The 144179-nt window shown below is 32.8% G+C and overlaps 1 protein-coding gene across 1 annotated transcript; it reads left to right on the forward strand.

Annotated features, from left to right (window-relative positions):
* Positions 1-2080: 2080 nt before the first annotated feature.
* LOC127541412 (tolloid-like protein 1) lies at positions 2081-76216 on the forward strand. Its single transcript, XM_051966692.1, has 10 exons — positions 2081-2278; positions 10652-10847; positions 12912-13037; positions 14178-14338; positions 18928-19108; positions 31263-31388; positions 41599-41726; positions 54895-55108; positions 70631-70881; positions 74227-76216. The coding sequence occupies exons 1-10, from the start codon at positions 2081-2083 to the stop codon at positions 74359-74361; spliced, it is 1716 nt and encodes a 571-aa protein (XP_051822652.1). The 3' UTR covers positions 74362-76216.
* The last annotated feature ends 67963 nt before the right edge of the window (positions 76217-144179 follow it).

The raw sequence follows: 144179 nt of genomic DNA on the forward strand, positions 1-144179 counted from the left end.
GATGACTATTTCTAATATCAGTGACCTTATAAATGAATATGAAATAATCTGGAAAAAATTTTTCCAAATGACATAGCACTTTTGAAATGGCATTTATTTTAGTTCTCACACATTAGAATTCCTTTACAGTGTTAGCAAAATATAAGGAAATTGCTATTTTCTTTCAGTCTCATTTGAGCCTGTTTGCCGATTTCTTTAGTGAAACCTTCTATCTCTTGTAGGAAATACGGGGGGTTTGGGTGGGGGGAAGGATCCTGGATGTGTCTTGATGCTTTGTTTAAATAATGGAGAGTTTATGAAATGCTTTGTTCTATACTTTTTTGAAACAATAAACTGGTACTACATTTCCTGGCTTTGAAACAGAGTTTTTCTCTTGCCAAGGGAAGAATAAATACCTTCCTTTTCTATTTAAAATGAATCTGGTTTTGCTTTTGCTAGCACAGTAGTTTAGGTAATTCATAAGAGAGTTAGCAGATTACTTTTTTTTCTCTTAAAACTTTTATGTAAGCTGAGGCTTTTGTTTTAAAGATTAGCTGTTGAGGAGTGAATTACTTGGTTATAGTCTACAGATGTTTATCAAATGACCATAAGTTTCTTGCCAGACTCAGTGTTTGCTATAAAGATTACATCTGTCCTGTTTCTGGGGTCAGTACAGGATGAAGGAGAGTTCACAGATTAGCAAAAAGTATTCTTGGATAATAAATTTATAAAATATTCCTTTACCCTCAATTGCTTCCTCCCAAGTCACAAATATATTTTTAAAATGTTTAAGAGCAGGATAGCTAGAGAGACATTGTAGTATGATTGGTAGAAGCACAGCTGGTCTTAAGATCTGGAGATTTGGGTTTAAATCCTGCTTTTCGGTATTATGACACTGGGCAGTTCTCTCAACTGTTCAGTGCCTTGGGGAAGTCTGTAATACTATAAGTTGCCGAAGAATTGTTGATTTTCATTGGTTTAAGGACCTTTCTTTTTGAATTTTCTACACCAATGGTATGAAATTCAATAGAAACAGATCCCTTGCTGGCTGCATATTAACTTTCAAAAACAAAAATTAACATTATTTTTGTTGCACAGTATTTTTGGTTGTTCTGTTAAATCTCAATTACATAGTGATCTCATTTCTATCTATCCTGGGAGATTTGTGGACTGTTCATAGCTTACTAAGGGAGAAGTTTAACAACTTTGGATCTATACCAATGAAATTATGTGACTGGAAATATAAACACATATTTGAAACAATGCCTGTCTTCAAGGAACATGCATTCTATTGAGAGAAAATTCATGAATACATATAAGTATATAAAAAATATATATCTGTACACATACCAACATATATATGTATATGTGTGTCTTGTGTATGTATATATTCACATATTTATGTCTGTGTGTATATCGGTATATATATGTTTATGTGTGTGTATATATGTGTATATGTATATATACATACATACACACACACACACACACACACACACACACACACATATATATATATAAAATCTTTCCACATACACATCTATAACTCATCCAAGGTTTTTTTTTTTTTTGACGTGTGTGTATATATGTGTGTATGTTTATATACACATATATTTATATATAATCTTCCCACACAGTCCATAACTCACCCAAAGTTATTTTTTTAGGTAGCAACAGGACAGATGTAATCTTTATAGCAGCTGAGGGATCAAGAAATGATTCATATATGAGATAGAGCTTTAGTTTAATTTTGAAGAAAGCTAGTGATTCTAAAAGGAGAGGAGGAAAGAATGCATTCCCAGCATTGGGAACAGGATATCCAAAGGCACAGAGAGGAGAAATAATAGGCCCTGTCTGAAGAATAGCAAGAAGACCAAATCTGGCCAAACTGGAGAGTGCATGAAAGCAAGTAGTGGTTAATAAACCTGGAAGGATAGATTGGACCATTTAGGAAGGGCTAAATATTAGAGAATTATTAATTACCTTCTTCTTCTCCTTCTCCTTCTCCTCCTTCTCCTTCTTCTTCTTCTTCTTCTTTTCTTCGATATTTGCTTATCTCCAGGAACTTTTCCAAAATATCACTTTGTATACATAAGTGAAAATGACTTTTCAGCAGTTAACATTACTAAGATTGAATTCTTTGCTTTTATCAGCAATCTGTGGTGGTGAGATCCATAAAAATGAAGGCCAGATCCAGTCTCCTAATTATCCTGATGACTACAGACCCATGAAAGAATGTGTGTGGAAAATAATAGCTTCAGAGAACTACAATGTTGGGTTAACCTTTCAGGCATTTGAGGTAAGGCCTTTCAGATGACTTTAGCAACACGCCTACTCAGAACACAAATTGTGGCATTTAAGAGCACCCTTATTAAATCAGGGAAGAAGTATAAGTGCTTATCCATTAAATCAGTGGTAAAGAATTGTCTATAAAATGTAACACTGAAAGTTGAAAAGTGTTTTTTTTTTCTCTTCCTGTTGCAGAATTCTTCAAGAAGATTAAAGCGAGTTTATTTTATCTGTGCTGCTTGAATAGGAATGTTTTAAGAACTGACAATGGTTTCCCTTCACAAATGCGTAATCCTGTTCCACAAGGCTGCTTGAGGACACTATTAAATAATTATTCTTTTTTCCCCTCAGAACCTGCTATTACAATGAGGAAACTATCTTCTGTTAATTTTTTTAAATCCCATTTCTTTATTGTTTGGAATTAAACAAAAATTTCTTAAAGTAGAAAATAATATTTTGCTGGCTCAGCATCCACTACCACCAAATCATCATTACCATAAACAAGTCTTGTCAGGAAATAATTGACAATAGTCATGCAAGTCACAACAAACCAGTACCAAAAGAGATCTGAACCTAAGTTCAGTGCCAGTGCCAGAAAACCAATGAATGAGCATTTTTTTAAGTGAGGAAGGAATGAGCCAAATATCTATTAGTTAGGAGGTCAAAGTGATATCTGGGGACTTGAGGAATGTAGAATAGCTTTTGTCAACTTAAGTGAATCAAGACTGTAAATCAACAGCCAGTCATCCAGTGAATAAGCACTTATTAAATGTTTACTATATGTCAGGCACTTTAATGGAAATTCAAACTCAAAGAAAGACAATCCTTGCCCTCAAAAAGCTTCCATTCTAATGGGAGAAAATAATTATATATATAATCTATGTCTGTTTCTCAATTTCAATTCTAAATAAAATGCTAGATTGTATCTTAAAAATACCTAATGTTTTATTTGTCTTTGTTAAACTATTATGGAATTGAGAACCAAACATGTAAGAAATCTCCAAAGATAGATCCTAAGAAACACTTTCTGCTTAGGGCAGCAGCCATGGATTAGGTATATAAATCAGCTATCTTCTATGTACCACATTCTCCAAGTCAGCTCTCTCCATGATGAGCTACCCCAGCTCTGTCCTTTCTTTTGTTAACATCAGGCAGCCCCCCTTGAGAGTTGAAAAGTTGGGTGGGAGTGGTGAAGATACCCAATTCTGGAATGGTGGGAAAGAGAAAGTCTTTTGAAATGAATGTTGGGTCGGTCTGGGTCATGGTCTGAAATTGGAAGTCCTAGGAAGAACCAGCCAATCAGAGGGAAATGCCACAGGGGCAGAAGATAAAGAGAATATTTTAAGAAGTAGTTTAGGATGGAGTGAGCTTCCAGGGTAAAGGTTTATATGGCGTTTTAGACAAAGTTTGTGGACATGAGTCATCAATGAAGCTTGAAGAGGAATGAAGCCCATTAAGAAGCATGATTACTTCAGATTACTTCAGAGCTTCTTAAACTTTTCCCATTCATTATGCTTTTTTGCTCAACAAATTTTTATGTGATCCCGTCTGGGATCTGAGCCGAGATGTTTCTGGCAATATTCGTGCATGCATAGTGCAAAGTGTGCATGGTGTATGTTCAGAACCAAAGCTGCAGTGAAATTGTGCAATGCGACATGGGCAAGCACTGACAAACACCTCAGATTCATCAAATACCTCGTGTTTAATGTTGAATTAATTTGGGGGCACATGAAATCTTTAACTGTTAACCAATTTTGTGACTCCTACATTCAGTTACAAAACCCCATATGGAATTGTGACCCACAGTTTAAGAAGTTTTGGATTAAATGGATACTATTTGCCTGACACCACAAGACCGTAGAGATAATAGTAAATAAAACAGAATGAAACAATCCCTATTCACAATGAGTTATAATTGTAATAGAATAGATATAGACAAGTATATGCAGTACAAGTATATATAGTAGATATCAAACTGTGTAAGGTAAATAGTAAGTTAATATAGCTTCCTAGCTTCTTTTAAGTCCTGAAATCCTTTCTTTTACTGGAATCCTTCCCCAAACATTTTTAATTCTAGTGTCTTCTTTCTCTTAATTACTTCCTATTTCTCTTGTAAATATTTTGCTTTGTATATCTTTTTGCATATTATCTTCCCCATTACATTGTAAGATCATTAATGTCTTTTACTTCTTTTTGTACCCCAATGGTTAGCATAGTGCCCAGTATATAGGAGATTCTTAATATGTATTGATTGATCATGTATAATTTATTTATGTATGTTTAATAAATAGTACACACAAAGTAGTTAAATATGATGGTTTTGGGGGGAGGGGTTTGGGAAGAGAGATAGAAATTAGAGCCATCAAAAAAAACTTTGCTCAAAAGGTAAGGACTGAGTTACACCATAGAGAACAGGAACTTCATTAATCAGAAGTGGAGAAATAGCATTTCAGGAATAGAGGACAAGAAGGAGAAAGGCATGAAGATGGGAGATGCCTTATGTGTGAGGAACACAGAGAAGGCCAATTTTGCAATATTGAAGCATGTAAAAGGAGGAGGAAGGTTGGAAGTTGGAGTCAAAGAAGAAATAGAAAATTAGTTTATGGTCTGTAATTATATATAGCTTATATAATATTTATATATTGTACATAGATAAGATAGAGAGAGAGAGAGAGAGAGAGAGAGAGAGAGAGAGAGAGAGAGAGAGAGAGATCAAAGTTCCAGAAACTAGGAAACCAAGGCAAAAGTGAGGGAAAACAAGAGTAATCTAATTCATTATTCTTTTATTAAATAGCTTCTGTGTGTAAGATTAAAGAAAAATTAAAATGAAAAGCCAATCCCTGTCCACAAGGAGCTTATACTTTGGGGCAGAGACATGGGGAGGGGATGTATTACTTCCCTACCTCTGCCTCAGGTATTCTTCTTGTGTGATGTAATTCAGTCACTACCTTCTGCTCAAAGATTTTTCTTATTGCCTTCATTGCTAAGGCTCTTCCTGGAAAAAAACAAAAACAAGAACAAGTATGTAGCTACTTTGTATATAGAGGGGGAAGAGAAAAAGAAAAAGAGAAAGGAAGAGAATATTTGAAAAATTTTTATGTGTAAGAGAGGTTAAGTTTATTTTTTCTGGGCCTCAGAAGGCAAAGCTAATATTGATAGATAGAAATTGCAAAGCAGATTTCAGCTTTATGAAAAGAAAAACTCCCAAACAATTAGAACAAGACAAAAGTCTATAATAATCATAAGGTAATTGTCTCTCCATTACTGGAAGTGCTCAAAGAATGACTGGATGACAACTTCAAGAATATTTTAGGAAGAATTTTTATTTGGGTTGGTTAAAATAGATTGTATCTGCTACTTCTTCCACCTCTTGGAATCAAAGATTCTATAGGTGATGTTAGGGAATAATAAACATGTACAGACAGGGTGGAAGAATCTTTTGGTTATTAGCCAAACCACAAAAGCTTTGTGGAGTTGATATTTTGTGGAATTCATCTTTAATAGTAGGGACTATGAGGCTTAGAATAGGAAGAAGACATTAAAAAGAAAACAAAACTGACATTTTAACACTTATCAATCATAGAATTTTGTTGCAGTTGTTCAGTCATTTTCAGTTGTATCTCCCTTCATGATTCTATTTGAGGTTTTCTTGGCAAAGGTACTTCCATTTCTTCCAATTCATTTTGTAGACAAAGAAACGGAGGCAAATAGCATTAAGTGACTTGCCCAGGGTCACACAGCTAATAAGTACATGAGTCTGGATTTGAACTCATGAAAATGAGTTTCCCTGGCTCCAGACTCTGCACTTTATTCACTATATCAACTAGCTGTTTCTGCCAATAATAGTCAATCATAATATAGAGTAATGGTTATTGACAAGTTAATAATTTTTTTCTAAAATGGAGATAGTACAAAACTTTGTCTTTGACAAAGACAAAACATTTAATTGTTCAATGAAAGCCTTTATGACCTATAGAATGGATTTCAGATGTTCATGAGTAATCATTTCTTTGGGGACCTAGGAAGTCTTTACATAGGGCAAGGGATTTCTGCTTTTGGTCATGATTCTATGCATAATTGCTTATGTTAGCATATAAAAGTATGTATACATTTTTCACTTGCAGAGTTATTAGTATAACCTTTTAAAAATAGTGAATTTGTGCTTATTGTTAAAAAATGTTGTAGATAGATATTTTAAAAACCCCTCCTAATTTGAAAAAACGCTGAGAGGTAACAGGATTGCAAAAATTAGCTAGCTAGGACTTGGAGTTCGAAAGGTCTGGGTTCAAGTGTTGACTATGACATATTCCATATTATCTTAACCTTGCATTATTCCAGTTGATGCTATTAGGTTGATAACTATTTTCAATCTTCATTGCATAGGGAGTCTCCACATCAGGCCTTCTCTTCACTATCAGCATTTTTGGTCTAAATAAAAAAAAAGAAGAAAAAATAAATTTAAAAAAAATGTGTCACCATTTATTTAAAAAAAAACACAACTTTCAGCACTTAAAGCAGAAGGGAAAGCTTTGGAGACAGGAAATGTTTATAGCAGTAACTTCAAAGAAATGTAAATAAAGCAAAAAAGTGAAATAAACACAAGGATTACATATGTTTGAATTGGAATTCCTTCTCTTTATACACATGTTAATTCAAGTGTATTTAAGTCTGTTCTACTTTTTAACATTCCTATGCATTCTCCTTTTTGGAATGTTCTGCTTATAATTATGAGGCATCTGATAGCCCTAACTGTCTTTACTGTGGTAAAGCATCCTAGACCTGGGCACAGACTTTTATCCTGGAATGCTTAAGCTATTGCCTAATTAAAAGCAGTTCTTTTAAGTCCTTTAAACATTTCCTGTTAACTTAAGAATAGTCTTTGTGAAGAATTCACATGTGTGAATGTGTATACACACACACACACACACACACACACACACATATATATATATATATATATACTATATATAATTCATTCTGTCATCATTTTATGAATGGATGAAGTGCCAGAGAGAAAAAGGATCACTGGGTGAATGAATTATGGTTTTGTTTACACTGATATTGTGGAAGATTAATATTTTTTAATCTAACAGACATTTTATGCCTTAATGTTGTGTCATTAATGTGAAAATGTTGGCTGAGCCCAGGTCCTTTGTATGGAATAGATTGTCCTACTGTGTCTATTTACTAATTTGTTTCCCTACATGAAGTCTTCCCTGATCTCTTCCCATTTCTTATCTTTCCTTGCTTTTCCCTACCTTAATAGGTAACCTTTTCTCCTTAAATCTCTCATTTCATAATTTATACTATCTGTGCTCTGAATTTAATCATTTCATAATATTATAGTTATTTACTTTCATCACTTCCTATTATTTGATAATATGCTCTTTAAAAGCAAGAACTGTTGATTTCATTTTGTGTTTCTAATACCCAGTCCAATACTTCGCTCATAATAAATATTTAGTAACCAACTAATATTTTATATTATAATATATATTAATGTTCATATATATATAATTTAGTAATGAGCACAAATAATGTATTTATGTATTGAATAGAAACTACTGGACAATTTAAAGTCAAGGTGATAGCTGAAATTTGAGATAAAATTTATTGTAGCTTTTTCAAATATCAGTTGAAGTTCTACAGTAAACTTTCATGAAAATAACTCAACTCTTCTAGGAGAGATTAATATGCTTATACATATGCACAGATATAACATCTAGCTTGGTTTGCTCCCTAGACATCATCCCACTTCTAATAGTGAGTGTGTGTGTTGTATGTATGTGTGTGTATGTGAGCTCATTTGTACTTATAGCACTTACTAAACCACTCACATTTCTGCTAGCTAATACTATTTCATCTTCTAGCTGGAATATTGTTTCAAGATATGTTGATTCTTCTTTTTAAATATATATCCATACATATCCATAATGTATACAACTAAGATAAGGTCTGTAAATAGTACTAAGAATCATTTGATGTTTTCTGTAATTTGTTATAAAATAGCTATTCTTGCAGATGACAGATGAAATAGGGCTTGATTGAAAGTATAGCATTAAGTGGTAGAAAGCACAATGGACTAAAAAATATGACATAAGGATATGAATCTGAATTTATCTGCTAACTCTTTGTTCAGAAATGGAAAGGTTTTCCGTAGATATTTCTTCCAGGATTATACTGTGTGGTGGATTAATTTGACAGGATTGCTGATTTACTGATCTTTAACTACTTGAGAGGCTGAATCTCAGGGGTATGGAAGGAAGGATTTAAATGTCAAGGTCTAAGAGCCACTGAAAATGAAAATCAATCAGATTAAAGGAAATCTGAATTTTTATTTGATATACACATAATTATATGGGAATGGGTTGATTCTATAAAGTGACATATACCTGTAAAATTAATTAACAACAAAAGAGAAGGAAATGTTAGCTGTTGTTCAGACTGTTATTTTTATCCTTGGTTTCGCCTGGTCTGGGTATAATCTTTTGGTTTCGTTTACTGATTCATTCATTCAGGTCATTTAAGAAATATATTTCAAGTACTTTCTTATGTGAAAACTCATGAACTTCCCATTGAAATGTAGGCTTCAATTTCTATCCTTAGCATTTATATGCAATGTCTTAGGAAAGTAAAAGATTGAATAAATCTAAGTTATTTTTTCAGAAACAACTAATTTCTGAGGCCAGATTTGAACTCAGAAAGATGTCTTCCTGACTCCAGTTCCAGCATCCTTTCCGTTGTGTTACCTATTTGCCCCCTTACATTACTAAATGAACAAATTTTGAGATCTAAGGGAAAATGTGTTGTGCCTTTTTCTAAATATAAAGAAATTATCTTTCTTAAAATTCATGTCCTCTTAAAATTCATATCACTCATTAAGTGAGTTTATAGTTAATGTATAATAATTGACATATAGCATAACTAAGACATTGTAATTTATCAATTTAATAACAGGATACATAAAATATTATATAGCAAAGATGGTTAACATTTTCTTATGCTTCACTGACAGCTGGTGATACAGTGGAAAGATCTGAGTTAAAATTCATTCTTAGAATCTTACTAGCTATATGATCCTGTAAAGTTATTCAACTTGTTTCAGTTTTCTATAAAATGAGGATACTAGTAGCATGTATCTTGAGGAATTGTTATAAATATAAGATAATATTTTTTCAAAGGACTTAGTACAGTGCTGGCAGATAGTGGGCACTATATAAATGTTTATTCCCTTCCCTACCCACTCATGGTTTGGGAACAGTGATATGCCTAATAATTTCCCAATTTAGTTTTATAAAAAATGTTGACTTTTAAAATCATTGAACTCTTTCTGTTTCTATAGGGGAAAAATTCAGTAGAGTCCTTTTAAAAGTCAAAAAAAGCAAACAGTAATTCCCCGTTCAAATTAGTTTGCCATTGAGTATTATCAAAATTTGTCACCAAGAGAATGAGTAAGGAGTAAAGATATAAGGCTATTTAAGAAAATATACAGAGCTTATAAACTTCATGGGTTAAGAATCAGACTTGGTATTTTCATTTTTTTCTCTAAAAATAATCTGTCAAGTTTCTCTGACCTATAGGAAAATAAAATAAAATTAGTATAAATTGAAGCCTTGTTAACCATAGTCATTGAAAGGACCACTGGTGGTCATATAATACAGTAGTTCAATTTTAACCAAGCCAGTTAGTAGTCAAGTGTTTCATAATCTCAAGAGGGATATAATTCCGCATTATCAGACTTTCTTTCCAGAGGTAGATAGATTGCATAAAATAGTGCCGGTTAAGGAATTTGTTTCCAACATTTTCTTGAATAGAAATAAAACCAATCATTACAATACTATTTTATAGCCAATTATAATATTTTAAATAAGTTATTTTGGCTCTTCACAAGTTTTAAAACAAATTTAAAATGATGACTACCATCATTTCCAACTCTTATATCAAATTAAAAAAGAAAAGAAAAATATTCAGTTTCATACAACGATTGATCTTGTTTTTTTTTTTTTTTTTTTTTTTTAGGGGGGGAGGGGTAGACCATTGAGACCTACTCATCTCTTAAATGTGCCCATCTATTGGAGAGCAGTAGATAAGAGATCATTTTTTCTGTTTGCAAAATGGAAAGGAATTCTGAATACCATAATTTTTTCAGTCATGTGTGCAACTTATCAATACTGTAAAAAGAGTGAAATAAGAATATATATACATATTCACATATATGGATATACATAATCTTTCATACTCATATATGTGTCCATGTGCATAAACTGTGCGTATGTTACTGTGACATTGAAAGTTATTCTTCATCATTTTCATAGAAATTCTATTCTCTAGGAAAGGTCCATACATTTTGTAAAAAAGACACCATCAACTTTCCCTGTTGCAGATTGAAAGACATGACAGCTGTGCTTATGACTACCTGGAAATTCGAGATGGCTCCAGTGAAAATAGTCCTTTGATTGGCCATTTTTGTGGCTATGATAAACCAGAAGATATCAGGTCGACTTCTAATACATTGTGGATGAAGTTTGTTTCAGATGGAACTGTTAACAAAGCTGGGTTTGCTGCTAATTTTTTTAAAGGTACACATCAAAATTATTTTTAATTGGGAATAATTTATTTTTGTTTTCATCTTTTTCTTCTCTCCCTCCCTCCCTTCCTCTAGCCTTTCCTTCTTCCAGCCCTTCCTTTCTCCATCCCTTCCTTTTTCCCTCCCTCCCCCTTCCTTCCTCCCTTTCTTCCTTCTTCCTTCTCTTCTTTCATCTCTCCCTTCCTTCCTCCCTCCCTTCTTCTCCCTCTCCCTCTCTCCTTCCTTCCCTCCCTTCCTCTCTCCATCCTTTCCTCTCTCTCCCCTCCTTCCTCTATCCCTTCTTCTTTTTCATCCTTTCCTTCCTTTCTCCCTCCCTCCCTCCCTTTCTTCTTTCCTTCCTTTCTTCCTTCCTTCCTTCCTTCCTTCCTTCCTTCCTTCTTCCTTCCTTCCTTCCTTCCTTCCTTCCTCTCTTGTTTTCCAGGAATGGTGATCTGATACTTCATATTGAGTTAAGGAGCAGTTTCTGAATGGGTAATATTTCTGCATATTCAAAATGGTTGTGATGGAATACAGCATTAGCAAAATGGTGGCATTTATGTTTTTATAATGGGCATATAATGCCTGTTAACTTCTTTTTCTTTTTTATACAGAGAAATCTTAATAAATTTAAGAAGTGGGGATAGTCTACCACACCTCTAGTCATTCCCTGGGTTTCCAGGCTAGCCCTTATCTTAAACCACTTCAGAGAGATGAGTGTCATGTAGGATATACTAGGAACTTAGTATTTAATGCACAAATTCTTTTGGATATAAAAGCCCTTTTATTTGTGGAAAACTCTCGAGAATTTACTTTTACTTTTATAGCTAAATGTCAGTTTAGCTGCTTTCTGATTTTTGTGCTTTGAAATGTTTTATTATTTTTATACTGGATAAATCAATGACATTTTCTTTATTATAAGTTCAAGTGCACATTTATTTTTTGAATAATCTACACTTATTTTCTTTTAAAAATGTATTCCCCCCATAGTAAAATAAACTAACATTTGTACCCCAAAGATGAAATGGAAGTTTTATTTGGTAATTTTGATCTTAAATGTAAACTGTCTTTTTTAGAATAGAGCATTTTTTACTTCTAAAGTACAAAAATTTAGTGTTTCTTTAATAGACATTATAATTCAACATGTGCATTTAGAATAAGGAAAAATTTGATTCATTTTTTTCACTTCACAAATATATTGATAGATATTTGAAAAACTTGTCTTTTTCCAAAGGATGATGTTTAAATTTTCCTTATTTATCATTTTCATTACTGTATTTTCATTTATATGTAGATTGTTATATACGCTTTTGTATGGAAATTCCTCTGGTAAATAGAACTTTAGGAGAAAAATGGAAATGTTGCCATTGTTTTCTGGAATATATTTCATCTTCAACTGTTATAGAAAGATTTAATATGAAGTTTAAAGAGAGAAATTAGATCTGTTTGAATATATTCTATTTATCCTTGCTACTAATAATTTAAAAAAACAAGTTAGAACACATATTCTGAATATGCAATTAACATTCAGAAATACTATAGTCTGTAATTTTTTTTGTTGGCGCTTGTTGTTCTTTTTTAGTATAAATTAGATCAAAATCTAGGATTTGAGTGATTCAACTAATGTGTTTTTGAGTATGAATTCAGAACAACATAGATTCATTCCCTGTGTATCACAGATAAAGTGCCCTTGAAGTGATACTGTTATGGATTCCCACTCATTCTTTTTGTACTTATGCAACATTGTTTCCTGACACCTAAATTCCTATGGGCCATCCCCAAAGAGATTATAAAGCAAGGCTGCAGCTGTCAGTTGCTTTAGATGAAAGAGTTGATTTCCTAAATTCTAGTTTTAAATGGATACATTTAATTCTATAGAATATATTTTAATATTAGAATGATGATACATATGTATACACATATGTAAATACATGATACTTTGTTTACACATGAATGTTTATATACATTTGGATATATTTGTATATATAAATACATTTTTATAAAACATTTTCAAGACAAGCTCATCAGAAATGAAAGAGATTATAATGGCTTATTTTATTATTCTCCCTTTTGTCCATAGAGGAAGATGAATGTGCAAAACCTGACAATGGAGGGTGTGAACAGCGATGTGTTAATACTTTGGGAAGTTACCAGTGTGCTTGTGAACCTGGCTATGAGCTTGGACCTGATAAAAGGAGTTGTGAAGGTATGTGCTCATTTCCAAAACAAATAAGTCCTACTGGACCAAAATCACATTTTGTATAATTTGCTAGATGTGTGACAGCAGGGAATGAACTCTCCAAACTTGCTTGACTTCAGGAGTACTTATAAATTAGCCCTGACTGTTTTACAATGCAATTCTTTTGGTAGGAGGACCTTTACTTTTTATCATTGTTGTGGATCAGCGTACTGTGGAACCGGGAAGTCATGTGTTAACTCCCCATATTACCACAGTACCAGCCAGGACATTTTTTTTTAATTTTTATTTTTTTTGACAGTTGCAAATCCTTTTATTCCAACTTTTTCCCTCCTTCCCCCGACCCCATCCCCCAGATGGCAGGTTGACCAATACATGTTAAATATGTTAAAGTATAAGTTAAATACAATATATATATACATGTCCAAACAGATATTTTACTGTACAAAAAGAGTCAGACTTTGAAATAGTGTGCAACTGCCTGTGCATGAAATCAAAAATGCAGGCAGACAAAAATAGAGGGATTGGGAATTCTATGTAGTGGTTCATAGTCATCTCCCAGAATTCTTTCCCTGGGTGTAGCTGGTTCAGTTCATTACTGCTCTATTGGAACTGATCTGGTTGTTGTTGAAGAGGGCCACGCAGGACACTCTCCAAGCACAATAGCTCTGGTGCACATATGGGACAAATTGGATTAACTTTACCCTCAGGTGGATTAATGTGAGATCCAACCATGGGTCCTTTGATCAAGAAAAATAGGCAGAGAATATGGACTGCCATTATCTAGAATTAAAAATCAACAGAAGCATTAAGCATTATTAAATGCTTACTTTATGCCTCATGCTAGGCTATGTATTAGAGATACAAAAATGAAGTTGTCCCATCTCAAAAAGTTTACATTTTAATTAGGAAAATGCTGCCACCATATATAAAATGCACATAATATAAGAAAAATGATTGCAAGATAATTCCTCATCTGGCTCATACTTTGACTCTATTGACACAAATACTGCCAGTCATTGGGAGGTAGGGTATCCATTTTCAGTGAGGGGATGTAATCAGTACGTTAGATAAAAGCTCTTACAGTGGGTTTCCAAGAGTATTTAGGAAAATAAAAATCTTTCTATTTTTATCTTTCTTCTGCTTCAGCTGCTTGTGGAGGACTTCTGACAAAGCTCAATGGCACCATAACTACACCAGGCTGGCCCAAAGAATACCCACCCAATAAAAACTGCATTTGGCAGGTGGTGGCTCCAACCCAGTACCGAATTTCTATGAAATTTGAATTTTTTGAACTAGAGGGCAATGAAGTAAGTAAAGATTATGTGATGATTTCCCCATCTCATTCAATGGATTTCTGAAGATAGTTTGAAAAAGGAAAAATGAGTCAGAGATGTGAGATAGAAATGATGGCTTTGCTGTTTACTGCTCTATGGTATTGGACTGATCATTTAACTTATCTGGGTCTCAATTTTCTCAATTGCAAAATGAGACTATTGAGTTCTGAAGTTACTTCTAGCCTAGAACTATGATCTTTGGAAACACCAAAATTATTTGTGTTTAAAATAACAGAAATGACTAGAGCCTGCTGCTCTATAGACTATTTCTGTCATTGTTTATGGATTTTATTAACATTGGCTGAATGGTTTTTAAATGGTTTCTGGGCAATTTTCATTTACCCAGATGCAGCATTTTTCTTACAATGCTTAAGTTACAGGCTTTTTGTTTATTAAATAACTATGTAATATATGGGCTTAGATTCACTACATTAGTATTTTTCTACGAAAAAAATAACAAAATGACATTGGTTTGCTCAGAATGAAAACATGCATTTAGGGAAATTGTTATATTTTTAATTGGGTAGATGTACAATTCTTCTAAGCAAGAAATGTGTCACATTGGTGTTGTACAGTCCATGGTTAAGATGTGAAGGTAAAGTTAGTGCCTTTTTGTGTGCATTAATACTTGTGTTTCGTTGAAGATCCAACAGTTATTCTTGAATCACCTATTTCCCAATAGGAAACACTCAGTATTCTAATACCAGTGAATTACTTTCTACTTATTCTGAACATGTTCTGTATATACCTAGTTATTTACATATTGGGATCTTCTGGATAAGAACATAAGCTCCTTGAAACGGACTTTTTCCCCCCCTTTGTCTTTGTGTGCTTCAGTGTGTTGGCACTGAACAAATGCTTTTTGATTGACTTATACAATTGAAAAAAATGATTCTTTTTGAAAATGATTATGCATGGGAGTGAAACAGCAAAAAAATATTTAAAAGCATGCAAACCTTCTGTAGCCCTAGAGATCTCATAGAAATGTCCTAGAAATGAAAACATTGAAACACATACAGATTCATTTTCAACTTTCTCTGAGCATTGAAACAAAAAAAAGGCCAGAGTGCAGAAAAAGGAATATGTGCATTACTTAAAAAAAAAGTTTTCTTCATTGCTTCCTCTATTCTATTTCAATTCCTTTCTATTCCATTTATTCTAAAATACTAGTCTTATCCAAGCATTTCAATACAATGACATATAGTTGATGTGCTAAATGTGAGTAATATAGGATAGTGGTTGCCACCAAATGACAACTAAGACAATTATGGTTGTTAGTATCTTATAACTTATGATCCTGGAAACTTTTCTTTTCTCTCTTTCTTTATTTGCCTACTCTTCATTCCTTTCTCCTCCTTTTACTTCTTTTCCTTCTTCTATCTACTTTGCATGTTCCTTAGCATCTTGACTTTTTGTTGCTGATTTATTCAATTATATCACAGTATGGAAATTTTTGTTTTATTCCATAAATTAAAAATTAAATAAATTTGAAAAGAAAAAAATAACAGATTGGCACATGCTTTTTCCTTAGGGTTGTTTAAATACTGTTCTCTGATAAATTTATAGAATCCTACTCTACCAATGTGAAACATTTTGCTATGATTAATGTTTTCACAGGAACAATGTCTCAGAGTATTTAACTCTTGAAAAATTAATTGTTCTCTTCAGTATGCTGATGGGTTATCAATGAAGATCTCAACATACCTAAGCTCTTAGGTTCTGTGTAATTCTTGCCCATATTCTCTCTGATAGTAGGATCAGAGATCTAGAAATAAAAGTGATGGGGCTAATTTAATTTAACCATTCCATTTACAATGGAGGAAACTGAGGTCCAGAAAGGCCTACTTACAGTTTTCTAAATTGTAAGTGAAATAACTGAGATTCAAACATGTGACCTCAAACTTCAAATCCAGAAATCTTTGTAAAAATTCATGTTGTCTTTCCCCACAGATTTTGGGAGACCTCATTGAAATGAAAAGTGAAATGAAATGAAAAAGTATGCTAATTGCAACAAAACCATTCATATGCTCAAAATTTTGATTAGTTTAAAAGTGGTGTTTTCACAACCAATACTGTAATTTGATGAAATCTTCACCTGAATGACAATTTTTTAACGAATTCTATTTACACTAAGTGACTGACATTTTTATTTTGTCAGTGATACGTGAATCAAAGGAACTTAGAAGTTTTACGAGAGGGAGTACTTAAGGCAGAATGTTTAATACAGAAATGAAGTTAGGTACTAAAAAATATTATGTTATTAGGAGGAGGAGGAGTTTTTTTTTTTTTCATAAAAAAGGTGCTTTGCTAGACTTGTAACATATCCCAGAATTCCTTAAATTATAATGGGGTTACTGTGTAGAAAGTTGTAACTGAATACTGTGTATTTTCAGAATTTCATAACTTGGCTATAAATTAAATCTGTCCTAGGCAAAACTTGGCTTGTATAATTTCAGACGAAAGTTAAAACTTCATCATTTTTATTTTTCATTTTCCTTACCAAAAAGAGGACCCAGTACTAAATGGTTGTTCTAGATCATTTTTAAAATGAAACAAGCTGATTTTGTTTTTAGCAAAGTGTGCTTTCTTATATGTGTATCTTTGCTTGATCTTGCATTCCCTCTTTGTTAAAAAATAAATGCAGTGATATCAAATAGAAAAAATACTTTTTCTCTGAGGGCATTTTTTTATTAATCACCATATTAGCATCACAAGAGCCATGCTTCAGGGTTTAGTTATATGTATTGGTCAAGGGTGTTATTCATACTCAGTGTGGAATTCAAAACGTACAGTAAGTAGATTAACTTTGGTAATGGATCAAAATCATTTGTATAAACTTAATTTAAAAAAAAAGGATAACTTACATTCACTTAACTTCTTCCATGTAAATTTAGAACACTACATATAAAGCAAAAATTGGTAGTCTGAATAGAAATCTCCCCCTATTACTCTGAAATACAGCCCCTCTTTATTTATGTAGCTAAATGTACAGTTAACAGAGGACAATAAGACATTCCACCAATTTATTCAGAGGACAAGAATTTAATGTAAATTTCAAGTTAAAAGTATTTTATTGGATTTTTTGAAGAATATGATTATAAGAATTGGATTTGAATTATTTGAGGGAAAGCATCTTATTTTTACTCTCTTCCATGCTTGCTACTTTTAAATTGAAAACTACATAAGATATTAATTCTACTGTAATTCCTTTAAACATGTATAGCTCTTTAGAATATCTATTTTCTCCCTTTCTTTTTCTGACTTTTACTTCTTACCACTTAGCTAGCACTTATTTAGTTGACATTTATATAGTGCTTTGAGATGTGCAATTTACTCTTCACTCAGATATGTACATACATATACATACATACATATATACACACACATATATATTTGTGTACACACAAATACATACACATAGCATGTACATGCATATAAATACATGCACACATACAGTATAACATGCATGTGGGCACACACACAATAACATCCATATACACACATGTACACAACATATTTGTGTGCACGTGCAAATATACACACATGATGCACACATAATATGAATATATATTATATATATACACACTGTAGATGTATAAACAAATGCATGTCTTTACATGCACATTCATATGCATAATACATACATACTATATGGAAGGATTTATGCATGTGTGAAATACACAAATACACTTGCACACAAGGGCATGTATACCTATGTATGCATATGTATTATGTGTGTATACACAAAATATACATGCACACACAATATATATGTACTTATATAGACATACGTGTGAATATACACAATATGCTCATACACATGTATGCATATGTAATAAATATGCATATATAGCTGCAAATATACATGTGCACACATGTAATACATATATGTATATAATAAATATGCATACATATCCTCAAACATTTACATACACATATAACATATACATGTGTGTATATATAAAATACACACACACACACACACACACTCATTTGATCCCCACAACAGTTGTGAGATAGGTGATATTATTTCTTCTGTTTTATAGATGAAGGAATAGGTGAGAGAAATTTAAATGACCTAATGACTTGCTCATAGTCAAGCAACCAGTATATAGCTGAAGAATGATTTGAACTCAGGTCTTCTTGACTCCAATCTGCATTTTATACAACAGCAAGTCATACATTCTCTGGTCCTTGATTTCCTTAATTACAAAATGAGAGGGGTGGAATAGATGACATCCAAGGTTAGTCTATTCTATCCACGATCCCATAATCATATGATTTCTTCCTTTAGCTGTCAGCCTACAACTTTTTATGGCAAAGATAGGCAGAAAACACTATAGATTGATAAAGTTATAAATGTCAGTCCCATTGGATAAAAAGATAAAAGTATTTATTAAGCAATTGCCACTCAGTAGAATTTAGTAGTGGGATAAAACTGGGATAAGCAAGATCCTGGAAATAGACAAAAACCAAAAAGTCCCTAAGCTGAAGGCTCTTATATTTATGTTCTGAAATGCTTTGAAATTGATTGAAATGAAGATTTTTTGCCCCTGCCACAGGTTTGTAAATACGATTTTGTGGAGATCCGAAGTGGATTGTCCTCAGACTCAAAATTACATGGCAAATTTTGTGGGGCAGAAGTACCAGAAGTGATCACTTCCCAATTCAACAACATGAGGATTGAATTCAAATCTGACAACACCGTTTCTAAGAAGGGCTTCAAAGCTCATTTTTTCTCAGGTATGGAAAGTTAGATGATGTTGGGGTATACGTAGAACCTCTTATTAGATCAAGCCAGCTGTCTAATTGTGTTTCTTCTCATCCGTTTAATTTTATATATTTAATACTTAGCCAGGTTGACTAAAGACTTGCAATTTTGATATATCATTTAAAATTTTTATATTGAAAACTAATTGCTCCTATGCACATGGACATTACAAAATATCTACAGCATTCTAAATGGAGTTTTATTTTTTAAAAGTTATATATTTACCAAGTAGCATATTTTCAAAAACTTTTTTACTTCATTTTAAATTATTTTTTCTTTCTGTCTTCCTTTTCTTTTCTACCTCCTCCCTCCTTTTTTCTCTCTATGCAAACACAAACACACACACATTAACAGCTATGTTAATATATTAATATAATATAATAATAATATTGATAACTATTATATATAAAGAACTTTAATATTTGCAAAACACTTTGCAAATGAGGAAACTAAGGTAGAGATCAGTTAAGCAATTTTCCCAGGATTACATAGGAATAACTATGGGAAGCCAGATATATACTGTCTTCCTTACTTTAGTTCCATTGCTTTATTATAGTGCCACATAGTATAACACATAATTAGTTATCAGATTATACTTTATTTTTCTTAAGGCAATATGAAAATATATTTCATATATGTGCCTCCCCTGATCTCACAAAAATTTGCAATGTCTAAGAGAAGTTTGGGGTATAAAATTTACTTGATAAAATATGGTAGTGGATAGAGGACTAAGACTGTAGCCAAGAATAACTTCAGGAAGATTTCATTTCAAGTCTCTTTGAAACACTTATGTGATATTGGGCAAATCACTGAACATTTCAAAGCTCAAGGCAACTCTCTGAAACTTTTAGTTGCATTGCAGTTCCTGGAATCATTCAGCAAAAGGAATTTTCTCATCAGGAGTTCCCTGTGCTATTTAAATCTTAGATTCCCACCAATATTTTAAAAAAATCAAGTTCTATATGCTCCATTGAAATATACTTCATTATCTAAAGTATACTCACTATACGTTTTCTAACTTTTGCTCCTTTCTTTCTTATTCTACCTATTAATCAACTTTGGTCTCATTTTTCCCCTCTCTCTCTCTTAGATATTCATTAGCTATTTTTCAAGTAGATTCTTAGTTCAATGAGAAGTAAGATTCTTGTAAATATGGATTATAATATATTTATACAGTATTTTTATATAATGAAAAAGCCACTTAAAGAAACATTCTAGTTTTACATTTTCTGAAAGCAAGGCTAAATTTGTCCATGCTATCTAAATTATAAAATATAATTTTTCATATTTTGACATTAATATTTACTATACCAGATTTTGAAACTTGTTAAATTGGGTTAAACTTTAAAAACTTCATTTCTAACCCTCAGTTCTGTACTTTCTTATACTGGAACATTAAAACAAATAATTTATATTTTCATCTGATAGTACAGAAAAAGAAAACACATGCAGATATATTGTTCCCCACTATAGCTGTGGAAATCTATTAATCTTGTCATTAATTTTTTCTTTTACCATAATTAAGTGACTGCCTTGATCAGAATCTGTGATTGTACTTGGCAGTTAAGTATAAACTATGTTCACTTATGTTCGTTATTTGGAAAACATTCTTCTTTTCTATTTAATTTTCTTCTTTTTAATTTGAGTTTTAATAATTATTTCATCTATTATACATCCTTATGGTAAGATGAATTGGTACATATCAAAATCTATCCTAGATAATAAGGTCCGTACATAAACCTTTATTAACCCTTCCTACAATCTAAATTTTATATTCTTTTGCTAGTTACATATGGTAATTCATCTGTTGTTGCCCTTAGCATATTCATGATCCAGAAATAATTTTATTACTATATTGTTGGTTTGTCCAATCTGAGATGTTTATCATTACTGTTTTATTACTAATGTTCTTTATGTGTAGTATAAAATTATTTGACAGTGTTGTTTAGATTACAGTTTCTGAAAAGACAATTGGTTATGGCTAAGTAGTTGAATTCCTTTCCCATTAAATTTTCTGGAGGGTTTAGGAGATTTGTTTCAGAAATGAAATGGGGAAATATGTTATTGTTTTCAGTAACATTATAATACTAAAGACAGGTTCACATTAAATGTTCCATTGAGCCTACCAGTTATATTTACAATCTAGAAATTTGTACTCATCATTCTAAAAGTTCTATGAAATGTTGTGAATAATAAAATCTTAATTTGAAGACTAGGAAGAATGGTGAACATCTCAGGAATATGTAAATCAAATGTGAGAATATGCTTTGCATATCTTTGCTTATTTGATATAGAGATTCTATATTTCATTTCAATGTGTGGGGAAGGTGAGAAGGAAAAATATGAATGATTGAAAATTAAAAAAAAAAGAAAATAATAAAATTATTGTTACAGTTAAACGTTTTTGCAATATCCAAAATGAACGCATTTTAAGAATTCACTTTATGAGAAAAATCCTCTGCTTTTTTGTACATTTTTCTTCAAGGTTCTAAATTGTTGGATTTTTATGATAAATTATATTATTTTTTTAATTTTGGAAATGAATATTAAATAAGGGAACATAAATTAGGTCTAGATGATTGTAAGCAATGAATTTTTGTGAGATGATCACATTCAAATTTTCATTATATTGGGCTTGGACAAGTTGTCATTGTTTACATAAATACAGTATTATTTAATACTTGTAGTATTAAATAATGCTAATTTAAGTATAAAAGACTTGTTTCACGGGCTACATTATTCATACTAACTGTAATTCCTTATTTTTACTAATTGGCACCTAAAAATATTATGTCACACATATATATTTAATATTTCAATAGATCTATGAATTCTAGGGGTACATATCAAAAATGAGTTACAGCATTATTTACAATGATATGCTCCTATTAGTCCTCCATATACGATTTATCCAGTGACGGGAGGCTTTCAACTAGATCCTTTTCTATTCTGTAGGTACCTGAGGGTGTTCATCTGGTCCAAGATTTTTAAATCATACTTTTCTAGATAATAGATTGTTTCATCTTGTAATATGCTGCAAACACCCATCATAAATCTCCCCATTTGCCCTTGGGGTCATCTGTAATTTTTATTCATAATGAGACCAGATCTTCTGTTTGACTCTGCTATGAGAACCTGTGATCATCCAATACCTTCCATGGAGATGCAACTTCCTTGTCTGCAGGTTTCCTTGTGCTGGGATATTTATATTGATATGATTCATTCCTTTAGCTCTCTGGATAAGGAGCTCATAACTGAAACATCAACAGCTAAATTGGTATTTATAGTTGATCTAAACTCATTTTTGTTACTTTGTTACCATGTTACCAGTATTTATAAAATTAATTGAGGTCTGAAGACAGTATTGTATTTTTCTTTGTTTCATAGATTTTCATGTCCTAAAATTAATTACCCAGTTCTGTATAAAAATATGTGTAAAGCAAAAGTCTGTTTCATGAGAATTCATTTAATTTTTCTTCAGCGATTTTTAGTGCTCTCAATATAGAGAAAACTAAGTAGACGTAGCTACGGCCTTAACCTAAAACATGAGAATTATATTATCAACTATATACTTTACATTCATGCTACATAACTAACTGTAAATGTAGCTTTATTTAGGGTTGAAAATACCATGAATTTAAGTAATGGTACTTGAATGAAGTTTGAAATTGAGGGATTCAGGAAATGCTATAAGGAGAAATCTATATTTTAGAAATAAAATATTTATGAGAGTGATCTCTATTAATAATGTGGACATAAAAGAGCAGGCAGGATTTTATATATGATTCTCTGCAACAAATCCCATCTGCACTTGTACATATTTGAGGGATATAATGAATATAAAATCCTATCATGATTCCTTTTTGTTCACTAAAGCAATTGATTTAGTAGCAATAATGCAGTCTTGCTTGAAGGCATACTCCTATTAAATTTCTTTCCACCTAGTTATTGAAATGATAAATTTGAGCATAGAGATAGGTGTATTGCATGTTCCATTCTGCATTAGTATAAAGCAAATTACAAAGGATGGAGGCATCTTCACCAAAAATATCTGGAGCAATATCCTGTCCAAAGGCCAAGAGCATTCCTCATCACAAGCATATTTTTTAGTTATTTCTTACAGATATAATCCTTATTGATTATATCAAGCTGTGAAACAAAACAGCATTCTTTAATAAGATCCTCAAGGACTCAAAAGAGATCAGCCTAGCTATCCATCTTGGAAAAACAAAGTGGATGAAAGATATATATTGCCCTAATGATGATACATAATTCAATGATCCACTCATTGAATTAACCCAACAATACATACACCTTAAAAATGTTCTTTAAAAAGATGAAGTGTGCCTAGAATTTAACATTCAGAGAAAACAGGCTTGCATTTTACAAAAACATAATTGGAAATTGTAGTTGTGAAATTATGAACCCTGCAGAGATTCTGACCTTTGATTCCTTCAATCATACAGCTTTTTAAAAACAGTATTTTCTTGATAAGAAGACAAGCTCAGAAGACACTATTATTGCAGAAAAAATTGAAAATTATATGTAATTTAAATGGTACTAATTAATATAACATATTAATTATAATACAAATACTAATTAATAGTATCTAAACTCTAATTTTAATTGTTAAGAATCTAAATAAGTGACAACTTTATCTTGCAGATCTATAACATGCATGATTAGAATACTAGGGATATTCATGTAAAGAAGAGTAGGGATGGCAGAAGAGGGGGTTGAGTGTTACAGCAGAAGAAATAAAGTATTTAAACTACCTGGAGAAGGCTTCCAGGACCTCTAGCCCCTGTATGGAGATTTGCTGGAAAGACATGGATAAAATTCTTCTAGGATGAGAATGTGCATGTATGCTTTGCCCTTCTCCATACCAGTGGAGGAAGGGAATCATTCACAAGAAGTTCTTAAATCCATCACAATTTCAGAGTCAAAATTCTAATAGAAAGGAGTAAAGTTAATTCACATTTCTTAAAAATCAAAACATTTGGGGGAAAGAATTAGTCAGAAATTAGGTGCTAAGAAAAAAAAAACTGAAAAATTGTGTGTGTGTGTGTGTGTGTGTGTGTGTGTGTGTAAAAGGTAGGCTTGATTGTTGTAAATACTTCGGAAAATTCAATGATAGCACATTTAAAAAAATTTTCACTAGTTTTTTATTTTTCCAGATATATTAAAAGATAGCTTTTAAATTCATTTTTGTAAAATTTTATGTTCTAAGTTTTTCTTCCTCCCTTCTCTCCTATCCCCAAAATAGCAATAAATCTGATATAGATTAAATATGTGCAATCCTTAAAAACATCTTTCCATATTTGTCATGTTTTATGGCACATATTTTTTGAAAAAAATTTGCAAATTATGTAAAGAAAATAGAATCCAATCATGATAAAGTAAATAGAATCCAATCATCCTACTCAGATAATATTTCCTTTATAAACAGGTTGGCAATGATATGTAAATAGTTATGTAAAATGATTTAATGATTATATTCTACATGAATGAAAATGAATATATTTTCAAGTAATAGTCTGCCATAGTTTTTCCATCTATAGAAATGAGACAATAATAAAGTTAATATAGGCTACTACAGTGGATAGATGTGTGGGTATCACAGGGGTCCTTGAGACCTTCTCAACGTTTGTGAAGTCAAAACTATTTTCATTACAACACTAGGAAATTCTAATTTGTAATACGGCAAACAATTTGCACACACATATAAACGCAGATATATAAACACTCATAAATAAAAATTCTTGGGAGAGTCATGCTCAATAATTTTTAAGAATATAACAGGCTGAGACCGAAAAGTTTGACAACCATGATACTAGAGGAAAAAAGAGTTGATAGAGATTTGTGTGAATTTGAGCAAATCATTGTATGTCTCTGAGTGTAAACTTCCTTATCTAAAAATGAGGGAGTTTTAAAGGCACTTCTACTCTTTCAATTCTGTAATCCTAATCCAGGCTTCTTAACTTTTGTGTATCATGGTAAATTCAGCCAATGGATCTCTTCTCAGAATCAAAATATTAAATGCAAAAAACAAAATACTCAGTATTAGAGTGGAAACCAATTTATTTCATTAGTTATTAAGCTATTTAAAACCAAATTCACAGACCCTTCCAAATTAATGTTCTTGTTTGTACACTTCTTTCATTATAAATGTATATTTGCAATAATCCTCTAATTTCATTAAGTCTAGTATATTTATTTAGATATGTGATTTTGGTGATTATTTAGAACCCAGTTTAGAATGATGTGTTCCAGATATTGGATTTTCACTCCAAATCTAGCTCAAGTTCCAATACATATTTCTTGTTAAAGGAGTTGAAGTAGGAGACTTTTTGTTGGTGTTGTGATTGGGAGATGTTTTACTAAATGATTTCAAGTTGACAGTTATTTGATTTTTTTTTAACCCTGAGCTTTAGTATTTGAGTACATACTCACCTCTGCTTCCATCCTGGCACATGTCTTTTTTCCCTACAGACAAGAAAGCTACCTGCAAAGAGAAAATTTTTATTTTTGAATCTTGCAAGAATTTGCCAGGTCGTGTACATATCTTTCACAGAGTGATGGCTTCTGAAACTTTCAGAGGTATGATAATAAACCTCTGATTGGTATAAAAGCCACTTTGCCCCCACCCCAATAATGGATCTTTTCTTTTTAGAAAAACAAAGGGAAAATATTCATTGAAAACTAAGAAGCTGATTTTTGCTTTTTAAAATTAACAAATGTTTTTTATTACTTAGCAAAACATTTGTTTCTGCAACTAACATAGAGCTCATCTCCCTTAATTTTGAATGCACGATATAGAAATGCCGAGAAATTCAAACAATGAAAATATCAGCCATGATTTAAATCCTCATTTACTCAGGAATTGATAATCTAGTTCTTGTGTAAATTATTCAGACTTTCTCCTTTGATCTACCACCCTCTCTTCTTTATTTTGTCCAGTCTACTTCTTGTTACTGACACTGCCATGAGAAGGATAAAGAGAAGGTAAAACTACCATCAGACATTTTATTTAATTTGCTGAAGGAGAAAGATTTAACACACTAGGTGTGGAAAATCTGCGGATTCCCTCTATTTGAACTATTTTTGCTTCCCTTTTAAAAGTCATCATTTCTGAATTAAAGAAATAACTGACATTTTATTAAGTTTTGCCCAGATGAGAGGTTTTAAAAAAAATTCTATTGATATTGTGCAAGTTATCTAAAAATATAATTTAAAAATAAATTAAAGAATTAGATAAAATATTAAGATATTAAAAGCTAAATGATAAGGGATGTAGCCTCTGTAGAACCAGTCTTATTTAGAAGATCTTGATTAATATCCCACTTCTGATATATATTAGCTTTGTGAACTCAGAAAATTGTTTAACCTCTGGATATACCCTGAAAAATTCTTAATGCTTTGGCTTGTAGGACAGATGCCAGTCTGCAAAAGGAAATGAAGTTATATGTCAGGAATTCCCTACACTGAGAAAATTAGAGGTTAAAAAATGAAATATTTATTTTTTAAAAATTAAAAATTAAAAAAAATTAAAATATTTTAAAAATGAGATTTTCAGTTTGCTAAAAACAAGCTTGTCTTTTTCTGGCATTAAGCCTGTTTTTTTGTTTGCTTTGTTTTCTTTGCTTTTGGCTTAACATTTCAATCAATAACAATTCTTAAATTATATAAATTGTTAAAACATCGCTTCCAAATTTTCTAGCTTTCATTTTAAGTTATTTTGACTATGTTTAATAAAAACAAGGGACACACTGTTGTTCAATTAAATGATTTTAAATAGATTAATTAAAAATTTAAGAATTATTTAAGAATTAAGAATTACTTAAGAATTTAAGATATATTAAAATTTTTAAAAAAGCATAAAAGAAAGTGTAAAAAACAGAGAAAGAGCCATTATTGTGTTTTAGCAGTTTTATTTTTTCAATTATTTTCTTTCTTTCTCCATGCCACAAGGAAGATTATGTTATTACCAGGTTTGTTGCTTTTTTTGTTTATTATTGTTGATTTTAGGGAGAAGGGAAATAAATTTGGCCTTAAAATAAAATAGATCTTAGTCAATCACTTGAGATTTCCTCTTTAATTTATATAAATAATTTTGGAGATCTACTGTAATTTTTAGTAATTTCAATATAAAATCCTTAAAAATTCAAAAGCTTAGCTATATTATCTGTATTTATATTTTTGGCCCCAATATCTGTCCATGCTCATATGTATAGCAATTTCCCAAGAAGACCAGTGTAAACTCACTTCAAGTGCAACATAAAAGTCAATACAAGCAATCTCCAACTTACAAATAAATTGTTTGATATATATCCACTTTAAATTGGTAATTTGGAAAAATGTTATTATTTTGCAGTTTGAGTAAGTCAAAAGCATCTAAAAATCACCTTAAGTAGCAAACATTGATTTACTTCTGTTATAAAGAGATATAGAAGCACAGGGCAGCACCAATTTAGAATATACCAATCTTTAGAAGATTCTAGAGAAAATCAGAGCATCTCCACTCATCAAAACAACAAGAACTAGTGGAAAGAAGTGGGGAGGAGATGTATTTCAGTAAGGGAGTCAACAAAGCCAAGTCATTCCAGAAGTATTTAAGGATGAACTTAAAAGGAAGCTGTTCAACAGTGATGATAAATACTAGTTAAGATTATATTAATAAACTCTTTTTTTTACCATCAAAGATAGTGGACTCACCACATTTATACTCTAATATCTCAGTCCTACACTGCTATTCTGATAAAGGAAGTAGAAAATGAAGTGAAGTAAACAAAGATGGGAAGAGGAGCTGTTCTAATTCAAGTATATAGCAAGGAGGTCTGTGCTGGAGGCAACATGATTATTAGAACATGAAAAGATTGATTCTCAAGTTATTGGGGGGAGGTGAAGTTTTTTAATATGTTTAGTGAAGATTCCCACACATTATTAATATGAACATGCAATCAAGATTACAATAATAATTTCAACCCACAATCCTGTATTCCCTTCTAATCTACATATGCATCAAAGTTAGCCTTGATGAGTGAATTAAAAAGCAATGAATGAGTCTTTTCAAATTACGTTTTACAGTTTCATCACACAATCATTTTTCAGATATTTAAAAAATAGATAATCCTATGCTTGTTGTTTATTGACTATAACAAAAAAGTATTTGATTTTGCGAAACTAGGATTTTTAAAGCTTCCAAGCTATTTCTTCACTTTAAAAGATGAAACTGTGGAGATAATCTCATTCAAGTGAATAGGTGAGAAAAGAGGGCTTATTGTCTTTGAGAAATTGCAATGTTTATTTTAAATGACTCCAAAGTTTCTCACTAAAACAGAGAGCCCTCTTTTTGAACACTAACATTTTTTTGATGATGCTGCATAGTTCTATGTCATGGACACAGAATGTTTGAAATTAAAGACACTTCTAAAAGACAATAGATTGGCACATGGTAACTGAATGAAAAATTATAAAGCACTTATAATACACCAAGCATGTGCTAAGTGCCAGGGATACAAATATAAGTAAATAATAAAGTCCTTGCCTTCGAGGATCCTTCCATTTAGATGGGAAAAGATAGTAGATAAAGGGAAACTTTAAAAATATTTGGATAGACAAGTCAAGACATGGTTATGAGAAGTGATACTGGATGAGGTAAGGTACAAATTATTCTATAGTGTGGCTGTAGAGTAGGTAGTATTTTGAAAATGGCTGAGAAGTGATGAGAAAGCCTAGTTCAAGGTAAAATAGAGTAAAGATTTCATGATGGGTTTAAACAGACTAAAACATGTTACAAAAGAGAAATTATATATAAATGATATAAAGAAATGATGTAAGTAATATCTCCAATGAAAAAGATATTATCAAAAAAGAAGAATGAGTTTCTTAAATTGTAAGAGGAATAATTTATTGCTGGCTTATGTATTCTACTGGTAAACTTGTCCTTTTGAGAGATTGTAAGCTTCTTGAGAGCAGGGCAAATTTTTTGACGTAATTTTTTGTATTCCCCAGTACTTAGCATAGATCATAATACACAGTAGACATTTAATAAATGTTTAGATAGATAGAAAGAAAGGAAGACTCCCAGGATGTCAGCTAGGGCTCTATGGCTAATATTTTAGAAATATGCAGACAAAGGTTGTTCAGGATTGACAGAGACATAAATGGATGCTAATCTTCATTCTTTGAAAGAATAGTTGCATTGATGTAACAAGAGCTCTATTAGTGGATTAGAGACTTGATGATGGAATGAATCTTGAAGGTCACTTTGTCCAATACCTCCATGGCAAAGTTCGGATTCATATCTTGATTTCTAATCCCCAATCCAGTGCTCCTCTTCTTTTTGCTTCTCTCTATCTCTTTCCTTCTCCCTCTCTCCCTTGTACCTCCCTTGCTTTCTCCCTCTCTTCCTAGAATACTTTTCAATAGCTTTTAGATGTGTCAAAAAACAGCTTGTTTAATCTTTAGACTATACCATAATACAATAATAATATTCATGACAATATTTCATCTATAGATAGCATCATTTCAATGAGAAAATTCATTCAATGTTCTAGCTTGGGATTTCAAAAAATTGGGATTTCACTTCTTTGTAGAAGACATAAATACATACAAGATACAAGATTTACATTTCACAATAAAAGGCATCTATACATACATATATACATAATTGTTAATCTGCTTTAGAAAATTGTTTCTGAACATTTATTTGTTTTGTTTTATTTCCATAGTGAGCTTAAAAACCAGGAAAAGTGATCATTTATGTAGAAATGTTTTGCAAATGTTTGGGGATTTTGTTAGGTCACCTAATCTTTTGTCTCCATCATAGATTGTAATTTTTTTATATTGACAATAAAATAGTTCAGAGACAAGTAACTTTACGAGAGTAATGTTATGTAATATAAATTTAGCATATCAGAGGTAGCAGAGTATACAGGTACTAGCTACTTAATAGTTCTTGCTTAGAAATTCTATGCTAAAATATTTCATAGATTCTGAATCTTATTTTTGGATATATTTATAAATTAAACCAAATCTCCTTAAAAGAGATGTTAGCTTCTACTTCTGAATTATTCTAACTTCTGATAAGGTTATAATCTTTATTCTTTTTTCTGAGTGTGGAAGTGACAGAAGCCTGTGTGATGTGGTCTTGAATATGTATATCAAAAACAGTCTGCTAGTTCTGATTTTAATGGACCAGTCCTACTTGAATTGACAGCTGAATGACATCGAATGGTGACAGCTGATGCCTCTCCCTGGAATGACTGCCTGCTAATCTAGTTTGGCTTTTTTCCCTGCAGTGAATTTGTTAGCTATTTAATGCAGCTCACATTTCCTATCCTAACCTCTACTTTACTTTTAGTACACTAAAAGCTCCTTTTAGAGGATTACTTGTTAATAAACAAGACTGCCAGCAACATGGTAGATTTGTTTAAAATACATAAAAATGGTTTCTTCCTTATGTTAGTCTAACAATGCCTTTTCATGTCGTGGCATGTTTTGAAATGTCCAGATTCATTAAATACTAAGCATATTTATGAAACTGTTGGGGAAAAAATCAACTACAGTAGGTTTATTTATTTTTTATTTTTGCTGAATGATTTTAACAAAATGAATCTACATGAAACCTGGAACCTTGTTTAGCATAAATGATTTTGTATAACCATGGTTTTGTTTTTGGAACTTTTGTTCATTTCTCTGTATATAGTGATTATTTACTCTACTGAAACTGTTTCTAAGGTATTTTTCCTCAGATAAGTAAAAAAAAGTTAATTGAATAAAAGTTTGGGAAAAAACAGAATTCTTAAGTCAATGCCAACCCTCAACAAAGAATTTTTCTCTTTCTACTCCAATCCTACTTTTACCCAATTCTCCAATGAGAAATAGATATAAGTAATTTTGCTAGTATAAATTATCTGAGTGAAAAATGACTGACTATTCCATGGTGCAAGGTTGCAGGCTCAATAATGAATGGGTAAAACTAAGGTACAGTAAAAAGATATTGAGAATACTGAAGTCATTACCTTAGTTTGCCTTTTTCTGGACTAAAAGAACCACTAACTGATTATTTTTGCCTCATGCTTGTTCTTCTATATAATACTATATTATTCATCTCTTTGTTAGACAAAGATGAATGCTCTAAGGATAATGGTGGATGTCAACACGAATGCATCAACACTGTGGGAAGCTATGTGTGTCAGTGCCGAAATGGATTTGTGCTTCATGAGAACAAACATGACTGTAAGGAAGGTAAGTGGAAGCTCCCTTGGTTAGTTCTATAGCATTATAGAAAATCCCCTGCCATATTCCTTGGTAACTTCAAAATCTAAAATAATAACCCAATCTTTTCCATTCTGCAAATGCTGCAAATGTTTCAACATCTTTCTGATCTATAAGTTCCTTCCAGGATATTAACATTTTAGACCTCACTATTACTCAAAGTATTCAACTCTAAAATTCTCTTCTCTGACAACAGTATCCTGTCCTAAATTTTTGCCTCTTATTCTCCTCATATATATTTTTTGTCCTTAACTTCATTCCCATGTATTTTCTCAAATATTTCTGTTTATGTTCATCTACCCTTGACTCCAGATTTGTTCCATTCCCAGCATGGTTCCTAACTCCTGAGCTTGAGTAGTTTTACCATTTTGCTGGTTTGAAAGATTTCACAGAATCATATATTTAGAACCTCAAAGAGTCTTGAAGTTCATCTGGTACAAAAATCTTCATTTTATAGATCATATTAATTCAGGTACTGACAGGAAAATTTGCCCAAGGTCGTTAACTTACGGAAGTTGGATTTGAAAACAGGTCCTCTGATCCCAAATCCATTTTTCTTTGAAGTAGCACACCACTTCTACCTAAGCAGCATGAATTTGCTTCCATGGATGTTTTTGTTTTTGCTTTTGACCAGTTATTGCCATGGAGATAATGAGAAAACAGTTCTCTAGCTAGAGGAAATTCAAGGAAACATGTAGGGATGGGCTAATCACACTGCCCACCCCACAGGTATAAAGATAATGTGATCACAGATTGTAAGCACTGCAAGTTGGGAGAACTCTGTATTAAATTGTATTGTATACTTCATAATTACTGGAGTTAACCTTGGATGTTGTCTCTTGTTGTCATAACTATTATAATTCTGTTTTTGACCTTGATTTTGTTTTAGAAATTGCTTAACTACTCTGTTAGATTGCCCCTAGATTAGGTTCTATATGGTTGCATATCCCTTATGGCTTTTTCTAACAATGACTCTTTCCCCTACCTGACCCCTTTTCAGCTGACCCTTTCAATTTTTCAAACCCAAAAGATATATGTCAATACAATGGAAGTTTTACAGTCACAACCAGTACTGCCTCTGATTTCAACTCCAACTTTCTTGTTTTCCTCATCTGTCCTCTTTCTATTCCCTCTGGTTTCAGAGGAAGAGCTGGCTTTCCTCCTGTCCAAGGTCAACCTCCCACTAATAACAATAATTCTATTTCCTCCCACCTCCCTCTTAACCTTCCTCAATCAATCATTCTTTGTACATCTTCACTTTCTTCTTTATGAGTTCTTCCCCTCAGCCTACAATAAGCTCAGCTCTCTCTTATTCCTTTGCCTCCCCCAATTCTCTTGATCCCACTGCTCTCTTAAGTAATTACCCTTCGTCCTCCTCCTCCTTTTTTTTTTTTTTTAATAATCCCTTCCCTTTCACTGCAAAATTTGTAACCAGGGTGGTGATATTTGCTGACTCCATTTCTTTAGCACTAACTTATTTCTTCAACATTTTTCAACTCTACCTACCAATGGCTGGTTTCCATCTCTACCACCCTCCCTTTAGCTTCACTGACTTCATTGTTGATAAATCTCATGACCTTTGTTCCATCCTCATCCTACTTAACATTTTGGTAGCATTTGATACTATTGACCATTCCTCCTTCTCTATTCATTTTCCTTCTTTAGCTTCCATTATACTAGATATTGATTTTTCTCCATCTATCTCTGAGGTTATCCTTTCTCTATAACCTTTTATTGTTTCATCTTCTTTTCCCACTCCACTTAAACATGGATATAATCTGAGAGTCTTTCTTCTTCTTATTTACCTTGGTAGATTTAGGCATCACCTGTATGCATATTACTCACTCACTCATTCACTCATTCTCTCTCTCTCTCTAATGTGTGTATGTATATATTTATAGATATATACACAATATATATACAGACATACAAATAAACAAATACAATCTTTTCCTAGAGATTTCTTCACTGATAATTATAACTCCTATTTAGAAATCTCCCCTTGAACTCAGCACATGTACGATAAAACTCATCTTCCTCACAAGTTCTGCCTCTTTCCTTAATTTCCTGTTTCTTGTTATAGAACTACCATTCTTCCACACATCCATATTTGTTGCTTTGGAACTTTCTTTGATATATCCTCTCTCCCTCATGCCCTTTGAATAGTGAAAACCTGTTATTTATGTATATATATTTAGGAATATCTCGAAAGAGCAAGAAAAAAAATATTTATTTTTCTCTGTAAATTTTTTCCTGATTCATTTTTCATGAGTTTATATATGATATATATAATTTATATATAAATATGAGTTTATATAAATCTTCCAGACTTTTCTAAAACCATTCCTGTCATCATTTCTTATAGTCCAGTAGTGTTCCATTACTGTCATATACCACAACTTATTCAGCCATTCCCCAATTAGTAGAAAACCCCTCCATTATGACCACAAAAAGAGCTATTGTAAATATTTTTGTACATATGGATTCTTTCCTTTTCTTTTAACTTTTTGGGATACAGACTTAATAGTGATATTTCTGGTAATGATAAGTAGTTTTTTAAATCATAGTTCCAAATTATTCTTCAATTTAGTTGGACCAGTTTGAAACTCCCTCAAGAGCTCATTGGTTTCCTAAACTTCCCACATCTGCTCCAACATTTGTCATTTCTGATAGTGAGGTGGTACTTCAAAATTGTTTTAATTTGAGTTTCTCTAATCAATAGTGATTCAGAACATTTTTACATGATTATAAATAAACAGTATATGTTCCTCTGAAAACTGTTTGTTCGTTGCTCTTGATCATTTATCAATTGTAGAAGGGCTCCTATTTTTAAACATTTGATTCTCTTTTCTATATATTTGAGAAATATGGCTTTTATCTAAGAAACTAGCTGTAAAGTATTTGATATATCGTCTATACTTCTATTATCTATATGCATTTTATTATCTATTTTAATTGGATCTGTTTTTCCTTTTGCTTTGTCTGAGATCATGATTGCTTCTCTTGCCTTTTTTATGTTAGCTGGATTTTCCTAATGGATTCTATTTCAGCCTTTTCTTTTAACTCTGCATATGAGTCTTTTTGTATCAAGTTGGTTCCTTGTAAACAACACATTGTTGGATTCTTGTTTCTAATCTATTCTGCTATTCACTTCCATTTTATGGGTGAGTTCCTCCCATTCACTTTCACAGTTATAGTTAATAGTTATGTATTTCTCTCCATTTTAATTCTGTTTATCCATATGTCTTCCTTTTTACCCAGTTTCTCTTCTAAAGTCTGTTTTGCTTCTGACCTTTGCCTCTTAATCAACTCTCTTTTTCATTAACATTCCTTTTTCTTATCTCTTTCCCTATTTGGTAAAATAGATTAGTATACCTAATTGAGTTGGTGTACATGTATGTATGTGTTTATGTGCAAACATATGCATATTGCACAAACATGTATACACACATATGCATAGACATATGTATACAAACATGCGCATAGTCTTCCTTTTTAAAACCAATTCTGGTGAGAATGAGGTTGAAGGATTGCCTACTATTCATATCCCATTTCTTTCTCCATTGTAAAAGCTTTTTTCTTGAATGACTTTTTTTTTGTGAGATGTTCTCCTCATTCTTTCTCTTCCTATATCTTTCTTTCTTAGCCCTTGATTTTATTTTTTATTTAGAAATTATTTCAATATAATATACTTATACCCATTTCCTTTATTTATCTAGACTTCTTCTAACTGTCCTAATAATTATAAAGTTCTTAGGAGTTACATACAGGAGTTTCATCTATATAGGAATGTAAATAGTTTGAATGTATTGAGCTCCTTATGATGACACTCTCATGTTTATCTTTCTATTCTTCACTTGAGTCTTGTGTTTGAATGTTATATTTTCTATTTAGCTTTGGTCTTTTCCTCAGGAATTCTTGAAATTCTCATATCATTAAATATCCATTTTCCTTGAAAAATGCAGTTTTTCTGGATAGTTTTTTTTTTTTTTTTTTGGTAATCCAAGTTCCTGTACCTTTTGGAAAATCATATTTCAAGTCCTCTGCTTCGTTAACATGTTAGATACTAAATCTTGTGTCATCCTGACTAGATATTTGATATTTGATTTGCACTTGGCTGCTTTTAAGACTTTCCCCAAGAATTTAAAGTTATTAGATTTGGTTATAATATTCTAGAGAGTTCATTTGAGGAAGATTCTTTCAATTTCTCTCATCCTTTTGTCATAAAATATTGGAAAAAAGTTTTCTCTTCTAATTACTTGAAATATGAGGTATAAGTTTTTTTTTTTTAATCATGACTTTCAGGGAGTCCAGTAATTCTTAAGATTATCTCCTTTTGACTTATTTCCAGGTAAGTTTTTTTTTTTTGATGAAATATTTTACATTTTCTCCCTTTTTTGTTCTTTCTTTTGGTTTTGTTTGTTTGTTTTGTTTTCTTTCTTTGTGTCTGGTGAAGTTATTAGCTTCTAGTTGCCTAAATCTAATTTTTAAGACATTTTCTTCAATGAGCTTTTTGTCTTCATTTTTCATTTGGCCAATTCTACTTTTTTTTTTAAGGAACTCTTTCCTTCAGTGACTTTTTGTGTCTTTTTTTTTTTTTTTAACCATTAGGTCCATTCCTTTTTTTTTTTTAAATAAAGATATGATTTTTCTTTAGTGCCCATTTTACCATTTATCTTTTCAAAATTTTTTGACATCCCTTTCATTTTTTCCCCTAATTTTCCCACCATCACTTTTATCTTTTTCTCTAACTTTTCCAGGAAACCTTGTTGTTGGTTTGTGTCCAATTAGCATCTTTCTTTTAATGCTTTGCTAATAACTGTTTTTTACATTGTTTTCTTTTTCTGAGTTTATATTTTGATCTTCCCTGACACTGTACTGGGGTTTTTTTTATGGTCAAAATCATGTTGCTCTGGGTACTTGCTCATTTTTTCCCACCACATTTCTTGACTTTGAACTTTATGTTAAAGTTGGGTTCTGCTAAATTAGGCACTGTCTCAAGCTTGGGATTTTTTCCACTCTGCCTTTTTCAGTACTTCCAAGGTAGTGTGATCTGGGGTCTGTGCCCTACTCTTTACTTATGAAGGTTTCCTGTTCCCTTGCAGCAACAAGGGCCAATAATTCTCTTTGGTCCTAGAATGGTGGCCAGGTTCCCTGTAGCCACAAGTGGCTTTACTCTTTAATCTTCTTTGTCCTGGGACTGTGACCCAAAACTGCATATGGGCAATAGAGTTGTTAAATACTGCCAAGTCTGGTAACCAACAAGAATCCTCTGTATTCTCCTTATACCCAATTGTCTGACCTTCTATCATTTCTAGTTCTAAGGGTTCCCAAAGCTGCTGCTACCACCATTGTTACAGCAATCCCCTTGGTCCACAGGCTCCAGGCCATTGCCTGATGATGTCCTAAGTATATTTTTTAATTAGACAATGTATAGTCCTGACTTTTTGTTCATTGTGCTGCTCCAGAATTTTATTCAAGACATTATTAAACTTAGAGATTTTGGTATATTTCACCCAAATCACTGACTCTACTTAGCCATCTTGGCTCCATCCCCACCTTAGAAAAGCTCTTAACATCTCAGCATTCCCACAGGCAATTTCATAATACTATAAGTTTCAGAAAAGGTGATATTGTTCAATACTAAGAGGAAATTCCTTACTTAGGAATTTTTAAATTTTTTTTAAATTGTTTTAAAAACCAAAGAAAAACAAATACCACTATCCCTCTCCCTACCAAGTTTTCTCTTTTTTAAATAAATATTTTCAGAACCTTCAAATGAGTTGCATATTGATTAACTTTTATTTTTACTAACATTTATAACATGTCAGCCAAAAAAGTTAATATGATTTTAAATTTCACTAAGAAACATAATGACAAAGCACAATAATAATTTTGATGCACTTTGTTCTGGTCAGACATCATTTGCAGTATTGAATTTTGCTTCAGGTGCCATGTTTTAGGATGGATACTGAGCAATTAGAATGGGTTGAGAAGACTTTTATTAAAGATGATGTCATATGAGAATTGGTTTAAGGATTTGAGATGACTAGCCTAGGGAAGAGAAAACTTTGGGTGAGCATGATGAGTCATCAAGTGTATGAAGAACTATTATATTGGAAAAGAATTATATTTGTGCTATTTGACATCAAAAATCAGGAAAATGAGTAAAGTTCAGAGAGGCACATATTGACTTGATATATGCTACAATTTCATTACTTTTAGAGCTATCCAAAAGTGGGATAGGCTATTGCAGGTGATTTATAAAAACATCATTGACAGTGTTCAAATTCATCCTAAATTGTTCCCCTGAGATGTAATATAGACAATTTCTTTTCAGACATGAGTTAGACACATGGTGTGTGTGTGTATGCTACTATCCTTCACACATATGCACATATAGTATGTACTGTGCCTGGAAATACAAAAATGGTGGGAGGGAAAGTCCTTGCTTTTATTAAGTTAATAATCTAATATAGAGGGTTTTATAAATAGATAAGTAATCTTGATAGAAAACATGCTGTAATAAAGTCAAAGGAAAATTCTGTGAAGGCTTTATAGAAGAGGTAGAAAAACTTAATATTGAAAAAAAAGAGAAGGATTTTAGATGGAAATGAGGAGTACTTTACTAGCATGGAAAACAGTCTGTGACCAAGTTAATCCTAGGAGAAAACTGTTCAAGATCCTTCTAGTGAAGTATGTATAAGGGCTGAATTTAAGAAGACTTGATTTCGAATCCCACTTCAGATATTCAGTAATTGTATGTCCATAGGGTGACTCAGTTCTTTTATCTGTAAAATGAGGATAACACAGTTCTGTCATCCATTGTATTAGCTATTTATTTTCCCTTTTTCATGGGGTTATATGAGATGTTGAGCTAACATACATAAGGTATTTTTTCAGTTGTAAACAGAAATTGTCATTAAACAACTAGCAATCCAGTTTGGGTAAGTATAGGAATATATAATGTATGAAAGGGATTAATGTAAAATAAAACTAAAGGCTAGATTGTAACCATTTTAAAGATATAATGTAACTATTGTAGAGATGAAGGAGATCATTAAAGTTTCTGAGCCCAGAGAGACACAGTCAGACTAACAGTATTTCTGGACATGTAAAAAAATAAATAAATGAATAAATCTTGTCATTATCCATCTTTAAATGGAATATAATATTCTAGATTTGGTATGAAAAAAACACAAAGTAGTAGAATTAATATTTTTCTGTATCTTTTTACCATAGTACTATTGATCCAAACTAAAATAGACCAAGGTTTTTCCCCAGATGTATTTTATAATATTTTTTGTAAAACAAAACACTTAGATCTTTAACACAAACTACTTTCTAGTACCATCTCCTTTATCTATTTTTTGGTAGTTTGTCAGGGGCCGAGACCTAGTCACTGGGAACCTTACCAGAGACTGCCTCTTCCAGCTTCCCCGAGCCAGACGGGGCTTCGGACGTCTCCCGCCCTCCTCGTGGAGACGGGAGGAGGGAAATACCAGACAGAGGAGCCGAGGTGGATAGACGCAACGATGTTTATTGATGTCACAAGTCAGGCCGATGTCTCCCCCAAACCATCCCGAGTCCATTCCTTTTATAGTCCTTTTCCCTCCACCTGTAATTCATCTAGAGGGGCAGGGATTCCTCCCCAATCCCTCTCTGAAGGAGGAGCCCATCCTTTCTGTGCCTCCCCTGCCACGGTCCAGGTTCCACCACTTCAGCATGGTAATCAAGGAATCCTGGGTTAGGGTGGGTCCTGGCACAAAGGAGTCCTCAACTCACTTCAGGAGGTTCAGGTCCAGGGCCCCCGACAGTAGTTTATTGAACTTAAGTGTAGATGTTCACATTTACCCTTATTAAATGATTTTATTTATGCTGCTAAAGTTTAACTAGCTTGCTAATCAGAATTCTGTCATTTATTGTACTAGCTTTCTCTCAGCTTTCTGTCACCTATACATTTGGTAAACATGCTATTTATTCCTTCATCAAAGCCTTTGATAAAAAATATCGAGGAGGGAAAGCTGTGCAAGAAAGAGTTCTCTGGCATTTTTTTGAAGATTTTTCTCCATTGTTCCATTGGTCAAAAGTCCTGGAGTCTTGTTAGCCAACAGATTCAAAATTCTATAGGGTGTAGTATAATTGATCTTCAGCTCTTCATTTCTACTAGGAAATTGTGAGAAACAGAGTAATACTTTATATCATATCTGAAAATTTCCTTTTATTTTTCAACATAACTAGCATTCATATTAAAAAATTAAATGAGGACAAGCCCAGAATAACTTATTCTTAATGAACATATGTTCAATTATAATTAAAATGCATTACTTCTTTTAGTATTTATAAGTAAATTTTTAAATAAACAATACATTTTTGAATTTTATTGAGGACAGTAGAAATAGTTTCCTAATTTTTTGAAGGGAGAAGATTTTGCATTAGTTTTGTATTTTTACAGGCAGTTTTCTTTTGAATAAAGGAGTGAAATATTTTGAAGTACATATTTTTCTAATTAAAAAATTGGATATAAATATTCAAAAGTCAGCTTCATCTCTCAATAGTGAAATAATTCAGACAGATCAAGTTTGAGAAGTAGCAAGGCATAATAGATAGATGCAGGAAGATCTGGGCACAGTCCCTCTTCTGATAATTACTAGCATTGTGACCAGGAGCAAATCGCTTAGCATTACATATCCTCAATTTCTTCTGCAAATGAGGATACTCAAATGAGATGAAGTACACAAGGTGCTTTGCAATTGTTAAAATGCTATATAAATGCCAATATTATTATAAAGTATACTTATACACTGTAGCAATGTTTTATCATTATGAATAATAATGGTTCCAAGTAGGTCAATCTTCATCAAAAATAACAGCAAAGTTCTGTAGTGAAGACAATAACGATCACCACCACAAGAACAACAATAAAAAAATTTGGCAATCAGTATGCAGTGTAAAGTTTTTGGTTAGTTGGTTTTTTTGAAGTTGCCTTTTAGTGTATGAATTATCTGTTATAATTAAGTGTTATTATTGTCATATAATATATTATTTCTCCAGTTGCCTTTGGAAGTTACATCATAGTGGCCAATCTATTTTGGCAACAAGGGCTTCTTTATTGAGATTTCTTCACATTAATATAATCAATATTAATTAATCAATATAAGCAGTTTCTTCTCCTACTCCCAATAGAATTGAAAAAAGAAAAAAATAGCCATAGTACTATTGTTCTCATTCATTTTGTCTTTATTTAAAATTAGATAATGTATATAAGGTGTTTTGTAACCACCGAATATGATATAAATGAACTGACATTTTCATTATGCACTTAAGGCATGAGAGGGTGCAGTGGATAGAATCTTGACCCTTTTGTCAGAAAGACAAAAGATCAAATTCTATTTCAGACATTGCCTAGATTGTGTGACCCTTGACAAGCTACTTAACCCTTTATTGTCTTAGTTTCCTTAACTATAAATTGGTGATAATAATAACACCTGTTGTGTAAGATTGTTATGAGCAAAAGAGATAATAATATTTGTAAAACATTTAGCACAGTTTCCGGCACATAATAGGTGCTATATAAATGCTTATTTACTTCTTCTCTGACACATACCCCTCATAATAATTTAGCTTACACATCTGTCCCAGAGCTGAACGGTACTCAACTATTTCTGTTAATATAATTTGAATGAAAACTAGAAATGTTTAAGATGAATAATAAATCTTTTAGGATTTCAATATTTTCTCATTCCAATATATAAATCAGCTATCATTTTACATATGAATCAACTCAAAAGGGTTTACTCATTTTTTTTGTAGAATTGCTTTACATATCTTATATACATCATATATTGACTTTCTTGTTTGTTCTATATTTTACTCTGCTAAGGGTTTTACTTAACATATTGCAGTTTTAAGTAGGCAGTTACTTCTTGTCCTTTTAAGAATTTATCTAACTTTTGGTCAACATTGTTAATTTGATGTAAATAAGAACATAAATGTTAACTAATCACTTTGTCAATGAGTCTGCAAAATTAATGCCTTCAATAATAGACTGAAGAGATGATTACTTTCCTGCAAGTCATTTCCATTCTACAAGATGATATAAAAAAAAAATTCTGCTTGTTTTCTGACTTTACATTAGCATAGATTCCCAGACTAATTGATATTGTCATTATTGGTACAGCGGAGTGTGAGCAGAGGATTCACAGTCCAAGTGGAATCATTACCAGTCCCAACTGGCCTGACAAGTATCCAAGTAGGAAGGAATGCACGTGGGAAATCAGTGCTACTCCTGGACACCGAGTTAAACTAGTAAGTGACTTCAACCCATTCCCTCTTTCTAAGTAGATCAGATGTATGTTCCTTCCACACTTAACAAAAGAAAATGAATTCTGGTGGATGGGAACCATTTTTGTCATGACCTGTGTTCATAAAATTGTCACTGAGATAAAATCTTAAGATAAGAATCATTGGGTTTTGTTCAAATATCATACTATTTCTAGAAATGTTTTATCCCCTTTAAAAAATGTATTGAGAATGCAAAATAATGTTTTACGGTAACAATTATAGGAAGAATGTATAATGAAATACAATAGTCTTATTCAGAAATTTAAAGAGGGAAAATAACTGGTGTTTAGAGGTTAAATAATCTTAATGATAATACTATGGATGCAATAGACCTTGAAACAGAATACTTATGCTATTAGTTTAAGGAATAGTGAGTAAATTATATTTGCCATATTTTTCTGTGTATAAAGAAGGCCTATAGAAAGTTTACCCTAGTGCTGATATTTCTCTATGACTTTGGGTAGATCAATTAAGCACTCTGAGTCTTAGTTTCTGTATATATATGTATATATATACATACATACAGACATATACATAGATATATAACACAATATACAAATATATACATATATACGTATATATACGTATATATATATATATATATATGGAAACATATATATGTATATTTTCCATGCATATATGTGTATGCAAATAATATACATATACGTACATGTACACACATTTCCATTGCTAGAACTGTGATCCAATGGTTCCACGAACCTATAATATATGTACACACACATGTGTGTACATATGTGAATGTACATGTATTATGCGTGTGTTTATATTTATGTATATTATATTATAAACTATATGTGTGTATGTATGTTGGAGAAGTAAGAATGATCTAGAAGTTTAAGTTCTCTTCCACTGCTAGATCTTTGATACAATGGTTCCATGAATTTATGAGTAAAGACTAACCCTAGAGGTGTGAAAGGCTTGCTGTTCTAGTCAGGCCACATCTGACATGTAAAATTGAGAGATATTTGGCTTGCAGAAGAGAAGATCTGATAGAAACATGAGAGTTGCTTTTAAATATTTGCTAGGGTATATAAAGGATGAACAATTTGATGTGTTCTTCTGGATGATTTTTAAAACTAGAAGTAATGTATAGGAATTCTAAAGAAGTCAATTTAGTGTGATTCAAGGAAAACTTTCCTTTTAAGCAAGTTTCCAGAAGTAGAAAGAGCCATAGTAAGTTATGTTTCCCACTCACTAGAAGTCTTCCACAAAGACTGGATAACCACTTTTGGGGAATATAGTGTAGACTATATTCTTATTATGGAATTCAGTGGATTGGTTGATCATTGAGCTCTCTTTCAACTGTAAAACTTGGGATATAATTACTCAGACATGAAAACAGGAAGAAAAGGATTAAGAAGCTAGTGTATTTCTTGAAGGAAATGCTAATCAAAAGTCTAATGCTGTAGTTTAAAAAATGAGCAATGAGTTTCTAACATGTGGAAGAATACTTATCTTCCCATCATATTTTCCATTGGTCAGGCCCTTTTTTAGAGTTTTTCAGAATATTGTAAAAATCTTAAATAATGTTCAGAAGCATCACAAAGTGACTTTATTATAAGACTTAGGAAGGAATACTAAAGGAAATGAAATTGTTTATACTGAATAACAAAAGGCTAAGGGAGGAGTTTACTAAGAGTATTTAAGGGTTTTATTTTTCTTCCCTGTAGAAGGAGGAGGTGGAAGAGAGTAAAAATGAATGCTTGTTAATTAGAATACAATATAATTAAAAATTAAAGAAAAATAAGAACATAAAATCATATTAAATAATGGATTTTTCATTAGTGATTTGTCTTTTGATATGTAGGTATTAATAAGAGGACTATTTCTTTAATTCTTTCTGTTCTCTATATTTATATAATGGTTATTGCAACATTTGAACATCCTTTCATAAGTATTTTCTAGCCCTGTGATCCTGAACAAATCATTTCACATCTCTCATCCTCAGTATTCTCTTCTGTAAAATAAGGCTCATAATTCCATCTACCTCACAGGGTTGTTGTGAGGATAAAATTAGGAAATACATGACAATACATTTTACAAACTTTCAAACATTATTTAGATATTACTAGATAATCTTCATTCCTGTTTTATTTTGCCCTGGGCTCATTGGAGATGGTCAAACAGATGGCCTGAGTTAACCAAGTCCCTGAGTGTAGATAGTGGGGTAATGATAGAAATATAGTAGACCTTTCCAGCCTCTTATTATTATTTTTCATTATACTCAGTGCAGTCCAACTAGCAGGAGTCATAGGACAATTCACTATCCTAATATTGTTTTCTTAGGTTAAAAGTTAGTTGGACTATTACCAAGATTTGGATAAAGTGGTGATTACCCCCACTTTATAGATAACTTCTTATCTATAAAGCTGTGAAGGATGTAGAACAACCCCAAAAGTAAACTTGTTCATAACTGAAGCCTATTAGAGACTGCAGTTTACTACTATAGAGGAAAGTGAAGTTACTAGAATATTTTTAAAAAGAGAAACATCCTGATATAATGGATAGCTTCAAAATCTGAAGATTTTTTTTTAAAGAAAGTAAAACAAATGTGCTTTAGTCTGTATTCAGAAACCATCAATTTTTTCTCTGGACATGAATAGCAATTTTCATCATAAGTCCTTTAGACTTTAGAGTTGGCTTGATTCATTATGTTGCTGAGATTAGTCATGTTTTACATAGCTGATTGCCTTACAATATTGTTGTTACTTTGTCCCCAATACATTTCACTTTGTAAAGTCTTTCTAGATTTTTCTGAGAGCATTCTGCTTATTTTTCATAGCACAATAGTATTCCATCATAATCACACACTCCAATTTATTCATTCATTCCCTAATTGATGAGCATCCTCTCAATGTGCAATTCTTTGCCCTGAGAAAAAAGCTATCATAGAAATGTTTTCTTTATATCTTTTGGGATAGAGACCTAATAGTGACATTGCTAGATCACAAAGGGTATGTGTTGTTTTAATAGCCTTTTGGAAATAGTTCCAAATTGGAATTATTGGAAGTCCTCTATTTCATCAAATATCTGTTTTTGGTCAATTTTGCTAGTAGGTCAGTCTTGGTTTTGATTCTAGTTCCTTTGCTCTGTGGAATATGATATTCCAAGCCCTCCAGCCCTTTAATGTAGAAGTTGCTAATTCTTATGTTGTCCTGACTGGGCTCCATGATATTTGAATTTTTTTCTCTTTTTTCTATCTGCTTTAATTATTTCCCCTTTTACCTAGGAGTTCTGGAATTTGGCTGTAATATTCCTGTGAGTTTTCATTTTGGGATCTCTTTCAGGAAGTTTAAAGTATCCACTTTAACTTTTATTTTTTTAAATTTTTAAAATTTTTTTTTAATTTTTAACTTCTATTTTACCCTTTGGTTCTAGAATAAGCATGCGCTTTTTCTTGACAGTTCCTTGAAAGATGATTTCTAGGTTCTTTCTTTGATGATGGGCTTTCAGGTAGTGCAATAATTTTTAAATTATTTTTCTGGTCCTATTTTCTAGGTAAGTTTTTTTTTTTTTTTCCAACGAGCCATTTTACATTGCTTTCTATTTTGTAATTCTTTTGATCTTGTTTTATTGTTTCTTGATTTCTTAATAAGTTATTGTCTTTTATGTGTTCAATTTTAATTTTTAAGGAATTATTTTCTTCAATGAACTTTTGTGCCTCCTTTTTCATTTTTTGCAATTCTACTTTGAAAGGAATTTTTTTCTTCAGGAAATTTTTATACCTCTCTTTCCATTTACTTAACTCTGTTTTTAAAAGGCAAATTTTCCTCATTGCCTTTTTGTGCTTCTTTTCCATTTAACATAATCTGTTTTTGTAATATTTTCTGCAGTATTCTCCTTTACCAAACTATTGACTTGTTTTTCCTGATTTTCTTGCATTATTCTCATTTCTCTTCCTAATACTTCCTCTTCTTCTCTTACTTGATTTTCAAAATTCTTTTTGAGCTCTTCCATGGCCTGAGATAAATTCATATTTTTCTTGGAGACTTTGGATGTAGGAGCTTTGACTTTGTTATCTTCTAAATGTGCATTTTGATATTCTTTATCATCATAGTAACTTTATAATATTAGAATCTTTTTCTGTTGCTTGCTCATTTTCCTAATCTATTTCTTTACTTTTAACCCTTTATTAAAATAGGGCTCTGCTTTCAGGGTGGAGAATATACTGTCCCAGGCTTCAGGATTTTTGTGCAACTGTTTTCAGAGATACTTTTAAGGACCTGTAAGTTTTCACACCTTCCAGGATGGTATGATAAAAGGAGAGGTGTGTTTACTGCTCTGATGGCCTGTACTCTAGTCTTTGAGTCACTACAATCTGTCTTTTCTGATCTTCAATTATGAGACTATCTTCTCCACACTGGCTACAAGCTCTGATATGGCAGAGCTACTCCTTGCCCTGAACTGCCACCTAGGAGTGTGACCTGGATTTCACTATGGGCAAAGCAACAGAATCTGGCCTCAATGCTAGCAAAGAGAACCCAATAATCTCCTTGTGACCAGTTGTTCAATTTCCCTTGTCATTTGTGGGCTGAGAGCTCTAGAAGCCATTGCTGTTATTTTGCCCTGAAAAATTATTTCACTCTTTTTGTGAGTTCTGCCTCTCTTGAATTTGTTTAGGGTCATTATTTAAATGTATTCAGAGGGGTTTTGGGGGGAGTTCAAGGAGTGCCTGACTTTACTCTCCCATCTTTTTTCCACTAATGTTTTCAGTGAAGTCATATTTCATGTCTAACAATAATATCATTAGACTTATATTTAAGGTATGTACAAACACTTTCTATTTCATGAAGTATATTGTATACACTTGTACAAATAATATAGACATGGAACAAATGTATATATTTCATATACATATATATGCTTGATGGCAGAGAAATAAAATAAATTATAATACAATTAAAAGAGATTATTCTTTGACTATTAAGCAAGTCTTAGGACCTAAGTTTTATAAATTCCAGGGATTGATTTGATTGGTTTATGTCCTGGAATACTTTATGGAGATATTACTGATTTTTCCAGAAAATTAAAGACTAGCTTCTAAAAAGGATGGTATTTCATCTGACCATCTTCTTCCTGTCCATCATCATCAGATAATGCTTAATTTCATTTTTTAAACATAGCTAGAACCATTGAATTAACTAGATACATAGGGAGGAATACAAGATCAATGACAGCTAGACAGGAGACCCAGTCAGTGGCTCCCTCTGCTGTCATCTTTTTGTAGACTAGCTACAAAATTGTATCAATCTTATTATTTCTTTTATTGTATAGAGACTTTCAACCTAGATTAGAAAATCCAAATATTTGGCATAAGAAATTTCCCTGAAGACATAAGTTTTTGCACAAGGGATTTTGTGGGGAAATTTATTTGAAAATTGCTAATTGCACTTACATAAGAACCAACAGCATGGTCATATCATTATCAGTTGTCTGGTCATATGATAATAATATGGCCACAAAGATCATGAATTCTTCTTTCTATTATGCCCGCACTTAAGTAGCTAACTTGTTAAATTTTTTTGAGTGGGAAGATTATTTCCAAATCACAAAGCATTGATAATCACCTAATATCTAATTTAATTTACAATTCCATAGGCTTTGTGGTCAGTGCAATCTCGGGAACAGATTATAAGCATTTTTAAATGTGTAATGTAAATTTAAAAAAAGTACGCACTAGATGAGTTTTCTGAAATAATATAGAAATGGAAAATCAGTAGTGCTTTAACATTTTACAAATTTCCACATGGAATTACTGTATAGAATGACAAACCTGGGGCTAAGAAAACTTGTGTTCAATCCTGGCAATATTAAGTAGCCAGGCGATAAGTCACTCGCCCTATAAAAGCCTCCGTTTCCCTATCTATCGAGATGGGAAAAACAATATCTGTGATGTCTATGTCACAGAGTTTCTGTGAGGCTCAAATGAAATTGTACCTATATATATGCATATATGTAGTATATGTGTGTGTGTGTGTATGTGTGTATCATGTGTTAAATATGCAAAATATGCATATATATAGAAAGATATATTTAGACATTTATATACCACTTTGCAAACTTTGAAGCACTGTATAGGTGTCAATTATTGTGTTTATCATTCTTATCATCATCCTTATTATATTCTATATATATATATTTAGAAGTACATATATTTTCATAACAGTACAGTTGTACTAATAAAGTTAGTAAAATGCTTTTCTAATAAATCAACTATTTTAAAACCAATGGAGTTTTGCCAAAATACAGTTGTGACTGAATACACTAATTACTATTTAATTTGATATTATTCCCATATGACAAAATTAATTTTATGGTTAAAATCCAGCACCTGGTAATGGAAAAAAAGCATTTTAAATATTGTATTGATACATATTGTATTGTGACTTTTCAATAAAATACCAATTTGGCATTCTGTATGTTCTTATCAAATAGCATTCCTATTTTGCTAATTTTTATTTCCATTATATTTTCAAAGCTCAAAAGAATGGCCATTAGAATTGAATAGTGAGTACAAATCTTGTATAGATTTTTCCTACTTTGCCTTTCATGTTCATAGAATCCTGGAGTTGAAAAGGGCCTGTTAAATCATCTAGAATTTGAGTTTGTGTGGACATTGCCTGTCTAGAAATTTCTTCTATCAACACAATTTTTTTCTGTTTTTCTTCAATTATTTATTTGATTATTTATTATTATTATTTATTATACTCATTTATTTATTTAAAGTTGATACACATTACTTTAAGATGCTGTAGTTGTAGTTTACTTACTCTCTGAATAGATCTCTCCAAATATTGAAACAAAGGAACCAAATAATTATTTCATCATAGGAGGTGATACCATGACAACTTAAGACTTATTCACTTGTGTGTACTTAAAAATATTGCTTTAATTTACATCATGTTCCTTTAATCATCATGCTAAGAATATTGCTTTTATATGACTTCAAAGATATAGTATCATAGCCAACCATCTTCTAGAAGTTTTTCCTGCTCCCTCTCCTTTCTCTATCGCCTCTATTGAAGGTATTAGAACCTTCAATCTTATCCCCTAAGGCTCTTATGTAATGTGTGTGTGTGTGTGTGTGTGTGTTTGGTAAATTTTAAAATTTTATTTTAAACTTAAATACACAATGAGAAAAGAAAATAAATTGCCATCTACATAGCAGAACATGAGAGAATTCAACATAAAATAATAAATTTCCATTTCAAGAAAATCTATATAATAAAGATTACACATTATTTTCAAAACTGCCCTTTTTTTTCTTGCTTCCTTACTAATATTTTTGTCCTCTATTGTGCACTTTTTATTTTATTATACTCCTTCCTCCTCCTCCCCTAAAGAAGGGTACAATTAAACATATTATGCACACACACACACACACACACGCACACACACATATATATAAAGATAAATTTGTAATATACATAAACAGAGTTATTTATAAACATGTATATCTATACACATTTACAATACATTAGTAAGACCATATTAGCTTATTTCAAGTTGTCATCTGTTTCTCTGAAACTGGGCAGCATCTTCCAAATCCAAATCTTTCCATGTTTTCAAAATTAGCCAGCTCATGATTTACTACAGCACAACAATATATTCCAACCCAATCACATCCTATCTTAGGGAGTGTCTATGAAAAATCCCTGTGGGTCCCCGCCCCCATCAATTTTATGCAATTTTCTATTCTTGGCTGCATAAGTTTTATTTATACAAAAAAATCAATTGAAATTATCTATTTTACACTTCAACAATGTTCTCACTTTATAATATAGTTTAAGGTCTGATACTGCTGAATATACTTTACATATTTTCTCCCTGGTTTCTTTGAAGTTCATGTTCTTTTGTTCTTTCAAATGAATTTTTTATTATTTTTTTCTAATCCAGTAAAATGTGTTTTTAGTAATTTAATTGGGATGACTTTAAATAAATAGATTAGTTAGGTAAAATTTTCACTTAAAAATTATATTGGCTCTACCTACCCATGAACAACAAATATTCATTTATTTATATCTGAGTTTATTTGTATACAAAGTGTTTTATGTTTATGTTCATATGAGTCATCTTTGTGTTTCAGCAGGTATATGCTCAGGTAGTTTATGTTGTTTAGTTATTTTTAATGACCCAAAACTATAGTATATAATATAGCTTGTGCTTCTCTGTGGCCATAAACTCTGCTCTGCTTGTGGTCCTCCTTTCACCGCAACCCATATCCAACAGAGTCCTCCCCCTAGTGTCAGCAAAGGGCCCTCTGTAAATCTCCTTCTGGCTAATCCTTTTATCATCTGTAGATTGTGAGGTGTGGAAACTGCCACGGTTGCCACTGATGGACTCAATTTCTGAAGCCTGCTCCTGTTTTGCTGGAGCCTAATGTGTGCTGACAAGACCAGCATTGAATTGTGCTTGGCTCTCACTTTTAGTGCAACAAACCTTTCCTGCCAACTTTCCAAGTTGTCTTGGGCTGGAAAATTATTTTGCTCCATCTTTTGTATGTGTTCTGTCTCTTTAGAATTTGTTTTGAGTCATAATTTAAAGGTATTTGGAGGGTTTGGGAGAGAGCTCAGGTGATTCCCTGCTTGATTCTGTCTCACTCATATTATTTTGTTTGTAGTAGCTTTTAGTGAAATCAAATTCTAGTCCTGAGGTACAGGGAATAATGCCCAAGTCTCGAGTTCTTTTTACTTTTATTTTCTGAAGTTGATCCAAACTTGGGCTCTCCTTTCCACTCCTAATCCATATCTAGGGCCCCTAACCATACTGTTCTGCAAATGATTTTGTTCCCTGCAGTCCTTCCCATGTTTGCAAACTACAACTGTCCCTTGAACTGAAGTCAGAGACTGCTCTCCTGCAAATGTCCACAGACAACAAGATCCTTGCCCTTTGCTACTGCCTTCATTATTTATTTATTTACTAGCTCCTTCTCCCCCACAGCTGCAGCCTTGAAGGTGTCCTATATATACCTATCCTTGACATTCCTCAATTCTCTAAGATGCTTCAGTTTTCTCTTTTTCAGCCATCAGACCCCCAAAATTTTGTGAGGTGACAGTTATTAAAGCTGAGGCTGCCTCTCAATCCAGCTGCCCAAGGACTTATTGTTTCTTAAATCTATAAAGTATGCTGAATCTCTGCCTCTGGAGGTCTGGCCTTTTGTGGGGTCTTCTCAAATTGTCTTAGAAGGACAAGTGCTTTGCCCTAAGTTTATTTCTGCAGCTCTAAGACATTGCTTTTTTTGAGGAAATTTGAATCACTCATCTATCATCCTAGAATCCTCTCTTCTTTGTATATATCTTGTGTGTATCTTTTTATTCACAAGTTGTCATACACCTCCCCACCCCATTAGAATGAAGACACAGTCTTGTTCATTTCATTTCATTTCATTTTTTTGATTTGTAATCCTTATCCTATGCTTAGGGCATGGTAACTTTTTGTTAAATGTATATTTGATTGATAGTGTGAAATCATCTCTGAGAAAGTACACTGATGAATATCTGTCACCTCCACTATAGTTCAACTTTACTTTCTTATACATGTGTGACAGTCACAAATGTAAAAAGCAAACCTCATCCATTATATACTTTCCTGTACATCACACTCCAAACTCTCACAATTTGGGGAAAACATTTAAATTCTTATGAATTTAATTCTTATAGGGAATTCTTATGGGGAATATGAAGCAGAGACAGAGGGACTAGAACTTGAGAACTGGAGAATGTTGTCCAGCTGTTTATGGGACTGAGGTTGGGGTGTATCAGTCACTTTATCTTTAATCCAAATGCAACAAATTTCCACATCTAGTACTATCATTTTACTCAGGCCTTTTGTGAATAAAAATAGTTACTTTTTGTAATGTTTCCCATTAGCCTAAATGTCAGTATTTTAGGTAGAGGCATTTCTTCAAGGACAGCTGTTAATATAAAGTACTGTCCCATTGAAGCTTGGCTGGCTGCCATCAAGAATCAGATTAGCCTTGCTTGGGTGTTCCAGACAGCAGCATACAGTTATTATTTCCTCAGTCTGTGACTGAAGTTTAGTGTTATTTCTTTTGAGTTTAGCTTCTTAATCTTTTAGCCTGCCTTGTGGGAAATGTACAAGGATTTCTGACTATAGCCGAGGGCTATTGTCTTCAGAGATTTTTCTTGGTCTTGCTAAAACATAGTTCAGTAATCCTAATATTTCACAAATAAAATCACTAGACTGGATGAACTTTTAGTTTCAGAAAACTGAAATATCTCTAAAAACCTAAAAAGAGAAACCCCTTCTTTTTTGGCTTAAAAATGTCATTAGAGATAATAAGAATTCAGCTAAAACCTGAAATGAGGCATTTAGAGATTGAAGGGAAAAAGTTGTGGGGCTAAACTAAGTCGAAATGAATTGAATTCAGCAAACATATTTCAATATTTGCTAGAGACTGTATGAGGTACCAGGGATACAAACACTGAGTTGTAGCAATTATTGACTTAAAGGAGCTTATATTCTACAATGGAAAATCAATATGTACAAAATAGATACAAAGTAATTTCATGGCTAAGGAAACACTAACAGCTAGGAGCATTTGGGGAAATCTTTATTTAGGAGGTGACTTTTGTTTTGAATCTTAACCGGATCAAGGATTTTACAGAGGCTGAAGTGAGGAGGGAGAGAATGCTAGGTATGGGGGATAGCTTGTTTTAAGATAACATGATGGGTTTCTACTGCCTGGTGAATATGGCAATGATTGGACTATGTTCGAATCATAATTATTTATACCCACCCCTATTTTTCTTATGTTGATAACTGCAACATCCAATAATATTTGGTAAGAGTAGCAGTTCGATTAGGCTACCACCACTGAAATCCAATGACTTTTCCATCATTTGGATGAAGGGATTCTTGGACCAAGTTATGGTTTGTAATAAAGTCATCTATTGTTATTTTATTTCATGGAAGAACACCCTAAGGATTAGCCTGGCAAGGATTCCATTCAATTTCTCCACCTGTCTTGAACCCTAGCAGGATTCCCTTGTGGGTTCTTTTAGACTCATGGTTTCTGGCAAGTTTGTTATAGTCCAGTCCATGGATGATTTGGCTTTTGTTACTCTTATTTGCTCATCTGTGCCCTGGAAGTGATTCCTTTTGGACAGAATGAAATTGGACCTTTTCATCAAGTATTGCAGCACTTTGTTCTTCATTTTCTCTTTTTTTTTTGCCTTCAACACATTGGCATATGGCAATGGATAACATTCTAAGAGTAACATTGTCTTTATGGCACATGGGTAAGGCTTTTGCATGTGTGTGGTACAACTGTAGGTGAGGCTAGTTAAAAGATGGGGGCAGCTACTAATTTTGGTTTCACAACTAAAAAAGCCTTTTCTTATAGATGAAAAATCCATTAGTGCCTATGGGAAAACGAATACTTATATACCTTGAAATCAGTTTGTTAAAGGAATCTCATCTGATTTAGCTCTTGTAAATTTGGTCCAATTCCATTAGTAATTTGATAAAAAAGCTTGGGCCAGTTGGATCTAGACCAAATATCTGCCTGCCACCTCACTTGCCAGCTTGACCTACACTGTTATGCTGTGTTGCTATGCACTGTTAAACAGGTGTTATGATTCATTCCAGAGATCCTGCATTTCATTAGGAGAGAGAAATGGCCCTTTATATCATTCTTTTGGAGTTAAGTGGGCTAATCAACAGGCTACAAATGCGGGCCTATGAGTTCTCATCTCAATTCCAACATTTACTCATTGAAAGTGCTTTGCAAAATCAGTGAGCTTCCCCCACCCCCTGAATTAGAGGATTACAATTTCTCCTTAATCAGAACAAAGAAATGAGATTTAGCAGATCAATGGGTCGGAATGGCTGGCCATCCACAATCAACCATGACAGTGAATCATGTTTATCCTGTGCAGACTTGACAAACTCCTCCAGTATTGAATCATTCTCATAGGGAAGAAATTCAGCCCTCTATGTGGCCAAATATGCTTGATATAATTTAATACAGATATTATAAATGGCAATAAAACTCATTTTCAAATTCACTCTCAATTGTAACTATTTGGCTAATTCAGCAGGCAAGTTATTTAATTTCTCTGTGCCCCAGTTGCTTCATTTGTAAAGTGAGAGAGTTCGATTTACATACTTCTAAGATATTCTCCAGTTATGAAATGGTGTTCTTATGACCTTTTCTTAATCTCTCTCTGGAGACTGATATATAGTCAAGTATCACAGATACCTGTTCATACACAATGATAATAGAGCCAGACTAATGAAAAGATCTGGTGGTTATGACCAACAAGTAGAAATTAACATGCCTCTAAGGATATAAATAGTTATGGGAAAACCATAAATTTTGTTACCACTTATATAGCATACTATTGGAAATCATAACCACCAGATCTTTCAGGTGGTTCAGTTTTAGCTTCTGCTTCAGGTAGGTTATTAAACATCTACTTGTAGGACATATTTCTAATCCCAGCAGTTATTGTTTGCTCCACTATTCCAAATTTCCCTATATCCCTTATAAAATATGACAACCAATTAGAAAATAAAAGTTACTTCTGATGCTAATATGTCATGATCCCTTTATTTTTTTGATCCTGAAAGTTACCAGAATTGGAGAATGGGGTGGGAAAGCCACAGGGGAAGGCAAAAGAATAAAGATGGGAGGTAGAATCCACGTGTGAAGAGCAACAAGAAGGCAAAAAAGGAGAATAATATATAACAAGGCTTGAAAGATAGGTCTGGGCCAGGTTATGAAAGGCTTTTAAAGCCAAACAGGTGTAGATCATCTTGTTAGTTGTTGTAGCTTAACATTTCATTAACATGGGGGCAACCTAGTGAGGAACCTCTAGAATATAATGGAGGTGTTCATAAGACAAATGTATAGTCTACCTATATACTTTTATTTTTCAAAGTTAGTAGGATCTTCTAGAATTTGCTAAGTCACCCGTGGTTAAGCATTATACTGGAACATCAGTGTAGGGTAATATTACAAAAAGGAATTAATTCACAACAACCTTCTCTCTTTTAAATGTGATATTTCCTTTTTTGTTTTGAAGAAATTATGTATTTTTCGATTCTTGCTATAATTTAGAGGATTTTTTTCTATTTTTTTTGACAGGCTTTCAGTGAGTTTGAGATTGAACAGCATCAGGAATGTGCTTATGATCACTTGGAAGTGTTTGATGGAGAAACAGAAAAATCACCAATTCTGGGTCGTCTGTGTGGCAATAAGATGCCAGATCCCCTGGTAGCAACTGGAAATAAGATGTTCCTTCGCTTTGTTTCTGATGCGTCAGTACAAAGAAAAGGCTTCCAAGCCCGGCATTCTACAGGTCAGCAAACTAAACTATCCTGATTGGAGATAAGTGGGCTCTTCTTCTATGGTACATAGATATCTTTGATTGAAATAAGAAGTGATTCTTAAAAGATAGCAAGTACATCTCAATTTAGGAGAGAGCAAGCCATTTTCTGAACTCTGCAAGAGTTCTGTCAGTTGTCCAAATTTTTAACAGCTGTAACGAAATACTTAGAAACTATTTTGGCACAGAATGCACTAAGAGAATGGTCATAGAACAGTGTACCTTAAAGCATTTCAAGTTTATTGGTTTGATCAGATTTGTCATTTTACAGATGATTTGAGAAAAAAACCTATAGAATAAATGTTTATTAAATAATTTTGATGTAATTTTGTAATTTTGTGGAATGATTAAGAAAACCTGTGTTTGAATACCAACCCTTGAGGTTGCCAGCTACTTGGGCTAACTTAGGGCCTTCCTTTCCTCATGTACAAAATTGTGCACTTGATCTCCCAGACCTTTCCTACTAAGTTGGTGATTCTGTGAATCAACATAAAACCTTACATTATCTCATTTCGATTCTTGGAATTTTGATAGTTTGAATGTCACATCTTCAGTTATATTTTTGATTAATAGAAACAGACTTTTATTTCTGAGATAAAGTACCATCCTTTGCCTCATTGGAAACAAAATCAAATTGTAAAGATGTTGTATTTGTTTTCTTTTACATATGAAATAACTGAACCATCCATCACTCTACCTTAGAGAATTAAAATTATTATGATATAGCATCTGTCTTTAAATGTCTTATGAGCTACATACAATTTACTTTTATTCTCTTTAAGAACATTGAAGGGAATGTTAGCTTTTTGCTAAAGTCACTTAGTGACCCCTAGTGGTCCAATACTTTAAACAATTTCAACATTTTTTCAATATTAAACTTTTTGTCCTGAAGGAGAAAATAATAAGACAAAACCCTAAATTATTTAGGGTAAGCATGCTGTGGTAGAAAGACCAATAGAGCTAATTAATCAGGAAGTCCTAGGTTAGAATCCCTCTTTTGACAGTCTACTAGCTATGTGACAGGGGCGGGCATGTCATTCTATTTCTTTTGAACCCCAGATAGGAAGGAAGAAAAGAAAGAAGGAAGGAGGGAGGGAGGGAGGGAGGAGGGAGAGAGAAAAAGAGGAAGGAGGGAAGAAGAGGGAGGGAGGGAGAAAAAGAAGGGAAGTAGGGAGAGAAGGAAGGGAAGGTGTCATCAGGCATTTATTATACTTTACCATATCCCAAGAACTGTTCTAAGAGTTGAGGATACAGAGAAAGGTTAAAGGTTACTTTCAAGGAGCCCACACTTTGATGGGGAGACAGCATACAAAAAACTATGTATAAATAGTTCAGTAAAAGAATACATTTGTAATATCTGATGATAACCATATATCTCATATTTTTTTCTGAATTTCTCATACTCATTGTTTCTCATGGTGCATTTGATTAGAGCTGAAAATATACCTAAATTGACATTTTATTAAATATGGTTTCTCTACAGCATCTAGGTCATATAGTAAATAGAATACTAACCTGAGGCAAGAAGACCTGAGTTTAAATCTGATCCCAGTCATGTTTTGGCTATGTAAACCTTGGCAAATCACTTAATTTATGCCTACCTCAGTTTCCTCATCTCTAAAATGAAGATAATAATTCCTTTCAATATTGTTGTAAGGACAGAATAAGATATACTTTTTCTTTATTTCTTTATCTATTTATTTAAGCTTAAATACAAAATAGGAAAAGAAAAAAATTACCACATGCACAGCAGAATCACGAGAGGATTTAAAACATAAAACATTAAATTCCATTTCCAGAAAGCCTATATAATAAATACTACATATTGTGTTCGACACTGTCCATATTTTCTTTGTTTCCTTGTAGGTTTTCTTTTGTTTTCTGTGGTGCCCTTTTTTATTCTATTCTTTTTTTAACCCCTTTTCTATTCCTCCTCCCCCAAGAAGACTTCTGTTAAGCATGTGTGTGCACATCCATACCTCTGCACATACATATATACACACATCTACACCCATATATACACAAAATACATGCATAAATACACGTAAGCATATATGCAATACAAACACATAAAGGACAAATACGCATGTGTATAAATAGACATCTATAATCATGTACATATATATTCACATACATGTTTGCAAGGCCTTTTTTGTCTTTTCTTTCCCTGAAAGTGGATCATCTTTCTTAGGTCTAAGTCTTTCCATATTTTTCAATTTTCCAATCTCATACTGTCTAGTTATTTTAAATAGTCCAAAGCAACATTGATTAATATGACTGGCAAGTAGTATAATTTCCCTATTTTTTCTTTAGATTAAATTCTTTAGATTTTTATTTTTAACTTTGTCTGAGATGATGATTACTACCCCTGTTTTTATACATAACAAATTTTATTACTGATCTTTATTTTATATTTGTATATTTCTTATTTTCTATCAAAATGAGATACTTGTAAAGCATTTAAAGCATTATAGAAAAGCTGGCTCCTAGTAGCAGCAGTAACAGTAATGATAGTAGAAGTGGTATAGTAGTAGTAGTAGTAGTACTAGTAGAAATTTAAAGATTGAAAGTATTATTATGGTTAGTAATGGGTAATATAAACACCTACAACTTTCCATCTTAAAAAACAAGCCAATTTACTTATTAAGGCAAACAAACAAAATGTTAAAAACATCATACATACTCATATTAAATCAAGTACTTAAATAATAAAGTATGTCACAATTCACATATTAACCTGGATCATAATCTTCCAATGAATTTAGCATCTTTGGGAATGCATTTAATAGAAACATTGCAAGATAACATATAAAGGAGAAAACTAGATTTACTTGGGGTAATACATAACTGAACTTTAGGGTTTCATGTCACTGGTACATTTAGTAATATCTGTATTTCCCCTTACTGCTTGTCTGTTGGACCTCATTATTCTTTAACCAGTAAAATATTCCTCTCCTGAATTTACAAGCATTTACAAGTTTTTAAAAAATGTATTCTCTCTCCAAAAAGGGTATTTAGGAAATCCTTCTTCTTCATGTTTATAGAAGTTCCTTTGAATCAGAGAAATGCAAAAAATCATCAGAGAGACTATCTCTAGACCATACAGACCAGGCTAGCCAGTTGTTCACTCATCTTGATGTAGCAACTCAGAATGGAGATTATAGAAAGAGAACTCAGACTGATACTTTAAGAAAGATAAATAAATCTAGCCAACTCACCAGGACAAAAAGCAGTTGTAAAGCCTTTTTTTTCTCAATCAAACCAGAGGTAACATCAGACAGCAAAAGGCACTTACAAAAAACTTCTCTTTCCAATATTAGGTGATGCCAAAAGACAGTGAAAATCTTGGCCAGTGAAATCAGTTGCCACTCTCCAGAAAAAAAAGGAACCTCTTAACTGAAGCCTTCTGTCAGCTGACTGCTTTGGCTCATATAAAGTAGCTTTTAATCCTTCTTTAATTTTTCTCAGATTTTTATCCTTTCAGTGGCTTAAATAAGAGTATCTTGACTCTCATGGACTAAACTTTAATTTGAAAGATAAGTGTTCCAATTTTTATTTTGAAACAAAACATCCTTTCAAATTCATAGCTTCATATATAAATATTTATAATTTCTCATTTTAAAATTTTTACTCTCTTCAGTTAAAAGACAATTGCATATACATGAAATGATTGATTATAATCTTCAAAATATCCTTTTTTGTGTTTGTGCATCTCTGATATTGTGCTTCTTCATATTTCCTTCTTTCCAATTCCCAGTAAATAAGCTATTTATTTACCTCTTTAAAACTGTTAACATACAGTTTTATAAAATAATTTAATTATATATATTTTATGAAATAATTTAATTATATATATAATAAAAATATATATACATATATATGTGTGTGTGTATATATATATATATATATATATGCACACACATGTATATCTATATCTATTCTATACCTTCTCTGAAAAACTGAAAATTACTGGGTCTGGCTACAATACTTAATACTTAAATGACTCACAGATTAACAGCAAAATGCTTTCCTAGCTTCTTATCACACATGAGCCTAATACTACATATATGTTTTGCTGAGCCAATTGGGGTTAAGTTATTAAGTGACTTGCCCAGGGTCAAACAGCTAAGAAGTGTTAAGTGCCTGAGACCAGATTTGAACTCAGATCCTTCTGATTTCAGGGCTGGTACTCGATCCACTGTACCACCCAGCTCCCCTAATCCTATCTATCTTAAAACAAGGTGCTATGTGGGCTCTTAGAAAGGGAAGTGAACACTAGCAACTCCTGATGAAGGTCAATTAACATGTTACATATTTATTTACAAGCCATCACAACTTATATCACCTAAAATATTTATAAACACTAACAACAAAAAAAGTTGGCTTTGGAGCAAAAAAGTAGATGTCTAAAAGTTCTAAGGATTAAAAGCTATTTATCTCTTTGCTAATTAAACAAGCTGGCCAAAGTTATTTATCCTGCTTTTGACTCAGTTGTGAAATTCTGTCACATGTACTGTGAATAAATAAACTAAATCCCAACAAGGAGAGAGCTCTATATGATTAGATATCTATATGGAAAGTTGCTCTCTATTTCAAAACACACCAATAATAAAATATATGCCAAAAATAATTTATCTAAAATATGACAGTTTTAGTGATCCATTTAAGTTCTTTATTTTTCTGCTGAGCCTTAAATTCATCATTAAGAGAATTCTTCTAACTTCCAAATTGCAAGAAAAGTCAAAGCAAACCATCCTCTTAATTATTTGATGTAGTTGGATGCCATCAAGCAGTATGATTCTACCAAGAAAACAATGTTAATAATAGAATCTTTCCATCTTCATTTCATGGAATTTTTCTCAAATGACATCCTAATGCACTTAAATTGTATAAGTGCGAAATTCTTATTATAAAGAAAAATGAAGATTGAAGGATTCTAATTTGAATCAAGAGATCAGATTGAGCTCATGGATGAAGTAACAAATATCTTGATTCACTCTAGGCAAGACACATCGTGAATGTAGCTATCTAAGAGTAACTCGGTATGTTGAAACTTAGGGAAATCTTGAAATAAAAATTCAAAGAGAAGAACACATTCAAAACAACCCCTATTTAATACCAATTAATATGAACTTTTGAAATTATAAAACAGATCATTATGAATTTGTCAAATATCCTAACTAAAATCTATACAGTATTAATGAAGCAAAGCCTACCATCCATTTAAGCCTAGTTCCTAAGCATTTTCAAATGTTATTTTAAAATATTTAATATTATTATGCTAAGGCAGTGACTGAAAGAATATTCCTCAACAAAAAAGAGTAAGAGAATGAATGGACATTATGAGAATGTATGACTGAACAGATCAGAAACCTACAAAAATAATTTTTACCTCATGGAGCATTAGTTGAGGCTGAAAGTAGAAATACATTATTGGTTCTAATGTAAATAAAAGTGATTTATCTCTGAATGGGTAGCTATGACAAGAGTGGAACAGAAAGGAATGATATCTGCATTATCTAAGCAAACAACATGTCAAAAAAGAGGTATCAAATATATGTTTGAATTAAGTGAATTTGTTTATAGAAACAAAGGGCTTCATGGTAGCAATTTAGAGTAGGTCAATACCATGAGAAATTATAGAAGGATTGTTCATTGCAAATAATGTAAGGAAATAGTGGAATGAATAAAGAAAATAATGAAATCATTGCAACATAAAAACAAAACAAACAAAAATTTTGCAATACAAACTGAAAAAGGAAATTAGGCTATTTCAGAAACCTAGCAAAACACAGTCTGGTTTCCAGGATTTTCCTTTAGAAGTTTTCTATTTTTATGGACTGATAGATGATAAAACTCCTTGAGAACTCTATTGCTACACTGTTTTAGAATTGTAGCATACTCACAGGTTGCTGTTGCCTAAACTGCCCCAAATATAATGCTGATCCATACAAAAACATAAGGACAACCTCTTAAACAGATGTCACCATAACAAATACACATAATCTCTAAGCCTCATAGAATAAAAACCTTTTAAAATTCAGAGACTAAGAAAAAAATTTAACTGGGAAAAGGAAAACAATACCCCTGTCATCACAGCTGCTACTGAACTTGGATAGAGGGTGCTTTCTATGAACATAGAGAATATGCTCTTATACCATAATACTTTTATTTAACTATAGAAGGACTGATTTTGTCCACTTGTACAATGTTACACAGGATATTAAATATAACAATAGGATAGGGTTATCCTAGGATAATTTCTATCAACATTATCAAGCAAAATGAGAAGAATGAAAATATTAACAACATAACATGATGAATAGAATTATTATGGCTGTCAGAAGCTGATTAGCTTTCATAAACTAAAGACTGATAAATTCTCACATTTTCAGCATGGAACTCAAAGTATTCATCAGACTCTAATCAACAAACTATTATAGAATCATATTGTCACATACAGAATTGTTTCCTATATCTACCCAAAGATTAGATCATTTATTTATGTAAATTTGTTCATAAAATTTAAGGGCATTTTAATAATTCCATGCTAAATAAACATTAATGTTCTTAGGACTATATGGGTAAAAATATTTCAAAAGATGGTGATCTAGTAGACAAAATAAAAATCAATTAAGAGTATAAAGTATAAATTATCTCTGTCACCTTCCTTAAATTCTGAAGTTCTACTCGACTTCTACTGAAAATGCTATTGATAAACTTACAGAAAATGCAATTACATCCCAATACTTTTAACTGATCATAAAAGTAGTTATCCACTTACACAATATTCTTCAGAATGTTAAATAAAAAAGTTTAGTGGCAGAATAATAATATTTGAGGACCAACCATTTCTGAACTTCATTGAAAAAGATGAGATCTGAAATCTCTTCCAGATATCTACTTGTGTATTTCATCCACTGTACCTTTCCTACTTTGTAAATCTTCGAAATCAGGTTATTAAGAAAAGTGTTCTATCCAATTTATACTATCATTTTTTTCTTATAAAATACGGTGACTAGGTAAACAGTATTTTTTATTACAATTTTGCCCTCTCTGATAACTATTCCAGCTTCCTAATCCAAATATGCATTTAAAATAATGTTGTTTCAGTTTCTAAAAACAGAAAAAAAAATGAATAAGATTGTAAGTGATTTAATTAAAAGACCAGAAAACCTTTTTAAGAAAAAAAAATTCATTATAGAATTCTGTACAGCTGAGGAGAGTGAGCACCTATTAGCAGGGGAAGAAAAAAAAATTCTCAAAAAAGTTTTAAGCATTGAGGTATATTTTGCATAAAACTGTGCTTTATTATATTTCTTTAAAAAAATTAAATACTACTTTGAAGATTTTTTTAAAGCATGAACCCTTTTTTTTAAAACTTTTCTTAGTCCTAGGATGCTTCACTAAAAGCTTTTGAAGGCCAACTTTTAACATTTATTCAGTAACTTACTATTATGCAAGAAAATTAACAACATATCCTTTCCCAATTAAAATCAAGATTACTCCTGGTCTTTATTCTTGTCATGTTACTAGTTCCATTCATCTTCATTTTCCATTTCATTGTATTTTTCAAAAGGCCTTCTGGCAATTCATAATTTTTTGGAAATAGTTGACTTAGAAACATTACTGCTTACATATTATATCATAGTTTATGTATTTTCCTTTTTTCTTCATGACTGGAAACTTGTACAATATTTTCATTCATGTTTATAAGATATGTTTATAACTTTATATTTTGAAGGGCATTTTATTCTGGCACATAGCCACTGAAGATCTCAAAGAAATATTTTATGTGTTTTAATTATAACCACTAGCAGGTACTAGCATGAATCTATTCCATTATGACAATTAGACTATGGTAACCCTGGTAGACTACCTAACACTAGAGGATGCTATAGGGAAACATTAAGCTGTCAGAGATTGGACTCACTTTGTCTCCTAAGTCTATTTTTTTTTTTTTGTAACTCTTCTCAGTTGTTCGAGGCTTGCTTTAGCTCAAGCTGTTCAGTGATTCACCTTTTAGTTAAGGAAAATAACAAACCATGAATTGACCATATAATTCAGAAGGAAAATAAAATTAGGAGCAATAAGAATGAAAAATATTTAATTTACTAAAAACAGACACTAATCCCTTCTATTTCTTCATTCATTGGGGAAACCACCCTGGATCAGAAGGAAGTTCAACAAGGCAGTGAAATACTCTGTCAAACCTCAGGATCACTAGTTCCTTGTAGTTTGGGCTCTTTGTGTTTCAGAAAACAGGAGAGCTTTTCCAATGGTTTAAGCCTTAGTCTTCTGAATGAGCCAAATATTGAGGAAAGCCTATTTGCTCTTATGAGACCAACCTAAATTATGCCAAATTAATATTGTTCCTGCAACATAATAATAATAATGTGATCTGTGTTTGGATTTAGTCAAATAATTTCTTGAGTTAGCCCCCATCTGTTAGAAAATTATGCTCTCCTCTCACCCTTGTATAGTAGTGAATTCCAGTAACTTAAATTTATCTTAATGGAAGCTGTCACATAAGTATAGCTTCAATGTAGGAGTTCTGTGATCATTACCACATAAGCCAAAGTAATACAAAAATGACATATATTAATGCAATTACTTCAAAGCCTGTGCCAATTGCAATTATTCCCAAACCAGTCATCTTTGAATAGACCATAGGCATATCTGGAATTCAGGATTTCCAGGAGCACAGTTCAGGTACTTAGACTCAGATCACCCCAATAAATTGCTCATATTAGTAGCAAGCAAATGCCTATTAGCAAGCACTACCATTAGTCTTCTCTCACTCTCAGAAGATTAATGGCCAGTCATCGGAAGGAACTCAAAATCCAGGACACTAATTCCTTCTATAGCCACTTTTCCTCAATTACCACTTTGTGCCTGGCTGGGACATTGTGTTCCTGATATTTCCCAGTATGGATGGCTCATCAGCTGGGCTGTTTGGGTCATTGATTGCTCTTCCTCATTTCTTTATTGCTATTGGAGAAGTGACCCACAATTCCATTCCATAATAATTCAAAGCAATGTCTGCTCTGCTGCATCCAATGTTATTTCTGTCCATTTGTCATACTTGGTAACTCAGCAACTAAAAACCTAATTTTTTTTCTTTCCCATATCATGTTTGCTTCTTCCTTCTACTGCTATTTCTTCCTCCTCTTTTTTAAATACTGGTTATCAATGTTCATATACTTTTGAAATTTAATATCTCACAATATGTTAAATATGTTATCTAACCTCACCAGAGACCGTATGGATTTCTATAGTTTGTTGACTCCATAGTAAATTCTTTATTTCCCCAAGGCTACTGCTCTCAGAACTCCAACTTTTTTCCCTTTATTCCTTTTTCAAAAAACTTTCAATAGTATTATATTTTCCAAATACATATAAATATAGTTTTCAACATTTTTGTAAGACTTTGCACTCTATATTTTTCTTCCTCCTTCTTTTATGTCCCTTGTTCCTGATACAGCAAGCAATGATAGGTTAAATCTCTGCAATTGTTTTAATCATATTTCCATATCATATTGTGCCAGAAAAAAACCACACCAAAAAGGAACAAAACACAAGAAAGAAAACAAACAAACAAAGATGAAAATACAATGCTTCAATCCGCATTCAGCCTCCATAGTTTTTTTTCTGTATGTGAATGGCATTTTCCATCTCAAGTTTATTATAATTGTCTTGAATCTCCACACTGTTGAGAGGAGCCAAATATATCACAATTAACCATTACATAATCTTGTTGTTATTGTATACAATGTTCTCCTGGTTCTGGTCACTCCACTTAGCATCAGTTCATGTCTTTCCAGGCTTTTCTGAAATCACCCTGCTGATTGTTTCTTTAACTGATTGGCATCCACTCAGTTTCCAGTCTTTGCCATTACAAAAAGGGCTGCCACAAACATTTTTGCACATGTGGGTCATTTTCTTTTCTATTCTTCCTCTTGATCGCCAGCCCTGGTTAGACTCTGCTTCTTTGTCATGGCAAAAAGGAGGGTCCTATATCGTATAGATACATCTGAAAATCCTGAGAATTAACAATGATAAACTAAATGATTAATTCTTGTGGTAAATGTCTGACTCAAAGAAAGCTCTAGGAAGCTCTCAGTTTTCCTATGCTTCTCAATCTCTTTATTTCTTTATGTCTTCTTTGTTTCCTATTTCATGTTGGCTATTGCCAAGGTATACATGCATGCAAACATATGTATGTACTTATGATGAAATCTTCTGGGTGGATTTCTGTGGTTATTTTCTGAGTTTTGTGGTTAATAAGTAGTTAAATATGTAGTCACTCCAAACATGATAGATTCTAAGTAGACAGATTATGGTAATTAAGACAATTTATAATTGGAACAAGAATCAAGGATATTGACACCTATTACTGGGGAGAAATGGCATATTTTAATAGAGGATTGAGATTGGAAAGAGACACAGAATCCTTACTTTATTCCCAACCCCTCTTACACAAGGTATCAAGAATGCTAGTAAGAAAATTTTTAAAGATTTGTAGACCAATTAGGTACAGAAGAGATATGAAATTATTCGTATTAGGTCAATTAAAAACTACAGACCTAGACAGTTTATATGTCAGTGTAACAAAGGAATCTGCTGATATAATTTGAGTCCTGCTATTTAGAAACATAGGGGTACCAGATGTTCTTGATTTAAAAAGCAAAGCAAGTAGATTAGAGAAAATATGAACCAATAATCTTGGCTTTAATAACTGACAAAATTCTCAAACAAATCACTATATTATATGTGTTTATTTTTAAATATATAATAACCAGTAAGAAGTAAATTAGATTAATTAGGAACAATTTATGCTAAAGTGACTACATATTTTGTAATTTACAAGGTGTCTAGGTTGATAAATCAAGGCAATGTTACAGCTATATTGTATATTGATTTCAGCAAAACATTTAGAAAAGTCTCCCAAGGCAGTATTATGAAAAAGGTGATATAACATGGAATCTGAGAGGAGGGGCTATTTTATTTTGGTCTTCAGAATCCCATGACTAGCAATATTCCTTGAATATTTTATTTTTTGTTGTAATTGAGTTGCAGTTGGCTTTTTGTGACCCACTTTGGGTTTTTCTCAGCAAAGATATTGGGGTAGTTTTGCCATTTTCTTCTCAAACTCATTTTATAGATGAGGAAACTGAGGCATTTTATTTACATTTACAACTCATTTTACAGATGAGGAAACTAATTTACTCAAGGTCACACAGCTAGTAAATGACTGAGGCCAGATTTGAACTCAGGAAGATAAATCTTCCTGACTCCAGGCCTACAACTTACCTAACCGTGCTAGGATTTAATACATTTTATCTAATTGAATTGAATTAATTATAGTGATGCAAGAGGGCTTCATGAGTGGTATACCAATCTACCCCAAATAATGTTGCTTAGTGGTTCTATATTAACTTGCAGGAAACTTTGTAGTAGAATGTGACAGAGCTTTACCCCATCCAATTTCTTTATTACTCATTTGGATGAAGACAAAGAAGGATTTTGGATAGCTAATAGAATAAATGAAAAAAATAAGATTTCAAATAATTTTATCAACTACTTCAGGTATTATTCAAGGAATATCTGACATGGCAGAAATGCATGGTAAGGACATTTTGGTGAATTTAGATGATCTCTAAAAAAATTAACCAGTGGAAAAGAGATTAAACAAGGGAGATGTGACATGATTAATCAAACAACATTCGTTGTATGAAAACAAGGATTTAACAAGTTTCAAAGCACAGATGGAGCAGTTAACCTTGGAAAGGAAACATGAAAATGCTTACCAAGTATAAAAAGTATACAGAAATAAGACAACATTGCCAGAAGTTATGGTCACAGTAATTTTATTATTATTTTTAAAATTTTACACTTAATTTCAGTTGTTAAATAGTTATTTAAATATTAACTTTCAATTAATAAGCACATGAAGATCTGGTACATATTGTTCATGGAGATAGATAGGATGAGTTTTGTCAATATCCTTAATTAGTCCATTTTCTGAATATCATTACAAGTCCTTAAAATTACCTATGCATACATCCAATATATAGAAGTGACCCAAACTGAACTTGATTTTTCCTCCTCTATTCTAAGCACTGTATCTTAGGAAGGACCTTTCTAAGCCAGAAAATACAACCAGTTTGTAAAGGTATAAAGTGTACAAAGATCACTTGAAGAAATTGAGACTAATTACCCCATGGAAGAGAAGACTGTGGGGTGATGGGGTGGTAGAGTTTGATAGCTATTGTCAACTATTTGAAGGCTTGTCATGCAGAACATTGGAGGAAAATTAGTTAGAGGAAAAGTAGGAAAATTAATTAAAGGAGAACTAGAAAAAATGAGTTGAAGTTGCAGACAGGCAAGTCTAAGTGGAAAAAAAAAAGAAAAAAAGGAAACTTCCTAACAATTTCAGTAATGAATTGGACTGACTCAGAAAATGGACCTTCTACGTATTGAAGCTAGTCAATGACTGGATGACCTGTTGTCAATGATAATGTGGACAGAGGGATTCTTGTTTAGGTCCAGGTAGAAGTATAGGTTTCTGACCTACCTTCCAACTCATAGATTTATTGATTCTTTTGTCTTGATTACACTAAGAAATCTTTGTGTTGGGTCTATGTAAGCTATCTTACTGTAAGAGTTTTCAAGAAACCATTCTCCAAATGGTTCTTCTCCAAAATATCTATATTTTCCCACAAGTCATACACAAAATTTCCTGAATAAATCTGCTTAACTACAATGTTTCATTTTAATGACTAGCACATTAGGATTCTTTAAATTTTTATTATAAAAGAAGGGGCTTTTTAATGGCCAGAGCCAAAACTTGATAATGTGTTTCCCAAACACATTTAATGTAGAGGGCTGGAACTCTGGAGAAGAATACTTGAAACAAGCAAGGTGTTAACTCAGTGGAATTGATGAGATAATGATTCTCTAGTTCACATATATACTTAGTACTTAGTATGGTGATGTAGTGGTTCTCTAGTTTATACATAATCAGTATGCTGTAATGCTGTAATATTATAATAAGGTATATAAGGACTAAGAAGGACATTCTATCTGGATAGACATTCTATCTAGTGGCCCTTCTGCCTCCTGCACTGTGAGGAGACTGGTCGAGACTGGAAGACTGTCAGACTGAAGAGATTGGTTCAGACTATTACAGATACAGACTGTAAAAGACAATAAAGACTTTGGACTCTATTCTTCTTCATTCTCGTGGTGTCTATCCTGCTGAGACCAAGGCCCTTCCGGAGGACCTCCAGAAAACTAGCCCGAACATTATATAGTTTAATGTTGTGGAACTGTATAGAAATCACAAAGCAATACTGTAGTTTATCTGATTATTCACTAAAGCTAATATACATATTATTATATACCTATATACTTATATACATAATTTTTATATGAATATAAAAACAGCTATCAATGAGTTTCATGTATACTCAACCTCAGTGCATCAGCATTTTGATAATATTTATGTTTGCCTTGAAGATTTTTATTTATATACCACTCTACCATAGGCTATAATTACAAAGAATTATTTTTAAAAGTAACAATTTGTTTTGACTATGAATGATCAAATAATATTTTTGTGTTTAGTTTTCCATCATCATTCCTGTGTCTTTGGGGGGTGTTTTATAGTATTAATTAGTGGAAAAAAAAGAAAACATATGATCAAAAAGGCTTATTCACAATGGCAGTGATTATTAGTTTGTAGAGATTAAGAGAAATATTTTCTGCACCTTTCCCTCATGACATCAAGAGGAAGATGATTTTTCTTTTCCTGGGGGATCTGGAATATATCTTCCTGTTGTGATACTCATTTGCCTTCATATCACTTTCCTCAATCCCAGCAATGGTGGGAACTGTCTATTCAACCCCCATAATTTTTAGAGCTCAGTCTATATTTTACATATTGCTATGTAAAAACAGAAAATGAGCCTAGAATGAAGTAGAGTTGTTTCATCTGGAGAAGAGAAGGATAATGCAAGGTATGATATCTGTAGTCAAGTATTAAGGGATGTCATGTGATGAAAGGTTCAACTTGTTCTTCTTGCCCTCACCAGAAACAAAAGGAGTAAGGTGATAGAGAATTTCCAAGAGGCAAATTTTGTCTTAATGACAGGGAAAAAAAAAAATACAAACAAAAACCAAAGCTTTTAGAGATATGGAAAAGGAGGATAAATAGCTTCAAGAAGATCTCTAGCTGGAGGTCTTCAAGCAGAAGCTAGATGGTCATTTGTCAAGTATTTCATAGTGGGGATTTTTATTGAGATATAGGTCAGATTAGTCTATGAAAGGTCTTTCCAACTCTGAAATTCTGAGATTCTGTGACTCCAAAGTTCAAAGACATGGAATTTATATCAACCTCATTTCCTTTTGTATATGTTCAAATTATTATCCTGAATTTTTCAAAATGTGGATTTTTAGACTACTGCCATGAATGAGCTGGAAGGCAAGAATAAGAAGGATGTGTGTGGTGTGTGTGTGTGTGTGTGTGTATGTAAGTTTAGGTGGAAGATAGTGGTACTAGAATCAATCCACTCCTCCTACACACACACACATACACATACATATATATACGCAAATTGAGACTACTCGTTTAGCACTAAAATTTCTCTGATTTGAAAGATTTTCACAAATCACCCCCCAAAAAATCATTAAGAAGTATAATACCAGATGTACCATTGGTAAGAAGCACCATACATTTTGCTTTCTTTTATCTCTAATGCCTTGAGTTGGGTGAACCTTATCATGATGATTTGTATTATGATGAATTGTAACTAATATTAGTATAGCTCTTTCATGATTTATTCACAAAGGTAATAACACTAGTTTAATAAAGCTCAGAATTTTCCCATTTCTCTGAATTGACCCATGTTTTCTTTAGAGTTAAATTATTCATTACAACTATTGTTTATTCATTTCAGTTGTGTCCAACTTTTTGTGACCCAATTTGGGGTTTTCTTGGCAAAGATACTAGAGCGATTTGCTATTTTCTTTTCCAGCTTATTTTATAGATAAGATAATTGAGGCAAACATGGTTATGCAACTCGCCCAGGATCACATAGCTAGTAAGTGTCTGAGGCTGAATTTGAAATGCAAGGTTTCCTCACTGCAGGTGAAATGCTTTATCCATTGCACACCTAGCCTCTTTAACTATAAAAATCCCTTGTTCATAATAGAATCAGAGAAATAGAATCTTTCAAATATTTTCCCCAATTTCTCACCTTTTGCATACACAAACTCTCATTTGTTGGTAAAGGTGAAAGAAATAAGGAAAAGCATGGAGAATAATATTGTTTATCTCTTAGGACATATAAATAGATGTAGACCCAGACATGATACCTTTATCTAAATGGTAATTTCAGCATTGTGAACAGGTAGATGGCATCCTGATGATAGAAATACTGCTATAAAATATTAGCATTGATTCTTTCATTTTTTTCTTCTACTTTGAGGCAGAATGTGGTGGTCGACTGAAAGCTGAATCCAATCCAAGAGACTTGTACTCTCATGCTCAGTTTGGTGATAATAATTACCCTGTCCAAGTCCGTTGTGAATGGCTGCTGATATCGGAACGAGGATCTTCAGTTGAATTAAGTTTTCAGACTTTTGAGGTTGAAGAAGAAGCAGACTGTGGCTATGACTACGTTCAGCTTTTTGATGGTCATGATTCAACAGCTAGGAATCTTGGTCGATTCTGTGGCTCAGGGGTAAGTATTGTATAAATAGAATTATTACAGTGATAGTGGAAACTATCTAGCTCCTTATTTTATTTGCTTTTGTGTTTTATGAAGAAGTGCAGACTTTCTTGTCTTATTTCTTTCTTGATCAACTGATTAATATCCTAATTCAAGATTGAAATTGACTAAGAAAAAACCTTAAAAATATCTCCCCAAAACTCATTTTATATTGACTTTTATTGAATTCTAAGGAACACTGAGAGAGACCATTTAGTTTATCCAGTGTCCAGACAAGATATAAAGTGGAAATAAACTAGTACATGGAATAAAAAAAAAAAAAAAAAGCTTAAAGGGAAGCAGACCAAAGATCACTTTTTTTAAAGTGCTAAGTTTAGATAATCTTTGAAAATAAGAAAATGGTAAACTCGATTTGTGTTTATTACACTTCAACACTGAAGTCTTGAATTGATAAATGATGGACAAAAGCAGCTACACCCAAAGAAAGAACACTGGGAAACGAATGTGAACTATCTGCATTTTTGTTTTTCTTCCCGGGTTATTTATACCTTCTGAATCCAATTCTCCCTATGCAACAAGAGAACTGTTCGGTTCTGCAAACATATATTGTATCTAGGATATACTCCAACATATAAAGAAGGACTGCTTGCCATCTAGGGGAGGGGGTGGAGGGAGGGAGGGAAAAAAATTGGAACAGAAACGAGTGTCAATATAAAGTAATTATTAAATAAAATTAAAAAAAAATACTGAAGTCTTGCTCTGATGTCTTCAGTTGATGTAGGGATGAGCCTACATTCTTTGAAGCTTATACATTGGTCATAAAGCTATGGCAGGTTTTCCCAAGCTGGGAAGTCTGTAAGGATAAGCCTTTCACAGAACAAGTGTCTGTTATTTAAAGACCAGCTTAGCTGAATTTAAAGAGACTTATAAAATATATATATATGTTGGCCATAGTCTTTTGGCTACAGCAATTCATGTCATCAGTCCCTCTAGAACTGATGATCTTGCAGTCTATATTTGTTGAAGGGAACACTCACATTAATGAAATCTCTGATTAACAAATCAATGAAATGAAGTATGCTATTTAATAATTTTTGGGTTTTTTTGAATATTTTTTAAAAAATGTCTAATCATGCTGAATATTTCTATATTGATTTTGATTTAAATATATCATTTTTTGTTTTGGGGGTAGTAATTTTAAATGTTAGTCAATTTAAGATTTTTAAAAGGATTATATACATAGAATTATTTGACTTTGAAAGCATTTTTTAAAACTTAGGAATGAAACCTTTTAGAGAATATAGAGTTGACCCCAAATTCATTTCCACTCATTAATAACATTAGAAAAAAATAGCAAGAAGCTTGATTGGTCCTATTTCCCATATTCATTTGGACTCAGGAGAAGACTGGACTTTGCTTCTGGTGTCTTTTATAGGAAACTGAAACAGATGAGGAGCAAACTATTTCTTCATGAAGCTCTAAATAAAATTAAAATTTAGTCCATATCTCTTTTCTCAAAATGTAGTTATCCACATAATTGTAGATGTCTTATAGAAGAAAAGTTTTAATATCCTCAAGTGTTAAAAAAAGTTCAAATAATTCTTCTATTCTTGGCCTTTTTTAAATCTGAAAAATGGGGTGAGCCATTTCAAAAACAATTACAGCCTATATTGGAATCAAGAGTGATGGCTATAAATCAGGAAGAACTGTGATTGAAAGTGTGTGACCTTGAACCAGGCATTTGATCTTTATCTATTTTTTCAACTATAAAATGCGGAAACTATCCCAATGTTATTGCTCACACCAAATGAGAAAACAGATGTAAAACACTTTTCTAACCTTAAATCACTATATATGTTATTATTTCCATCATCATTATCACTATCATTGTCATCTTCTTAGTCTCATTACCTTGCTGTGATTTTGGGTAAGGCACTTTATCCCTATCAATTTCCCCATCTGTTAAGTGAGGAAAATTATCATAGTAATTATTATTACTCATCCTAATAGTTCATTTTTCTTTAACATTTTAAGATTTGCAAAGTATTTTCCTCACAACATTTTTGTCAGTTAGTCTTCATAAATATTAGTACCTCTATTTTGCATAAGAAACAAAGACTCAGGAATGTTAAAATTTCTTTCTGAGCTCCCACAGAGATATCAAAGTGAGATTTTAATTCAAAGGCTAAAGCTCTTCACCAATACTTCCTATGGCCCTTTAAGAGAAGTGCAATGATCTCATCTGGAAAATGAGAACATTGCACTCAAATGATCTCTAAGTGCCCTTCCAAGTCTGATATGCCATGATTCTGCAGTTAATACACATTCCCTGTTGCATTGCCATTTAAATATCCCCCCTTGGAATGTACATTTTTTCTTCAAAAGACATTCCTATCAATTTTCTAGTGTTTATTAAATTCTGTAAGTAGTAGGATAGAATTAGATATTTACTGAATATCAACTTGCCCATATGAGAATAAAACTGAAATCCTTGGAGTTTGATTATTTTGAATGAGAAAACACACACACACACACACACACACACACACACATATACACACACAAACTAGTTTAGGAGTCAAGAACCCTAGCTTCTTGCTGTAGATCTGCTACTACTTTTGTAATTTTGGGTGAATGACTAATATTTTGATCTCGGTTTTCTTATTTATAAAAATGAAACATTGGAATTTTATGAACTACCTGTTCCTTTTATAGTTCTTAAAAATAGAGACCATCACTGAGTAGAGTATAAGTGCACATACATGAAGTCTTGTGGATAGAGAGGAGGGAGAATCAGAAAGTCAAAGCCCCAATACAAAATAAGATAGTATTTGATAGTATTAGGTCTTTGGTATAAGGTATAAAGAAAGAAAAGAGGAAGGGGGAAAGCATTTATTCAACATCTCCTGTGTTCCATACTGTCTCATTTGCTCCTCAGGTAACTCTGAAGTTGGTGCTATGATTATCCCTATTTTACGAATAAGGAACAAACAGAGATTATGTGATTTGCTCAGTCAAGAGCTATTAAACATCTGGAGCTGGATTTCAATCCAGATGTTCCTGAGTCCAGCTCTAACTACTGAACCATCTAGTTGCCTTTAATAGGCTACTCCTTAACTATGTAGGCTGTTTAGAATGACTTCATACTGTTTGACTCTTGGTGTATGCAGTCAGTTTTCAAAAGCACAAGCCTATGTAATGCCCATTGGTTTATGTTGGATTTATATATGAGAAAATGCACCTAAGGAAATAACTCCATTGCTCTGGGTGAAATTACAATTGCAATACAAATTAGGACTTTTAAAAAATTCTCAAGCATTATCATAAAAAACTGTATTATTTGTTTTTAATTTCCAGCCACCTGAAGAAATCTATTCATCAGGGGATGCTATTTTAATTTATTTCCACACTGACGATACAATCAACAAGAAAGGATTCCATATACGATACAAAAGCAGAAAATATTCAGCTACCACTCATACCAAAAAATAATGCCAAAACCTCTATGTCCAAAAGAAAAGAAGCGAGCTTGATGGGGAGAAGTATTCTTTTTTTTTTTTTTCCTTCTAAAGTTATTAGCACAACAATTTTCTATAATGTGCTTGAATCAACCAACTCCAAAATCAGAATTGTTTCTGTTCCCAACTTGAAATATTCAGGTAGCCCAGCGGAATAGCCATGATGGTGATTGATGGGCTCCATGATTGACAATATCTGCAAAGTTGTTGGAAGGTCACTGCTGGGGTTTCCAGGAAGACTAGAAGAGCTTTTGTAAACGTCTTGACATTTCTTATGAATGCTTGGCAACTGAATTATTTCCATTCAGGAAAAGTGACTCTGCAGACTTTTTCTAAGAATTGTTTGGTATCAAAGAGAGGAGAAAGCAAGCAAACAAACAAAATAAATCACTGCAGCTCACAAACAACCCAAAACACTGTTCTTGTATCTTATTCTAATTCTTTCGGCTTTGTATCGAGGATGCGTGCAAACCTGAAAACCAGAAACATGATATAATTTGACACAGAGAGGTCTAGTGAGAGTGGTCTGTGAGTGGCAAAAATTTAAAAATTCATTTCTTCAGTGTTTTGGAACTAGAATGTGTCAGCTTCATTTTTTTTCATTTTTATTCCAATTTACGATATTTGAAATATAACCAATCTTTACACCATTTTCACCTTTCCCAAAACTTTTATGGTATAACATTATTGCTAATACTCTACAAGCATGATTACTGTCAGTTCCCCAAAGTGCTCGGTTTATAGGTAAAGTCATTTCTCTGTGGAGGTATTTTCTTCTCATCCACCTTAAATCCAAGAAGCCATGTGATGTCTTTGGAACCCAACAGGAAATAATTAAGCCTTGGGAGCAGGATTCTTCATGCTGGCTTTTCTCATATAGCAGCTAGTAAAGATGTCCTCACCACTGCTTGCCTCTTCCTTTGGAACATTTTGTGGAAAATTGCTGTTGACATTGTTGTATTTGGTTTAGCTAAACAGAAATGACACTGAGTGGTAACCAAATGGTAGCTTCTGGACCAATTATAAGATTTCCCCCCCACCCTGGGAGTGAGTAAAGAAATTTTTTGGCGGCAAAAATGATCTGTTGCTGAAAGAGAATTTCTATGGTGCTATCCCATGAACATTTTTTTTTGTTTCAAATTATAGACCTTTGAGCCAACAACCTGCAGTTCATGAATGTCTCCCAATGTCTGGCTGGCTTCATTCAGAGACTAAAGACTTGTTAAATGTATCAGTAGGTTCTTGTGTTGGCAACACTGGTCCTGTGGAACAAGGACTTCTAATGGCCTTAGAAATCTTGCACATGATCAAATAGATCTTTCTGTAGATACATCTTTGATTTGATAAATAATTTTGACAAGTTGAACATTTTAATGTTAACACTATGATTTCCAAGCAAAACCATTTCCATGGCTAGAGCATCTGATGTAAATATGAAGGCCTGCTTTTGATATAGAAATGTTATTTTAGATGGAATTCTGTGCTTTGGGCCATATGTGATCTTATTGTATATGCCTATGTGTGGATGTATGTATGAGAGAATGCTGCAAGGGGATGAGAGGTGTGTGTTTGGACAGCTCTACCTTCCATGTCAAGTTATACTGGAAGCCCGTTTAGAGGTAGCACCTTTTCATTGACGGTTTCATGGATAAACAATGGGGACTTTTACTCCCTACAGACTCAGTTACAAGGAAGTGTGCTGTTTTACTTAGAAGAAATGTTATTTTGATACTCTGTGATGTAGGCTGCTACCCAAAGTAGCTTAGTTTCTGTTATTTGTCCAGGAACATTCACTGGCACTAATAAATTGGGTGTTTTTTTCTTTCTTTTTTTTTTGTTCTTTTAATTGTTTTCAAAATTAAAATGTTTGTAGCACTTATAACATGTCATTTTTTGGGGGAGGGGAAACAACCATTGCTTTACAAATTTGTTTATATAAATTAGTCAGAAAGTATAAGCCCAGTTTTTAAAAAAATGGTCTTTTCAGGTATTAGTCAACAAGAATTTATTAACTATCTACTCTATGTTAGGGATTGAGTTACATGCTTCAGATACTGTTCTCCCCCGCTCCACAAAAGACAGAAGAAAATAAAACAAGCCCTCCTCTCAAGGAGAGTGCATTCTAAGGAGAGGGATGGGTATGATAATATGTAAGTTAATAACTACAAAAAAAGGTTTACAAAAAAACCAAGAATATTAACAGCTGTGGAAATATGTTAACCTTTCTCTTTATGTTGTTAAATATAACTTCTTCAATTTCTTGTGAATTAGACCAAATATATAAATAGGTAACCCGATATTATAAACATTTGTATATGTATAGCTTTGTGTAAGATTCCTATTTGTATTAGTAAATTGAGATGAACTTAGAAAGATAAATCTCATATTTCAACATTTTTTGACATGGCTTCAAAAGTGAATTCTATAGATCTAGATCTATACATTTCATTATCCCAAATGACATTAGAAAGGAAATGGCTGCCCAATAATTTGGTTTTAGTAGCCACTGGATTTTATACTTCTTTTAATTTTAGCATTAGAGAATCAGTAATATATAGTGGATGGAAATCTAACTATAGAGTAAGAAGAACTTGATTCACTTTCTATCTTGACATCTAGTAATTCTGTGACTATGAGCAAGTTAATTACCTAAGCTATTGGAGAACCAAGCTACTCAAATGCCAATCAATCAAGCAACTTTTATTAAACACTTACTATATATCAGGCACTGTGCAAGTTACTGAGAATACAGATACCAAAAATTAAAGTCTCTACACACAATGAACTATGAAGTTGTGAACCTGCATTGTTGAAGTATTTCCATATGAAGAGTTTCTAACACTAATGAAATCACAGGTTTGGACAGTTAATATCAGTGATAAGCATCTGGCATCATTGGATAAATGTGGTATTCTGATTAATCGTGCCTTTTAATAAATAAATGCCAAATTAACCATGACCTTAAAATATAATTTCTCATCTGTATTAGATAGATAATGTGCTAGCATATTGATAAGGGCTCTGTATGGATAGACCCAGGACTTGAATCCTTATTCCTTATTTATTTCTTGTGAATCTCTGGATAAATAACTTCTCTGGGCTTCAGTTTCCTCATTTGTAAGGTGAAGGATTGGGACAAATTGACTTGTGAGTTCATTTCTAGCTCTCACTTTATGGTTTTCTAATATCTAAAGTCCATTACCACTCAACATACTAGAAATTATGAAAGTCTATAAAATTGTGATAAAGCAAATATAACACTACTATTGAAGGCAATTTAATTCTCTGAGAATTTAGAAGGCATCTTCGATCTTGCCATGTCTCCATATGATGCTAAATTCATATTTTACTATAGATGTTCTGAAGTGCCTATTAATAATTTTAATTTATAGAGTGCCATGTAACTGAGGTTGCTGTGTTACTACTTAGAAATTGATTTATCATTTATTGAGTCTATTTGCTTTTAATATGCTAACAAGTAAAAATATAAAAACTTTTATATTGTTGCTATGTAAAAACAAAGAAAAACACATTTGGTACAGAGATTTTAAAGAAAGAAATTTCTCTCACTTAACATGGCTTACTAAAATATATATATTAAAAGTAGCTAAAACTACCTAATAGCTAGCTAAAAGGAAACTTGATATAGAATCCAGATAGCAAAATTATGACTTCTTATGATTATATATTTGATTTATATTTCTATTTCATATACCTATGTACCCAGGGTCATGTAAAAATTTCTCAGACAAAAAAAAAAGGATTATTAATGGAAAAAGTTTAAGAAGACTTTCTTTCTCTACAATCCTACATAATGAAGACCCAAATTATCATTCAATGACCCATAAATGCCCTTATTCTGATATGTGGTTGTTTTTTTTTCCCCCTTCCATTTTTTCCCATCATCAGCTGCTTTGGTCACCTTATCATCCTCTTACCTACTGATAACAAAAATCACTGTGCCATCTAGTCAGCCAATCAAATTCCTGGCAAATCACCTCATTTGCTCAAGAAAACTTTTGACTTTTCTTTTGAACTTAACCCACTTTTCTTACCCTCAGCTAATTATGCTATAGCCTTAGTTTCAAGTTCTGTTTGTTGTGGCTATTGTTTTTTAAAATAATATCAACTTTGTCTTTCTTACCATTTCTTATTAAATTTACTGTTTCATTCTATCTTTTTAATGTAAATATTATTAGATTTCCCACCACAGAATATATGATTGTAAAAATAATGTATCTATAGTCTTTATATAGTATACATATTACTAGTGAAAAAAATTCCTTTTGAGGAAGCATTAAATAGCATGTTCCTTGGATTTTAGCATCATGTTTATGAGGAATATGCATCACTTATAGCATACACTTATTGTACAAAATAACTTAATTTTTGACTTAGAAACTTTTGTCTTTTGCAGAAGTACTGAGAAAGAAGACTGTTTTGAGAGAAAATTTTTGATATAAGTAAGGAATATAAAAAATAATTATTTGCCAAGAGATTTATAATTGGTATTCTAATAACTCCCTTGATATTGTGAACTCCTTAACATTTAATGCAAATTCATTAAATTTTGTGTTATGTCTTCACTGATCTATAGGGGAAAAGAAATATTTTATTCCATAATGTGGAACAGGAGAATGAGAAGTTTTATTTAGTTTGGACTTTCTTATGCTACAATAATGCTATAAACATGATATGTGTTCCCATCACATAGAAAGGCACTATATTATTATAGTAACAAGTATTATAGTAATAAGAACATTAGATTTGTATACAAAAGACCTGCCTTTTAATCTCAATGGTCACAAAAAGGCCTTGTGGCATTGTGAAAATTAAAACCCTTCTCAGGGCCTCAATTCTTTAATCTGTCATAGAAAGGAAGAATTAGAGTTCCTAACTTTGAAGGTACTATTTAGTTCTGTGATTTTGTGTCTGTTGAGAAAAGAAAGCCTGAGAATTGACAAAGTTCCATCTTTCATATATTTTAAATGTGAATTACAATCTCTCATTATTATTTTTGGAATCTTCAAAATTCTTTGGATCATTATACATCTTGCCCTCCCATTCCATTAACAATATGCACAGACTGCCAAAGGACCCCACCCACACCCATCTCCTCTGACTTCTTATTACTTGTAGAATGCAGTACTCTCTGCAAGATCAGGCATGAGAGATGGGGAATCCCTCTTTCTTTGTGTAGTCTGATATATATGAATGTCAGAATAGTTAGCAGTTGGAGAAAAAATTTTCAAGTCGTCAGTCTTGAGTATATAGAATTGCTAACATTTTATGTGTTGAAGTTGATTGAAATATTGGCTTTATATATAAATACTTAAAGTTTTTTGTTTTTTGTTTCCCTCCCCCCCCAAAAAAAAAAATCAACTGCTTTGGTCACCTTTTGCTGTTCTTATTCAATCATTTCCACTGTCTGTGTGACATTTCATAATCCCATTTGGAGTTTTTTGGGCAAAGATCCTGGCGTGTCTTTCTATTTCCTTCTCCAGTTCCTTTTATCTATGAGATTTAGCAGAGTTAAATGATGTCAAACTAATCTAATGTCAAACATCTAGTAATTATCTGAAGCTGAATGGATTTAAACTCAGGTCTTCCTTCCTCCAAGTTTGGCATTTTACCCACTGTGCTACTTAGTTGCTCCAGCCTTTTATCTGTTGTGGACCACAGTCACATCTTTGCAACAAATTAGAATTCTAGCATATTTGCCTGATTTGCCATTTCCAGAGGAGATCTCTGTATCTATTTTGCTTTTCCCAACTTAACTTCCTTAGAAATTTGCATGCCTCCTCCCTGTTTTTTAGAGTGACCTCTTTTAGTAGGGATGACTCATTTTTGAACAATTGATATGACACATAATTGTAGGCTGATGATTCCTGACAAGTAGGTTATTTCCCTAATCCATGTAAAACAAATGATTACAAAAGGAATTTTGATTTGATGTGAGGTTTTGAAATACTTGAAATTCTATGCCTTCTATTGGTGAGACTGCGCTTTGCTGGAAGTAATGGATCTCAGTTATTAAAAGGTCTCCTGTTATGAGTGTGGTTTCCAGTTATTACTCATGTCTACTGGTGATCAAATAAGGATTCAAGCTTGAGGAAATTAATTGTTAAAGGATTGATTCTATTTTGTTTACCAAAAAAAGTTGCAATTATGGTAGGAAAAAATGTGGATTTTCATAGCTACATTTGGTGCACAGAAGACTACTCATTTTTAAATCATCCAGATCTTGGCTCACTGTACTATCACTATATTTCTATAATAGCTACTGCCTCATGAATTCTGGTCCTGAAAACTAAGGAGAACTTGACAAAACTACTGAGCTCCTTTCCTACTGTACTATATTTAGTAGAGATTTGTGGCCATGGTTTGCCAACTAGTTGTTTTTTTGTGTCTCTTTCCATTATTTTTACATGAGTATTCTTCTTTCTTGAGGATCCTCTCTCACCACTCCCTATACTCTACCCGAAGCTTCCATATCTGTAAAACTAGTCATTTGGATCCATGAACTTGGCATGTTGTTCTGATGATAGCTTTAGCATTTTTTTCAATTTTGCTTTGTCCTGATCCTCCACTGCCTGGATACATAAGTCTTTCCTCCCTGAAATCTCTAAACCTTTCTATTGCTTTCCCATATCACCCACCTCATATAACTGTTAAAATGCTCTCTTAGCTTTAAACATTTTTTACAAGAAATAATGCATTTGCCATCTGGTCAATCTTATACTCAAGAGCCAGCATTTTGGGGGAAAAAACAATTTTTTTTCTCAACTTTTTTTTTTTCTGTTTAATTTTTAATGGTGCCATATTATTATTTTCTCATATTTTCACTGAACATTTATTGCATTCAAATTATGTAATGAGTCAAGTTTTAAGTTTCATAATCCTAGGGGAAGATAGTATTTTAGGGAAATAATTTGTGTAATTATTTAGTCTGCTTATTGAATGAATGAAATAGAACAGCACATGGATTATTTTGAATGTCTATGAACTACAAGGATATAAGAAGTAAAGCTCAAAGATGAAGGGCATCCAGATGTAGATCCATGTTGTCTTTTGCAGGAGGAGAAAGAATTTTAAAGCAAAGCAAATACAAAAGAATCTTTTTCTGTTAGCTTGGACAGAGAAGATGTAAGCCCATGATTACATGGAGCAGGATCAACATTTTTTTGGCTGTAATAAGGAATCCTTGCAAATTTAAATATTAGATTGAGACAAGTTCTAAATTTTTACTGTTCTCTGAAAATTTCAGAAAAAGGCAACAGACGCTGAAATTTATGTGGGAGTTGAAACAATGGTACATATTTGTACATGTCATGTCTTAAAATAACAAAGAAAACTTGATTACCACTGTTTCTGTGGAGAAAATATTTTCTACGAACAACCAAATTAGAAATGAACGATATTTTTTGCCTATGGGAAGACTGTACACAGAATTAGAATATCTAACCTTTATCATGCCCTTACAAATAAGTATTATAAACTTTAAGCAAGTGTCATACAAAAATGTTTCTATTTTTCTTTTCTTTTTCTGGGGAGGCAATTGGGATTAAGTGACTTGCTCTTGCACACACCTAAGTAAGTGTTAAGTGCTAGAAGTAGGATTTGAACTCGAGTCCCTCTGACTTCAGGGTGGGTGCTCTATCCATTTAGCCATCTAGCTCCCCCTCCCCCTGCCTTTTTTTTTTTTAGGAGAAAGACTCTGATAACCAGCCTTATTTGTTATCTTTTATTTCCTATAATCAAAATCAAGTAATGTAATCTAAAGAATAATCCTGGCCTTCATGACATCTCTAATTTTTCTTCACATTTATTTGATCACCCAATCCTTGTAGCTATTTTGATCTTCTATAATTCCCTCCTACCATAGGAATTAGCATACATTTTAGTCTATTAAATCAAGTATTTTCCTAGAATTCATTAGCTATAATGAAAGAATCTCCCTCCCCCAAATAGATTGTAAACTCCTAGAGGGCAGGGACTTTGTTTTGTACTAGTTTGCATCTCTCTAATGTCTTGCACATAACAGGTGCTCAATAAATATTAGTTGACTTGTTTGCTGATCTTTTGTATTCTGTATTATAGTCATTTTTCTTTTATTTTATAGATTGTTCTTAAATTGTCCTCTGTAAAAGCAATGTGAAGTGAAAGGCTCTGTTACTCTCAGTCTCTCTCCTTTCATTTATTCCTGTGCCTTTCTCACTGCAGAATACCATTTTCTGTTTACATCCCATTGTTCATAAATCACTCAGTTTCAAGGTCAATTAAATAAAAAGTTTAATTAAATTTGTTAAAAACATAAAATCAAGAAGCATTTAGCATCATAGTTACCCTCTTGGCCTAAGTCTTCCTTAAGGATTTAAATCCATTGTCAACCTGTTTCCAGTGTTGCATAAATGAGAGAACTCAAAGGTCTTACAATAAATCTCCTAGTAAGAGTAGCAGCAGGATACACGCAATTGACTCATAAGTGATCCACATCAGGATAAGGAAAAACCACGCAAGATTTCAGTAGTTCCATTAATCATAACTTCATCAGTCATGACTCAATGGCTCTTAGATCAAAAATACAATGGTACAAATTCTGAAAATAAAATAATGATCTTTTTGGATGGGGAGAGAGACAGAGAGACACAGACAGAGACAGATACAGAGGTGGGGTAGGATGAGTGGGAGTTTGGTTCAATTTATTTGGATTTATTTTATGTAACAAGAATCCTATCTACACAGGTTACCTTTTTTTAAAATTTTCTCTTGGATGAGACAAAGAGTAAGACTCTCCATTTAGAGAAGCAATTGCTTAGCAATGTATATATAGGTAATGGATGTGTGATTTTACTAACATATACTTCCTTCACTATACAGAATCTAGGTGATTAGTACAAATTCTTTGTGATTTTCATCCATATCTTCCCATAAATAAACCATAGAGGACCTACTCAATATCTTACAGAAATTCTTTTGGTAATTCTCATTTTGTAAAGATATTTTGTGGGGCAGCTAAGTGACACAGTAGTTAGAGCACAAGACTTAGAGTCAGGAACACCTAAGTTCACATCTGGTTTCAGACACCAGCTGTGTGACCTTGGGCAAATTTATTACATATATATACATATATACATATTTAATTATATATATATTATATATAAATTTTATTAATATTATTATTGCTATTTTGAAAAGTAATTATTTTTCTTAGAAGTTACATATGCATTTGTATAATTAATGCACTTCTCCATGTTCTACCTTATGTTTTAAATTGCTAAGATTTGAAACTGTGAAAAACAAATCCTTAATTTGTAAATAGCTTAATATGCTAGATCAATTTTTGTTAAATTGAATTAAATTAACCTAGCCTGTAGCTTATTTAATATTAAGTATGGCTATAACCTAATGCCATCTTGCAAAAAGTGAGCGCAAGGGGTAGACAGATGTTACATTTACCAAGAATGTCACTTTAAACATTGAGACACTAGGGACTTTGTGTCTAATTTGGAGGATAGTTTCCACTAGCCACTTTTACTAGCTTATTAATGGCAAAAATCTTGTAAATAAGCCCTCCCTCAGGTCTTGAGACTCCAGAAAAATTCATTTGCTGTAGTAATTTTGTACTGTTGCTTTCAATAAACAATAGTGCTTTATAAAATAACAACATTTGATTCAAATAAATGGTAATATGCAAAATTTAAAGGAAAAGAACTTCTAGTAATTTTAACTTTTTGTTATTTATTACTAAAATTCTTTGTCTTAAGCTAGAGTTGCTAGCCTTTACTTGTCCTTTCTTGAAAAATCTTAAAACTAGAAAATATCTTACTTCTGGAATTCATTGAATATTACTATCAAACCTAGTCTTCCCACAAATTTATTTATTTACTTTGAGGTCACAACCATACTTCTGGGAATTCAGTTTTGTAATCTTGAATTCTTGCTTGAACCTTATTCTCCATATCCAAAACTCCATTTGCTAAATCTTCTTGTTGATTCCATATACATCCTTCTACCCTTTTTTTCCACTCATGTAACCTCTAAATATAATTCAGATCTATAAAAACTTCTCAATTTGACCATTATAAAATCTTAATTGGTCTCCTTTAAATATATTGTCCATTTGCTTATCAAATTTTTATTCCTCAAATATAATTTTGACTATTTTAAATGTCTCTCTGTCCAAATTAAAAAAAAAAAGAAACAAACAGCTCCCTATTAGTCTAGTATAAAATATAAAATTTTCAGGAGGGTATTTAACACAATTAAGAATCTGGTTCTTACCTTCTTTTGTCATTTTGGCTTATGTCATGTATGTCTTATGTCATATTATTCCATATCATTTGCTCTCCATTTCAGTCAAAAAAGTCAGACAAATTTTAGAAGATATTTCTCCCAACATTAAATTAAATTAAATGAATATTAACTACCTGCTATTTTCTAGACAAGAGAAATAATATATGATCCTAGGTGGAGGGCTGGCCTAACAATAAGGAAAACCTATGATTAAATACCTCCTTTGCCATCTTGTTCAAATCATTTAAACTCTCTAGAACTCAAGGAACATTCTAAGACTCCAGGTTGAAGAGCTGGGGCAAACCCACAATGGTGGAGAAAATTTCTCTTGGTGCTTTCCATATGCAAAAGAAAAACTTGGGCCAAAAATTTTTTAAAAGTCCTGGGCACCATGCTAGGTATTGAAGATACCCGGCTTTCAAGGATATTCTTATTGGTATTCATTAATTTATTCTCTAGAGAACCTTTCTAATTAGAGCAGCCTAATTATTCTGGTAGGACATTTTTTTTTCTGACTCTTTTGATTTATTGTGTTTCAGGAGTGCTGGGTTCCCAAGAATTTTCTGAATAGAAGCCTCAACATGTATTCATTCAGACTATGTAATGGAAAGTGAGGTGAAAATATTTAGAAGCATGTAGGTTTTCATAACTGCCTTTATAGTGTTCTAAAATACAATATTCACTTTAGAATGTATGCAAGTCTCAACACTAACGTAGTGGTTATGATTAAGTACTAATTGACTTAGGAATAGAATATAGTAATATTCAGCATTTAACATTCAATAAAACTTTTTTGAACACCTTAGTAATATAGCAAAGGCACTGTCCTAGGTGTGTTAAAGATAAAGAATTTATTTTCAAAGAGAATACAACCTAGTGAGAGAGAGAACACAGGTACACAGCTAAATCTCTGAGGCAAAAATGATCATGAAATAAGACAAGGTACAAACAAAATGTTTGGACAGGAAAAATTACTTTCAGTATAGAATGTCAAAGAAGGTTTTCATAGATAAGGTGGTATTTGGAAATTGAGTTTTTAAGCATTGGTTTGTGATAAATAGTGTTAAAGAATTGGGGTAGAAATTATAAAACATAGAATATGTAAACATGTATTGAATATAAAGCTAAAAAGATGGATTGGAGCCAGATGCTAGAGGCCTACCACCAGGCTAGGAGTGTGGATTATATTCTGTAAGTAATAAAGTTATGACAGCGTTTTGAGAAGTAATTGTAATAACAATATTAATAATAAAATTATTGCTGATATATTAATATTATTATAAATATAATTGGCATAGTTAATTATATAACTATATTGCATTAATATAAGCAATATGTTTATAATTATCAATTAACAAATATTAATAATAATACTTGAATAGAGGCAGTGTGCTCTAGTGAATAGATTATTGATACTATAGTCCTATATTCAAATCCTGACTGAATACTCAATAGCTATGTAACCTCAAGGAAGACACAGAATTAATCTTTGTATACCTGCAGTGAGTCCCTAAAAATCATATATTTGTGCCTCTAATAATTGCCTAAGTCTGATCTTAAGTCTTTTTTTGATAGAGAAAGTTCCCTATGATTAGAAAATCACAGATCTTTACAATCCGTGATAATAAAGGATTTATGCAATACTTTAATGTTTAAAGATTATTTCATTCATATTTTCTTATCTCTGAGATAAGCACTTATTTTAGGAAAGCTGCTGCACTTATCCTTCTGACACTGGAGTTAAACAGCCAGTGTTCAAATCTTGCATATTACTTTTTTACTTAGGTAACATGACTTCTGAGCCTCAGTTCCCATGTATGTCAAAATAAAAGGAATGGGCCAGATGACTTCTAAGATTACTTGTAGCTCTAAGGTCTATTGTTCCATTAGTTCTATGATTCAAGCATTGGAGAAGTGTAAATGACTGACACAGCAAGGAGGACAAAAGAAAATTTAGAAGGGATAAAATCATAAGATACAGAGGAATGGAAGTTGCTGATTGATAGGTTCTGGTCTGGTTTTGTTAAGCACCAACCTTCCTTTTCATGGACACATGCTTAAAATGGAGGCTGATACAAGCAAATCAAGGACTGGTCGAGTCTGAGAAAGAACTGTGACTGGTTTGACCCTAAGGATCTATTGATCTATTTTCCATTATTTTTTCCAATTTCCTGTGTACACTTTAGTCTTGCTTCCTCACTCTCACCTTGTTAAATTCTTACTATGAATTACTGACTTTTTATCTGTGTAGATCAAATAATTCTTAATGGAAGTTATATCAGGGCCTGGTTAAAGCCCATTATATTACCTCAATTATTGTTATATCTTTATTTTTAATGACTCTTCTAATGTAGCTTTTTCTGGAATATCTGAAGTACCTCGATTTTTTTTTTTTTTTTTGCAAATAATAAAACTGTCTCAGTGTTTTCATTTGCTGACAGTCATATATAGTATTAAAGGCAGGCTATGTATTCAGGTCTTTTTTCATTCCAAGAACAGTGATCTTTCAGTATGGAAACTCCTCATAGAGGTTTAAGACATGATCAGATCTATGATATAACAAAAATGTTCTGTTGGTACTAAATAAGAGAACTGGAAGAAAAGAAGTCTGAGCAAGAGCCAGTTAGGAGATTTTTGCAAAAGTTTAGATGATGGAGAAAGCCTTACATCAACTGGTGGCAGTAAGAATGGAAATGAAAGGTCAATATAAGTCATTATGGAGGTAGAATTTAAATGTTAAAAATTTTAAAAGGAGGGGTGAAAAATAATAGTTCTCATAATGGAACAGATGTATTTCATATAATTGCAGACTTAGATCTGAAAAGTATTTTAAAATCATTTAGTCCAATATATCTCCTCACTTATTTTACAGAAGAAGCAACTGGGGCTTCAATAGGTTACAAAAATATTTTACTGAATTAGAATTTTAACAAATCAAAATTCACTTGGAAGGACAAAAAAACCCAAAAATATTAAAGGAATTAATATAAAAAACATAAATGAGGAAGGTTTGGCAGTACCAGTTCTCAAACAATATTATAAGGCTTTAATCATAAAATTGGTATTGGCTAGGAAATACAAAAGTAGATCAGTGGAATAGAGTAGATATAAAATTTACAGCAACAAGTAAAAATAGTGACATATTTGACAGTTATAAAGTTTTAAGTTTGGGGATAATAATTCGTTTTTTGATAAAAAAAAATTGTTGAACAAACATAGAAATTAGGCATAGATAAATATTTCACACCACTTACCAAGATGGTTTGTTGTTGTCCATTTTTGAAAAGAACCAAAATGACTTTGTTATAGACACATTACAAGTGTGTTCAATTGTGGCTGTTCAGACAGTATGAACTCAACATACTTTACCACTGGTCGAGCACAAATAGTCCATGTAAACTTTGAGGGTAGATTCTTTAAATTTGTGCATCTTATATTACTTCTGTGTTAATTCAATTCTGTTAGAGTTCAAATGTTGGAGTTTGTTCTTCTCAGAGCACAGCCGGTTTAGAGGCTTGGAGCCCTTCGGATGTCTCCAAATCCAAAGGTTCTGTCCTTCAGCCTCTGCCTCTGCTTTCTTCTGCCTCCAACCAAGACAGAGATGGAAGGTCTCTCTTATCTCCCTCTGGGGAGCCCAGCCACCAACTTGCCGCGGAGAGAGGGCTTCTGGCGTCCAGCCACCAACTTGCCTCGGAGAGAGGGCTTCTGGCGTAGCTCCCCTGGAATCCGTCAAAAGTGTTCTCTGCACCAGAGTCGTTCCTCTCGAGTCCAGCTCGATCAGCCAGCCAAGAGGAAAAAGTGTATTCTGGAATGGCTGTCTCGCCTTATATGTGAACCTTCTGAGAGAATGGGATTATGGGTTTTCTCCCATAGTGCTCTCTGGCCCAAAGAACTTTAAGGTGTGGACTCCCTTGAAGTTAGAAAGTGTACTTTGTGAAGCTAGCATACTTGTGGACTCCAATGAGTAAAGGTGGGAACACAAGCCTTGTCTTGATTAGTTCTACTTAGTACCTTGTTTCAGGTTCTGGCCAAAACAACTTCTTGTAAGATTAGATCAACTCTAATTACTTAGCAGTTAGTAAGGATTCCAACACAATTCTACTTTATTTATAGAGCACAGCACAGGTGAGGGCACACCATGGTGGGTGGTCTTGTGCTAGTGTTTATCCTGTCACACAAGCAATCCTCAAGTTCTTGAGACCTTCAGAATGTCTTTACATTCCTTTTTTTGACTACTATATAAATATTTTCCCTGTCTAAATTTTCTATAAATAGTCTTTTTGTTAAGTGTATATTTTTAATAATAACTTATTTTCAAAATATATACAAAGATAGTTTTAAAAATGTATTTATTTTAATATGCATTGCTTTATTTATTTATTTATTGGGAAAGAAGAATAAAAGAGAAAAACCATGGGAGAGGAAAAAAAAAACTGAAAAAAGAAGTGAACATAGCATGTTTTGATTTACATTCAATCTCAAAGTTCTTTTTCTGGATGCAGATGGCATTTTCTGTCCAAAGTCTATTGGGATTGCTTTGGATCACTGAACCACTGAGAAGAACCAAATCTTTCATAGTTGATCATCACACATTCTTGCTGTTATTACGTACAATATATTCCTGGGTCTGCTTGTTTCACTCAGAATCAGTTCCTGTAAATCTTTCCAAGTCTTTCTAAAATCTGCTTGTCCATCATTTTTATAGGACAATAACATTCCATTACCTTCATATACCACAGCTTATTCAGTCATTCCTCAATTTATGGGCATTTACTCATTTTCCAGTTCTTTGTTACCACAAAAAGAGCTGCTACAAACATTTTTGCACATGTGGGTTCTTTTTCCTCCTTTATGATATCCTTTATGGGATACAGACCAAGTAATGGCACTGCTGGGTGAAAGGATATGTACAGTTTTATAGCCCTTTGGGCATAGTTCCAGATTTGACAAATGTATACTTGGCTCTCAAATATTGAAGTTGTGCTCTCTGTAGTACAGTTTGAATGGTTGGAAGTTAAGTTCAAGAAAAGACCTCAATGTCTAATATGTTACCCTTCCAGATGATCTTTAGAATCTTCCTGAGACAATTTATGAAAGCAATTCAGTTTTCTGGCATGGCACTGGTATACTGTCCAAGTTTAACAGGATTACAACAATGAGGCTCTGTAGACTCTGTAGACCTTCAGTTTGGTAATCAAATACCTCTTTTCTCCCACACTTTCCTTCAGAGACTCCCAAACACCGAGGGAGCTCTGGCAATGTGTGTGTGTGTGTGTGTGTGTGTGTGTGTGTGTGTCAATGGGTAAAATGCATAAATTAATGTGCACGTCCCTGGAAAGTACACTTCCAAGGTAAGTGAACTTATCCACAGTATTTAAAACTTTTCTGTTTGCTGTACCTTGTGATTACACATATGAATGGTGCTATGATGGTTGATGAAGCACCTCTGTTTTCTTGGTTTTGGTTGTTAAACTAAAATTAGTAGAAACAGTAGAAAATCGGTCCATACTTTGCTGCATCTCAGCTTCAGAGCCTGAATTGAATCATCTATAAACAAAAGATAATGCACTCTCCACTTTACTCATGACTTTTGTAGCCTTTTCAAATTGAAGAATTTATCATCAGTAGTTGACCCTGATGCTGTATTCATATGTATTGAAGACCAATATCTTACATTATTTATCAAGATAAATCAAAATTGAATCATGATCTAAATGTAAAGAGAGAAAATTTACAAAAAGAATTTGAAGAATACAGAAGATATTACCTATCAGGCTTATGGATAGGTAAACAATTTATGAATAAACAAGAGATAGAAGTTTGAGTTGAAAATTTGAAGAACATGGAACATTTTGGATAGATAAACAATTTATGAATAAAAAAGATAGTGGTTTGAATTGTAAAATGGACATTTTTGATTATATTACATTATATATATTATATAATATACAATATATTTTATTACATTAAAAATTTTTGTACAAATAAATAAATGTAGCTAAGATCAAAAGAATGAAAATTGAGAAATAAATTTGTAAGACAGATTCTCATAGACATGTTCTAAAAGAGTACTCTCTTAGAAACTTTGTTCTAGGAGTTCACTGTGCTGCAAACTCAGCATGTCAATAATGGCATGTCATGAAAACCAAAAAAGCTAGTGAAATCTTAGACAGCATTAAGAGGGTCATGGTATCCAGAAGAAGACTGATGATCCTCATTAGAGAAGGAATATTGCAACTAGTGATAAGTGACACATTTTTTGGATGACTGGCAAGTTTATAAACATGTGGGAGATGGTAAATGAACAAAAAACTCCCAAATTGACCAAATATACCCATCTTGGAGAAGCAAAAATGAAATAATTCTCTTAAATAATTTGAAGGATTGTCAATATTAAAAGGCTTTAGAGTTGTTCTTGACTAGCCCAGAATATGGAAGTAAGGCCAGGTTTTTATTGTTCAGATATTTCAGTCATGTCTGACAGTCTGTGACTCATTGGGGGGATTTCTTGGCAAAGAAGCTGGAATGGTTTATCACTTCACCAACTCACTTTACTTGTGAGAAAACTGAGGCAAATAGTTAAATAACTTGCTCAGGTTACACAAATACCAGATATTTGAGTCTAGATTTGAACTCAAGTCTTCTTGACGTATGGGCTGACACTCTATCCACTTCATCACCTAGCTGCCCCCAAGGGCAGGTAACATAAGATGAATAAAAGATGTCATGGTCCCATGAAATAATTCTGGAATGCAGAATTATCCAACAGTGATGGTGAAAAATATGGACAAAAGGACAGAAAGTTTTTCCCCCTCTTTAACTATGTATTGGAGAAAAGAAGAGGATCCAAGGAGATTTAGGAGCGATGCTTGAGTTCTCTCAAGAGAAGACAACTTTTTCAAAAATATTTTGTTCTTTTATTTTTACACTGGAAACTGCAGAGCAAAAATGGCTACTATAGAAGTTTGATACTTGAGGTAAGTGAAAAGACAGGAGGAATACCCTTGACTCTCTAAACCACTAAAATGATAAGTTGTAGAATAGTCTCTAATCTGCATTGTAGAGTTTCTTCACATGGGAACTCTTTACCCTGATGAAATCACAGATCCAAATAGAGGCTGCAGAGGAAGCTCAGAGAATGAGCTATATAATGGGGCAGCCAAAAAGGAAAATACTAATGCAATCTCTGGCTGCATCCAAAGATATATAACTTCCAGGAATAAGGAGATGATAGTCCCTCTGCACTTTGTATTGCTTAGAGGATGTCTGGAATATTGTGTTCCATTCTGGGCACAGTAAATTACAAAGTGCGTTGATGAACTGGAGAGAATTAAATGGACAGCTGGAATGGTGAAGGGCCTTGTGTCAGTATCACATGAGGATCAGTTCAATGAATTGCGGATGTTCATCTGGAGAAGAGTTAGGCAAGATTTCATTATTATCTTCCAAGTATTTAAGAGAGAAGAGGAATTGGACTTAGTCTGTTTGACCTCAGAGGGCAGAAAAAGGATCAATGTGTGGAAAATACAATTAGATAAATTGAGGCTTCATAATAAGAGAAAATCCCTAATGACTAGAGAGGTCCAAAAGTAGAAAGCAGTAACTCAATATGTGATGGGTTCTCCTCACCGAAAGTCTTAAAACAGAGGGCCATTTATTAAGTGTTTTATAGGAAGCTATGGAGATCATCTTTTCAGGCTTGAAATTCTGAGATCTCATGAAGTCAGAGATCAAGACTATGAATAGTGAATGCAAGGAAGCTACAGATTAACTGATTTAAACTTTATATAAGGAAAATTTTCCTAATAAATGTTTTTCTCCCCTCAGAAAGCAATAATTTTTTTTTTTTGGCTGGGAGTCTCCAAATAGATGCTGGATACATTATCTGTTTATTACATGGCAAGGATTCTTAGGTCACAAATGAAGTAAAAATACAAAATAAGGTAGCATCCAACTTTCACTGATGTCATGGACTCCTCTGGCAGTCTTGGGAAATCTGTTTTTAAATACATAAAATAAAATATAGAGAGATTAGAAAGGAAACTAATTATTTGGAAACATAGCTATCAAAATATTAAAAGTTCCAATTTTACATACCCCCTAAAATTTACCCATGGAACTCACATTAATAATCCCAGTATTAAGTGTTTTTATATAGTTCCTGAGTTAGAAATAGATGTTTTACTAGAATTTAAAAAATGAAGATTATGGCATAGAATAATATTAAATATATAATGCAATGTGCTAAATGTGATCCAAAATGCATAACAGAGTCAAGAGTCAGTAAGAGCCTACTATCTTTTGGGTAGAAAAATGAAGGGAGAATTCAATTAACAGAGAGACCTACTGGCGAAATCCCAACTTAGATTAGGACAAGTTTTAGGTCCTCAAAAATGAGTGAAAAGGAGGTATATAAACTTCCACTCCTAGTGATTCTTGGAAATTGATTTTCATTAGAGACACTTATACCAGCTCCTGGAATATTCTTAATGACCTTCCAATTACTCTAAAAGGGCTAAAATTATGTTTACCTTCAGGGAAAGCTTGAGAAAAAGATCTAATGTGATTTTAGGGTTCTCATTTCTTCCTACACTATTTCTTGTAATGAAATTTCTATAACAGACAACAAAACTATTCATTTAACAATTGGGGACAAAAGGTATACTATCTAAATATAAATATCTGATTAACATATTACAAATTAAAGTGAATGAGTTTCAATTAAATGTAAATTGCTAACAAATGCTTTCATAATGTGAAGGACAGTAGAGAGCAGAAGGCCACCAATTACTTGGGGAGTGGTGGTTTAGAGATGAAGAAAAATGATAAGCTTCAGACACCAAAAGAAACATTGCTGACTTTACACTTTAGTCAGGTGTTTGTTCTAGTTGACTTAAGATGAACACAGAAATTATAAGCTGTGAAAATTCATATAGAAATTTTATATAAAATCTAAATAAAAAATTTATATATAAATTTTCATATAAATTAATATGGCTTAGCACAAAACTTGTCATTAAACACATTTGATCCACAATTAATTTTTTTTATAAAGATCCTTCATTTCCAGCCAATTTATAACAAATCATCCCTGCATTTTATTTAGTGTCACAATTTTTCTATAAGCTACCAGCACTAAGATTCACAAGTTTCTACTTAAGATGTGCAATTTTGCTTAAATATCCTATCTACAAATTTATATATTTTTTTCCTCATTGGGAGATTTTTCTTGCATAAGAAGTTTCTAATGTTTGCATTTCTATGCCCCCACCATTTATAGTTACTGCTATTCTTTCAGGCAGTTTTCTCTTAAAAGAGTTTGGATCTGAACTTGAGACCCACATAGAGGCAGGGAAAACACATCTCTTAGTGCCTTATAATTGACTATTCCTCTTTGCCTCTAATTTTCTAGAACTGCTATTTCATGTAGAGACCTCGAGTGACATTAACATTTGGCATGTATCAAAATGAGTATTGAAAGATTTTGACCATTGTGATTATAAAGCATTAACCAAGAAGTTCTTATTTTTCAAAAATAAGAAATGTAGTTTATTCAACAACTCTGAAACAATAAATACAAATAAATAAAATTAACTGAACAAGTTTGCACTAGCTTGTTTTTCATTTTAAATTATTTTTGACTATCATAAAGGATAAAACGTTCTTTAATATTTTGTTAACAGTTAAAAATATTGTTTCTGAATTAGTATTTATAAAGGTTTAAGCTATGTACCCAGCCTTGCTTTAGGCCAAGGATGAAGAAACTTTTTTTTTTCTTCTGCCTAGGACCATTTGGACATTTTAACATCATTCATGAATCCTATAAAATTATCAACTCACAAAACTGAAGTAGGAAGGTGGTTGTACCTAGTTTTTTAGCACATAATCACCTGTGGTTGCTTTAGCAAATGATTTTGTGGGCTTTATATGACCCATGGATCCGATATTTCCCATCCTTGCTTTAGGCCCACCTGAAGGAAAAGATTTGATCTCTGTGCTTAGAATATGAGAGTTTGGGAGTATGTGGTATATATTAGATATTTTTAAATGATCAGATAATAAATAATCAACTGCCCAGTTGTGTGGTGCAACCTATAATATAGCAAGAGTTCAGTTGTAACAGAGAACAGAGGGAGTTAAGTTACTAAAGAAGGTTATGTGGGGAGTAGGATTGGAGATTGAGATAGGTTTTGGAAATAAGAGAGAACATTCTATATTAGGGGTTAATATGAATGGAGACACATGGCAAATGATGATGATGTGTTGTTGGGACACAAGAGGGCTAGTCTGATATTGTAGAAATTTCTTTAATGGTCTCCCAGCTTCAAGTCTCTCTCACTAATCCATTTACCACAAAGCCACCGAAGTTATTTTCCTAAAGAACAGGTCTGACAATGTCAGTAATTCTTCATTATCTCTAGGAACAATATAAACTGCATTGTTTCATAGCCCATCATCTGTTTAGCTTTTCAGTCTTTCCCCCAGTGCCATCCAAGTCTAGTGTCCTTTACAGTATAAAATCTAAATAAAAAAGAAATTATAAAAAGAAGGACAAGGAAGAGAAGGAGAAAGAGGAGAAGCAGCAGGAGATAGAGAAGGAGAAGGAGAAAAAAATTACTTTGCATGAATAGCATTTTGGAGAATGTATTGTAACTCTTAACATGCTTTAAAAGTATTGTATGAAAAGATATTTATGATGGTGATATGAATTCTGGAATAATATGATATACTTATATATTAAAAGTTTGAGAAATGTAATAATAGAGGCTGATAGATTTATTAGTTGTTACAACTTCTGAGGACTGGGTAGCACAGTAACCCTTCCTTCCTTCCTTCCTTCCTTCCTTCCTTCCTTCCTTCCTTCCTTCCTTCCTTCCTTCCTTCCTTCCTTCCTTCCTTCCTTCCTTCCTTGTCTTCCTTTCCTTCCTTCCTTCCTTCCTTCTTCCTTCCTTCCTTTCCTTCTTCCTTCCTTCCTTCCTTCCCTCCTTCCTTCCTTCTTTCCCTCTAATATCACTTCCATTGGTTGGCTAACACAAGGTCCCAGGCCAAACTTTATTTTGACTCAATTACCTCTGAGTGAATGTAAATAGTAATTGTTGCTGATTTGGCCAGAAACCCTGAGGATCTTCCTATGACAGATTGATTTCTTTTTTGTTTTGGGGGGCCTAAGTAAAAAAGGACCCTCTTTGCTTCATTTCTTTCTTATCTAGTTTTAATCATGGAATGAACAGTGGACTCACTCAAACTGAGACCTATTACCTTAAAAGATATTAGCTTAAAAAGACTAAGGTTTCCTCTGTATCCCAAAGAAATCATAAAAGAGAAAAAGGACCCACAAGTACACAAATGCATGTAGCAGCACTTTTTGTGGTGGCAAAGAATTGGAAAATGATTAGATGGCCTTCAGTTAGGGAAAGATTTAATAAATTATGGTACATGAATGTAATGGAATATTATTGTTCTATAAAAATGATGACCAGGATAATTTTAAAAAGCCTAAAAAGATTTACATGAACTGATGCTGCATGAAATAAGCAGAACAAGAAAATTGATTTTATGCAGCAATAATAAGATTGTGTGATGATCACCTATGATAGACATGGTTGTTCTCAGCAATTCAGTGATCCAAGGCAATCCCAGTAAACTTTCGATGGAAAATGCCACCCACATCCAAAGAGAGATCTCATGGAGACTGAATATCTTCACCTCTTTTTTCTTTCTTTTTCTTGTAATTTTTTCCTTTCCCCCCCTAATATTTCTCTTTCACCATGACTCATTTGGAAATATATAAAATGAATATACATGTATAACCTAAAAAATTAAAATTAAAAATCAAAAAATTAAAATTAAAAGAAATAAAATTTTAAAAAGGAAAAAAAGACCAATATTTCCCACTGCATCCAGGGCTCACCTCCAGACAAATCTAACAAGTCTGCATTTGAGAAGTGGTACATCACTTATATGTGAGAAATATTAGACTATAACTTAAGTGTGCACTGTATACATGATCATAGAAAAGAATCTATGGAGGAAATAGGTGCAATCTTTACTAATGGAAAGTATACTTGCAATCAGTAAGATCATGTGTCCATTATATTATGATCATTAATTGGATTTTAAGTTAGAATATTGAATAAGTAGACAGTATTCAGTTTACTCTTTATTGATTGGTACAATGGGAAAAATTCTTAACAGCAATTAGAGGAATTATTTTTCAAATTCTAGCTGTGCTATTTTGTATCGGTGTGATTATGCAAGTCATACAACTTCTCTGAGTCACACTTTTGTCATCTGTAAAATCAGGAGGGGTAGAGATAGAAGTCCCTTTCATCTCTAACTTGATGATCCTATGAGTATAATATATTTTTTTAAAAAGTTCTGGGCTGAATAAGAAATTTGTACTGGCAATTTTGTTCCAGATCTACTTGTTTCAGTTCACTCATCTGTAAAATGGAGATAATAATAGTGCCTTAGCCCAGTCATGCTGTGAAGATAAAATGAGATAATTTTTGCAAAGTACTTTGTAAGCCATTATATAAGTGCTAGCTGTTATTTACTAGTATTATAGGATTTAGGACATAGATGAATAAAGTGCTGGAAAAGACTAGAGGATATCTGTATAGCTCCAAATTTGAATGTTGCAAATGAAGAAACTGAGGGTTCAGAGAAGTTGTAATTTATTCAAGAACACATAGCTAATAAGCAGAAGAATTAGAATCCTCTGATTTCAGAAACAGTGTGCTTAGAGCTCCATGAACTTTTCTGTTAAAAGAGATCACTTGACATAGCAGATAATTTTATTTCAAACTTTTAATTATGAAAATTGCTCTTACCATTTTACATGCAGTCAAAAGAAGGAAGATTGGGAGGGGAAGGAGAAAGGTGTGGTAGTCTCTACACAGCTGAACCTTATTATATTTTTTTCCAACCCAGCTGGACACAGGTTGATGCTACTATTCCAAATAACGATACTTCCATACTTGTAATCATTGTACAAAGCCTTGTTTTCTGGTTCTCAAAGGACCCCCTATATTATTCCACAAAATCTGATTCAGGCCAGTATTCTCTTACTTTGGGATCTTGCCAGGAAAAGAATCAGTAGGCTGAACCTCATTGAAAAAACATTTGACTGTGTTTGACTGTTTTAATGATGTTTAAGAATCACAGGGACTTTGGAAGAAATTTCTAACTCACATTAAACTATGAATTCATCAATATGACTTCTATAGACTGAGAAAATAATCGTTGTTCTGGAACCACTATTTATCAGGGCTCTCTCTTTTTCCCATAATGGGTTAGGCTAGATTTGCCCTGAAAGGTAACAAAGGTTTCCCTAGGACTTGGTTGGACTAAAGATCAGGTTGTATCTCCAATGATAGAATTTCTTGGTAGTCTCCAATTGTATTGATCTGACTTTCTGAACACTTAATTAAAAGATTCAACCATGTGGAGTAAGGGTCCTTCAGACATAGGAAATGTTCCAAGATCATACATACTTTGATATACTGATAAAATGTAGGGAATTAGGGAAACTATAGCTAACCAAGGTAAGTGCTGAAATGTCTTCGTTGAATATTTGTTCTATGCTATGACTATGTATATCTTCTTTTGTTAACTTTGTGTTGTTCCCAACATAAAGACTATAGAATCAGGCACATCCCCAACAATCTTTAATGTAACTGTTAAGATATCAGACACACATGCAACATTATAATTAGTACATAATTAGATTACCTCTTACATGCCATATTGAACATAACATGATGTCAGACCATGCAATTTTCTTCCTTCCTTCCTTCCTTCCTTCCTTCCTTCCTTCCTTCCTTCCTTCCTTCCTTCCTTCCTTCCTTCCTTCCTTCCTTCCTTCCTTCCTTCCTTTCTCTCTCTCTCTCTCTCTCTCTCTCTCTCTCTCTCTCTCTCTGTCTCTGTCTCTCTCTCTCTCTCTCTTTCTCTCTCTCTCTCTTTCTTTCTCTCTCTCTCTCTCTCTTTCTCTCTCTCTCTTTCTTTTTTCTCTTTCTTTCTTTCTTTCTTTCACAATAGGTGTCAAGTGACTTGTTAAGTGTCTCAGGTCAGATTTGAACTGAAGTCCTCCTGTCTTCAAGGCTGGTGCCCTATCTACTACATTAATATGCATCCATATATGCACATGTACATACATTCTTAGTTCTTCTTTTGTCCACTACATGTACTTTCCCAATCATTTTTCTATTTATCAAAGATTGTCCAAGTACATAGAGGGAAAAAAGAGCTAGACAAGCCTGTTTCTTTAAATACTACCCACTAGTTGTCACAAGTCATTCATTTAATAAATGTTTGTTAACTGCTTACTATATGCTAGTTACTGGAGGTTGTTATTGTTTGTTTTTCAGTCCTTCATTTTCAAATAGGGTCAATTGCATCTGATATATCTTGACTTGCATGTGAATTAAATTTAAGTGATTCAAAGCTGAACAAATTGCTACTGGAGGTACAAAGACATAAATGCAATCATAGCTTCACTCATATGCTTGCATGTTAGTGAAGAGAAAAAACATGTATACAGAATAATAAATATAAAATATGCACCAATTGATTTGGAATAGACTAGCAACTGAGAGAATCAGAATAAGTCTAATCTAGGAGTTGGCCCTTGAGCTTGACCTTGAAGTAAGTTAGGGATTCTCAGAGACATAGGAAGAGAGTTCCTTTTCTTAGAATCTCTACTTATTCTTCAATTCTCTCCTTTTAGTGTTAGAAACAATATGGTACTTTCTATACTCCAATCTCTTTGCTAACTCAGAGGGGTAATGTGCATCCACTCTACCTTTCCTCTTTATATTTTTTAAAGGATAAGCCACTTTTATTGCTCCACAAATTTAGGGAAGTACCTTCACTTCAATATGGAAAATAGGGAATACTTAGAAATCTCTTATACCAAAGAACCTTCGAGTTAAACTGGATCAGATTATAATCAATCACTTAACAAATTTATCAAGTATTTACTTTGTGCAGAGTACTACACTGTTTGTCAACGGTGATTCAAAGATATAATATATATTCCTTATTCACAAGGATAAAATCAACAGTCAAGGACATACAAAATTAAGATTATTTGTTAAGCACCATGCCTAGGTAAAGGGACAGGTCAATTCTCCGAGAACCTCCACAGCTGTGAATCATAACATTTGAAGGAGTTGCACGGCAGCCTTTGCTGACACAGATGTTGCTTGTGGATTGGGAATGAAATAAGTTGGAGGCAGAGGGAAGAAGAGGGATGTCATACAATACAACTGTCTGTAAGTGTAGAGATCAAAGAACACCAGAGAACAGCAATTGCCTCTCAGTCTCCTTGTATCATCATCATCCTCTCACATGAAGAGATCCATTCTACAGGTCTGAGTCAGACCTACAGCGGCCACTGGCAGGTGGTTCCCATATCACAACAATTATTAGTGTCATTATATACAGGAGATAAATTTCTGGGCCTGGAATCAGTAATACTTGAGTGCAAATCTAGGTCCCCCTCCCCCCACCCCTGTCGCCCCTGCCAAATACCTTGAGCAAATGACTTATTGTCAGCCTTAGGTCTTGCATCTATAAAATGAAGAGCATGAGAACATCTGTAAATAAAGTGAGGAAGATAAACCCTTTTCAGGATTATTATGAGGATAAAATGAGATCATATTTATAAAGCATTTAGCAAAGCTTAATGCATTGTGTAAATGCTACTTGTTAGTTATTATTTAAGACAAAATTATGAATAAAATACATGAGGTAGAATAGGGCAATGTATCAAATGCTGGACTCAAGATGAGAAAGATCTGAGTTCAAAAATCTATCTTGGAAACTTACTAACTGTATAGTTCTGGGTAAGTTACCTACACTTTCTCATATTGTCAGTTTCTTCCTGTGGAAAATGGGTTTGATATATTGGATTACTTGCCATCTAGGGAAGGAGTGGAGTGAAGGAGGAGAAAATTTGGAGCACAAGGTTTTGCAAGGGTCATTGCTGAAAAATTATATGTCCATATGTTTTGAAAATAAAAAGTTTAATGAAAAAAGGAGAAAGAAAAAAAGAAAGAAAAATGGGATTTGGAATATCTGTATTACTTATCTCACAGAAAATCTCTGTAAATCTTTGTAAGCCTTAAATTGCCACATAAATGTCCATTATTATTAATCAAAAAAGAGAGATAGCATGGTATGGTGGACAGAGAAGTGGCCTTAGCATCAGAAAGATTTAAATATTGACTGTAAAGCATATTGGCAATGTGACTCTGAAAAAGGCTCTTAATACATCTGGGCTGTAAAAAAACTTTAAGAACCTAGTTGAAGAAGAATTTCTGACTTGCATTACTAAAGGGGGTTAGTCACATCATCCCTACATGAATGAAGTCATAGGTCTAATTGAAAAATAAAAAGAGAAAGAGAAGGAAAGAATAATTTCCACTTTTCAATATTTGCAAAGATATTTTAAATAGATGTTTTTTTGAAAGGTTAAGAACAAGCCAACCATATCTCAAAACATTTGAATTGTGATTCTCATCTTTAAATTTACTTGAATTCATGTATAATCTTCCCTTCCACTTCACCCCAACTTCAAGCCAACATCACAATATGGAATTGAAAATCACCAAGTGTGAGCTCATCACTTTCCCCCTCTCCTTTTTAAACTTTTTCCTTTTAATGAGGTCAAGGCATTCCCAAGTGAGTGGAAGAAGATATGTTCCAAATCCATTCCAGAACTAATGAAAATATGAATTTTCACCTTTAATCAATTGTTTGAAGGAAAGAAAAATAAATACATTTAGAAATGTTTTATTGCTTAAGTATTTGTAGATGATATAAAAGAACATGCATTTTGTTTAATACAAACTTAGAAATTAAATGTGCAAGCTGATTTTTTAAAAAAGGGAATCAAAGTAGAAAGAGATGCATTTGTTGTTTATGATAAATTTTTTCTAGTAAATTTATTTATTTTTAATACATATTGCTTTATGAATCATATCAGGAGAGAAAAATCAGAGCAAAAGGAAAAACCATCTAAGAGTTAAAGAAACAGAAAAAAAGAATTGTTCACAGCATGTGCTCCTTACTTTTTTTTCTGGATGCAGATGGCATTTTCTATCCGAAGTCTATTAGGATTGGTTTGGAACACTGAACCACTGAGAAGAGCTTTCTTTCATAATTGATCATCCCAAATTCTTGCTGTTATTCCTACTTCTGCTTGTTTCACTCAGCATCAGTTCCTGTAAATTTTTCCAGGCCTTTTGAAAATCAGCTTGCTCATCATTTTTTATAGAACAGTAATATTCTATTACATTCATGTATCATAACTTCTTCAGCCATTCCCTAATTGATGGTCAATTACTCATTTTCCAATTTTTTGCTATCACACAAAAAAAGCTGCTACTCACATTTTGTACATGTGGGTCCTTTTCCCTCCTTTATGATTTCCTTGGGATACAGACTCCAGTGATGGCACTGCTGAGTTGAAGGTGTGCAAAATTTTATAGATCTTTGGACAGTTTCAAATTACTCTCCAGAATGGTTGGATCATTTCACAACTCCAAAAACAAGCATTAGTATTTTCACATATCCCCTCCAACATTTATCATTATCTTTTCCTGTCATCCTAGTCAATGTGAAAGTTGTGAGGTTGTAATTCATAGTTATTTTAATTTCCATTTCACTAAACAATAGTAATTTAGAACATTTTTTCAAATAACTATAGATGGTTTTAATTTCTTCATCTGAAAATTATTCATAATCCTATGACCATTTATCAACTGCTTATAAACCTGACACAGTTCTTTATATATTTTAGAGATGAGACTTTTATCAGTAACATTGGCTGTAAAGATTTTTCCCCATCTTTTCCCACCTTTGTACTTCCCTTTTAATCTTGTTTCTGTTTATATTGTTTGTGTAAAACCTTTTTAATTTAATATAATAAAGTTATCTATTTTGCTTTGTATAATGGTTTTTAGTTCTTCTTTGATCAGAAATTCCTCCCTTCTCCAAAGATCTGATAGGTAAATTATCCCTTGTTTTCCTAATTTGTTTATGGTACCATGCTTATGTTCAAATCAAGTGCCCATTTTGACCCTTTTTTGGTATGGAGTGTGAGATGTCGGTCTATGCCCAGTTTCTGACATATTATTTTCTAGTTTTCCCAGCAGTTTTTTGTCAAATAGTGAGTTCTTATTCCAGAAGCTACAGCTTGGGGGTTATCAAATATTAGATTACTGTAGCCCTTTATTATTATGTAATGTGTATCTAATCTGTTACACTGATCCACCCTCTATTTCTTAGCCAGTACCAAAAGCTATTGTTGACAGCTGCTTTATAATATAATTTTAGGTTTGGTACTGCTAAACTTTTCCTTTGTATTGTTTTTCACTAATTCTCTTAATATTCTTCACCTTCTGTTCTTCCATATGAATTTTGTTATTATTTTTCTAGTTCTATAAAATAATTTTTTGGCAGTTTGGTTGGTATGACACTGAACAAATAGACTAATTTAGGCAGAATTGCCATTTTTTTTATTATTTTAGTTTGGCCTGCCCATGAGCAATTGATAACTTTTTCCAATTGTTTTAATCTGACTTTATTTGTGTGACAAGTGTTTTTTAATTTTGTTCATATATTTCTTGAGTTTCTCTTGGCAGATAGACCCCAAGTATTTTATTTTGTCTACGTAATTATAAATGAAATTTCTCTTTCCATCTCTTGTTGATGGGCTCTGTCAATAATATATAAAAATGCAGATAATTTGCTTATTTTATATCCTGCAACTCTGGTAAATCTGTGAATTGTTTCCATTAGATTTTTGGATGATTTTTATAGGATTCTTAAGTACATCATTATATCATCTGCAAAGAATGATAGTTTTATTTTCTTGTTGCCCAGTATAATTACTTTAACTTCATTTTCTTTTCCTAGTCAACAAAATGTTGAATAATAGTGGTGCAATGTTTGTTTGTTTCACACCTGATCTTATTGGGAATGTGTCCAGCTTCTCTCCATTTCAAATAATGGTTGTTGTTTTTAGACAGAGACTGCATTTTATTTTAAGGAAAACTTCCTTTATTCTTATGCTCTCTAGTGTTTTTAATAGGAATGTGTGCTGTATTTTGTCAAAAGCTTTTTCCGCATCTATTGAGATTATTATATGATTTCTGTTGGTTTTGTCATTGATGTAGTTGATTATGGTAATAATTTTTTTTTGATATTGAACCAGCCCTGCATTCTGGTAATAAATCCCATTTAGTTATAGTGTATTATTCTGCTGATAAGTTGCTTCAATCTCTTTGCTAATATTTTACTTAAAATTTTTGCATCAATATTCGTTTAGGAAAGCAGTCTGTAATTTTCTTTGTTTTGACTCTTCCTGGTGTAGGTATCAGTGCCATATTTATGTTATAGAATGACTTTGGCAGTACTACTTCTTTACCTATTTTTGCATAGTTTACATAGTATTGGAATTAATTGTTCTTTAAATGTTTGGTAGAATTCACTTGTTAATGCATCTGACCCTGGAAAATTTTTCTTAAGGAGCTCATTAATGGCTTTTTCAATTTTTCTAAAATGGGACTATTTGAGTAATTTATTTTCTCTTCTGTTAATCTAGGAAATTTATATTTTTGAAAATATTCATCCATTTCAGTTAAATTGTCAGACTTGATGCCATAGTTGGGCAAAATATTTCCTAATTATTGCTTTAATTTCTTTTTCATTGAGGGTAAGTTCACCCTTTTCATTTTTGATGCTGGTGATTTAGTTTTTTCTTTCCTTTTTCTAATTAAATTATCCAAAGGTTTATGTATTTTGTTGTTTTTTAAATAAAACTCACTCTTAGTTTTCTTTATTAGTTCAATAGTTTTCTTAGTTTCAATTTTATTAGTCTCTCCTTTGAATTTCAAAATTTTAAATTTGCATTTAATTGGGGATTTTTAATTTATTCTTTTCTAGCTTTATTAGTTTCATGCCCAATTCATTGATTTCCTCTTTCTCTAGTTTATTCATGTAGCTATTTAGAGATATCAAATTTCCCTTAAGAACTGCTTTGGCTGGATCTCATTTTTGGTATGTTGTCTCATTATTGTCATTATCTTGGATGAAAATATGAATTGTTTTTGTGATTTTCTGTTTGATCCACTCATTTTTAGAATTTGATTATTTAATTTCCAATTGGTTTTTATTCTATCTTTTCCTGGCCCTTTATTGAATATAAATGTTATTGCATTGTGGTCTGAAAAGGAAGCATTCACTATTTCTGTCTTTCTGCGTTTGTTTGTGGGGTTTTTATTCCCTAATATATGGTCAATTTTTGTGTAGGTACCATGTACTACTGAGGAAAAGATATTCCTTTCTATCCTTAACTTTCTCTAGGAATTTGACTGCTCTACCACTTGTTGCATACACATTTAGTATCTTTACTACTTCATTATTTACAGTACCCTTTATCAAGATTTACTTTCCTTCCTTATTTCAATAAGATCTACTTTTACTTTTGCTTTATTTGAGATCAGGAATGCTACCCCTGCTTTTTTTTTTTTTTTTTTACTTCAGCTGAAACATAAATTCTGTTCCAGCCTTTTACCTTTATTCTGTATGTATCTTTTCATGTTAAATATGTTTCTTGCAAACAACTTATTACAGGATTCTGTTTTTTAATCCAATCTGCTATTTGCTTCCATTTTATGGAAGAATTCATTACATTCACATTCACAGTTATGATTACCAGGTCTGTATTTCTATCCTATGTTCTCCCTTTTATATACTTTTGTTTTCTCTTTCCACCTTGCCCTTAGTAGTGATTTTTTTAACCCAATATTTATATTCTGTCACCCTTTTCTTACTTTTTCCCCTAGTGTTTCTTCTCTTTCTTCTATCCTGCCCCTTCCTTTTCTTTCCTCTTTCTCCTCCTACTTATAGGGTTACACAAATTTCTATATCCAATTGAATGATTAAGTTATTCCATATTAAAGTCCAAAATGATGAAATCAAGCTTCAGACAATGCTCATCCCCCTTCTTCTTTCTCTCAATTGTAATATGTCTCTTTTGTGCCTCTTCATGTGATGTAATTGTCCCATTATACCTGACCTTTCCTCTTTTTTCCAGTACAGACCTTTTTCCATCTCTTAATGTCTTTTTCTTTGATGTAATCATATCAGGTCCATTCACAACACACTCTCAGTCCTTGTGATGTCCTGCTCTGTCTACCCTAGAGACAGATACAATTCTCAAGATTATAGATAGCATTTTCCTATGTAGGGATGTAAACAGTTCAACCTTTAAATAATATATATATATATATATATTTCCCCTGTTTACCTATGTTTCTGAGTCCTATCTTTAAATTCTTTGTTATAACTCGAGGTCCTTTGTCTTCTGGAATATGGTATTCCAGGCCCTCCAATTGTTTATTGTAGAAGCTGATAGATCCTGGATAATCGTGATTCTTGTGCCTTGATATTGAATTGTTTTTGTCTGGAAGCTTACAGTATTTTTTCCTTGACATTGTAGATCTAGAGTTTCACATCAATGTTCTTTGGGGTTATCCTTGTGGGATCTCTTTCAGAAGGTGGGATGGATTCTTTCAATGAGTATTTCTCCTGCTGCTTCTAGAATATCAGTTTTCCTTAATGAGCTCTTGAAGAATGCTATCCAGCCTCTTTTTTGTCCACAGTCTTCAGGTAGACTTTAAATTGTCTGTTCTAGATTTATTTTTCAGGTTGCCTTTTTTCCCCAATGAGGTATTTCACACTTTCTTCTATTTTTTTCACTCTTTTTTCAGTTTGTTTCACTTACTCTTACTTTCTCATAGACTCATTAGCTTCCATTTTCCCTGTTCTAGTTGTGTGATTTTCTTCAGTTAGTTTTTGTTTCTCTTTTCCATTTGGTTAATTCTACTTTTTAAGGCAGTGTTTTCTTCAAACAAATTTTTCCTTCCTTTTCCAAGCTGTTGACCCTCTCATGAAAACCTCTCATTTCCTTTCTCATTTTTTCTTCCTCCTCTTTTATTTGCCTTTTATATCCCCTATTCTTAGAGAGCTTACATTTTAATAGGAGGGATAAGTTGGTGTTTTGTTACCATAGTAGCTTTCTATGGTCAAGTTTCTTTTCTAGTTCTTTCTCATTTTCTTTCCTTTGCTTTTGGTATTTTTCTCTTTCTTTTACTTTTAGGTCGATCTCTGTGCTTAGGATGAAGGGGGACTTTCCCAAGCTTTTTTGCAGTTCTGAGCCTTGACTTTGAGCACAGGGCTCCTTTTGTTTGCAGGGGATAACTTTGCCTGCTCTCTGAGGAAACTGCCTGGTTATCCAGAGTTTGCCTTCTGATCGGGGACTGGAGGCTGCCCCTCTGATCTGCTTCTTTGCTGAGCCAGGACTGGGGGTCTTAGTTGCTGATTTTTTGTGATTAAAACCCTCTCACCAAATTTCCCAGAGTGTGTCTGAGCTGGGCTGACCACAATTTTCACCCCAGTCGACTGATCTTTCTTGAATTTTTTTTCAGTCTATCTTGAGCTGGAGTGTGGTTTCATTCCATCAGACTGTTCAGAGGCTTGGTTTCATGTGGTTTTTGAGGGAAACTGGGAAAGTAGAGCAGTTTCCTGGCTTTATTCCCCCATCTTGTTTCCACCCCTGAAAGTTGCTTCAGAGCAATTTTTATATGAAATATTTTCTTTGAGGCATACAGTATGAAAAATTTCCATGCAACAAATATCATGTCTCTGGAAACAGTGAATTAATTTTTTTTAATACAACATCAATTAAAAGTCTTAGGTAATGACTAAAAACCTAGTAGTCTGGTCTTTTAAAGGCTCTTAGTCCATTGTAAAGAAGGTTTTATCTTTTGCTCTTGACTAGTCTCTTTTCCAAGGACTTCAATGAAATGGAACTTCAAATATATTTAGGTATCACTTAATCTATCCAGAATAGTGTTGTGCTAGACTGAGGAGGAGATCCAAAGACAAAAAAAAAATTGTTGTTATTTTGTTATTTCGGTTATATCTGATTCTTTGTGACCCCCATTTGGAGTCTTCTTGACAAAGAAACTAGATTTAGCATCTCCTTCTTCAGCTCATTTTACAAATGAGGAAACTAAGGTAAATGGGATTAAGTGATTTATCTAGGGTCACACAGCTAGTCAGTGTCTGAGGCTGGATTTGAACTCAGGAAAATGAGTGTTTCTAATTTCGAACATTTATTCATTGTGTTACCTAGCTGCCCTCAAAAAAAATAGCCCCTATTCTTAGAGAGCTTACATTTTAGTAGGAGGAATAAGTGTATTCATTTAAATGAATATATGGCACTCAGTGACAATAATACAGTGAATTAATTATATGTAAAATAATAGTTTTCAGGGAAAAATAGAGTCAAAGTCAAATAAAAACTATATGTCACTGAAATAGAAGATAGTGAGCTTACAGGGAGGAACCTGTAAACAACTTGAAGCAATACCTTCATTTTCCAGAAAAAAAATTATTGAAATTTGTTCAAGGTCATGTCAACAAGTCAAATTAGCTGATCATGAATTATGAACCTACTATGAATCAGTCACTGGACTGAACACCAGCAATCCAAAGAAAGGCAAGCATAGTCCCTGTCCTCAAGGAATTCACAATCTGGAATAAGTAGAAGAGTTAAAGTAAACAACATTGATTTTTGTCCTATCCCTCATTTTTTTTTTTTTTTTTTTTTTTTGCGAAGGATATGTGTGTGTGTCCATTATTGTGTAGTTTTCCTATTGAGGAAATTCTGTTCACTGATACATATTTGTAATTTGCAAAATATCTTTAATTTATAGTCAATGGGACTGTACTCTTTCATCTGTACAATCAATGAATGAGTAAACAAATGAATTTAAAAGCATTTATTAAATTTTTTACTGCCTGCAATGTACCGTGCTAAGTACTAAGGCTACAAATGAAAAAGTAAGATAGAATAGGCAAGATGTGGATCACAGACAGCAATCCCGCTGAATTCTCTCAAAAAACTTAACAATTATTCCTGAAATCAAATTTTGGAGCATTAGATTTTACAACATGTCAGAGGGAAACATTTTCCATATTTGTAACAACTGAAGAAAATAGCAGAGAGCTCTGTGATACCAGAGCAGCCTGGGGTGTGGCTGGAGCACCAGCAGAGACTTTTGGAGGTGGCTACACCAGGGGCAGGGGCAGCAGAAGCATCTTCAGGAGCTCTCAGACCAGAGACAATAAACATGTTGGAGAGAAAGAGATTAGAGGAGAAAGAGATTAGGCTTCGGAACCGAGTGCAGTGGTGCTGATGGACAATTCTGCTGCCCCTATTCCATTTTGAGTCACAGTTCCAGGACAGAGAGGAGCTCCTGTTGTCTGTCACAAGTGATCAGGAGCAGTGGTCACATTTCCAAGGTGGAAAGGAGCATTAGCTTTTATAGCTGCAAAAGAGCAGAGGTTCTATGGCCAACAGGAGCTGCCAGAGGAGAGGCTGTTCTTGAGTTGCTTTTATTGTTTGTCTGCCATTTTCAAAGAGGACAAATGATATCATGGGTGATATCTTGACTTATGGATAAATTGGATGTAATCAAGGCAGAGTTGCACAAAGTTTTTGGATCATCAAAGCCCAGTGGTAGGACAAAACTCAAACTGACTGGTGATGGTCTAGAATGCAGTGGGTTACCTTGGTTCTAAGTTCTAAGCACTGCAGAGTGCCTGTTGCAAAAGTCTTTATGGTCATTGGAACAAATTGTTCTCATCCATCCTTTCTATTAGGGGAAGTTTTCCCATGCTTGCAAGTAGACATTCCTCTAACTAACCCATGGTTTTAAAGCCTGTTGGTCACCACTAACCTAATTTAGCCCATCTGCCAAGATGGTTTAAAGGGATGTAGCCATTATGCTGTTATAGCTTCTTGGAGCCATAGGTAAGAATTGAATGAAAGGTGGACACCAAAAGTAAATGAGAGACCCTGAAAGGAGCTCAAGAAGCCCACACACCAGAAGTGCTATTCTTCCTAGAGCACTATTCTTCCTGGGTAAACAAAACAGCACATACCAGGAGATCAGTGACCACATCTTTCCCCAAATTACACCACCTTGGACACACCAAAAACTTGCAGACCCAAAACTAGCTCTGAAAATAGTAATATGAAAAAGCCTGAAGCTTGGGACAATGAGTCCCTATCCTCATTTGAGCAGAGACAACTTTAACCTAAAACTCAAAGTCAAGAAATAGGTTGGAAAAAATAACAACAAAAAAAGAAGTAAATCATAAAATGTTACTATGGTGAGAGAGAAGACCAAGGTATAAACTCAGAAGAAGACAACTCTGTGAAAACAGCTGAAAACAAAGCTTCAAAGATAAGTGCCAATTGTACCCAAATTCAAAGTTAATTACAGTTTAAATGTAAGTGTTGATTCTTTGAGACAACTCCTATATTATGTTTTGAGTAAAAATGGGATACTTATTTCATGTTCTTAGCTTACATTTTAATTACATATTTTTCATTTCATGGTCATGTTTATTAGATATTTCTAAATGTTCTGAGTGACTACCAAATTATACTTCTCTCAATCTCCATCATTTAGCATAGTTTATGAAGATACTTAGGAAATGAGGAAAAATGAAGTTGTTTCTGTAAAAGTTCACTTTAATTCTTTTTCAAGCAAAATCATCTACTTTTATAAAATCTTTAAAAAGTCTAATGTGACTTTAAAGTGAAGAGAAAAACTGTACCATTGAAGATATACTTGCAAAAATATAAAACTCCTATTTCAACTAAATCCCTAATTTACCACAGGAGGAGGCTAGGCAGGATAGTAATTGCATTTAAAATGAGGTACCATTTGCCATGTACTCTTCCCCTATCTATCCCCTGCCTCTACTCTATTTTAAGCTTATTTTCTGGGCTGTGGCATTAAAAAAAAGTTTTCTTGACCTCAAATGAAGGAAAGAAGCCCAAGTTCTGAGTGAAGGTACAATGTCAAGGTATGTCTTAATATAAATAACGTCTAGAAATTTGGGGGTTTGGCTGGTTTGATCACAATTATTCTCTAATGTAAGGTTAGAGGACTTCTTTGTGGCATTTATTCAGAGCAGGATAAATTACTTCTTGAAAAAGGGGAGAGATCAAAAGTCAGATGCTGAAAGATAGGTGCTATTTCTTTCATGTTTGTTTCATGTATCACAATTATATGTATAAAGACATAAATTATGAATCTGATAATTCATTAGTTCCTTATACTAACTACCACAGAAGGAAAGCTGGCTCTATCTTATTAAATAAGTCCAAGCCTATGGCTTGATTATTGTTATTTGTTCTTGAAGAAGATAAAAATGACATCTCTATATTGGGGTCAAAATGCAGTGTGTCTAATTGTGGCTGATCACACCAATATGATCTTGGAAAGCTCCATCACAGGCCAAGAAGAAATAGTACACATGGATATTTGGAGTGGAGATATCTCTAAGTAAGCATTTTACATTTCTTTTAACCTAATGTAATTCTGTTTTATTCATAGTGTGGACACAGAATGCTGGGCAAGCTCACAAGTGATTCTAAAATTCTTCAGAGAGACCTTGAGAATGTCCTTGTACCTTCTTATGATTGCCATATGAGCATGTACTTTTTGTAAGTTCTTCATAAAATATTCTTAGATATTTTCTAAGGAGTTAGTTGAAACACATAGAAGTTAAATGACCTTCTCAGGAATCTGCTCCTAGTAAATACTAAGATTCCTGATCCCAAGCCTGACTTCACTAGGTAAGAGATGCTAACCTGTTCTGCATCATAAGCTTCTTTGGCAATCAGGTGAATCTTATGTTTTAAAATCAATGAAATAAAATACATAGAATCACAAACATAAACAATTATATTTAAATGCAGTTATCAAAACTAAAAATTTCACAGACTCCAGATGAAGAAGACTCCTTTGACTGCATAATATTGACTCTTTAAGACAGTGTTTAAAAACATGACTTGTTTTTTTCTTGAATATTGATGCTTAGATGGGAGGAGGGGGCGCTTTGGAGAAAGCATCAGATGGACAGAAACAACTACACCCAAAGAAAGAATACTGGGAAACGAATATGAACTATTTGCATTTTTGATTTTCTTCCCGAGTTATTTTTACCTTCTGAATCCAATTCTCCGTATGCAACAAGAGAACTGTTTGGTTCTGCAAACATATATTGTATCTAGGATATACTGCAACATATCTAACATATATAGGACTGCTTGCCATCTTGGGGAGGGGGTGGAGGGAGGGAGGGGAAAAATCGAAACATCAGCGAGTGCAAGGGATAATGTTGTAAAAAAATTACCCTGGCATGGATTCTGTCAATATAAAGTTACTATTAAATAAAATTAAAAAAAAAAAAAAAAGAGAAAGCATCAGAGCTCAAAGTGATTCAAAGCTTGTTTGATGGAGAGGTATCTAAATCTCCAAGGAGTTAACATTTACTTAGATGAAGGGGAAATATGTGTGTATTGAGAAATAAAATAATATAACTTATGAGTGGATTATCCTCAACTTTTATCCCAATTTACTGAGAATTATAAATAGCATTGCAGAAGAAAAAGAATATTGCTTTTGAAATCAGAAGTCCTGGATTCAAATTCTGACTCTATCACTTAAAAAATCAATACTTTATCTTTAGAAGGTTGGTCAATTAATTTAACCTTTTGTGCCTCAGTTTCCTCATCTGTAAAATGAGAATATTGGAATAGATGATCTCTTTCATGTCTTCTAGATCTAAATTTAGATTGTTGAATAGAGGAAATCTTGATCTGTTTCATGTTGGGCTGGAGGGCCTAGCTGATCCTTTGTAGCTCTCTGATCTGGGAAATAACTTTCCTTGTCCCCTTCTCAGTATCTACCTTTGTTAGTACTGAGATCTATTTGACCATATTTCCTCAAACTAGATTACCTTTTCAACTTTTGTCTCATATTGCATATGAATTTCCAGATGAGATAAAAAATAATAAAATACCCTAGAGAAAATAGAAACTTGGTGATTTTTCAGACCTTCCATACACTTTCCCACATTAAAAAAAAATATGTGAATTGTACAACCAATGTGTCAGTGGTTGGTAGACCATTAGGGAAGTTTTATTTATATTTTATGGTGACTTTTATTGCTATAAGATCACTTCCCAAATCCCAAAACACCTCTGAAAAACCACTTATGGGAAAAGTGCTGAGTTAAAACCTACTAGAGGTACACTCATCGACCAGCATTTTCCCCCCCTTTGTTTAGAATGAGACATACTAATCATCATCCAGCAATGAGGCATATGAGGAACAGACATATTCTTTGTGGTGGGTCTCCGGATAGCTTGGAGCGAACTTGCCAATTATAAATGTTTACCATGTTGGGAACCTGGAAAAGGTCAGATTGGGATTTGTTTTCTTTTTTGATCCTTACAATTAACATGAGAGTTGGTTGCAAGTAAATACATGTCCAAAGAAGTGACATTTGCATGTGGGCTCCAGAATGTGTCAACAACTAACATCATGTTTTTTTTTCTCCACCCTTTCTTAGAATTCTCCTTGTCATTTCTTGAAGCCAAACAGAAACTCCTCACAATACAACATCGGGATCTCATTAGCATGATGGCTTAGCAGAAAAAGCATAGAATTGGATGCTGAACACCTGGCTTAGACTTCTCTCTGCCACTTGGTAGTTGTATGGCCTTGAGCACATGCATGTTTTCTCAACTCTAAAGTAAGACTCATTATATTCAAACTATAGACTTCAGAGTAGTGCTATCACAATTTTTGGCACATAAGTATTAATAAGTGTTTATTGACTGATTGCTTTGTCAATCTGAAGGACTGCATAAATATGAATTATCTGGAAGGCACTTACATTATGGTGCTGAGAATGAGAGCTGAAAATTATGTGGTGCTTTAAAATATTTTATTCATCATCATATTGGATTCTTAATCTAATGCTCTGAGATATATTATAAAGCCTAAAATTATATTGAATATAATTACATATTTTAACATATGTAATATATATGTTATATATTTATATAATATTATAATGCTGGGCAGCGAGATGGCACAGTGAATAGATTACTGGACTTCATCTTTCTGAGTTCAAATCTAGACTTAGACACATTCTATCTGTGTGACTCTGAGCAAATCACTTTATCCTGTTTGTCTCAGTTTCTTCATCGGAAATATGAGCTGCGGAAGGAAATGGCAAACTATTCCAGTATTTTTGCCAAGAAAATTCTAAATAGGGCCACAAAGTGGTAGATACAACTGAAATGACTGAATAACGACTATGTTACAATGTAACACAATATAACACTGCATCATTATTATCATCCTTATTTTACAGATATGTAAACTGAGGCACAGAGGGACTAAAGAGCTTATCCAGGATCAAAGAGTCACTGAATGTCTGAGGTGAGATTTGAATTTAGGCTTTCTTCAGTCCAAGTGGAGCTTTCTATCCCTTAGTCCATACCACCTTAGGATAATCATTTAACTTCTCTGAGCCTATTTTTCCAATCATAAAACAAGATTTTTGATAGTTACATCTTGTAAAGATCAAAGGAGATAATGTGCATTGCTTCATTTGGTAAATTGCAAAGCACTTGACCTGATGGGAGTTTTTGTTATCATGAAACTTTCACCTTAATACTGTTTCCTATTAGAACACTGCTTTATTCCAGATGTTGTTTAATATCTAAAGGGCTTCAATAAGTTTGGAGAATGAGCAATGTAATTATTATACTAAGAAAATACCTGAAACCAGACTCTAGGGTGAGGGGTGGGTCAAGAAAGAATCCCCTGATACTAAGTAGCTTGTGGTTTTCAATTGGCTACTTCTGTGAAATACCTCAAATCTCTGGAATCAATTAATATTATTTTGAAGAGAATATGTTCAGACAGCTGCTTTAAGGCTATCCTTATATCTGATTATTCTCTCTGTTGTCTTTATTTTGCTAACACTATTTTAAATATTCATTTTTTATCATGGCTGTCTTTTCTCAATACAAATTTTATTTGAACAAGTATCTTGTCATTTCTAGTAGATGTGACATTAGGGGACTTGACACCTGTTGATTAGTGTAATATCAGGTTATAATGACTTAACTCTCCCCCCCCCATTTAATAGTGTTATATTTTTTACCAATTAAATATAAAAATAATTTTCAATATTCATTTTTGAGTCTGAGCTCCAAATTTTTCTCTTTCCATTTCTTTACCCTTCTAAGATGGCAAGCAATCTAATATAGGTTACATACAATCTATCTATCTATCTATCTATCTATCTGCAATCATATTAAATATAGATCCACATTAGTCATATTGTGAAAGAAGAATCAGAACAATGGGGAAAAATCATGAGAAAGAAAAAAAATAAAGTGAAAATAATATGCTTTGATCTGCATTCAGACTTCATAGATCTTTCTCTGGATGTGAATAGCATTTTCCATCATGAGTCTCTTGGAATTTTGTATTGCTGAGAATAGCTAAATCAGTCATAGTTGATCAACACACAATCTTGCAGTTGCTGTATAAATTTTTCTTCCATTTCTGCTCACTTCACTCAGCATCAGTTCGCATTAAGTATTTCTGAGTTTTTTCTAAAATATGCTTGCTCATCATTTATTTATCCAGTGTTACTTTATTATACTTTATCTTCCTCCACATTCTCTGTGATCAAGTGACACTGGCGTCTTTGCCATTCCTCCAAAATGAACTCTCCATTCCCTAACATTGTACATTCTTATTAAATGTCTCCTATGCCTGTAATGCTCTCCATCTCATTCATGGTTTTTGGCTTTCCAGGATTCCTTCACATTTCAGTTGAAATTTTGTTTTCTTCAGAGAACATTTACCCAGTGCCTCTTAATTTTAAGGCCTTCTCTCTGAGTTTTTCTTCAATTTAACCTGTACATGTATTATTATTTTTTTTTTTTGTATACGGTTCTTTGCATGCTGTCTCTTTCATTAGATTGCTCACCAAATTCTCTGAAGGAAAAGAGAAGTACTACTTTTGTCTTCCATTGTATCCTCACTGCTTAGCATAGTTTCTGAAATATGAGAAATGCTTATATACTTCTTTATTTTACATAATAAGCTATTTCTTAAAAAATAAAAAGTAAAAACAAAATCCCCAACAGAATAATTTAAGAAATGGATTAGAAAAATTTTAAGAAAATATTTCTGGTGGAGTCAAAATAGTGGAGTAAAGGCAGGAAGCTGCTTGACCAGTTTTCCTCGAAAACCACATAAAACCATGCCTCTGAACAGAGTCTGATGGAATGAAACCATTCTACAATTTAAGATAGATTGCAAAAACTTTAAGAAAGGTCAGTCTTACTGGGTGGAAAGGGTGTTCAGCCTGTCTCAGAAAGACTTTGGGAAAACTGGTGAGAAGATCTTAATCAGTATAGATTGCAACTGAGAAATATTCATTGAAAGAATCCATCAATCACCTTCTGAAAAGGGTCCCACAAGAAAAACCTTAAGGAACATTGTTGCAAAGCTAAAACAAAACAAAACAAAACAAAACAAAACAAAACAAAACAAAAACAACAATTGTGGTGTTCTCTTCGTTTCTAGAATATGATGGTTCTCTGGGAGCAGGTTTCTTGGGGAACTTCTCGAGGCAGCCTTAGTTTCAGTTCACATCAATAATCACCTCAAATGTAACCAGCTGATAAAAATTCAAATTCTTTATTGTCTCTTCCAAAATAGCCCAGTTAATTTTCTTAGATTCCAAGAGTTCTTGTAGCTTGTCTTTTAGCTCTTCCAGCTTCTGCCTCTAGCTCAACTCCGACTCCTGGCTTCTCAATCTCCCAACTGAATTCTGGCTCTCAGTCTCTTAACTGACTGCTCACTTGTGAATCTCCTGAAGTCTCCTCCTGTTCCTGGAGGCTTCTAGCTTATCTCTAAAGATGTGAACTCTAAAGTGTGTCCTCAAATGTGTAAACTCTCTTAAAGGTGTGAGCTCTAATGTGTGATCTCTAATGTGTAAAGTCTCCCAAAGGTGTGAACTCCAAAGGTGTGAACCAATTACATAAGCATTGTTTCTATCAACTCTAGTGACTCAACACTTTGTAAGGATTCTAACAAACAAAAACAAACAAATAAACAAAAAAAGCCTTCAATCTCAAGCAAAAGATATTGCAAGCTGCCAAATAAAAACAATTCAAATGTTGAGGAGTAAAAGTCAGGTTTACCCAGGATCTGGCAGCTTCTACAATAAAGGAGCAGAGGTCCTAGAATACCATATTTCAAAAGGTAAAGTAACAGTTAATTTTACAACCAAAAATTAACAACCTAGTGAGACTTGAGCATCATCTTTCAGGAGAGAAGATGGATCTTCGAGTAAAAGACTTTCAATCATTTCTATTGAAAAAAACTGGAGCTAAAAGGAAAATTGGACCTTCAAACCCCAGGACTCAAGAGAAGCAGAAAGTAAACAATGGAAAATATATATTATTTAAAGGTCAAATTGTTTACATCCCTAGATAGGTAAACACTATCTGTAACTCTTGAGAACTGCATCTGTTACTGGGACAGACAGAGGGAGCATCACATGGACAGAGGGTATGGTTCTGAATGGACTCTGATATGACAATATCAAAGAAAAAGAGAGGGGGGAAAAAGTCTGTACTGGAAGAAGAGGAAAGGGGAGATAGAATGAGACAACTTAGATCAAATGAAGAGGTACAAAAGACCTATTACAATTGAGGTAAGAAGGGAGGGGGATGAGCATTATCTGAAGTTTGATCTCATCAGTTTTGACTCAAAGAGGGAAATCAGTTGAGTATAGAAATTGCTCTAATCCTATAAAGAAGTAGGGAAAGAAAGATGAAAGAAAAAAAGGGGGGCTGATTAAAGGGAGGGTAGAAACACTGGGGGAAAAAAGGTAAGAGAAGGAGGGGGATCTTCTTTCATAGATGATAAGATGGGGAGGTGGGTCAAAAACAAAATGAAACAATATTAAGAACAGGGTGGAAAGAGAAAATAAAAATATATACAGGGAAGAAAATAGGATGGAGGGAAATACAGAGCTGGTAATCATAATTGTGAATGTGAATAGGATGAAAGTGAACCCATAAGATGAAAGTGAACAGCAGAGTGAATTTTAAAAAAATAGAATCCTACAATATGTTGTTTACAAGAAACAGATTTGACATGTAGAGACACATAAAGAGTAAAGGTAAAAGGCTGGAACAGAATTTATTGTGCTTCAGCTGAAGTAAAAAAAAACAAAAAACAAAAAACAAAAAACCAGGGGTAGCCATTCTGATCTCAGATAAAGCAAAAGTAAAAACAAATCTTATTAAAAGATATAAGGAAGGAAGTACATCTTGATAAATGGTATCAATTTTACCAAATCAAATCTCAAGATATCAAATTTACATGAACCAAGTGGTAGAACTTATAAATTCCTAGAGAATATATTAAACCAGTTAAAAAAAGAAATAGACAGCAAAACTGTATTAGTTGGGGATCTCAACCTTCCCCTCTTAGAATCAGTCAAATCTAAGCACAAAATAAACAAGAAAGAAACTAGGAAGTTTAATAGGATCCTAGAAAACCTAGATATGATAGATCTCTGGCGAAAATTGAAAAGAAATAGAAAGGAATACAGCTTTTTTCTCAGCAGTACATGACACCTACACAAAATTTCATCTTATATTATGGGGATAAAAACCTCACGATCAAATGCAGAAAGGCAGAAATAGTAAAATGCTTCCTTTTTAGACTATAATGTAATAAAAATTATATTCAATAAAGGGCCAGGGAAAAATAGAATAAAAACCAATTGGAAATTAAATAATCTAATTCTTAAAAATGAATGGATCAAACAGAAAATCACAGAAACAATTCATAATTTCATCCAAGATAATGACAATAACAATAACTGCCAAAGCAGTTTTAGGGGAAATTTAATATCACTAAATAGCCACATGAATTAAATAGGGAAAAAGGAAATCAATGAATTGGGTATGGAACTAAAAAAGCTAGAAAAAGAATAAATTTAAACCCTCAATTAAATCCAAATTAGAAATTATGAAATTCAAAGAAAAGATTAATAAAACTGAAACTAAGAAAATTATTAAATTATTAAATAAAACTAAGAGTTGGGTTGATTAGGAAAAGGAAAGAAAAAAAAAATCACTAGCACCAAAAATGAAAAGGGTGAACTTCTCACCAATGAAAAAGAAATTAAAGCAATAATTAGGAGTTATTTTGCCTAACTGTATGTATGGCAGGAAATCAACAATCTACCTGAAGTGGATAAATATTTACAAAAATATAAATCTTCCAGATTAACAGAAAAGGAAATAAATTACTAAAATAGTCTCATTTTAGAAAAAGAAATTGAACAAGAAAATATTCCTGGGACAAATGTTTTAAATTTTATTATAAAGATATTTACCTCTTTTTGTTTTACTTTCCCAACACATAAGATAGTGAAGCTGATTGATCTCTTCGGATCTTTCTATCTCTCTACTAATACTCAGCAAACTTTTAATCAAGACTTTTTGATTGACTTAAAAGAAAGATAGTGATATGAAGAAATAAAGTAAGAAATTTTCCTTACTTCATGCCTTTTTTTTCTTTCATCCTACCTATAATCCAATTGATAATATCCCTTTTTGTAATCATGACCACAACATACATTTTAATTTCTTCTTTATTTACTATTTTCCCCACTTACATTTAAAGCATTTTTTACATTTGTTTCTTTAAAAAAAATTTAAATTTTAAACTTTTTAGATTTTTCTCCCTTATCCTCATCTTGAGCCCTCATTAAAAAATTTATTAAAGAGATCCCTCCTCCCCCCACTGAGGCAATTGGGGTTAAGTGACTTGCCCAGGGTCACACAGCTAAGAAGTATTAAGTGTTTGAAGTTAGATTTGAACTCAGGTCTTCCTGATTTCAGGGTTGGTGCTCTGTCCACTGCACCACCTCACTGACCCTTAAACAGGTTTTTAAAAAATGTTTTTATAGATACTCTCTTTTCATCCTCACAATAAACATATGAAATAATTTGACAAGGTATTATTTTTCCTGTGTTTACAATAAACTGCAGAGATGGGACCCAGTTCCGTATCTTTAAATATGGAATTATATGAATGATTCTATAACTGGCTAAAGGTGTATCTTTGGACAAGCCACTTAAATCTTTTCTTTCCTCATATATAAAATGAGAGTCTTTAACCAGACGATATCTCAGTTATTGTCCTTTCCTGCTCTAAATCTCATGATAATATGATTCATTTCAATATGCTTTCTTTACAATGAAATAATTATTGACAGGTTTAGATCCAAGTTTCAGTATCTAAGAAATTTTGAAATATCATGCCCTCCAGTTTTTCTTTCATTTGGCACAAATATATTCAATGTTTTTTTTGTGTGTTTTTTCTCCTAGATTGAAGTTATAATGTCGTGTTATTCATTTTAGGAATTAATGGAAGTCATCTCCACATAAAATTGACTGCATAATTTCAATGAGAACCATTTAAAAAGTTTTGTCCTTACAGAAGCTTCTATTTTCCAAAAGCTGAATATATATTGATGATGAATCTTTCACTATGTCTATTTATTTACTTACTATTTATTTAAGCACATAAAAGAGTGGTTCCAATGAAATACTGCTTACAAACATGAGAACTAAGTTTGAGACTGATATTCAGAAGTTATTTGACCATAGGCAACTCAACCAATATTTCTTTTTTTCAAAATTTTATAATAGTTTTATATTTTTCTAAATACATGGAGATTTTTTTTAACATTCACTCTTGTAAAATCGTTTGTTCCAATTTTTTCTCCTTCCTTCTTTCTTCTCCCCCCACCTCTCTCAGAGAGCAAGAAATCCACTAAATTGGATAGGTGGATAATGTGCAATTCTTCTAAACATATTTCCATATTCATGCTGCACCAGAAAATTAGGTCAAAGTGGGAAGAGAGAAAGAAAAAACAAACAAATAAACATCACCACAACCAAAAAAAGTGGAACTATTATGCTTTGATCCACATTCAATTTTGCTAGTTTTTACTCTGGACGCAGATGGTTCTTTCTATCACAAGTCAATTGGAATTGCCTTGAATCACTTCATTTTGAAAAGAGCCAAATCTATAACAATTGATCATCTTGTTGTTTCTATGTAAAATAGGTTCTCTTGGTTCTACTCACTTTAGTTAGCATCAGTTCATATAAGTCTTTCTAAGCTTTTCTGAAATCAACCAGTTCATCATTTCTTATAGAATAATAATATTCCATTCCATTCATATACCATAACTTATTTATCCATTCCCCAATTGATGGGTATCCATTCATTTACCAGTTTCTTGCTAATTTAAGAGGGATCCTGCAAAAATTTTTGAACATCTGGGTCCTTTTCTCTTTTTTATGATCTCTTCAGGAAATATACCCAGTAGACACTGCTAGATCAAAGGTTATCTACAGTTTGATAGTCTTTGGGCATAATTCCAAATTTCTCTCCAGAATGGTTGAATCAGTTCACAACTCCACCAACCATGTATTAGTATTCCCATCCAATATTTATCATTATCTTTTTCGGTCATTTTAGCCAGTCTGAGAGGTATGAAGTGATATCTCAGAAGATCAACTAATATTTCTGAGCCTCAGTTTCATCATTCTCAAAATCATCTATTGGGTTACATGCATTCTAAATTCATATACAAATGCTAAGATCAAAAGAAATCAAGCCAATATATCTGTATGTATCAGACTTTTGCTCCTTGTGCTGCTTATATTTATTAACTAATAATATGTTTGATATTTTTCAATTTCATGTTTCAACAATAAAACAAAATGTCATTTTAAAAAAGTCTACCCTTTAAAATATATTAAGTGACTTAGCCAAGTATCAATTATAAAGCCGATATTTGGCAAGGTCTTCTGACTTCTGAGCAGGAACATCATCATCATCATCATCATCATCAGTAATAGGTGACTCTAAACTTTATGCTGTTCTTTAAATTCTACAGATTAAGTATAAGTAAACTAATTCACCTTGAGGATTTCTCTGGCACTACAGAACAAGGAATAAACTACATTGAAATTTAAATTTGATTTTCCTGTCCTGACTTGAATGTGTATCATAAACGTGTGTTTCTCAAGTAGCAGAACTCAAAAAATGAGTTCATCTACATACTTCTGTCAAAGACACTGACAAATTTTAAAACATATTACCAAGGATTAGCCGTGACAATCTCCTCCCATCTGGAATTTATCATCTGCCTGCCTGCTTGTCCATTGAATGTCTCTGTCTATCTATCTGTCTGTGGAAAAATTTTGAATGCTGTGGATAAATTCACTTTTCTTGGCATGAGATTTTCAGGAATGTATATATAGAATATGAGGTTAATGCACACATTGTCAAAGCTAATTCAGTGTTTATCTGAATGTGCGAGAAGAGATATTAGATATCTTCCCAACTCAAGGTCTACAGAACTATTGTGCTAATTTCATTGTTATATGTCTGTGAGACCTGGATAGTATACCAGTGCAATGCCAAAAAATTGAATTATTACCATTTAAATTATCTTTTGAAGATTCTGAAGATCACCTGTCAAGAAAAGGAACTAGACACTGAAGTCTTTTTTAAGCTGAACTGTCAAGCATTGAAACTCTGTTGTAGAGAGCACAACTACAATGAACTGACCATGTTGTTTGAATGCCAAATGGTGCTTGTCTAAAGGATTATATCATAGAGAGCTACACAAAACAGATACTCACACAGTTGTCCAATGTAAAAATAAAAGAATGCTCAAAAGGTCTCTCTGAAGAGCTTTGGTATTGTTTGTGAGACTGGCAAAGGATTACCTAGCATGACATTCCCATATCAAAGAAGATGCTTTGCTTTATCAGCAAAGCAGAATTGCAATAGCTCAAAAGAAATGTAAGATGTACAAATATAAAGATATTACCTCCCCAAATGTTCATATAGATCATTAGTGCAAGAACTATAGTAGAGCATTCTGAGCTCCATACTGCACCTTGACCCCAACATAGTGTTGTTCTTTTGGTGTTCTTCAAAATGAAAGAACCACCCCCTACCCACTTATTTACCATCTATCTACCACTGATTATTTTTCTAATGATGTCTTGATCTCCTGGTATATAGCATCTATCTCTCCATAATGTCTATTTAATCTACCATATTCTATCTCTGTATGTCTTATAACAATCTATAATCTATCTCTTATCAATCTATAATCTTTCTAATCTATCCATCCTATCTAATATCTATCTCTCTACCTATGAGTTTTCTATTTTTATCAATTTACCTACATATCATTTATCTGTAAAACATTCACCTCTTATTTCTTTTATCTATAATCTTTCAAGACTGTCTATCTGTCATCTATCTTATCCATTTGTATCAACTATTTATCCACATCTGTCTTTAATATATATTATCTATGTCTCTATCATTTATTGATCTTTTTGTATCTATAATCTGTGATGTCATGATTTTATATATACATACATACATATATATAAAATCATTCATACATCAAGCATCTATCAATATCTACTTTTCTCTCATCCATCTATAGATATATGATATATCTAGCTATCTATATATCGCTATCTTAGAGCATCCTGATCTATATCTTGCCACTGGACTCAGCTCCAGAGGAGAGAATAAGGCTGGTGATTTTGTATAGCAGTCCCTCACTTAAATTCAATTCATATTCAAGACATGACATCTCCTTTCTGATGTCATGGTCATTTTTGAGAATGAAGGACAAACAACAAACTGTGAGTAGTAGTAGCTGCCCTGATGGAAAGTTCCTTCCTTCTTCCCTTACTTCCTCCTTCCTCCTTCCTTTTCTCTCTTCCTCCTTCCCTCTTTTATATTCTTCCTCTTTCCCTTATTCCCTTCCTCCTTCCCTCCCTTTCTTCTACCTTCTCTTTCTCTTTCTCTCCCTCTCTTCCTCCCTCCCTCCATCCCTCTCCCCTTTTCCACCTCTCCTTCGGTCCTACATAAGAAATCATACTGTTACTTGCAGGTGCTTTGCCCAAAAGAATATAAATTTTGCACGGACACTGATACATTGTTGGTAGAATTGTGAACACATCCAGCCATTCTGGAGAGCAATTTGGCACTATGCTCAAAAAGTTATCAAACTGTGCATACCCTTTGATCCAGCAATGTTTCTACTGGGCTTATACCACAAAGAGATACTAAAGAAAGGAAAGGGACCTGTATGTGCCAAAATGTTTGTGGCAGCCCTGTTTGTAGTGGCTAGAAGCTGGAAAATGAAAGGATGCCCATCAATTGGAGAATGGCTGGGCAAATTGTGGTATATGAATGTTATGGAATATTATTGTTCTGTAAGGAATGACCAGCAGGATGAATACAGAGAGGACTGGAGAGACTTACATGAATTGATGCTAAGTGAAACGAGCAGAACCAGGAGATCATTATATACCTCAATAACAATACTATTTGAGGATGTATTCTGATGGAAGTGGATCTCTTCGATAAAGAGAGCTTTAATTGATCAAAAATGGGCAGAAGCAATTGCACCCAAAGAAAGAACACTGGGAAATGAATATAAACTGCTTGCATTTTTGTTTTTCTTCCCAGGTTATTTTTACCTCTGAATTCAATTCTCCCTGTGCAATAACAAGAAAACTGTTCTGTTCTGCACACATATATTGTATCTAGGATATACTGTAACCTATTCAACATGTAAAGGACTGCTTGCCATCTAGGGGAGGGGGTGGAGGGAGGGAGGGGAAAAATTGGAACAGAAGTGAATGCAAGGGACAATGCTGTAAAAAATTACCCTGGCATGGGTTCTATCAATAAAAAGTTATTTATAAAAAGAATATAAATTTTGGTCACTGAAAACTAGCAAGATATATTGAGATTTATGGGCTAGATTTCTTTTTTTTTGGACTATGCCTTAAATTCAAATCACTTTGACTCTCATTGATTGGCCAACAATAGATTCCTCACAAAGACTGTCATTGTTTGGATTCTAATGTCTTAGAGAAAGTGTAAATACCTGTTCTTTCTGTTTTATCCAGAAACTCAAGAGTCTTCCCCTCCAAAGTTGACTTTATTTTATTTTATTTTATTTTTGCTAGGTAAAAGAAATCATTCTTTGCCTCATTTTTACCTAGCCTTAATCACCAAATGGAAACTGCCTCAGACAAACTGAGATCCTGAAAAGACCTTGGCTTATAAAAAGGTCAAGGTCTCCCACTGCATGAGCAGTCATCTCTAATCATGCTGATCTATATCTTGCTACTGAATCCAGATGACTCTGGAAGAGAGATTGAGGCTAATGACTTTGTCCAGCTTTCCTTTAATTAAATTCAATTTACTTGCAAATCATGGCATCTCCTTCCTAATGTCCTTGGAATTCTTCAGATTAAATGTCAGACAATAACAACAATCAATCTATCTATTTATCCATCTATTGGTCTGTTGATCCATCCATCCATTCATTCATTGATTGAGCTATCATCATCCATTATCTCTACCCAAACTTTTTAGTTTCAGCTTCTTTATTACAGATACATGGAAAACAGACATGTGCTAAACTTAATGGGATTCTATTCACTACTGAGCCACCATAAACCTCTAGAACTATAAAATGAGAATATTTGCTAAAACACAGCTCTCTTGGCCATGTTCCTCATGCAAAGCTAAATAGTGTATCAGACTACTGATAAAGAAGGAACATTTGTAAGTGCAAAATGGAAAGCACCATTTTTTTGCTCTTGGAGTGCTCTTAAAGACACATCTCATTGTTTTTTTTTTAAATTTTCAAAGTTGTCAAAGTTTCCTGTTTTTTAAAAAAGTGAATGTTTTTGGTGCTCTAGTTATTCTCCATTATTGTTTATGAAATATAGATTGAATTCATTTCAGCATAATACTTGTTGCTTGCTTAGTGAGCAAGAGAACAATGGAGACATTTCAAGAAGCAGTAAAAGTTACACATCTGATTCATTCATTTGCTTTGGCATTTGAGGTGTATGGGGAGGAATAAGAATCTTATTTCCAGAGGAATTGTAGGTAGAATGGAAAGACACACATTCAGGATTTGAAATGAGTATTCCGAAGTTCTTTTCTAATCTATTTTAACAAAATGTTAAGCTTCTACATTCAACAATCTTGTATGCCTGTGGTAAGGGTCTTTACTACTTATTTCTTTCCTTCCAATTTCTGTTCTTTGAAGAGAAAGGTTTTAACTGACACTGCAACCTCAATCACCTTCCAGAAAGAGCAAATGATTCACTGATTCTGCAGCAGAACCACAACAAAAATAAACTCATTGGCCCAAATAAACAAACCTATTACTGACAACAAGAAGATTCCCATGCCTGGAAGCCATAAACTATGTAGTATTTCATGTCAGCTTTTTACACACATTTCACGATATGGATTAGATTTGTAAGAGAGTATTTTAGCTTGAAACTGTTCATTTGGAAGACTAATTAGAGTTTTTTTTTTTTGCCATTCAAGACAGCAAAAAAGCTTTTTATTATTATCATTAGTAATAATAACAATAGGATCCTTTATAGAGACTTTAAATATTAACTAATATAATTGTTGCTAGATGATTCAACAGAAAGACTGTTGGAACTGGAATCAGGAAGATTTGAGTTTAGAATCTAGTTCAGACACATATTAATTGAGTAATTCAGTAATGTCTGTCTTTACTTCTCACCCATAAAACCAGGATAAAAATAGTACTTCTTACCAAGTACTATTGTAAGAATAAAATTAGATAATGTTTGTAAAATATTTTGCAAATTGTAAAGGACTATAAATTGCTAATCCTTATCCAAAACCATAATCTTAAAAACAGGTTTCTCACCACATTCTGGGGAGATCCATTTCATTGATAAACAAATATAATTATTGGTATTTTTCTCCTTACTTGAGTTTAAATTTGCTTTTCTGGAGTTTCCAAATGATTATTCATTTAGAAAAAAAAATCAAGTTCTAGTTCATTTTATTGTGCTTTGCACATGTTTGTCTGGTTGCTTATTTTGTTTTGTTTTGTTGTTGTTGTTGTTGTTGTTGTTTTTTGCCAGACATGATTTCATTGGTAGATAGTATTCCTGGTGAGGAGAAATCCTTCATTAATAGAGAATTGAAACTTCTCTTTTCAAAGTGTTAAAGTATTTCCTTGGGGCACCAAGAGATTAAATTACTTGCCTGAATTTGGTAGGAGCAACATCTGATAACTAGCAAAGTCTGTTTTTCTCCCTAAAAGAATTGAAATAATAAAAACTAAATGTACAGAATCATCAAAATACCTGAAGAATAGCACTGGCAATTCATTCTTGTGAGAGTTACTTAGGATTTGGAAAATGGTTTTAGTCAAGTTAAATGACAAATATTTTCATCAACCATTCACCAACTAATCCAGTGGGTTTAAAATGGTGCCTAATGTCATTCGTAATGGGGTGATCAAAAATGGTTCTTCTCAAATTTTATGTAAATGCCTGCAAGACCAAGAACTCATGGATCTTATTCTTATTGCCAGGTTCATCCAAATCATCTTTGTATGTTAGAGAGCCATAATATCTTTCAAATTCCTCTCAGGACAAGATGAAGATCTCAGGTGGGTTGCTATGGGATTAGATGATTTAAAAGAAATCTCTCTGGTAGGGAGTCATTTCAGAAATTAATTCAAAATTAAATAATTTAATTAATCAATTATTAATTAGTTCTTAATAAATAAATAATAATAAATTTAAAAAATTAAACCATACAAAGAAATTGCTACAGAAACAAAATTTTCAAGAGGCTATAGTCTGGCTCTGGCTATATGCCCCAGTGAATAAGTGCTAGCCTTATAATCAGGAATACTTGTTTTAAGTTCTACCTTGGACTATGGTTTGCTATGTGACTCTGGTAAGTGAATTAATTTTTTTTCTGTCAGGTAACTCTTTAAAACTCTAAGTTGCTGAGAAGGTGTCAACCTATACTAGCAAAGTATTCTTTAATTCACTGTGACTCCCTATAATGATAAAAGCAAATGACTTGAATTTGGCTCCTTTGAGTTTTATTATCTATTTAAATTTCATTTCCCAAGTGTCTCCTTCCAAAATGACATTGTACCAAACACACGCACACAGACATACACACATGACAAATCCTTCAAAGACATAGGCAATAGCCATGCAAAATGAGAGAAGCTTTGTATTTTTAAACATGACATATTAGCTGGTTTCTCCTTTCCAAAAAACAAAGAGCAGATTTGTTGACATTTTGGTCTGAGTTAGGAATTCTCCCAATAGTTGAACAAAAAGTCCCATGGAAGAAACTTATATTAAGCACACTTTAATTCTGATTATTTTGTTGTTCATTCTTTTTGTGTCATTGATGTAGTAATTTATGAATATTATTTCCCCAGTCCTGGTAAGTTAAAATAACCAAGCTTGATTCTAAAGAAAAGATATAAAAATATAATTCCCCTCCCCTGATTTCATTGTAGAGGTAGAGAATCACGGACATAGAACACTGTAGTTTTTTTCCAAATGTTTATTAGTTTAGGTGAACTTTTTCTTCTTTTTAAATTATAAACAGCATCTCTCTGCATGGAGCTAGAAGAGGTACGCAATGGGAACTATAGACAATCAAAAAACAAAAATCAATAAAACTTATTTAACATCAATTATATTAAAATAAAAAAGTGATCCAGATCAACAACTTTAATGAACAAATACTAACAATACTTTGTGACACTTTGGGAGATATCAATAAAAGGACCCCATCTTCAAAAAGCTAATTTGGGGGGCAAATGAAAGTCAATTTTTAGAAAATACAATACTAAAACAGAAGTGACATCACAGGGTAGTGGAAAAAATTTTCTAAAGGAACTGTTTGGATGAAAATTTATATAAGAGTTTTAAGGAAGGAAAAATCATTTCTGAGTAGGGCTTCCAGGTGAAACTTTATGCAGAAAATACAGTTTGAAACAAGTGTTTAAGAGTGGGTACTGTTTGAAGGAAGAAAATCATTACATGTGGGTAGACTAACAAAAGCAAAGTTTTTGGTTACAATGGAATGTTAACCTGGAACACAAATTTCATATATTGAAATGCAAGACTGTGAAGGTAGATCAGGGTTGAAATTGGCACAGTGTTTGACACAATAACCATTTAAGAAGTAATTTATCTTCAATGACACTGGATGCTGAACTGGTAAAACATATGCTGGAATTCTTTACAGGTCACAGTAAGAGACCTTACTTAGTATTCCTTTGCTACTATACCAATATTAATGGGTGGAGAACCACAGCATTTTTTCATGAAGAAATTTAGAAATTTATTACTCCCATCTGTTCAACTCAGATCATATTTCTTCATGTAAAACTAAGATGATTCAATTTCAACTTTTAGTCATATGTGTTTTTAAAATGAGTTGGAAGTGCATTTTCCCCTAGGGGGTTAAACACTCCTAGTTACCCAGTTATAGTACAGAATGAGACAGACTGACAAAAATAAAGTTAAAGGCTTCAACAGCTTTCAGATTTTTAAAAGCATTTGAAAGTTTTCCACCTCTCTAATAAATGCTCTTATTTTGTTTTATATAAAGATCTTAAAATCTCTTTCAAAAAGTACAAAATGACTTGAACACCTTTTTCTACTTTTAATCAACAGAAGGATTCAATAAAGTATAGTTAGAAAAGCAGATGACAGTGTTTTGCAACACACCCACTATATTTCATTTCCTGGCACAGTAGATGACCTAAGTTAGGAATCACTGTGTTTTTCTATTAAAAATAGTAAATATACTGCAAGGAAAGGGATTGGTATATTATATAAATTTATATTAAATTAATTTCTCTAGAGCAACAATTCTAAATTTTTTTGTTTAGGGGCCCCTTATAAACATAAAAATTAATGAGGAACTTTTTGTATGTCTAAACATAATAGAGGACTGTGAAAATGTGTTTCTATGTTATATCCATTGATGATTACCATATTAGAAATAAAAATTGATAATTTAAAATATTAATTTATTTTAAAACAATAGCAAAAATCCTATGGCATATAAACAATATTTTAAGTAAAAAGGACTTTATTTTCCAACGTTGCATTAATAGTAAAAAAACTGACATTGTTTTACATGTTTTTGCAAATGTTTGGCTAAATAGAAGACAACTATACTATTATGTTTGTTTCTGAATTCAATCTGTTGTATATATTGTTTTGGTTACAAGATATAAAGAAAATCTGACCACACAGTCATATATAATTGAAAAAGGGAAGAGTTTTTGAATAGATAAATAACATTATAGAATTACTATGAAAATAGTTATGACCTGATGGTCCTCCTAAAAAGATCTTGGAGATCTTAAGGAATATTGGGACCACACTTTGAGAAACTCTAATTTGAGGACATTGGAAAAGACACCATACAGCAAGGGTTCTTAACTATGTTTATATCATAGAACCCTTGGTTAGTCTACTGAAATCTATGGCTTGCATCTCAGAATAATTTTTTGAATATATGAAGTAAATATTACAAAGGAAACGATATTGAAATGCAAGTATGAAATATATGTAATATATATTCATATAAATATATTTTAAATCTATATTCATTAACTCTAGGCTAAAAATCATTGACATACAGGAGGAAAGATGCTAAGGAATAATACAATTTTTTAAAAGTTGGCTCAATTGCATTTCTACTAGAGATAAAAATAATTTTTGGAACCTACTTATGTATTATATTTATATTTCTAGATTTCAGTTTTGTTCATTTTTCCTGTAACAGAGAATTCTTGCTTCCCCCAAAATAATCTTAAAACATCCTCATAAGTACTGTTGAGCATCAACCAGCTCTTTTTTTTTTAATGGGTATTTTTTGGAACTTGAAGAAGCAAGAACAAAAAACACTATTATTACCATGCTAAGAAGCTGTCTTTTAATCACTTGTCATGAAATTCATATAGATCAGATCAACTCATAACCAGTTCATTTTATAACTTAAATAGCTGGGTATCCTTGGATAGAATCCAGGATCAACATTTTTAACTCAATTTTGAGCTGTAGCATTTAATATTACAGTATGACTTTGGGCAAGTCACTTAATTCTTCCAGTTTAAGCTGTTGATAATGTAAATATAATGTAAATTGATAAAATAAATCTTACATAAGTACATTTCATAAGCTTCGAATGGGACAGGACGTTAGGTGTCATCTAGTCAGGATCTTCTTACCTACATGATGAAACTGGTGTCCAGAGAGATTACCCAACATGTTAAATCACAGATAAAAAAATAGTGACAGGGTTTCAGGAAGCCCTTTTTCGCAAAATATAGAGCACTTTCTTTTCTACTACACAGCCAAAAATAATTACAGAACATCTTAGAAAATAAATCTTAGCATAAAAACAAATTAGGCTCGAGAAGCTGAGCTGTGTATTGAAGAAAGGTAAGGATTCTCAGAACTGGAGGGGAACAAGAAGTACATTCCAGATATGGGAGACCTCTATAAAAGCATAGGGATAGAAAATGGAATTCTAAATTCAGGAAACAGTAAAGTAGCCAGTAGAAATAGCAAAAAGAGTGTTTAAAGGGAGTCATGAGAAATAAATCTAGACAGATAGGCGTTAGTCAGATTGTGAAGATCCTTAAAAACTAGGCTAAGAAATTTGCATTTTGTCCCTAAAAATTAGAAAAAAACTGAAATTGGATTATATTTCTATATCAGAATATACCTTTTTTTTCTGTATCTAAATAGGTCAATTGGTACAGATAGAGTTATCAACAATATATATGGTACACATATGAAATGGAAACGGTAAATTGGTTCTTAAACAAGTAGATCTTTTTTCTCTTGCTTAAAGATGTCTTGATGATTGTGGTATTATATGTGTGAAAATGCTTTATTGTTTTTCATTCCCAGTAGGATAAGTTCTTTAAAGGCAAGATATGAGAATGTAATGTAATATTATTATTCTATAAGAAATAATAAACAGGCTGATTTCAGAAAAGCTTGGAAAGATTTACCTGGATTAAAGCTGAATGAAGTGAGCAGAACCAAGAGAACATTGTACAGAGTAACAGCAAAATTGTGTGATGATCAATTGTTTTGGATATGACTCTTCTCAGAAATGCAATGTTCTAAGACAATTCCAATAGACTTGGGATGGAAAATGCCACCTGTATCCAAAGAGAGAATTCTAGGGATAAAATATGAATTGAAGCATAATAATTTCTTCCTTTTTGTTTGTTTTCTTGATTTTTCTTTATCGTTTTTCCCTTTTGGCCAAATTTATCTCACAGAACATGAAAAATATGGAAATATGTTTAAGAGGATTGTACACAATTAACTTGTATTAGATTGCTTGCTATATTAGGGAAGGAGAAGCTTAGGGAAGAAGGGAAAAAAATTTGGAATGTAAAGTCTTACAGAGATGAATGTTGAAAACCATCTTCATTTGTAGAGAGCCAGAATTCTGGAGAAGTATACTTAAAAGAAGTATACTTGAAACAAGGTATTAACTCAGAGGAATTGATGAGAACAATGATTATCTAGTTTACATATATACTTAGTACTTAGCATGGTGATGTAATGGTTCTCTAAGTTCACACATAATCAGTATGCTGTAATTATGTAATTACAATAAGATCTATAAAAGCCAACAAAGACTGGAAGAGAGACATTCTATCTCCCATCATCCCCTGGTGGCTCTCCTGCCTTCTGTGTTTCTCCATTAAGATCAAGGCTCATATGAAGGTCCCCTAGAAAGCTAGCCCAGCCCCAGGAGAAAGAAACAGACTGTGAAGGAGATAATAAAAACTTTAGACTTTATTCCCGACTATTCTTGTGGTGATTATTCTGCTGAAACCAAGGCCCATTATGAGGACCTCCAGAGAGTTAGCCAGAACATAAAACTCATGTATATTTGGAAAAATAAAATACTACTGAGGAAAAAAAAATAAAGGCAAAGGACTATTCATTTTTGGACTTTGATTGTCATTGTCTAAAGTATTGGAATCAGAAAATCTGAGTTTGAGTCCTGTTATTTGTGTGACTACGGGAAAGCCAGTTAAAGAGAGCCTCAGTTTTTTCACCTTTACAATTTAGATATATGTATGTAAAGTGCTTTATTGGATTCGTTGAAAGATAAGGGTAGTAAGAACTAGAAGCTAGAGCTAGATGTCCTCTGAGAACCTTTCCAACTCCATGGCTATGATCCTATGAACTGCAAATGAGAAGATATTACAAGAAGGCAGGTTTTGATTATCAAGAAGAAATTTCTTACAATTGGTGGAAATATCCAAAAAGGATGAAGATAGCTTTGTGAAGTAATGGACTCCCTGTCACTCAGAGAAATTGGAGGATAAGAAGCGAGACAGATGCAATTGGTGGTAAGTTGAAGGAGATGGCTTTTAAGGTCTTTTCTTAACACACATATATACACATACATGCAAAGTTATGTGACTGAAAATTACTACATCACTTATGTTATCTTGGAGAATTATATCTTAAAAAACCCCTTGTACAATGCTTTGTGTCTTAATATTAGTACTTGGACTAACAGAGAGCCAAGTGAAAAGGAAATAAATATCAGAGGCTTCAAGATGGAGTGTATAGACCTAGTTTAAACCTATTTAATATTTCAGAAGAGCAGATCCTAAGAAATTTGGAGCTAAAAGAATCTTACAAATACAACCCCTTCATTCTACATATGAATAAATTGATGTTAAATACTTTTTCTAAATTCATTCAGCAGAACCATCACTGGAATTTCATGTCTCTTGAATTTCTGTTCAATGCTCTATTTTGCTTTCAGAAGCTACTCTTCATTAAAAAAATTCATATGTGTTTTCTGTTTTTCTTGTTTACAATGAGATTTTAAAATGTCATCTTATGTAAATTTCACAATGCTCAAAGTGAAAAGCACAACTTAGCTCATCACTGCACTGGGAAAATGAGAGCATTTAGAACTCTCTCCCTCCCTTTTGCCCCACCCCTCCTTGCAGGATTTGGAAACTACACTGTGAATGAAGTCTTATCTGAAATTTTTGAGGAGACATTCAATACAAGACGGTTAAAAGCCATCCAGCTTGTAAAAACATTATAAAAAGATTCTATTTTTCTTATAATAAGATATCCTTCCAAAAATCATCATAAGAAATCTATAAAAATGTTTTGCCCCTCTTTAGAAGAAATATCTGCTTGATTCATTTGAGAGAAAGTATTCAAAAACATTGATAATATAGTTCTAAGAACTGATAAAATTCGATGTTTTATGAAAGAAGTTTTGGTACATGATGAACAAAAAAAAGCATTCTTCATATTTTTTTTGTTGATGATGACCTTTCTGACTTGATTTAAAAATAAATGGAGCAGAGCAAATTATCAAGGCACCCAAGCATACTCTGAAATTTGCAACAATAAAACATTTGTTTATTCTGTAGGGCATGAAGAAGAGAGCCCAGAGGCATTGTGAGATTGAGAACATCCATAAAATCTGAAGCAGGTAGAATGAATGACCTTTTCCTGTAGCAACCATTAATATTTGGCTTTTCTTACTTGGGGGCATTTTGATAAAAATATATGTACTTGAAATGAAAGAGAATGCAAACTTTGTGACGATGAGGTAGAAGCTGAGTGACTTTCTATAAAATGTGTTCAGAACTAATGCATCCATCTGTTCCTACTAGGAGAAATGAGATGTACTTTAGCTCTTTAAAATTAAATGAGATTGGAAAATGTAATGTAATGTGTTAGAATTATGAGTTACCAGAGGCAGTCATCAGATTATTCCATCCTCCTCCTTAGTTTCTGTGTTTCTTCCCATTTTCATTCTTATGACCACCATAATTCCTTAATGCTGAAGTTATCAGATAATCTTTGAGAAAAGATAGGAAATAAAAATATAATTTACAACTATGCACAGGCTTTCTTGATATAGTAAGATTCATTTAGTGAGGTAAGGATCCTTTTCTATATAGAAAGCTCATAGTTGTATATATAGGCAACTAAAAGGTTCTAATACATGGAGTATATAGTAAAAATGCTATGACATTTTCTTTGATGGAGGTTTTTTGTTGTTTTATTTTGTTTCTTTTTTTTTTAATGAAAGCTTTTGTTAGTATTTAAGTTCAATATTGCTCAGATATATAGGGATATAAATGAGATGGTTTCCTTGAGAGTTATTATACTTTTTGATTCGGTAAGCATCATAAGAACCCATTTTTACTCATGAAAATAGAGCTAATTATAATTTAATTATTAATTTTGCTAATTTATTTAATATTTATTTTAGCGATTTTCTTCTTTTAGTTTCTTGCTTTGGAATGTGGCTTATTCATATTACTTGTTATCTCTGGTGTTCTTAAATAGTGAAGGAAGATGATAAATAAGTCTCAGACTATTGCTGTATAAGAGATGTAGCTTGATTGTCTCACAGAATTGATATTTGTCTTGTTGGTACCCTTCTTGCTTAGGCAACAGGAAGGCTACTAAATATAGTCACTGGACATAAGATGCCTAGGGGAAAGTATAATAATATCCTCCCCCTCAGATAATAGACACAATTTCCCTAACTGCATTTCCAAAAAGTTGTTGTTCTGAGAGATATACAGAGAGAAATATTTATCCACGTTGGGGAAAGCTTCTGGGAAGCGTAAAATAAGGCAGCCATTCACTTCGCAAATTCCAATTTTGCCTGTTTCTGAGGAACTCTCAATAAAAAACCCAACCTACTGCAAGAGTGAATAAGTAGAATTTAATTTATAATATGCCAGCAATAAATTATATTCTTCCTTTCATTTTGGTTATATAACTATACAATTTTACCATACAACCAAAATGGTGGTAGGCCATTCATACAGAAAGTTCTCTTGCTGTAGGGTTAATACAATGCACTGTTACCAACTTTATTTCTACCCCTGGCCATGGTGCTGACAATACTTTGTCACTTCAAATCCAGTCATTATTTTCACTAACTAGGAAAAAATAAATAAACTGACCAGTGAAATTCCATAGAAACATGATGTAAAAGGTAAAGACTCCGTATGTTCTTCCATTTGTTTACTTCCATTGCTACTTCAAAGGATACAGGCACATATCCACCAATTCAATAAATATTATTTACATTACATTTTGCAAGTTACAGAGAATATAAAAACAACAAAAAAAGGTCCTTGTCCTTAAAGAGTCAAAATTATACTTCATATAAGCTGTACACAAATAAGTAAACACATGTTGATTTGAGTAGGGAGTAAACATGAGGCTTTAGGAATTATGAAGAAAGAGAGGTAGCACCTAAACTGAACTGTGTGTGTGTGTGTGTGTGTGTGCGCACGCATATATATATATATTTGGGAAGTGGGAAGTGGATTGTTGGAGGTTTTCAATACCAGTCTGAGTTGTTTATGTTGTCCTTTATATATAACATTGAAACTGTCGGTCTACATCTAGAACAATGTATTTAATTATGGAATGAAATTCAGAATTATGAATAAACTGAAAATCATAGCATTCGAGGAATGTTTTATACATTTTACAAACATTTAAAAACTGCCTAAATGAACAAAATACTTTGCTTGATGCTGGGGATGAAAAGACAAAAGGTAACATACAGAACTTTTGAGAAGTTAGCTTTCCACTTGTTTGAAAAAACTAAAAGGTAGTATTGGCTTTGCCTAGTTTAGAGAAAACTTAGAGGAGTATATAGCAGTTCTCTCTCTCTCTCTCTCTCTCTCTCTCTCTCTCTCTCTCTCTCCCCTCTGGCAGGGAATTTAGGGCATAAGTTAATACTATGAACAATAAAAGAAACAATGAAAAATACTATAGAGATTCTGGATTCTATACACTGGGATAATGGAGTGAAAAGCTAAAATGATTTAAAAATATAAAGCTGTTAGTGAAACAAAGCAAACTCTTACTGCAATAATGCAGCCACTTGTCGGTTTTGTTTTCAGTTGTATACCTCTCACTTCATTTTATCCAAATTTGGTTTGAAAATGTGGCTCTGAGTCATGGCCATGTATGTATGTCACATTCCAACCATAGATCCACTTATGGATGTTATGATTAAATTCCTTAAAATGATGTTTTATGGTAGAAGGAGTGATAACAGTTGAGCATACAGTAGATAAAAAAATACATCATGGATTTGTTAACTTTTGCAGTCTCTGTTAGGAAGTTGATCTTAGGTTAAAAAAGTAAGTGATTGTAATTTAATTCACTTCTCTCTTTACTTTTTCCTAGGTAAAGCTGTCATATTGACCTGTTTGGTATGTAACATGAAGTCATAAAGCTGATTCTCTTTTAATTAAAAAAATAAGTTCTTTATCCAACTACCATCAATACTAATATGGTAGAATACCATTATTCATTATCTAGAACAGAGGGGTCTTGACAGGAACAATCATGTTAATTCTATCTGTAGAATATCCTTCCTCTCCTTCTTTTCTGTAGTCATGTAGCCATCACCATAATGGGGCCATTATTTCTGTCCCAATGGATCATTACAATAGCTTCCTAATTAGTTTCCCTGCCTACACACTCTTACTTCTTCAAAACACTTCCCACACAATTACCAAAATAACAGATTTTATCATTGACTTTTGAACTGAAATACAGTCCTCTGCTATTTTTAGACCTGTAATTGAATAAAGATAGAGGCAAGTTGAATCAGATGAGGTACATTCATCATGAAAACACTGGGATTTCTTCAGAGTTCTATTCACTTGTTGGGGTCTTCTGACCTTATGTTCTTCTCATTAACCAAATCTTTCACCAGGTAATGAATACTGACAAAAACATCAACTTTGAGGAATGCCTCAATTTAGCCATCCTTCATTTTCCAGATTTCTCTACCTTGCCTAAATTGCTTACTTCTTCCTCCTTTCCTATTGCCTACTTCTCCCACTGGAAAAGTTCTTCCTGGAGAATCCATGTTGAAAAAAGGGCCCAGATCAGCAACCTTCATTTTCTGTATTTACCTGCCATGACCCCACAAATTTACTCACCCCTCTTCAAGCTTTCAGTTTTCTTTTGTTAATTGTCTTCCTCCATTAGAGTATAAAGTCATTGAGATCTGAAGCTATCTTTCTTTCTGCTTTTTTTTTCCTTGACAATAATCTGGATACTCTCTTTGTCCTATTTTATACATACAGAAGAAGCGTAGGATAGAAAGTCTGGCTTGAGAGTCAGGAAGCTATGTCTGGTCAGGTCCTTCCTCTGACATATATTGACTATGTGATCTGGATGAGTCGTTTTACCTCTTAATTTCTCTGGCCATTCTCTAAGATTGTAAGCAAAGCTGTTGTGTTGGTGGATATAGTTTGAACACAAAGAAATTCCTTCATATGAATGAAATCAATTTGGGATAAACACACATATACACATACATATACAAAAGCACACAGTTGAAATTTGATTTAGAATCAGTTCTCAGTGGAAAATTATTTACCTTACTGGAAGGGGCTGTATTTCCCTTCTTCCCCTGGCAGCTCAGGCAGAGGGCCTCTGGCTGCCCTAAGAGGGATGCACATTCTATATTCCAAGATTCTTTAGAGGGTCTGGTATATATTTATATAATATATTGTACACAGACACTACAAAATCTCATATACATAGGACAAAGATCATTTTTCAAACAAAATTAAATTTACCCAAATTGAGTTTTTATTACATAAAACAATAACATCCTTAACATAATTGAAAAGTTGACTTTATGAATAGAAGTGGAGAAACAAGAATTATTTGGCCTGAAGCAAGAGCCGATTTTGTTTTCATGCATATTAAAGGTTATTTCATAAAGCATGCTGACCAGCTGTTTCTCCATGTCCACTAACAATAGAATAAGACAGATTTTCTCAAAGACTAAGTTGCCAATTAAGCCCATTTTGAAATTTAATTAACTTTTTCAAATCCCCTGGTTATTATTTCATGGTCTAAATTCAATACATAGTCCTGAGAAATCAATTGTTGATTTTTGCTGTATTCTTGGGGAAGTGATATAATTATTCTTGCTCCTTTTCTTAAAAAGAGGATTTTAATATGAATGACACTTAAGTAAATAATCTTAATAACCATAACTTGCCACTGTGAGACAATTTGTAATTTACAAAGTGTTATACAAATGTTCCATTGTTGAGTTTACTTATCAGAGATGATATATCTTAATGAAGTGATAGCAGAGTGGAGTGCAAAGAATTATGGCTTTGGAGTCAGAGCCCTCAGGATTTAAATACTGCCACTTCTACTTACTTCTTTTATGATGTTGGATGATTCATTCACTCTTCCTTGGATTCAGTTTATGCATCTATAAAATGGGGATAGAATGTTTAACTAGATGGCTTTAGAAATCCCTTCCATCTCTCTATGATCCAACGATAGAAATGAAGATTTCTAATATTTTTCCCAGTTCTAACTTTATGATTCCATGCTCTAATGTGACCCCCTAGGACCTCTACCCCATTTATAACACACAACAGAAAGCCAGACCTTTTAAGAAGAAAAATATTTTATAAGCCCTTTGCATTTTACCATTAAAATGTATCATTTCAATGTGCCAATAATTTGTGCTTTGGTGGGATAGATAGTCCATCCACACATGCAAATTACTATCCATTTAATAAATGATCTTTAAAAATTGGACCAAATTCTCATGGCCCGTTAGCCAACCTGGTAATAAGTTTCTCCATGTGTAGCTAGACTGTTCAATGGACAAGAAATCCTATATTTTGTTATAAGGCACATTTTTGAACCTTTTACAAATTAATAGAGCCTGTTAGTTTATGCTGTTTCTCCACAGCCTTTAAGAACTCAGGGTCATCTCTATACCAATAGCTAGTAGGGGATGTTAAAACCACAAAAAAAGTAATAGTTTCACTTGCTTAAGGACCTTGAGAAACATGAATATATTCAATAACCCAAAGGGGACTCAAAGAGATAGGACAGGGGCAGCTAGATGGCAGAGTGGATAAAACACAGGAATCTGGAATCCTGAAGATCTGAGTTCATATGTAGCTTCAGATTCTTAATAGTTCCTAGATGTGTGACTCTGGATAAGTCACTTAACCCCAATTGACTTGCCCCTTCCAAAATATACCAACATCCTTCTCTCTAGAATAAATATTGTTATCTTAAAAACTCAAAGCAGAAGAAAATAAAAGCACTAGTTTGCATGAGAATTCTTACCTTGGTAAAAAAAAAATGGAATTAAATCAAGTAAAAATGAAATAAGGGGAAGATTCTGAGTCCTTAGAATATAAGTAAATAATGGTGACTCTAAGTGCCACTAAAATGATTAAAGGAGAAAAATCTTGTTTTCAAGAAAAGGTGAAAGTCTCTAGAATCTATGTTAAATAATCTAAGCAGTTAAGTTTTCAGGGAGAGTGTTGGCAAGGGAAGGTATATACTAGGAAAGATGCTATAGTTGCTGAAAAAAGAGATGTGACATTTGTTTACTTACTCTTAATGTCACCCAATCTTTATCTGACTACTACCACAACCACAGAAACAAACACAGCAATGAAGAAAACACATTTCTTACTTCAGATCCTTTCAGAAGCTGCCTCTGATTTTCAGGCAAGCACATGTTGCTAGAGTTGAAAATGGAAAGCATTTCATACCAACTACTTCAGGAGATTCTGGGCAGGTGGAATTCTGATCTCCATGGTTGAGCAGCTACTTGGGTGATTTATAAAGGCAATTAGTATCAGGAAGAAATCTGCTCAGAAAAATAGAAAACTAAGTTAGCAGTGGCATTCTGACCTTGAATGTTTTGCTCAAGAGAAATCTGCCCAAAGCTATTTACAGCATGATTTGGTGTTCTGCCTTTGTTGGATGGTTCAGGAGGCTTTCCTGGGGAATGAGCTATAAAACATGGATTTTATTCTCAGCCATCCTATGTCAGTGTGTGGGCTGAGAGCTTGCCTGCTGACACAGCTTTCCTTTTACTTCCCCAATTTTTTTTTCAATGAGAGGTAGACTCTCCCATGGGGAGAAATAGGAAAGTTCATGGAAAATGAGGGAGGAAGGAGAAAATTATTCTTATACTTTTTAAAAATACAAATTTTGTTTTGAATATTCTATGAAAAAAAGAAACCAGACAACATAAATACTTCATTCTGAATCTTTTTGCATTATACAATGAAAATAATGACTGGATAAAGATAATATCCTTCAAATACTATTATTAATTTTGTGAAAAACTACATTTTTTCAAAATTAGCATTTTTCTCACTGATATTCTTCTCAATTTAATAATTTAATTCAATTTAATAAATATTTACTGAGCAATTGTTACTTATGAAGCACACTCTTGGTCACGGTAGATAGGAAGGCAAAAATATATACTGTCTTTCATCATAAGGACTTACCTTCTAGTAGAAGGGAAAGACATAGGGTATTCAATTCACAGGTGAAAAAGACTTTAGAACTCAATGAGTCTAGCCCCTTCATTTTATGCATGAGGAACTGAGAGCCAGATGAGTGAGGTCACTTGCCCTTGGTCATACAGGAAATAAACATTAGAGGCAGAATTTGAACCAAAATCCTTGGCTCTAGCATCAATGTTACTTCTCCTGCCCCATACTGTCTCCTAATCTAGATAAAAGGAAGAGATAACAAAAATTTATCAAACTGTGCATACCCTTTGATCCAGCAGTATTACTGCTGGACTTATTATATCCCAAAGAGATCTTAAAGAAGGTAAAGGGACGTTTATGTGCAAAAATGTTTGTGGCAGCCCTCTTTGTAGTGACCAAAAACTGGAAACTGAGTAGATGCTCATCAATTGGAGAATGGCTCAATAAATTGTGATATATGAATATTATGGAATATTATTGTTCAGTAAGAAATGATCAATGGGATGATTTCAGAAAGGCCTGGAGAGACTTACATGAACTGATGCTGAGTGAAATGATCAGGGCCAGGAGATCATTATATACTTCAACAACAATACTATATGATGACCAATTCTGATGGACCTGGCCATCCTCAGCAATGAGATGAACCAAATCAGTTCCAATGGAGCAGTAATGAACTGAACCAGCTATGCCCAGCGAAAGACCTCTGGGAGAGGACTAAGAACCATTACAGTGAATTCCCAATCCCTATATTTTTGCCCACCTGCATTTTGGATTTCCTTCACAGGCTAATTGTACAATATTTCAGAGCCCGATTCTTTTTGTACAGCAAAATAATGGTTTGGTCATGTATACTTATTGTGTATCTAATTTATATTTTAATATATTTAACATCTACTGGTCATCCAGCCATCTGGGGGAGAGGATGGGGGGAAGGAGGGGAAAAATTGGAACAAGAGATTTGGCAATTGTCAATGCTGTAAAGTTACCCATACATATAACCTGTAAATAAAAGGCTACTAAAATTTAAAAAAAATTTTTTTTTAAAAAGGAAGAGATAAAAATCAGTCAGACAAAGAACTTTTAGAATCAGAATCCCAGAATTTGAGTATTGGAAGGGATCTTAGAGAGTATCTATCTGGTCCAATCAATATCTGAAAAGAATTTCAATTAATTTATTAAATAAAATTCATTATAAATTTAACAAAATGAACAATCATGAATATTTCAACATATGTTAAAGAACCAAAAATATTTGTATGTGAAACTATAAATTTTATTAGATAGATTTTTTTTTAATTAGGTAGGTCATTAATCATAACAACATTTCCCTATTTGCCTATGTCCCCTGGAAGTTCCTTTTGCTTTCTTCTGATTATTTTTTAATGGTTTATTTATTGGCTTCTATCACCCCTCACTCTCCCATTTCTATCAATACTCATTAAGCCATCTATTCTAAATTTAGCTGATAAATACTTATTATCTTATCTATTTGAATTCTTTGAACGCAGAGACTTTTTTCTTGTTTGCTGATTTTCCACATGGTAATTTTTTTTTCTTTTTGAGGTAAATGCTTTTTTTAACTTTTAAAATATTATTTGCTTATTTTAAATATATTTTTAAAATTTTTTGTGTTTTAAATTCCCTTCCTTCTTTTTATCCTTTCTCCATCCATTGAGAAGACAAGCAATATATCAGTTATAAATATAAAATCCTGAAAAGCACATTTCCAAATTAGTCATATGGGGAAGAAGCAAGAAAAATAAAGTGAGTAAAGTATACTTCAACTTGTATTCATATCTCCATCATTTCTGTCTCTGGAGGTAGATATTATTTTTCATTATGAGTCCTTTGGAATTGTTTTGGATAATTGCATTGATCAGAGTAGCTGGGGCCTTCATAGTGGATCATCATTACAAACATTGTTGTTACTCTACACAATAATCTGGTTTATCTCACTTTACTTTGAATCAGTTCATATAGATTCTATCATGATTTTATAAAACTACTCTACTTGTCATTTCTTTTTGCCTCATCACAGCCAGTCTGATGAGCATACTTTCAATTTCTTTTTTTTTTTTGCTCAAAAATAACTGCTATTATTTTTTATATAAGCCCTTTTCTTTTTATTTTGATCTTTTTGGGGTATGGATCTAATAGTGAAATTCTTCAGTCACAAAATCACATATACCGTTATAGCCATTGAGATATAGTTTCAAGTTGTTTTCAAGAATGGTTGAATGGGTTCATAACTATACCAACCTGTTTCCCTCCTTCTTCTCTAGCATTTATTCTTTCTGATGATTTTGAGGTAGTATCTCATAATTGTTTTAATTTGCACTGCTCTAATGAATAGTGATTTAGAATATTTTATATGATTATAGATAATTTTGATTGTTTTTCTTCTGAAGACTGTAATTGATCATTTATCAATTGGGGAATGTATGATTACTGTATGTTTCCTTCTGTCCTATTTTTTCTGTTTAGTTTTCTCTCCCTCTCCAATACTCCAATAGTTTTTCTTCTGATTACTGCCTCCCTAAATCCATTGATCTTTTTGTCATTCCTACTTTTCTCTTATCCCCTTCCCCTCCTACTTCCCTTTTAGGTAAGATATATTTTTCTACATAACTCTGTGTGTATTTATAAACTTATAGTATTTCTTCTTTGAACCACTTCCATTGAGAGTAGGATTCAAGTATTGCATGCAACCCTCATTTTTCCCTCTGTTGTGTATTAAATTTCCCCCATCTGTCTCTTTCTTCCCGTTTCTCCCAATACATTCTTCTTTCTCACTCCTTCATTAATTTTTTTCAAGATCTTCCTGGTATAATTGACTCACACTCATGCCCTCTATCTATGTAGACTACTTTTAAATGTCTCACACATTGTAAAGTTCTTATGCCAACTAAGATTTGTGTGTAAGTATGTATAATCTTCCAATATAAAAATATAAACAATTTAACTTTATTCAATCTCTTATGATTACTCTTTCATGTTTACCCTTTTTGCTTTTCTTGAGTCTTGTATTTGAATGTCAAATTTCCTATCCAGCTCTGCTTTTTTAAATCAGACCTTTATTTCATTAAATATCCATTTCCTCTCTGAAAGACTGTGCTTAGTTTTGCTGAATAGGTTGTTTCTGATTATATTTTTAGCTCCTTTGCTCTCCAAATATCA

The sequence above is a fragment of the Antechinus flavipes genome, chromosome 6 (assembly GCF_016432865.1).
Source record: "Antechinus flavipes isolate AdamAnt ecotype Samford, QLD, Australia chromosome 6, AdamAnt_v2, whole genome shotgun sequence".
NCBI classification, from domain to species: Eukaryota; Metazoa; Chordata; class Mammalia; order Dasyuromorphia; family Dasyuridae; genus Antechinus; species Antechinus flavipes.

What these genes read in the sequence shown, in the direction of transcription:
- LOC127541412 (XM_051966692.1), top strand. Translation starts at nt 2,081, where the DNA reads ATGACTTTTCAGCAGTTAACATTACTAAGATTGAATTCTTTGCTTTTA. An exon ending in CAAAGCTCATTTTTTCTCAG is followed by an intron (nt 19,109 to 31,262) that starts GTATGGAAAGTT and finishes TCTCTTTGTTAG; the next exon opens with ACAAAGATGAATGCTCTAAG. An exon ending in CAAACATGACTGTAAGGAAG is followed by an intron (nt 31,389 to 41,598) that starts GTAAGTGGAAGC and finishes TTATTGGTACAG; the next exon opens with CGGAGTGTGAGCAGAGGATT.